The sequence below is a fragment of the Neofelis nebulosa genome, chromosome X, assembly GCF_028018385.1.
Source record: "Neofelis nebulosa isolate mNeoNeb1 chromosome X, mNeoNeb1.pri, whole genome shotgun sequence".
NCBI classification, from domain to species: Eukaryota; Metazoa; Chordata; class Mammalia; order Carnivora; family Felidae; genus Neofelis; species Neofelis nebulosa.
Genome location: NC_080800.1, coordinates 112,268,251 through 112,412,429, shown reverse-complemented (window position 1 = coordinate 112,412,429; position 144,179 = coordinate 112,268,251). Strand labels below are relative to the sequence as shown.

At 43.7% G+C, this 144,179-nt stretch overlaps 2 protein-coding genes and 1 pseudogene across 5 annotated transcripts; 1 reads left to right on the top strand and 2 right to left on the bottom strand.

The window, feature by feature from the left end:
- Positions 1–31,869: 31,869 nt before the first annotated feature.
- On the bottom strand, positions 31,870–95,365 carry SLC9A6 (solute carrier family 9 member A6). Of its 4 annotated transcripts, none has more exons than XM_058714430.1 (18): positions 95,348–95,365; positions 85,898–86,122; positions 76,383–76,582; positions 73,831–73,908; positions 73,482–73,558; positions 72,841–72,953; positions 69,683–69,788; positions 64,915–65,061; positions 62,910–63,010; positions 62,520–62,608; positions 59,564–59,677; positions 54,305–54,416; positions 53,243–53,396; positions 48,027–48,116; positions 46,811–46,841; positions 44,284–44,363; positions 38,551–38,656; positions 31,870–34,599 (listed from the first exon to the last, which is right to left on the bottom strand). In XM_058714430.1, the coding sequence occupies exons 2-18, from the start codon at positions 86,064–86,066 to the stop codon at positions 34,327–34,329; spliced, it is 2,040 nt and encodes a 679-aa protein (XP_058570413.1). In that variant the 5' UTR covers positions 86,067–86,122; positions 95,348–95,365; the 3' UTR covers positions 31,870–34,326. The 4 variants fall into 4 exon arrangements, with proteins under 4 accessions (XP_058570413.1, XP_058570412.1, XP_058570410.1 ...); XM_058714429.1 differs by lacking the exon at positions 95,348–95,365 and adding an exon at positions 86,254–86,317; XM_058714427.1 differs by lacking the exon at positions 95,348–95,365 and having other exon boundaries at positions 85,898–86,247.
- An 862-nt stretch (positions 95,366–96,227) lies between these two features.
- MMGT1 (membrane magnesium transporter 1) lies at positions 96,228–107,353 on the top strand. Its single transcript, XM_058714431.1, has 4 exons — positions 96,228–96,623; positions 100,484–100,536; positions 102,505–102,608; positions 104,258–107,353. The coding sequence occupies exons 1-4, from the start codon at positions 96,545–96,547 to the stop codon at positions 104,415–104,417; spliced, it is 396 nt and encodes a 131-aa protein (XP_058570414.1). The 5' UTR covers positions 96,228–96,544; the 3' UTR covers positions 104,418–107,353.
- A 21,057-nt stretch (positions 107,354–128,410) lies between these two features.
- LOC131502151 (uncharacterized) lies at positions 128,411–130,910 on the bottom strand (annotated as a pseudogene).
- Positions 130,911–144,179: the final 13,269 nt, after the last annotated feature.

The window sequence follows — 144,179 nt, the reverse complement described above, 5'->3', positions numbered from 1 at the left end:
TTGACAGCTGAGATGAAAACTGAGCTCCGCTCACCCCTGCTCATTCCTCTTCCCATGCTTATCCCCAGTCTGCACTTGTCCCTATAGAGCCTACCACCCCCAGGACTGTGGATCATAGTCCGGGCTTTTCCTAGCCCGGTGGCACCAACCTCCCTGGGTCCTCATAATCGATTCCCCAAACCTTCTCCCTGTTCCCTATGGCCCTGCCCCATGTTTGGCCTAACCTGAAAAAAGAATTCTTGCTAGCGTAGCAGTGGGAGGCAATGCCTTAGTATGAATCGGTACAGCCAGTTAGGTCGGTTGGCTATGCCAAGTCAAGGATAAATTCCTTTATAGCAGAGTGGTCAGGGAAGGCAGTATAACATCAGGGCTAACAGTTTGGGATCTCCACTTACAGAGACCTGGGTTCAAATCCTGCCTGTGTTACTTTGGAAAAGTTACTTATCTCCTCTCTGCCTTAGTTTTCTTCTCTGCAAAATTGTTTCAGATTTGGTTTCTGCTTCCCAGCACTACAATGAGGATTAGAGAGAGTACATGCAAAGTTCTTAGCACGGTGTCTGGCATTCGGTAATCCATCACAAGTGACAGCATTTGGGAAAGAAAATCAATTAAAAAAATACATCCCAATGATGAGTATTCTTCGGCACTCTGGGCTGCTTCCGTGCTCCAGGTCTAACCGGACTTCAGAGAAGAAAGGGGTGAGAAGGAAGACAAAAATCTTCTAGGTCAAATGTATTCCCATATGTGAATATATGTAGCCAGATTATGTTCATGTAAAGAAGGGATCTTTCATATACTTTCTCTGTAAATAGGGGTTCTTGGCAGGGATGTTTTTGGTGCACCAGGAATAAATTGACAGAAATGGAATAATCATGGAACAAATTGAGGCCAATATATATAATTGGGGATACCAGCCAGGAAACTGGAAGAGGCCAGAGATGACTGGGAATAAACCACAAGGGAAAGAAAACATGGGGCAGACTCCATATCTTCTTGTCCTGCTCAACATTTCTAATCAGTACCTGGAATTCAGACTAGAGGGAAAATTAATTGTATATGGAGGCAGCATACACCTTGCAAGGGATGGTTAAATACCTTGCATGACAGAATCAGGTTTCAGAAAGACCTGAGGGGCACCAGGCTGGCTCAGTCAGGAGAGCGTGCGACTTTTGATCCCGGGGTTGTGAGTTTGAGCCCCATGTTGGGTTTGGCGATTACTTAAAAATAAAATCTTAGGGGCGCCTGGATGGCTCAGTTAGTTAAGCATCTGACTTCAGCTCAGGTCATGATCTCATGGTTCATGGGTCAAGCCCCGCGTTGGGCTCTGTGTGGACAGCTCAGAGCCTGGAGCCTGCTTCGGATTTTGTGTCTCCCTCTCTCTGTGCCCTCCCGCCCCCTGCTTATGTTATGTATCTTTCTCTTTCTCTTTCTCTCTCAAAAAAAAAAAAAAGAATAAATAAATAAATAAAATCTTAGGGGGGAAAAAAAAAAAACAACCTGAAAAGAAATCTGACTTCCCGGCCCAATAAGATAGCTATTGCAACTAAAAAGCCCAGGACACAACAGAACATACAAACATATGAAGACTCTAAAAGGTGTAGAGAAGAAGGCAGATTTGGCCAGGGACCTCAACACCTCAGGAATGACACGGCAGTGAGTTCTCTGGGTTTCCCTTTGCTGCCCATATATCTGGAATGGGCACTGGAGAAGCCTGCAACCTGGAACAACCAACAGGTATAGATGAAAAACTCTCCAAGAAGGGCCTGCTCTTTCTACCCAAAGGACTAGAAGAAGGGTGGCTCACAAGAACAGAAAACCTTTTTGACAATACCTGCCCCACTCCAGCTAAACACCAGTCTGTGTGTCTATCTCTCCACCAATTACCACGCTGTCTTGATTACGATGGGTATACAGTGCATCTTCCATTGGATGCACATTTCAATTTGAGTGGGCACTTTTATTACCGACTTGGGACATTCCCTCTTTTCTCATGTGTGAACTTAGTGCTGTGAATCGTCCTTCGGCACTGCTGTAGTCGTGTCCCACAAATTTGGATGTGTTGTACTCTCACTGTCATTTCTTGGAATGTATCATTTTGTTTCCTTGAGCCTCTTGGCCCATAGATTAGTTAGAAGTGTGTTACTTAGTTTCCAAGCACTGGGGATTTTCCTTTTATCTTTGTGTTCTTCCTTTCTAGTTGGTTTGTGGTTTGATTCCATTGTGGCTGGAGAACACACACTGTATGATTTGAATTCTCTCAAATTTCTGAATGTTCTTGGTGAATGTTCCATGGGCACTTGAAAATAACATGTATTCTACTTTTATTGGGTGGAGTGTTCTACAGACATTGATTGGATACTGTTGGTTAGAGGTGTAATTGAGTTCTCCAATATCCTTGCTGATTTTCTTTCTAATTGTTCTACCAATTGCTGAGAGTAAGGTGTTGAAGTCTCCAGGTATAACTGTGGATTTTCCATTCCTTTTTTCAGCTTTTTCAGGAAGTTTTTGCTTTATGTATTTTGAAGCTCTGTTGTTTGATGAACATTTAGAATCGCCGTGTCTTAGTGGTAGATTGATCCTTTTATCATTATGTAATTTCCCCCTTTCACCTGGTAGTTTATGGTTTTGGTCTGAAGTCTACTCTATATGATATTAATATAGCCACTATTACTTTTTAAAAATTAATGTTTGTACAATATATCTTTTCCTATATTTTTTCTTTCAATCTCCTTATATTGTTATGTTTGAAGTGGATTTCTTGTAGAGTTGGGTTATGCTTTTTAATTCACTCTGACATTTTCTTCTTTTAATTGATATATTTAAGCCATTTATATTTAATATAGTTACTGATATGTTAGGATTTAAGTTTACCATTTCATTATTTTTTTTCTCTTTGTTCTCTCTGTTTCCTTTTCTTGCCTTCCTGTGGATCACTTAAACATTTTTTAGAATTACATTTTGATTTATGTATATTTGAAAAATGAAGAGTAAAAAAAATCCTACCAAAATTCTTTTTGTGATGACATATGAATTGTCTAAGATGATGTAGGCTTTCTTTACCATGCTCCTGACTTCCCCCTGAGCCCTCCCTGGCAGAATCTTTAACATCTATATTTCTATCAACAGCCTGTCCAAACTAACATAGGATTTTTCTATCATACTTTTCAAAATTCTCCCAGCCTCTACCCATTACCCAATTCCAAAGTCACTTCCACACGTTTAGGAATTTGTTGTAGCAGCACTCTCCTGGTACAAAATCTGCATCAGTCAGGTTTCGACCAGAGAAATAAAACCAGTTTGAAATATATATTGAAATTTATTGGAAGAAATTGGCATATGAAATTGTGGGAGCTAGCTAGGCAAGTTTGAAATCCACAGAATAGACCAACAGGAAGGGCAATCGGGAATTCTTGGTCATGAGCTGAAGATGCTGTCCAAAGGCAGGATTTCTCTGCCAGGGAAACCTCAGCTCTGCTCTTAAGACCTTTTGCCTGATTGAATCAGTCCCACCCAAATTATCTAGGATAATGTCCCTAAAATTCAACTGATTATGGGCTTTCATCACATGTACAAAATACTTTCATAGCAACACATAGATAAATGTTTGGTTGAATAACTGGGGACTGTAGGACACATAAAACTGGCCATGACAGACTGTAAATTACCACAGTCACCTTTTAAAACTGTTCGACAGCATATACTAAAGCTAAGCATACATGTACTCTATGAACCAGCAAGTATCCTTCTAGGTTTATACCTAATATAAATTCACGTATCCACCAAAAGTCATGTATAAGAATGTTGATAACAACATTATTTGTATTAGCCTGAAATTGGAAACAACGCAAATTTCCATCAGCAGAAGAATGGATAAATAAATTGTGATACATCCACATAATGGACTACTACTTAGCAATGGAAAAGAACCATCTACTGCTATATACAAGGGTATAGATGAATCTCACGACAGTAGTAGTTAAGCAAAACAAACCATTCACAAATGAGTACATTTTGTATGATTCCATTCATATGAAGTTCAAAAACATGCAAAACTAATCTACAGTGTTAGAAATCCCACCTTGGGGTGGGAGTTATTTGACCGGAAGCCTTCTGGGTGCTGGTAACGTTCTGTTTCTTGATCTGTGTGATGACTAAAAGTGTGTGTGTGTGTGTGTGTGTGTGTGGGAGAGGGAGAGAGACAGAGAGACAGAGAGATCAGTCAAGCTGTGCACTTAAGATCTATACACTTTACTTAAATTATACCTTAATAAATTTTTTTTAAATAATAAGAAGGTCCAGACAGGCCAGAATAATGAGTATAATGAGTAAAATGTCTAACAATTTTAAAGTAGTGTATGAGGAAGGCCTAACTGGCAGCGTGGAGAAAAACTTGGGGGCTTCAGTTAACCACAAGTTCTGTATGAGTCAGCCACATGACGTGGCAATTTTAAAAGCGCGTGTAATTTAAGCTGCTTTAGCAAATGCAAAAGCTTCTGTTATATTTCATCTTGTTGGTTCTGGCCCATCATTTTCAAATCTCTTTGGATCTTCATTTTGTCATGTAGGACAGAATGGGGTTGTAAAAAGAACTCCTGGCTAGGAAAATAAAGACTTGGAACTCTCATCCTAATTGAGACAACCATTTTTAATGTCGAGCAAGAGTCCAATGAGTTGTTTTCTTTATGCCTGGGCTTAGATTTAGAGACCAAATGCAATGCTGCTGGAAAGTTCTTGACAAATTTAAGAGGGTCCAGAGGCCAATAGGAGGACAATGGGTAGTAACCCTGCCATATACGGAGGAGCTTGGGATAAAAACCTAAGGAGGGATATGGAAGTTTTTTTTTTTTTTTTTCATTTTGAATATTGGAAGGGCTAGTTTATGCAAGAGGGAATAGCTGTTCATTCCCAAGGGCAGAGCTAAACCTGCAGGGAGGTGTGATGGGAAAGCTTGCCTGTGTTCTGTATTAAGCAGGAACTGCCTATGGGCACCTGGGTGGCTCAGCTGGTTAAGTATCCAACTTCGGTTCAGGTCATGATCTCGTGGTTGATGAGTTCAAGCCCCACATTGGGCTCTGTGCTGACAGCTCCGAGCCTCGAGCCTGCTTCAGAGTCTCTGTCGCCCTCTCTCTCTGCCCCTCCCCTGCTCACGCTCTGTCTCTCTCTCTCTCTCAAAAATAAACAAACAATTTCTTTTTTTTTTTTTTAAAGAAGGAACCGCCTAATGTCTGGGGCCCTGAGAAAGGAAGAGGAGGTGGCCATCATGGGTGAGTTTAATCGGTCCCTCAAAGACCACAAGCTGGCTAGTGCTCAGAGGACCCTGCTTCACAGAGCCTCTTTCCAGATGTGAAGAAGCAAACAATGGCACCAAGGGGAAGGAAGGAGCGATCGCAAAGATGATGAGGAAGGACTCATGCTGATACCTGTGCCCCATTACCACTATCCATTTGCAATCTCTTAAAGGTGGTCCGGGGCGGTTGGGGGGGCTCTACAGGTAAAGCACCAAACATTTTAAAACTAGAAATGGACCAGAAATAGAAGGAGAGCTTTGTTGCAGCTTCCTTGACTCACCTCTGCAAAATGGAGCTCGTATCAACCACCAGCATAATGTTTGTAGAACAGAGAGGCCATCCAAGTGTTGTTCAGACTCTCCAGTCCATTTATGGGGCCACCAGTTTCCAAATCTTGCTTCTGTCAAGCGGCATAAAAAAACACCTTAGTATATAACCCTTTCAAAAACATCCTCTCCAGCCACACTCCCACTGCCCCTCCAAGATCTTCATGTTCATAAGAAAGTGATTTTGCTTTAACTGTATTTAATTTAGCCGAGCTGGCATCAAATACAAAGGATTCTGCCAGCAAGGGTTGGGCAATCTGACCCCGTCCAGAATGCGATGCTTGTTTTAATATATGGCTGCAAAAATATTGTCACAAGTATCCCTGACTATCTATAAAGTACATAAAGTTATTAAAATACATTCTCTCACTAAAGCAGTACAAAAAATTGCATAAACAAAGCTAGAAGCAAGCATATTTCATTTGCTTAAATAACACTAAGGAAGCCACTGAAGCAAAGCTTCTGATGGGCTGGCAGGCAGCAGGGAGATAATTTCAGCGATGATATGACATGATAAATTGCCTCTGCTGTCCACAATTTTCACTCAAGAAAATAATTCATTTCTATTCCCATCACATTGTTCTTTCTCACTGATGCGTGTGTCGGTTCCGTCATCTCTGGTGTCTGAGGACCAAGGTTGTCGTTTGTGGCTGTATCTCCAAAGATGCAAAAGCACGAAAGAAAAATAAACCCACAAAGCACAGCCTACTTTTGGACAACTTCTTACATGTAAATGTCACCATTTGGGTCCCACGTACACGTTTGCATTGAGAGTCCAGAGATACACATAGAACGATACCTTTTTGTGACAAGGTACCTTGAGAGGAGGCAAAAGCAGCTACACGGTGACCCTATGGATGCTTGATTTGGAATTCTAGCATTTACCAGATGTGTGGGTTTCAGTAATTCACTTAGCTCTTCAGTTTCCTCAGCTGCAAAATATGGAGGTAATACAACTTCTTAGGGTTGTTATGAAAATTAGGTGATGTCATAAATGTCAGGTGTCTAGTCACACGGTTTGTGTCTGTTAATTGGTATCACCTCGTATAATTATTCAGTCTTTTGAAAAAGTGTATTTATTTATTTTGAGAAAGAGAGAGAGAGACAGAGAGAGCACACAGGGGAAAGGCAGAGAGGGAGAGAGAGCATCCCAAGCAGGCTCCATGCCATCAGTGCAGAGTCTGATGTGGGGCTCGAACTCACGAACCATGAGGTCATGACCTGAGCTGAAATCAAGAGTTGGGGACGCTTAACCAACTGAGCCCCCCAGGCGCCCCAGTTATTCAGTCATTTAATGAATATTTACTGAATACCTATTTTCCAAGCACTGTTCTAGGTGCTGAGAACACAGCATATGAATAAAGAAACCAAAATCCCTTCTCTAAAAGATCTTAAACCTACTGAAGGGAAACAAACAGTAAAAAAAAAAACAAAAACAAAAAACCAAGTAAAACCTGCAGGTTGTGAGAAGGCAATAATTTCCATAGAGTACACCATGGCAGGGGAAGGAGAATGAGGAGTCTGGGGATTGAGTGTGGGGTTGCATGTTTTCATGGTGTGGTTGCCTAAGATGATGGCATGTGAGCAGATGCCTGCAGGAAGTGAATGAAGGAGTCGTGGGCTATGAGCCATACGATGTCCAGGCGGTATGTTGCAGACAGAGGGAACTGCAATGCAACAGCCTTGAAACAGAAGCGGGAAGAGGGTGTTCAGAACAGCAGGGAGGCCATGTGGAGTTGTATGAATGATGGGGGTGGGGAAGTAGTAGAAAATGAAATCAGAGAAGTACGGGGCCAGAGCACAGGAGACCTTGCAGTGCCTGGCATCTAGCAGGTGCTATGTATGTAATAGGTATTATTATGTAATGCCTTCCTTACCATCAAACTTAGATATTTAAGGAATCATCCTTGGGGCGTCTGGGTGGCTCAGTCAGTTGAGCGTCTGACTTTGGCTCAGGTCACGATCTTGCATTTGACGAGTTCGAGCCCCACGTCAGGCTCTGTGCTGAGAGCTCAGAGCCTGGAACCTGCTTCAGATTCTGTGTCTCCCTCTCTCTCTGCCCCTTCCCTGCTCATTCTCTGTCTCTCTCTGTCTCAAAAATAAATAGACGTTAAAAAAAAATTTAAAGAATCATCCTTTTCTGGGGCGCCTGGGTGGCTCAGTTGGTTAAGCGTCTGACTCTCAGTTCAGGTCATGATCTCACAGTTTGTGGGATTGAGCCCTTTGCCAGGCTCTGTGCTGACAGCATGGAACCAGCTTGGGATTCTCTCTCTCCTTCTCTCTCTGCCCTGCTAGGTGTCTCTCTCTCTCTCTCTCTCTCAAAATAAATAAACATTAAAAAAAATAAAATCTTAAAAAAAAGAATCATCCTTTTCTGGGTTGGAAACTATAGAAGGCACAAGGGTGGCAACAGGGAGATTATTGAAATAATCAGGTGAGAAATGATGGGGGCGTGGACAAGAGAAACAGCAGTGGAGATTGTGGGACACGGTTGGATTCTGGATATATTTCGGTGTCAGAGCCAGCAGGATTTCCTGATGTAGTAGATGTCGGGTGTGAGTGGAAGAGACGAGTCAAAGATGACCTCAGGGTTTTGGTGCCAGAGCCACTGGAAAGATGGGATTGTCATAATCTGAGATGAAGACTACAGGTAGAGCAGATTCTAGGTGGTCAGCAACTTGTTTTGGCCACATTATATTTGAGAGGTCTACTAGACATCCACGTGGACAGGTTAAGTAGGGAGGTGGATATCCACATCTAGAATTCAGGGGAGAGGCCCATGACGGTGGTATCAGTATATGGATTGTATTTAAATCCACGGAACTGGATGAGATCACCAAGGAGTAAGGATAGATAACGAGGAGGCTTCTTCTGAGGGCTGGGAGGAAGAGCCTGCTCCAGGCCTCTCCCCAGCTTCTGCTGGTTTGCCGGCAGTCTTTGGTGTTCCTTATTTACAGATGCACCGCATGGATCTCTGTCTTCATCTTTTTTAAAAATATTTTTTACGTCGATTCATTTTTGAGAGAGACAGAGCGTGAGCAGGGGAGGGGCAGAGAGAGAGGGAGACACAGAATCCAAAGCAGGCTCCAGGCTCTGAGCCATCAGCCCAGAGCCCGACGTGGGGCTCGAACCCACGAACTGTGAGATCGTGACCTGAGCTGAAGTCAGATGCTTAACTGACTGAGCCACCCAGGCGCCCCTCTGTCTTCGTCTTCACACGACGTTCTCTGTGTGTGTGTGTGTGTGTGTGGCCAAATTTCCCCATTTTTAAGGACACCCACCAGTCCTATGGGATCAGGGCCCACACTAATGACCTCACCTTAATTTGATTATCTGAAAAGACCCTATTTCCATATAATGTCACATTCACGGGGACTCGGGGTTAGGATTTCAACATCTTTTGCGGGGGGATATAGTGTAACCCATAACAACCATAAAGCTTAACTTTTAATGCTATTTTTCATTGTTCTCAACTACTTTTTTAGTTATAAAAGTTAACATCCTGTGGCCAAGGGGCGCCTGGGTGGCTCAGTCGGTTGAGCTAGGAAGTTAGAAAAAAGAGTAGGTAAATCCAAAGAGATGGAAGTAGATTCATGGTTGGCTGCGGGTGGGGACAGAGAATGACTGTTCATAAATAAGGGTTCTTTTTACAGTGATGCAAATGTTCTGGAATTAGATCATTGTGATGATTACCGATTCTGTGAGTACACTAACACCCACTTAATTGTACATTACAAAAGGGTAAATTTAATGGTACGTGAATTATATATCAATTAAAAAAAAAAAAAGAAGTCAGAGGGGGCTCCTGGCTGGCTCAGTCAGTAGAGCATGGGACTCTGGATCTTGGGGTCATGAGTTCAAGCCCCCCGTTGGGTGTAGAGATTACTTAAAAATTAATAAAAAACAAGGAAGTCAGAGGGAGGAGGAGGAATCAACAAAGGAGCAGTCAGTGAAGTGGGTAGAAAACGAGGAGAGTGGACTGTTCTGGAAGAAAAGAGAAAGAAAGTGTTTCAACAGGAGCGTGTCAGATTCTGTTGAGACTTAACCTAGGTTGAGGTTCTATCATTGGCTTTAGCATCATGAAGATCACTGATGACCTGGAACAGAGCCATTTGGGTGGGATGATGGGGTGAAAGCTTGACTGGCCTGAGATGGAGAGAACATGCACTGGTCACTTTTGGAGGCTGCTAAGAATCCAACTCATAAGAACTGGTAAATAGAGGGAAAGAATCAAGCATCCTTTCTGCCTTTCTATACAAATGGTACCACTATAAAACCATATAGTAGATGAAGGGTCATTTCTTTTTTTTTTTTTTTTTTTTTTTTTTTTTTTTTTTTTTTTTGGGACAGAGAGAGACAGAGCATGAACGGGGGAGGGTCAGAGAGAGAGGGAGACACAGAATCGGAAACAGGCTCCAGGCTCCGAGCCATCAGCCCAGAGCCTGACGCGGGGCTCGAACTCACGGACCGCGAGATCGTGACCTGGCTGAAGTCGGACGCTTAACCGACTGCGCCACCCAGGCGCCCCTGAAGGGTCATTTCTATCTGTAGAAGTATTTCCAGGGGCACGTGGGTGGCCCAGTCGGTTAAGCCTTCGACTTCAGCTCAGGTCATGATCTCGCGGTCCGTGAGTTCGAGCCCCGCGTCGGGCTCTGTGCTGACGGCTCAGCTCAGAGCCTGGAGCCTGCTTCGGATTCTGTGTCTCCCTCTCTCTCTGACCCTCCCCTGCTTGCACTCTGTCTCTCTCTTCTCTCTTAAAAATAAATAAACATTAAAAAAATAAAAGAACAAGTATTTCCAGCTGATAACTGAAGATGGGATGGTAGAATTCTAATATCACCACTTTGCAATCCTCAGTGGAAATCTATGCCTGAGATGAGCCATATTAGCAAGAGCTGCTAACATCGCACAGACATGATCACGTTTTCATACTTCCCGATGGAAGCACACACCATCACCAACGAAGTGGTCTTGCTAAAAGCAAAGACAAAACAAAACAAAAAATCAAATCTGTTTAAGCCTCTAGATTCAATCACCAATATCCAAAAAAAAAAAAAAAATAGAGGAGACACAGGAGCATGTTAAATATCTCGTGAATCTGCTGACTAATCTTCGTCTCCATCCACCGCCCTGATCTAAGCCAACATCCTCTCTCACCTGGATAACGAGAGTCATCTCCCAACTGACTTCCTGCCTCCACTCTCGCTCCCCTACAGCCCAGGTTCCCCATAGAAGCCAGAACAATGGTCTTTACAAAACATAGATTGGGTTATGTCTCTCCCCCACTTAAAACTGTTTGATGGTTTCTCCATTGTCATCAAAATATGAATCCCAAATCCATAACGTGACTGTGTCTACACCTCCCTTCTCCCCTCCCAGGACTCCATCCCCTTCCTCATGCTCTGTGAACTTTTCTTAGTCCCTCAGACATGCCTATGCACTGTGAGCACCGGCCCTTCAAGTTTATTGTCCCTTCACTTCGCCTTCACCCCGTGGACCTGGTTGACTTCTCATCCTTCAAGTCACAGCTTAAATGTCACTTCCTCCAGAAAGCCTACTTTGGCCCTTGCACTCAGGTTTCAGGGCCCTTGCTCTGTGTTTCCAGAGCTCTCCACATATTCTTCCTGTCCTAGCCTTGATTTAACTGAATTGTAGCTGCCTCTTTTCTGTCTCTCCATCTAGATTAGAAGCTCTGGAGGCCAGAGACATCTCCTCATGTGTTCCCTTCTTTATGCCATGTGTCTAGCTCATAGTCAGCTCTTTGCTTCAGCCCAGCCTTATACCCTCATCTTTGAAAGTCTGGCTCGTCCTTTGCATCTCAGGTTCGTGGTCAGGATGCTGTCCCTGCCCACCCAGTCATTCTACTCCATTCCCCCACTTTCTTTTAAAATTTTTTTTTAATGTTTATTTATTTTTGAGAGAGAGAGAGCACGAGCGGGGGAAGGACAGAGAGAGAGAGAGGGAAGACACAGAATCTGAAGCAGGTTCTAGGTTCTGAGCTGTCAGCACAGAGCCAGACGCGGAGCCTGACGTGGGGCTTGAACTCATGGACCGTGAGACCATGACCTGAGCCGAAGTCAGAGGCTTACCCGACTGAGCCACCCAGGTGCCCGCCCTCGCCAATTTCATTCACTGTGTGGCACTTACCACTCTTGGATCTTTTACTTGTCTGTGTTTCTTTTCTTTGTTTATTGTCTACCTTTTCAAGCAGAAATGTACACTCCGTGGGAACAGGGACCTTGTCTGGTTTTGCCCCACGCCGTACCATGGTGCCTGGGTTAAAGCTTGGCACATCGTGGGATGAATGTTGGATGAATACACGATGGATGAATTGAATGAATGAACCAATGTATAAATGAAATGAATCAAATGTAACCCTCAGAGGAGAGCAGCAGTCCTCACGTGGGAGCAGTAAACTAAGTGACGAGCCTGGAAAGTCTTGGCTCGGGCCTAGGATGGGTCACCAGTGGTTCCCTAAGGGCTGTTTTTTCCTGCTTCCTAGGACCATATCCTAAATAAGTTCTCATGTTTTTTTTTTGTTTTGTTTTGTTTTGTTTTGTTTTGTTTTTTTATTGAGAGAGAGAAAGAGAGAGAGAGAGAGAGAGAGAGAGAGAGAGAGGCGCTATCCCAAGCAGACTCTGAGTGGTCAGTACAGAGCCCAATGCGGGGCTCAAGCTCACGAACCATGAGATCATGACCTGAACTGAAGAGTCAGATGCTTAACCGACTGAGACACTCAGATAACCCCCCTTTTTTAAAAAATTTCCAAATGGGACAGACCCTTGATATGGAAAGAAGAAAACATAGCCCTGCCCTGTGGCTGGCTGAAAAAAAGGGGCTGGCAGAGTGGCTTCTCAAAACTTTCATTGGGGTTCTGGAGACCAGTTAATTGGTAATAGGTAAGGCCTGGGGCATAGATGTCCCACGAACACTCATGAGAACCAGCATGCTGCTGGCTAGTGACAAGACCCAGGGCAGGACTTAGTGGCCTTTTAGAACAGTCCCAGCTTTTCTGGAGAGCAGTGGAGAGGAATATTGGCAGACAATGCCCGCATTCCCTCGCTGCCCTGCCTCCGTCTTCAGGGCTCCCACGTTCCCACCCCCACCCCCCCATTCCCCACCCCCACACCACCACCAGCAGGAACAGAAAGTCATTCCATCTCTAGAAGTTCTGCCCACAGGAACATGTCCAACCTACTAAACACGAGTTCTTTGCTCTTGTGAATACTAAGTAGGGAACCCAAACGGAGCCCTTGCCAATATAACTGCTTCCTTGCTCCGCATCAAAATTGAGGTTCTGAGCTTTCCAACAAACATCTCTGAAGCCACCCCCTTTCTTTTGTTGAAACTGCAAAGTAAAGAGCTCTCTTGAAAAAAGCCTCTCCCCTACCTCTCCCTTTGGTGGAGAGCCATGCCCGTTTGGACATCTCCCAAGGACCAGACTTTTTATGCCAGGCTTTTTATGAACAGAGTGCAAATTCCCTCAAATGCTGCCTGATGGATCGAAGTCCTGTGGGATCCGACCCTTGGAAGATTCACACCCAAAGGCCTCTGGATTATTAAGTACTAGCAGAATGGACAGCAAACTCAAAATATAAAACCAAATGCCCCAAATCCCATTTGTCCTCTATTTCACATACCACCATAGACAATTCAGCTCATTTATGTGCCCCTGGTTCAAGAGAGCCTATGTGGTGCTGCCCGAATAATAGAAGACATAATTCCTACCCCTGAAAGAGTCCAGTGGGGCCAGATCGACGAATTCGGGACGGACACACGTGACAATGAAGAATTGTGCAGTACAGATACATACGGGGTGACCAGTATTCTCTGCACCACCTCTGGGGAGTGGTCAGAGGTTCTCCGTGTCCTTGGGGTCCCAGGACATAAAACACCTGGCTCCAGAACTCGAGGACCACCCCTCACCCAGGGCTGTAGATAACAGCTCAAGTTTGAGATCTGGTCCCTGGAACAAGAAAATCTCGGAAGAGCAAAAGAGCTTCCCAACTGAAACCTATCTTTGTTAGACTTCCATTCTTTGTTAACTAAGAGTCACTTGGGAAGCACATTCTCCCGGGCGCCTGGGTGGCTCAGTCCATTAAGCGTCAGAGTCTTGATTTGGGCTCAGGTCATGATCTTGCAGGGTTCCAGCCCCGCATCAGGCTCTGCACTGACAGTGTGGAGCCTGCTTGGGATCCTCTCTCTCTGCCCCTCCCCTGCTCTCTGTCTCTCTGTCTCTCTCTCCAAATAAATAAACTTTAAAAAAAATTTAAAAAAGAAGGCACCAGCCTCCCCCCTCCCCCCCCCCCCACTCCTCAGAGCCAGGGTGGGGTGCGAACCCAGGAGCACTGGGGAGGAACGTACACTCATGCCTCCAGCTCTAGTCTTCCTTGCTTTCTGGTGATCCACTAGATCGGACTTCTTCATGCAAGCACATGGGAAGTATAAGCACAAACTCAGATCTGAGTGACTTCCGCCCCCGCCCCCCCCTCTCCTGGAGGCCCAGAAGAAACCAGTGAGCTCAGGAAATGCAGGCATTTTGTGTGAGAGACAAAAAAAGAAAGAGAGGACACACAAAAAAGCAAGTTGGCGGAACTGGTTATCTCCTCGCTTCAGGGCTGGCCACACAATATCCCCATTGCTGAAGGAGTGGAAGGGAAGTGAGAAAGCGGAGATGTGGGGCAGAGAGTAGGGATCTCGTGTGTGTGTGTGTGTGTGTGTGTGTGTGTGTGTGTGTTTGAGAGACAGCAAGAGAGAGCAAATGAGGGAGGGGCAGAGAGAGAGGGACAGAAAATTCCAAGCAGGCTCCGAACTGACAGGGCAGAGCCTGACTCAGGGCTCGATCCCACGAACTGGGAGGTCACAACCTGAGCTGAAATCAAGAGTCGGTCACTTGACTAACTGACTGAGCCACCCAGGCGCTCCTGCATCTCGTGGTTTCCAGAAACCATCAAACGGCAGACACCCTCTGCCTCAGCAGTCCAGAGCACACAGCGGTCCAGTCCGTGAGACAGGAGGGACCACGAAATGTTGACCTGCCCACTGCCTCCCCTGTCTGCCAGCAAGCCCAGCCCTCCCGCGGCAGTCTCTAAATAGGGAGGGGAAAGCCCCACACTGGGTGTTTCATTTGGTGAGGAATCAAATGACCCAAATGCCGGCAACATACACAGAATCCCTAAAGGTGTTTCTGAAATACAACCCTGGACTCCCAATCCCTGGGGTGTGGCTGACATCCCTTTTTTTTCTGAAAAATCTTCTGGGGAGTGCTTTTTAGGGAACTGCCTTCGGAACCTGCAGCCAATTCCTTGGGATAGCCTCGGTGCTAAATTGATTTTGTTTTTTAATTGGCCAACATCTGATCCAGGGCCGCTGGGCCAATGTGCCAACAAGGCCACGCTACTTTGGGTCCAAAGGGAGGGTGGAGGGGATTATTCTCAGGTGTCACGTAACATGGCTCTGAAGAGCAGCCCCTGAGATGTCCAGCATCCTGGCAGCAGCCCTGGAATAAATGTGCAATCTCCCAAGGGGGCGTCTTGGAAGGACAACGCGCGTTTACTAAATGCAAAAGTTCTGATGTCATTGAACAAATAGGAAAGCTTTGATATGCTTGTTAAAAATCAATCTCTCTCTTTTGTACGCCATGTGTTTGGGGAGGAGGGGAAGGAAACGGGGGCTGCCACTAAATTCACACGCTCTCTTCTGGGGGCTGGGGGGAGAGGGGTGGTGGCTTCAGTGCAGGGCCTGGCAAACGTTTTCTGCAAGGGCCAGATAGCAGATCTTTGCAGCTTCGTGGGCCATGTGGGCTCTGTCGCCTGGGCTGAACTCTGTCTCTGTAGTGCAACAGCAGCTACATACAATGCACCGACCAATGAGCATGGCTGTGTGCCAGTAAAACTTTATTTGCAGAAACAGCCGGCTGGGACTTGCTCTGTGGGCTGAATTTGGTCCGCGGGCTGTGGTGTGCGACCTCTGCTCTCTGCGGAGCGAACACTCACTTGCAGACTTCTTGTTTAACATCTCCAAACAACTTGCTGAAAGGTAAAGGCGCAAGTTTGGTCCCTAGGCTCCCGTGATCACTTGTCTTCAACCCTTCTCCGTTGAATCCCATGATGTCATGCTGTAATGCAGTGGGTCATTGACGGGGTCACATTACTCAGAGAAAAACAGGATGTTTGACACCTAAAATACTCAGAACAAGCCCAGAGCTCATCTCTGCAAAAATGCTCTTATATAATGGGAAGTCAGGACAAAGGGAAGGCCTCAAGGGGTGGCTGCGTGGGGACAGCCACTCCCATGGAGGAGGCGCGCTGGTCCGGGCTCAGATGGCAGTCCTGCTGCCCGGAGAGAGCACATCTCTGCTTGCAGCTGTCACTCTAGTGGGCAGATGACTTCATTTCGACTCCCCCCCCCCCCCCAATAAAGGGGTAATAATCTCCCACTTGGGAGAAATACCATATGGTAGATGCTTTGAAAAGTTGTAAGAAAAGTATAAATTACTTGGGGGGGGGGTGAAGCTATATACAAAAGCATGACATTTGTCTAGAAAAGGATCAGGCAGTTTCTTTGAAATACCATAGCTTCCTAGAAAACCGAGTCTAAACCAGCGGGATTAGGTAACAAGAGGGGTATTATCAAGGCAGATCACCGGGGAGATCTGGCTCTTGTGTTTACATACCTTCAGTGCAGCTCAAATCCAGAACACTTATCCGCACAGCTCTCCCGTGACCTGCCCCTGCCGGAACCTCAGTGCCCACTGCTCTCTGCCCTGTATCCACGCTCAAAAATATATGACATAACGGCTTCTAGTTCCCCAGACGCCCAGAGGTATGTGGCTTCCTGCCTCTGAGCCTCTTTCTCATTGGGGTTCCTTGTCCTGGAAGGCCCTTCTCACCCTTCAAACTTCAGCCCCCTTTGGCTATTCCTTGCCCCCCCAGATGTGTTCTTCTGTGCTACCCTGAGGTCTTACACATATTTCTCCTGTTGCACTTACCACACTGTCTGGTCATTTAATTGAATATACGACTGATTTCTTCCAGTAGAGCGTGAGTTCCTTGCTGTCTGATTTGTCTCTGGATCCCCAGAGCATAGAGGGCATTGGCTCACAGGAAGAATACCATAAACCTTTGTGCCAGTAGATGTCCAATCATGCGGACACCTTATGTGTCCAGCTGTTGTCTTTTGAACAAAAGCTGTATTTGCCAGGGCTAGCCTGAGTTAGGGCTCCAAGTTAAGGTCTCTACAACACAACCACCTTTAGCCTTGGCTTCCTGGGCACGAGGCTCCCGGCAACTGAGTCACTGGCATAGCTCTTCTCTTAACTTTTTTTTTTTTTTTGAGAGAGACATAAAAAGAGAAAGTGTGAGCAAGTGGTGGAGGGGCAGAGGGGGAGAGAGAGAGAGAGAGAGAGAGAGAGAATCTCAAGAAGGCACCGCGCTCAGCTCAGGTCCCACGACCCTGAGATCATGACCTGAGCCGACATCGAGAGTCGGACGCTCACCCGACTGAGCCACCCGGGCGTCCCTCTTCCATTAGCTTTAACTGAACTCATATACACCAAGACTTCCAGTCCTGTTACTGGGAGTCTCCCAGCCAGCTCCTTCTTATCCTCCAGGGGCTCATCTTCAGGGTCTCCTCTTCTGAGAGGCTGTCCCTGACACTCCAGTCATGGGTTGGTCTCTCCATCACTTTGCCATGGCACACGTTCTGTTTGCTTTCTCCCACTCATCACAATCTGTAAGGATTGATAGTATCTCTTTACTGGCTTAAGGTCTGCTTCTCCTACTAGAGGGTTAGCTCCATGAGGAGAGGGCCCACCCATCTCCTTCACTGTTGCAACCTTGGCCTAGCACAGCACTTGGCATTTCGTAGGCATTCGAGAGATATCTGTTGAGTGAACGGTATGAAGTCTGAGCAACACAACACATCCGGAACGCCTCACGCGGTACCCACTGCCTGTAGGCTCACTGTAAATGTTTTCTTTATCAACATCTCTTCCATCACACAAATCCCAGGAAACAACCAGGATAATGAAGCTACATTTCCCCCACGCCAGCACTTACAAAAATGCTTTCCTTCACCTACAGGCAAACATAAAGGGAGATGATAGCCAAAAAAAGAGATCAGTTGTCATCTTTCATGTCCAAATAAGACGCGTGCAGAGTTGATGGCATTCCTATTTCCCTCAAGTGCCGCGGAAGCTAAATCTCTCACAGCTTGAGCAAATGGAAAGACCAGAAACGGGCACACATAACCTTAAAAGTGGATCTGACCATACTGCAGAGCGAGGCGAGCCCGGGTTAGGAGATTATGCCCATATAAGGCCCTGCAGGCAGCTCCCAGTGGAGCCTGAGATAATTTGGCACCTCTCGGCAGAGAACAACAGGATTGCTTTCAGGGCTGTGTTCACAAATGATCCTAGAGCTGCTATCTACATTTTCATCTAAACATTTGAGGGAAAACCTAATACCACCCTAAACATCTCAGGCCTCAAAGACTCTTGACAGAAGTGCTGAAAAGAACTCAGAGGCAGCCATCTTGGACACGCTGAGGAAGAGGGTGGGATAGGAGGACAGGGCTCTGGACGTCACCTGAGTTCAGACACGGGCTGACACCTGCTTTTTTTTTTTCTGCTGGTGACCTGTGAGGTGATGTGGGGGAGGAGTTGGCAAACTCTCCCTGTAATGAGCTAACTTTGTGGGCCATGTGGCTTCAGTCACAATTCCTCAACTCTGCTGTTGCCGTGGAAATGGCTTAGACCGTGTGTAACCGAATAGGTATGGCTGTGCCTCGATAAAACTTTATTGATAGACACTGACCTTTGAGTCTCATGTAATTTTCACTTCAAGAAATATTGTTTTGATTCTTTTTAAGCATTTGGAAACGTAACAGCCATGCTTTGCTCTTGCCAGTATAAAAACAGGCAGTGGGGCACCTGGGAGGCTCAGTCGGTTAAGTGTCCGACGTGATTTCGGCTCAGGTCACGATCTCACGGTTCGTGACTTCGAGCCCCACGTCGGGCTCTGAGCTGACAGCACGGAGCCTGCTTGGGATCCTCTCTCCCTCTCTCTCTGCCTGTCTCCAGCTTGCATGCTGTCTCTCTGTCTCTCTGAAAATAAATTTAAAAAGAACAGGCAGTGGGCCAGCAGCCTTGGGCCTTTGGACTCACTTGGGTTTTCCAAGCTTACTTCTGCCACGTTTTGGTTAGGTGTCCTTGAGCAAGTCCACGGAATCTCTGAGCCTTAGTTTCCCCATCTGTCAGGACCAACCTGCCAGCTGTGGAATGAGGATTCACAAAGATAAGGCATGGACAACGGTGAGTACAGTTTTTGGCACTCAACACCTGTTAGCTGAAATCTGAAATTCCCTTGGATTTGAGCTGGGGCTCTCCCTCCTGATGAGCCAAGTGCCTAGCACATTGCCTGGCACACAGTAGACCCCCACGGATAGTGCGTTGAATGAATGAATGAGTGAATGAACGAACGAACGAACGAACGAGCAGCTATTGCCCAGGCCAAGTCCTCTGGTATTTGAAGTCCAAGAAAAACACCCTTTCTCCCTCATCTCTAGGGCTCAAGACGTTCGTGGTGATCGGGGGGTGGGGGGGGGGCAAGAAGATCACCGTGCGGCACCACCCGCCTTCTGGTCCCACAGGGGCTGCTGGCCTGCCCACCGCCGGCCTCCCTGGAAGACACGGCTCCCACACAAACACACTGGGGCTTTTTCGAGCCAAACTGCTCTCTGCGCCCTCTTCCAGAGGACTGTGTGCTCCAGCTGCTAAGGTAAAAGACGGGTTAGTCAGTGACTCAGGCCCGTGTGCTTCATGGGGGGAAGCCATTTATTTTATATAAACAGCATCTGGTGCTTATCTACCCCTCAGGAGGAGGCTGTGGGGATTCCTGGCACGAGGGTCATTTTAAGTTTCAAAGTTCCTCCCGGGTCCAGGAAAAAAAAAAAAAAACACGGCGGAAAACACGGGAAGGGAGATCATCTTGAGCCGTCTGCAGCCGTCCCTGAGCCACAAAGAGCATCATGAGAGGATCAGAGGCCCCAGCAAAGGGCTTACTGGGGAAAGGCCCCCACAAGGCCAAGGTGGGCCTGATACGGTGCTGGTTTCCCACCCAGAGAGGCAGCGTGGGGGTCACTGGGCGCCCTGTCTCAGCAGCGTCCCGCTTGGATAAGCCTCGGCCTCCGGAGACACCGGCAAGGGGCCCGTGGGCTACGCGAGCACTGACGAGACCCTTAGAGGCTTCCAGCCTTCCCTCCAGAGGAAGGCTTGACTTGGCTCCGACTACAAATACCGTCAACCACATCATAGCCGTTTCACAAAAGTGCTCAGAAAATGGAAAATGTCCAGGGCATTTGTGGGAACCAAGAAGGAGCCAAACACAAGCATGGCATCATTTTTCCCCACCACCCAAGGAGCCACCTTCCCAAGTCCTAAAGAGGCAGAAAGCGGGGGGGAGGGGGGGGTGTCAGGGAGCCTGGGGGCCCACTGAGCCGGCCTCTGTGAGCTCCAGGAAGCCTAAGCGTGTCTGCATCTCAGAGCCTGCTTTGGGCCTTTGAGCCCATAATAGTGATAATATCCGTAACAGCTACCACTGACAGAGTGTTCACGGTAGCCCAGGCACTCTACTAAGTAGCTGTGTGACCTGGGACATTCACCGAACCTCTCTGAGCCTCAATTTGTTGCTTATGTGTAAAGAGGGAGAATGGGAGTGCTTAGCTCAGAGGGCTGTCTTGAGGACTCATCGAGGCGACGTGTGTGAAGGCCTCAACCATGTCCCTAGCCCCTATCAGGCATGCCGTAAGTGGCCACGATCGCTATTATTATTCCACGTGAAAAACCTCAAACGATTAGGGTCAAAGGGGAAAATGAGAACAGCCTTGACTCTGTTTGACTTCTGCCCTCCCTCACCCTCCGTCTTCTCACCTTACCTGAGACACAGACCATTTCAACTCTCTCCCGACCCCCCGGGAGGGCAGACTAATCACTCGTCGGTCTAGGTGCCCATCAATGGCAACTCTGAGCAGACTGTCTCTTCCTTCCTCTGGGCCGGGTCTGTTTTCTGCATTTCACATCCCCTTGACAACGTGACCTTGGCCTCCACAGGGCAACGCGTGAGGCAATGTGTAGCTGTGAATCAGAAATGCCAAGGCCGGGGCGCCTGGGCGGCTCAGTTGGTTAAGCATCCAACTTTAGATCAGGTCATGATTTCACGGTTCTCGAGTTCGAGCCCCACATCGGGCTCTGTGCCTGAGGGGTGCACCGTCTAGTGGGGGAGCCGAGCAAAATAAACGAACACTTCCAATGTGCAGTGAAAAGTTCTCTGCAGCAGAGGAGTTCCGGGCACCGTCGGGCCCCAGAGGAACGGGAGCCGAACTCATCTGGGGGTGTGTTTGTTTTAGTCCCAGAAAAAGCCGGCGGCAATGACAAAACACAGGCTTTGCTGAAAACAAGTGGGATTCAGCAGCCCAGGAAACCAAATGCAGCAGGTGCGCCACCTGCAAAGGCAGCTCTGGAGCTTTCTTCCTCTGGGTCATGGTGGTTCTGGCTTTCTTTCCCGTCCACCCCCGAGGCTGCCAATTAGGCTCCTGCCCCCAACCCACAAGGAAGAGTTAATCCTTAAGAAGATGCCCACACGGGTGCCTGGGTGGCTCAGTCAGTTAAGCACCCGACTCTTAATTTCAGGTCAGGTCATGATCTCAGGGTTGTGAGATTGAGCCCCGCGTTGGGCTCTGTGCTGAGTGCGGAGCCTGCTTGGGATTCTCTCTCTCTCCCTCTCTCTCTCTGTCCCTCCCCTGCTCACGCATGCTGTCTCAAAATAAATAAGTAAACTTAAAAAAAAAAAAAAAAAAGAAAATGCTCACAATTTGAAGTTACAAAATACACAATAAAAATACAAAATCCGGGACACCTGGGTGGCTCAGTCGGTTAAGTGTCTCTTGGTTTGGGCTCAGGTCACGATCCCGCTTTGTTTGTGGGATCGAGCCCCGCATTGGGCTCTGCACTGACAGAGTGGAGCCTACTTGGGATTCTCTCTCTCTCTCTCTCTCTCTCTCTCTCTCTCTCTCCGCCCCCCCTCTGCCCCACCCCTGCTTGCACACTCTCTCTCTCTCAAAATAAATAAATAAGCATTTTTTACAAATGCAAGATCCTGTATACACTGGGATTTCAATTTTAGACACTTTGTTTCTGTATGTGGGAGTACAGAGACATATACAGTAAAAGGACCAGAAGGAAACACATCAAAATGTTAATGACGGTTATCATTGGGAAGCATTTTTGTATCTTCCTGTTTCTTGTTAAACATTTACGTTTTCCCACACTGAACATGTATTAATCTTTATTATCGGGATGCCTGGGGAGCTCAGTTGGTAGAGCATCAGACTTTTATTATTGGAAAAATAATGTTGATTTCATAAGTAAAGAGCCAGCAAAAGGCTACCTGCTGTATGACTCTGTTTATATGATGCTCTGGAAAAGGCAAAACTATAGGGACAGAAAACAGTTCAGTGGTTGCCAGGTGCCTGGGGTGGGGACACAAGGGAATTCTTTGGAGTGATTAAAAATGTTCTGTATCTTTATTGTGCTGATAGTTACATGACTGTGTGTTTTTCAACACTCGCCAAACTGAACACGAAAAAGGATAAATTTTACTGTATACAGATCGTTCCTTAATAAATCAGTTATTTTTTTTAAGTTAGAGTCTAGACCATTTCTCCAGTTCTATTATTCCTGGACAACAGTTCTATTATTCCTCCGACAAACCTAGGAAGATAATGAGAATTTTGGAATACGTGATTTCAAAAGAAGGATTAAAGAAACAAAGAAAATTTTCCTCTGCCTGTCAGTCTCTCCAAGTTTAGCCTTGGATGGCCAGGGCTTGAGTTTTATTTTTTGTTCTTTGCTCCTTTTTTTTTTTTTTTAAAGTCACTTGCAACCAGGATTTATGTGAAAGATATAGTTTTTCTTGGTATTTAATGAGGTGAATTTAGTATGAATTCAAGTATATGATTTACAACTGGAGTGATGTCTTTATGAAACATTTACATCTGTGACAACACCTAATAAAACGTTTTATTGGAAACATGGCTTGTACAGTTGGACCAGATGCATCACAAATTGATCATTTATACTGCTGCTCTTGCCAGCATCGTATCTAAATTCAATCAGATGGAGGAATCGAGAAAAGGGTAAGCCGGTGACATCGTTTATGAAGATTGGAGTTTTCACTTACTGCAAGGGACATGACATAAAGACTATCGTAGAGTAGGAAACTATGTGAGACTGAGGCTTATCTGTGGAAGGAAAGAGGAATATGGACCCTCCCTCACACATAAAGTCTGAGGGACTACTGTCTCTATGGCACAGGGATAGGCGCTACGTTTCATGTTCTGAATGCCCAGGGTAGACGCTGTCGAATTCAGTCATGTGCTTTAAATACTTGTGACTGCTTTGTGCTTTATTTAATATAGAATCAGATCACTGTCCATAATTACTGACACTGGATGCTGTGTACTTGAGACAGAATCCGAAGCTGCCCTTAGGTTCCCAACGAGAAAGTTCTATGATACAGCAATGATACGGAAAGGTGGGTAACTGGCTCAGTACAGAGAAAAGAGCTGTCCCCGCTAGTTTTTAATTCGCCTGTAAATTCTTCTGTTTTTCCTTACAAGTGGCTCCAAATGCATGGTACAGAAACCACACATACGGACGCTTTGGGTTCAAATGAAATCAGTCGAGAAATCACAGAGAGATACCGAGAATTAGGAAGTATCTAAGCAATTGATCCTAGCAAAGGGCATGACGAAAAGGTGGCATGGAGTTTCTGCAGAAGACAACTGGCTGTGTCAGTCTACTTTATTTACAAACTAGGATAGTGGCCATCCTCGCCTGGACACCCACAGGTACCTCATACTCAGTGTGTCCAAACCTGAACCCCTTCCCTCTCCCCCTCCCCCGATCTGCCCTTCCTCAGTTCCACGTCGTAGGGAATGGAAACACCACTCGCCATCGGTCACTTGGGCCGATAACCTGGCAGTTATCCCAGATGTACTTTTCCTCACCTCCCATGTCCAAGCAGTCAGTATGTCTCTCCTAAACCTGCCTTCGCTATTCCCTTACTGTCACCGTTGGTCAGCGATGCCTCCATATTCCTGGACCCAGTGGATGATCCTTTGTCTTTGTATTACTTGATCTCTTTGCTGACTTTGGCATTATTGGCCATCCCCTCCTTATGAAAATTCTTTTTTCTCCCTTGATATCTGTAACCCCACTCTCTTCTTGTTTGCCACCAACTTCTCAAGTTATTCCCTTCCAGTCTTTTATTCTATTTTCCCTTTATTTTTAAAAAGTGTTTATTTCTTTTCACAGAGAGAGAGAGAAAGAGAGAGAGAGCACGCGCACACATGTGTGAGCTGGGGTGGGGCAGAGAGAGGTAGAGAGAAAATCCCAAGCAGGCTCTGTGCTGTCAGCGCTGAGCCCGACACTGGGCTTGAAGTCACGAACTGTGAGATCATGACCTGAGCCAAAAGCAAGAGTTGGACGCTCAATTGACTGAGCCACCCAGGCCCCCCTACTTACCCTTTAAATGTCACTGGTTTCGTTTGTTCTGGTTTCGTTTTGGCTTATTTCATATTTTTTTTTCTAGGACTCCCTCTATCATACACTGTCTTTTGGTGATCCCATCCACATCCAAAGCCTAGATCTCTCTCTCCTGTACCTCGGGCTCATAGATCTAACTTATCCTTTAAGGCTTAATTCAACCCCATCTAAATACAGGTCTGTCTCTACCACTATTCTGTGAGCTCCTTGAGGGCACGACCCTTGCCTCATTCACCTTTCAGTTCCCAGGACATAGCCTAGGCACTCAGGCAATGTTTGCTGAATAAATAAATGAGTGGTTAGTAGAACCAAGTAATCACCTATGAAAGGTAGACGTTTGACTCCCATTACTGGCATCACTACCAATGGGTCAGAAAAAGTAGAGCTCGGCTGGAGAGAGTACGGAGTAACGAGGGCAAAGTTGCAGGCTCCGCCATGACACAGATCAGCTTGTCCTGGACAGTAACCACAGGCCAACTTTGAACTCTGACCGGCCATCTTGAAAATGTAAGGTTGGTCACCAAGAGGAGGGGATGAGAACACAGAGTCACTAGCCCAAAGGGTGGTAGGGTCTAGCCCTAGCAAGTAATCTTCCTCTCTCCTCAGTATCTCTACCTGAGCTCCCTTTGTGGGGTGGGGTTGGTGTGTCGGTTCAAGGAAACCTTGGAGAGACGGAGAGACTTTTCTCCTTTAGTGTCTCTAGGGGCTACACATCTAACCCACTCTCCACTAGGAAAGACTAAGGTGAGCCCATAAAGCTGCCTTTATAGTGTGAAGGGCATACATTGTGAGATTCGGAGTTCAGTGAACACTTTCAGGAAAGCACATTCGAGCTACAATTTCTGGGTGGAGGACTAACATTTTGCTGAGGAAGGACTATAGTCACGAGTTACCATAAACGCAATTTTAGGAAATACTTATCAGGACCCACGTTACATTTTTAAAAAAGGGACACCTCTCCGAGGATCATCTTTCCTTCAAGGTAGTTCTCAAGTGAGTTTTCCCAAGTCTGGAGGCAACGAAGACTCCATTTTGGAAACATTGGCTGGGGGAGCTGGTGACTCACACCTCAGATGAATTAATAAAAGTTAAGAAAACAAAAACCAGATGTTTCCTTCACTTTAATATAGGCCTCTATGCTTTCTTTTGTCCGTTACACTGTCCATTGCTGATTTCCTTCTACTGAGGCAAAAATCAATTTTTACAAAGTTTGAATCCCTCCTGCATATTCGGTGAACTCTGTCCCAATAGTCGCTATTTGGCTCAAACTTCCACAAAGACAAAGTGCTTGAGAACAGCATAGCCGAGAGGTCTGGATTTACTAGAGAATTCTTACAACGGCCTTTGGGGAAAAGCACAAAATGAAGCGGTCTCCTTGTTTGCACGTAAGCCTCCACAGAACCAGAAAGGGTCTGGCCAGCTAGCCGTGGCTTCCTTTCCAGATCCAGTGTTCATTCCTTGGCCCTTGACCCTCCTGGAAAATGCTAAGAACTGCATTTTAGAGAGCCCACAACATATATTTTCATTCTTCTGGCCAGACTGGTGGAGGATACACCGAAATCCAGAGTGACGCACTTTTTAATTCCCTAATAACACCACCCATCATTCCCTGAGAACTTCGGAAGCTTTCCGCTTTTTGTAAGGAGGGAAAATAATTTATTTTTTCCTCCATCTATTGTACTTTGGTTAAAGCAATTATTTTCCCCAGACACCACCCATAGCAGAAAACTCCAGATGTTCCTGGGTTATAATGGGAGAATGGATTACAAGTCCTGGCGCTGTTTTCAAACTTGGCGTCCTCTCCCAACTTTCTCAGTTGGGGCCCTCAGTCCCCGTCTCCCACCCCCTTCCCCATTGGGCTCCATCTTTGCTTAAGTGATCCAGAGGCAAACTTAGATTTGTACCTTGCCGGCTACGTCTCTTCACTTCTTCGTCATGAAAGTATTTTCTAAAATTGCAGTCACTGCCATTCCGCCCACCCATTTGCCCAACCCAGGCTGCTGGGAATCACTGTAACCGCCCCCCTCCCCAGTCATTCGTTACACTTTAGTCTCCAAGTCCTGCTGAGTCTACCGACTAAATGTCTCCTGCATCTGTTCTCTCCTCTCCACCCCACCAATAGTTCTCTAGTCCAGGCCAGCTCTCTCACCTGGCCAAGTGTTCTGACCATTATTCTTTTGGCTGCTTTTGCTCCTGTCTGGATAATCCGTCCTTCCCATTGCAGTTACAAGAGGGACCTTTCTAGAACCCAAATATTTTTTCTATAAATTTTTTTTTAATTAGAGAGAGAGAGAGAGAGGGGGAAAGAGAGAGAGAGAGAGAGGTGGGGAGAGGGGCAGGGGAGAGAGAGAATCTGAAGCAGGCTCCAGGCTCAGCGCAGAACCTGACACAGGGCTCCATCCCCTGACCCCAGGATCATGACTTGAGCCGAAAGCAAGAGTTGGATGCTCTACCGACTGAGCCACCCAGGCGCCCCTTAGAACCCAAATGTGATCGTGCCTCCCCCACACTGCCACTCCCTGGTAATGTAGCAGGCATGGTGGCCTAGCAAAGAGCAGACACGCAAAACTCAATAGTAACAGAGACCACACTCTCTCCCTCGAAGGCAGCGTGTCCGTGACCTATTTATTGCTGCCAGAACAGATTGCCATCGACTTGGTGGCTTAACACAATGCCCACTTGCCATCTTAGGGTTCTGTAGGTCAGGAGTCTGACATGATTTCACTGGGCTAAAATCAAGGTGTCTGCAGGCTGCATTCTTTCCGGAGGCTGTATGGGACAATCCAATTCCTTGCCTTTTCCAGCTTCCAGAGACTTCCTGCCTTTCTTTTCGAAGCCAGGCACGTAGCATCTCTCTGACCCTGCTTCTGTTGTCACATCTCTTTCCCTGAACACAGCCAGGAAAGGTTCTCTAGTTTTGTGAGCCTGTGTGATTAGGTTGGGCCCAGGATAACCTCCCTGTCTCAAGATCAGCTGGTTAGCAACTCGCATTCCACTTACAACCTTGATTCTCTTTGCCATGTAACCTCACATATCCACAGGTTCCCGGATGTCCTGCGGATGTCTTTAGGGACCATTGGTCTGCCCACGTAAGCAGCAATGGGGGAGGGGATGCCATCTGAATTCCCTTGCTACTGCTTTTCACACAACTGCAATGCTTTCACCTAATTGGCCACGGTCGCCTGTAGATCAAAACTGTGACTGAGTCCGCCCTGTGTTGCCAGTGCCTGGCCCAGGGCTCAGCCCATATGCCATGTTCAGTGTTCGCTGACTGGAAGTGAGGAAGTGAATTATCGGTTGGCTGGAATGTTTAAATATCAACCTCTTGGTTCCCCTTAGAAGGCGGGGTTGTGATTGTCAAGGTTTCCAGAAAGTGTTAAAAAAAAACCAATTTTGTAGCACAATCAGGTGTCCAACTGCCATTCTCTTGCTTTCTCACACTAAACCAGCTCTACGGTTAAAAAACATAAACAAAACACAGGCATCTCCCACTATTTGACAGAAGTCTTCCAGATTTTTCAGATGAAAAAAAAACAGCTCACATGCTTTTTGCCTAGTCTACACGGGAACATAGCTGTATAGGAAATTCAAATGAACACACGAAAAAAAAAATCATGCAATAAAGCCTTGTGACTCCCAAAGCAACTGAGAATTGAATACTTCTCAAGCAATTTTTGTAAGATTAGTATTTAAGCACACAGTGAGCCACTTCAGTTCCAACAAATCTGGAGAAATCAAACTTCGTTTCCAAGAAGTGCTCACTGAGCCTTCGGTGCATTCGATTGCATCACTGCAAAAGAAATAACTCGCACAACTAAGCTGTGCCTCTTTGGTGGGACCCAGCGCCCACCAGACAGCATCAAGTGGAAAATGAGTAGACCTGGTGCCCAAGCAGATGCCAAGGGCAGGACTCCCAGGATATAGGTGCAGTATGGTGCAGGGAAAAGGAGAGCAGCTCTTTGACTAGGCAGACAGAATTGTCCAGAAACCGTCAGGTCTCAGGGAGTTCCGGCTCCAGCCACAACAGCCCCAGCCAAGCCGGTTCCCAGAGTTCAGTCTTCACCGTGGCAACCGCTTGGGACACCTCCAACTTGCTGAACTGGAGATTTCAAAGGAAAGGAGCCCGGGGTAGAATCATGGTCTGGAAAGTGTTTTCCGTATTTTACTCATACAGCACCTCATCAGCGAAACCTTACAGACTACTCAACCTGTTTCCAGAGCCTTCTGAATCCTGGTCAAACCGTTACAATGTACCTCACTTCGTCTGATCCTCTCAACAGGGCTGGCAGCTACTTGGGGCTGGAATCGCAATCCAGCACCTACCACGGTGCTGGCACGGGACAGTAGCTAAATAAATGTTTACTGCATCAGTGAACTGTTGTCATTTTGTAAAAGAAGAAACGGGCTCAGAGAGGTTTAAGTGGCTTCCTAAGAGCGCCCAGCGGCTGGTGGGGCTGGGCCTCTGGCCTACCACTTCTATCCCACCACAGAGGCCTTCCAAATCCAACTCAGTAAAGGTCAGGAGGACATTTGGCTCCTTTTCAACACACATTTGTTGAGTGTCCACCCTAAACCAGACCTTTCTACCATTCTTCCCCCGATGTCTGCCTGGCTGGTTCCTTCAAGCCTTGGTTTTCATGTTATCTCTGGAGTCCTCCCACACTCTTCCCCTGCCACCTGCCACATTCCCTCCTTGTCACTTAGCACAATCTCTAACTATTTTATGGATTTGTTTATTTCTGCTTGGTCTTCCCCGACTGGAACATAAGCTCTGTGAGGGCAGGGAGCCGGCTCGACTTTCTCGTAAGATGGGGGGACATGTGGCCACTGAAACAAAAAGCCAGTGTGGTCTCGGGCCCATTCATAAACAAAGTCTAGAACCGTAGACTCCTGGTACATGTCCAGAAGATAGGAAGACAGTGGGGCTGTTAGCCTGGGGGCAAAAAGACCCAGAAGACATACCCGTTCCTCTTTTCAAATGTCTAAAGGCTACAAGTCAACAGAGGCCATGGACCCGCCTTGCAGGTGCAGCAGGGAAGGGCTGAAGGGGAGAAAGTCCCAGGGGCGGGTTTGGCTTCAAGGTGCCCCTCGTGACAATTGTCGGGTACTGTCTTCCCCACTGATAAGGAAGTGCAAGGAGGGTAGCCCGCGTTTACTTCATTCCCCACTATCTGTATGTAGCACAGTACATCGTATGTCTGTCACTCAATAGCTATTTGATTGGATGTATGTTGTGTGGACGATCAAGTATAGCTGGCGAGTTGTCACTGTTCATTCTGCCTGGGATGCTCTGCGTTCTCACCTCCCATCGTCTGGCGGAGCCCTTGTTTACCTTCGAGGTCTTAGCTTAAATTCCACCTCGTCCGTAAAAGCTTCCCTATCCCCCTACCACCAGTCCCCCTCCTGGCCTCCCGCACTCTGCCATCATAGCCTTTATGGCTAGTGTAGCTCATGTGACCTGCTGATTGTTTAAGACAGCTACTCCTCTGCCAGGAGGCAATCAGTCCTTCTTGCATGAATGATTCCTAACAACCCCATGAAACAGCTATTGGCATCTCCTGTAGAACATGCTCTGTGAGAGCAAGGATCGCTGTGGAGTTGTTCCCTAGTGTATCCACACAGTAAGCGGAAGCACTCAAATATTTGTTGAGCGAATTAACTCTACAGCTAAGCAAGTGGAAAGGCCCAGCAAAGTCAAGTAACCAGCCGGCAGGACACAGTGAGCAAAGAGCAGAGACTGGATTTGAAACCAGGTGTGCGTAACTCCGAAGCCTGGGTTTTTTCCTACGACACCGAACTATGTGAGCGCAGAGCCGCTGTTTAGGACCACACACTCCGCCGTAAAAGATGGGCCCCCTTGGTGAAAATGGCGGAAGGCAGAATGGAAAGGCATGATGCTAGGCAGGTTGACTCGGCTGTGGGCTCAAAGAGACCCAGGAGGGCACTTTGCTAAGAATTCGAGAAACTTCCCAACCACGATAACTCATGTCCAGCAGCCAACAGTGCGGCAAATGGAGGGACACAGCTGAGACTTCATGCCCTACCCTGGCCTGATGTCAAGCGAGTGGTGGCCAACAGGACAGAAGTCTGCAATTCCCTGCATCATCCTTCTAGTTCTCGAGATGGATTAGCCCATAGCCCACCACTGGAGCCACCCAGAGCAGCGGTTAACAATCTAGACTTTGGATCCAGACTGGATTTGAGGCCTGCCTGTCACTTACTAGCAGTGCAACAACTTTTCCTGCACCTCAGTTTTCACATCTGTGAAATGAGAATAATAAAACGTACCCTCACAGCATGATTAAGATTAAATTAAAATGAGGGGGCGCTTGGGTGGCTCAGTTAGGCACCCGACCTTTGATTTTGGTTCAGGTCATGATCTCACAGTCGTGGGATAGAGCCCTGTGTTGGGGTCTGCACTGGGAGTGGGGCCTGCTTGGGATTCAATCTCTCCTTCTCCCTTGGTCCCTCCCCCTCTCACGCTTGCTCTCTCTCTCTCTCTCTCTCTCAAAAAAAAAAAAAAAGATTAAATTAAAATGTAAATTTGAAAAAAGACCGTGTATACACACAGCCTGTATCAGAGAGGGGTGCAAAAAAATGGGACCTACTATTATTATGATTTCCAATTTATTCCAAGCCTCATACCTTATACTGCATAATCCATATGGGGGGCTTCCTATCAAGGATGTCCCGATGAAGTTCAAAACATCTATACTTTCATCTCTTTACAATGCTGCATTGGGTCAGGTTAACAAATGTACCTGCTCAAATCAAATGTTGGGTTTCACCTGTGAATTAGAAAACATACGTTTGTGGGGCGCCTGGGGGGCTCAGTCGGTTGGGCGTCTTGACTTCGGCTCAGGTCATGATCCCACGCTTCGTGGGTTCCAGCCTCGCGTCGGGCTCTGTGCTGATGGCTCAGAGCCTGGAGCCTGCTGTGGATTCTGTGTCTCCCTCTCTCTCAGCCTCTCCTCAGCTTGTGCTTGCTCTCTCAGAAATAAATAGGACATTAAAAAAATTTTTTTTTAAAGAAAACATGGGTTTGTTCCAGAAGAGGTGTGGTGTGTAGGCCACCTGTGTCTCTCACTGGATCACGAACAAGAAAGCTGGCAGCAAAACACAGAACCAGTGTGGTTGGTGCCTTTACTAGACAAAGTTGCTGTCAATACAATCTAACCTCTAAAACTGCTCAGGTACAAAAAGAAAGACCTATCTTTAACTTGCAAAAAGGATTATTTGCATGATCATGCTTTCCACCAGACTTGGAACTGCCTTTCTACCTAAGCAGATACAGAATCTACTCTTGCCAAATAATGCAATGAACATTTTCGTGACATCATCCATTACCAAGCTAACAGGCTACAAACCAATGTGACAGAATTCGACTGCCCTGAGTCGAATTGTTAATTTGACTGCCATTTGTTAAATGGTTCAATCGTGACCATAAGCAAATATGTCCAGCCTTACCCATAAGCCTCCCCCCCCCCAATTGGCAACCCCATATGTTACGTTCTGGTAGGTTTCTGTTTGTTCTTTTATTAAACATCAGTCTTTCCTGCTTTCCCAGTAGGTGTATAGGTAGAAAAATAAATGAAGTCAGTACTCTTTACTGCTTTCTCGCTAGAATAAACTGTGACTCAAATACGGTGACTGGTTATTTGCAAGGCTATAATTTTTTTTAATGACAGATTTTCCTAAAAGAAACCACTATAACATCTGTCCAAGTACTGCAAGGGAAAACAAAAAATACATACAGATTAAGTCTATTTCTTTAACAGCACATTGCCAAACACAGACAAGGAGGATAGATGCCAAGGAACCTTACAAAATAACTTTAAAAGATGCAATGTTTGAGTCATTCAAACGTGTAGGGTTCACAAAGAACAGAACAGCAAGTCCGAGAGCAGCTCTACTTGTGCGTGATGGTATCTCAGACTGTCCTTCATTCAAGTTCACTCAGGTGTCTAAAACCAATGGGTATGAGAGCACAGTTTGTGTTTTCTTCTTTGCTTGGAGATGCGCACACAGATCAGAGGAGAGGAGAATCTTCCAGATGCTGACGTAAGCACAGAAGGCTTGGTTCCCCTCTGATACAGCACGAAGGCAGATTCAGTTGACTCAAGCTGTATCGGTTTCCCTAAGAAAAAGTCTTATGCATGCTGAAAGAGACGAGTTACTGAATTTGTCATGCTAAGTATTTACAGCCTTTTTCATGAAGTGAGCTCAGTAACCTGACAGAATATAAAAGGTAGTTGTTCATTTTTTGTATGACCTTTTACAACTTGAATAACTGCGTGGGTAAATGATGCTGAAGTTCAAAGCCCCTCAAACACACATTAGCAAGAATCAGAGACTGCATGAAGAGGCACACATTATATAAAATGCACACTTCGCGGGGTTCCTGCATAGCAGGAAAGTCGGTACCACCACATAACAAATGGCTATCTATGCCAACAGTTAGAGCTGCCACTCAAGGGTACAACGGGGGAATTCCCTTAAAATCTCCAGGAGTGTTTGCAACAGTACAGCTACCTGGGGGAGAATATTTTGCTCGGGAAAGATATTTTTGGCTGGAAAATTTTAGTATCACGTAAACAAATCAATTTTGCGAATTGGGGAAGATTTAAGGCAATGCTACTCAGACCCGAGGGGGGAAAGACCCACAAGAGCTCGTATTTTTCTTCTGAAACCTTAACAGGTCAGGATTGACATCAGAGACTAACCCCCTTCTAAGCGTTCAATGCACCTGCAGGTGTTTTCAGCATTACAAAGTAGAACCTTTCATTGTCTCAGTAGGAAATGGGAAGTTGCTAGGTACTCTTCCTTGAAAACTGTAAAAACAAAAAACAAAAACAAAAACAAAACCCACCACACCCACACACACCCACACACACCCACACATGGCAGCTTGGGCATTTCATATTAAAAAGTCACATGAAAACTAAGACAACTACCACCGGTGCACATAAAGGAGCCACTGCCCTTATGATAAGCTCTCCAGGGCAGCGCGGTTCTTTACGACGGACTTTGATGTAGTGTGGCAACGATCATGGAGTCATAAATTAATTTTTAACATCAACTGCAGACTAACGACTGACAATTAGACACAGTAAGTTCAAAAATTTTACATTTTGCTCCTGTTTGGCTGCTAAAGAGCAGCAATTTAAATTGATATAAAAACATTTGACCACAAAGCTTGCTATACAGATCAAGTTTATAATCAAAAAGTAAGCAGCAACTGAGTTTCTTATTTAAACTTATCTGGTATTGAATATTTACACATTTGGGAAGAGAGATCTCCGAAAGACCACCCCCCCACCCCTTTACTCCCTTCCTGCGCTCTGCCCCTGCCCCTGCCAACGGAAACCACGTGCCCTGAACTATGAACACCCGTACTTTTGGCTAAGCTGGCCGGATAACGCGACGCCTTCCTACGGTCTTGGTCTGGGAGAAGAGTAACGAAGTCTTGGATGTCTTTTCCGAACACCAGTGTCAATGAATCTGTTCTTTCACGGTGAGGGGGGAAAGCGCCCCCCACCTCGCCCATTTCACTCCCAAGCCCAGCGGGGCAAGATCTGAACACCCTCAGCCTCTAATGCCACAACAGGCCACCGGAGAAAAAAGAAAGAAAAAGGTCACATCCAAGGCAGGAGCAATGAACACGTGCTTGTTTCTCTCCTCCCTGGGCTTCCCCAGAAATAACACGCCCTCTTTCCTCTCCCTCCCCTCCCCTCCCACAAAACAAAATTAATTCACGGCACAAGAACTTGGTACTCTGGTTAAGTATCGGGTAAGTGTAAGAAAGAGTACATGTGTCACTTTTTATACTTTAACTGAGACGTAAAGCTAACGGAACACACAACATCACTGTGAAAATAACTTTTTTCTAAAACAGATCCAATCTACATAGTGCAGCCAATGAAACATAAAGGAATAGTTTGTTCACAATCTGCCTTGTACAGGATATTTATATTCTCTCGATGCCATATAAAGAGCATTTATATAGCTTAAACATTCAGAGACATGCACTGGGACTTTTTAGGTAGTACAAATTTCTTCACAATCACATGTGCAAATTTTACAAATCACTAAGTGAGTATTAGTAAGCTTAGGCCGGACTGTGTCTCGTATTATCTAACAAATTTAATGGGGGTTCAGAATCATCCATGGGAAGAACCAAGCGTGTTCCCCGAATGACCAGTTCGTGGTCCCCAAATGAGAGCTCCCGATCCAAGGCATCTTCTGAACTATTTCCCATAAACCTCCTAGGGGCACCGGATGTTCCTGATTCGGTGTTCACAGTAGAATCCCCATACGTCAAACTAATGTCGCCATCATTGAGAATGAGATCGGAGTCATCGTCTTTCAACTGCTCCTGGTTCTAAATGCAAATAAAATAAGTCTTAAGAATTGCTGTGCGACTCAAGAAACATTTCCAATGGAAGACTTTTCAAGGATTCCCTATTTAAAACTCTCCAGCACCAGCCTGCTGCCTTCAGAAGGCCTACAGTCCTTACCTTAATGACTCCTCGTGACCCAGACCCTTCACCTTCTGCTGCAACTGCTTCACCCACTCCAACCACCCCACCGTGTGCCTGCCATCTGAACCGCTGACAGGTGCCCCAATCGCTCACGCTTTCCCTTATCTCCCGTCTCCCCCGCCTTCCTTCCTGTGACTACAGCCTATCACTGAGGTCTCAGCTTAAAATAAAGTCCCTTTCTGCTAGGAGTCTTCCTTGACCTTGCAAAGTGGGCTTAGGTGTGCCTCCTGTGTTCTCTCCTAGCATCCTGTACTTCGCCCTCTCCCTGCAGCGGCCTTTACCCGTGTACCAGAACCGCGTGTGCACTGGTCTGCTCGGCATATCCCACACCAGCCTCTGAGCCCCTTCTCTGCCCTGATCCAGCCACCTGACGGTTCAGGGCACACAGAAAGTATTCTCCAAATGTTAGTTTAATGGATTACTGAATGGGTTTATATAAGTGAAGCTTTTAACTTCTGTATTAACAATGCCTAATAAAAGAATACCCCCAAATATGTTAAACCCTCTCTGCGTATTTGTCCACCAGCTCAATAAGCCTTGGTTGTAACGGAGACTTTGTGGCCACAAAAGTATAATTAAATAACGTTCTACAAAAGGGGGAAAAATCAAGCATACATATAATGCCATTTTGGTCAATGAAAAAAATGTACGTGTGCACAGGCTGATAGAAGCGGCTTACATCCAGCTCTTCTAAGCTGTGTGTTTAAAAATCTTAAAATTTGTCTAACATAGACTGAGGAGGCTGTTAGGCGCAAATTTAAAACATCTTTAATTTTTTTAAAAAATTTTTAACTTTTTTTTAAATTTACAACTTTAATTTTCAAGTGGAAATTTGCCCACTCGAAGATACGTGAATCAAAACCCAAACAAGCCCGCTCCACCAACCGACCATAATCCCCTTCTGCCCGATACAAGTTCAAAGGCTAAGTCTGAGCAGCGTCTACCCCCTCACTGAGCAATACTTCCAACGAAGTTGTGGCGCCTTCACGCGTCAGTGGGGCTCTTAAGCACCTTCTAAGGTCTTCATTAAGGTTGAGGTTTGGGCCAATGTCTACCAAATTTTAAAATGTATATGCTTTTTGCCCCAGCAATTTAACCTTTAAGATCTATTTTATATACCTTTACATGTACTTGGATAAATTCATATGTAACAAGAACGTTTACCATACCAGGAGAGGCAGGAAGGAATAAACGCCCCTGCCTTCTACTATAAACATTATTTGTAATAACAAAGAAAGAAAAGGAAACAACTTAAAGGTCTAGCCAAAGGCGGATGATTAAGTCAATGTTGGTGCAAGCACTATGCAGCCATGAATAAAGAGAAGGCAATGAGTTCTCATGGACTCCTCAAAAGGTGGCCACGATGTATCAGTAAGTGAACAACCCAAGTAGCAGGACGATGCAGTTGTGATCTCATTTGTGTAAGCCAGTAACAAAGCTATACACACATGTATAAGTTTATGCGGATAAAACAGATTAGGAAGTACACACAATAAATCCTTCGTAAAGACTGCCTCTGCGGGGGAGACGTATGTGGGAGGAGGGGACTTCGATATTTTGTATTGTCTATTCCACACTATTTGGCCATAAGTATGTTTTTTTTTTTACGTTTATTTATTTTTGAGAGAGACAGATTACGAGTGGGGCAGGGGCAGAGAGAGAGGGAGGCACAGAACCCAAAGCAGGCTCCAGGCTCTGAGCCGGCAGCACAGAGCCCAATGTGGGGCTCGAACCCATGAACCACACAAGATCATGACCTGAGCCGAAGTCGAATGCTTAACTGACTGAGCCACCCAGGCGCCCCTTGGCCACAGGATGTTAACTTTTATAACTAAAAAAGTAGTTGAGAACAATGAAAAATAACATTAAAAGTTAAGCTTTATGGTTGTTATGGGTTACATTATATCCCCCCGCAAAAGATGTTGAAATCCTAACCCCGAGTCCCTGTGAATGTGACATTATATGGAAATAGGGTCTTTTCAGATAATCAAATTAAGGTGAGGTCATTAGTGTGGGCCCTGATCCCATAGGACTGGTGGGTGTCCTTAAAAATGGGGAAATTTGGCCACACACACACACACACACACACAGAACGTCGTGTGAAGACGAAGACAGAGGGGCGCCTGGGTGGCTCAGTCAGTTAAGCATCTGACTTCAGCTCAGGTCACGATCTCACAGTTCGTGGGTTCGAGCCCCACGTCGGGCTCTGGGCTGATGGCTCAGAGCCTGGAGCCTGCTTTGGATTCTGTGTCTCCCTCTCTCTCTGCCCCTCCCCTGCTCACGCTCTGTCTCTCTCAAAAATGAATCGACTTAAAAAATATTTTTAAAAAAGATGAAGACAGAGATCCATGCGGTGCATCTGTAAATAAGGAACACCAAAGACTGCCGGCAAACCAGCAGAAGCTGGGGAGAGGCCTGGAGCAGGCTCTTCCTCCCAGCCCTCAGAAGAAGCCAACACTGCCCACACTTTGACTTCAGACATCAAGCCTCCAGAACTATGAGACAATACATTTCTGGTGAACCATGCGGTTTGCGGTACTTTGTTATGGCAGCCCCGGGAAACGAACACGATCATGTTGTGTTTAGCTATATTCCACAGGGCATGCAGTTGTTGGGGAACTCGTGGCTTCTGGTGACAGTGAGCAGGTCTCTGGAATCCACGAGCCAATGCTCCCTGACTGGACTGACGAAGCTGGCTGTCCCCTCTGCACAGGGCCTCGTGGACTGACAGGGCACAGAGGGGAAGGAGGCCGCTTGAAAGGCAGCCCGGAAGATGCGGGAGAGAGAGGCGAGACAACACGCGTGTCCCCGCCGCACGAGGCACAGTCTGTCAGAAATGTACACGGACTCAGCGGAACACAAAGCTGTGGGGCGGCCCTCCCTGCTGGTGCCACCCCCCCTCAAGACTCCTCTTCCGGTCCATTCCCTGGGGGGTCTGCTCTCACGTGCCACAGAGGAGGCCGTAGGGAACGGAAGGCTGCGGGTCTACACTGCTTCACCGCTGCCTGGCCTCTCTACTCATGGTGTTGCATCACAGTGGTCAAGTTGGTGGGTTTCGTTAACGTGGGCACTTTATGCGATGCCACAGATTATTTTTGAAGGGTTGGGTTAGAAGCAAATTAAAAAAAAAAAAAGAACTTGAAAAATAAGAGGTTCGTATTTCCAAATAAAGGCTGGTTAGCACTGGCCATTTCTTTCCGTGTTGCAGCACTTGCCGCACCACCAATCATGTGTCGGTAGCTAAGGAAAAAAATCTGGAATCTCGATTATATGTAGATATGCTAGCATATCCTAGCAATGTGGAACACGGGTAGATAAATGCTCGCTGATCCTCAAACGCTGGCAGGTTTCAAGTACGAGACCATCTGGCGCGTTGCAGGGATATCAAAGTTTGCCGCGTCAGTCCTCTCAACATGTCTGCGGCCGCTCTAGTTCATAGGGGAAAACAGGACACCTCTAGCTCAGAGGTGACACCGAGCTCAGGCCACATACCGCGAATACATGAAAACCGGCACGGGACCAGAACCATGTACTAAAATCATGGACAGTAAGGTGAGGGAACGCGCCGTATCTGTTTTCAAATGACGTTTCAAAGACTGTGAATGTTCAAAGATGTTTCAAAGGCTGCGGATTTCAGTGTATTTTCTGGCTGAGCAAACTATACTTCTAGTCCCTCTTGTGGATTCTGTACGTCAGAGGCAAGCAAAGCAAAATCAAACCAGCGACCCGTCCACAGAGCGGAAGAATTTCACTTCATGAAGAACTTCGCTTGTGGATTAAAAACAACTTACCTCATAAGCTTGGGGGCTGGTCAGGCATCTCGCGATGGGCCCGCAGCAGGCGGGGAGTGTGGTGGTGAGGGGAGGCCCACTGTGCGTCAGCAGAGGCTTCAGGTAGCTGTGCTGGTTAAGGAAGAGCCGGGTTCCGTTCTTCACAAATTCAAAAGAGCCACCCCTTTGATCACAACCGCCCTCGCTGCATACCTGCCACTTCGGAGGAGAGCAAAGGGCTTTCATTTATGTCGCTCATTTTGTCACCATGTTATACGCCCGTGAGATAGCCAAGGGAGAGTTTGTGATGACCTCTGTTTCGCAGAAATGGAAAGCGAGGCTCAGAGAAATCAGTGATCTGCCTGAAGTCACACAATGAAGCAAAGGGAAGGACCAATACACAAACCCAGACGGGTTTGATTCCAAGTGCCATTTCCACGGCGTCCTAGTGCCTTTCTGATTTTACTAAAGCCAAACGGAAGACAAAATCACTCTTGATTTAGCACCAAAGGAGATATGGAAGAAAGTAAAGAGTGGTAAGAGGAGAAAAAAGATGAAATATTCGGTTGCAGAATATAGTGACAAAAATGGTTTTAATCATTTACTGTGAGTTCAGCTGGCCTCTCGAATGAGTTGAAACTTAGTATCAAAGGAAATTCAATTCTAAAAACGTTTAAAAAATGATGTATCGTTGAGTTCCTCTATCATAGACCCTCATTTCAGTATTCATTCATCTTCAAAAACTAAAAACAGACATGGTAACATATGTGATACTCAGAAGAAAACAAGAGGGAATCATAAGAAAAAGTAGAGAGAATGGGAGAAAGACACATACACATATACATTAAAAATGAGGAATAGTCTGGGCACCTGGGTAGCTCAGTCAGTTAGGCATCTGACTCTTGACTTCGGCTCAGGTCATGATCTCAGAGTTTGTGAGATCAAGCCCCACATGGGCTCTGCACTGACAGCATAGGGCCTGCCTGGGATTCTTTCTCTCCCTCTCTCTCTCTGCCCCTCCCTTGATCATCCTCTCTCTCAAAATAAAGAAATAAAAAATTTAAACATGAGGAATAGTCCTGTATCTATTAAAGAAATTAATAACCTTCTCAGACAAAACACTCCAGGCCCAGGTGACCTCACCGGTAAAATCTTCCCAGCATTTAAGGGAAAAAAACCCCCACCAATCCTCCAGAAAATAGTAAAAGAGAAAAATTCTACCCCCTTCATTTTGTTAATCCAACATGTTATCTTGTTAACGATACCTGACAGGGGCATTATGACAAACAAACAAACAAACAAACAAACAAAAAAACCCCACAAGCTAGTCAGTATCACTCATGAAAACAGACACAAAAATCAGACACAAAAGATTAGTAAACTAAATCCAATGGTACATACATGGGATAACATATCATGACCAAGTGAGATTTGTTCCAGCAATGCAAGACTGGTTTAATATTCAAACAATCAGTGGGGCACCTGAGTGGCTCAGTCAGTTGGGCATCGACTTTGGCTCAGGTCAGGATCTCACAGTTTGTGGGTTCGAGCCCCACATCAGAATCTGTGCTGACACCTCAGAGCCTGGAGCCTGCTTCTTATTCTGTGTCTCCCTCTCTCTCTGTCCCTCCCTACTAATGCTCTGTCTGCCTGTCTCTCTCAAAAATGAATAAACATAAAAAAACCAAAATCAGTGAAAATCAGCACAAAGACGGATTAAAGGAGAAAAAACAAATACATGATCATCTCATTTGATGCAGAAAACTCATCTGATAATATTCAATACCTGTTCATGATAAAAACTCTTGGCAAACTAGAAATAGAAGGGGATATTCTTAATTTGACAAAGGCTAGCTCAAAAACCTACAGCTAATATCATACTTAATGGTGAAATATTGAAAATTTTCTTCCTGAGGTCAGGAATAAGACAAAATGTCCGCTTATATTCAACCTTGTACTGGAAAGGTCCAGCCAGTGTAGTAAGATGTAAAAAAAGAAAATATAAGGAATTAGAAAAGAAATAAAATAGATAAGACACTATTATTCACTTGATTTTATGAACAGTAAATCAAAAAGAATCTATAAACTCTTCAATAATAAGTGAACTTAACAAGATTGCTGGATACAAAGTCAACATATAAAAATCCCAATTACATATCTACATATTAAGAGTAAATGAGTAGAAAATAAAGTATCATTTGCAATAGCATCAAATACTTAGGGGTAACATAATGAAAGATGTGCAAGACTTGGCACTTAAAACTATAAAACATTAATGAGAGAAATTAAAGATCTAAAGAAATGGAGGGATATACTCTGTTCATGGATTCGAAACTCAATACTGTTAAGATATCAGTTCTCTCCAAATTCATCTACTGATTTAATACAAACCCCAAAGAATTGCCAGCAGGTTTTCTTGGTGTGTGTGTGTGTGTGTGTGTGTGTGTGTGTGTGTGTATGTATGGAAAGTGGCAAGCTGTTTCTAAAATTTAGATGAAACTGCAGTGAGCCTAAAATAGCCAAGGCAATACTAAGGAATAACAAACCTGTAGGCTTTCCCTTATTGGACAGCAAGATTTATTACAAAGTGTAATAACTAATAGAGTGTGGTATTAATGTGAAAAAACGACAAATAGAAAAGAAAGTCCAGAGGCAGACCTCCACTTATATGGCCAAGTGGTTTACAACAAAGGCTCCGGTGCAATTAACAAGGTTAAGGACAGCATTTTCAATAAATGGTGCTGGGTCAACTGAATTCTCATATGGGAGAAAAGTAGGTCTTGACCCATACCTCACACCATACACAAAAATTGACTTGTGGCGGATCGAAGACTTAAATGTGACAGCTAAGATAATCACACTTTTAGAAGAAAACATAGGACCTTGGGATATAAAAGATTTATCAAGACATGAAAGCACTAACCAAAAGAAAAGAGTAATAAAGTAAACCTCATTAAAATGAAGAATTTCTGTCCTTCACAACATAGGATTAAGAAAATGAAAAGGTGAGCTACAGACTGGGAGAAGATAGTCATCGTGTGTATAATCAACACAGGACCCAATTCAGTAACACAGAAAGAACTACAAGTTAATAAGGAAAAGATAAGATGCCTCAAATAATGGGCAAAAGAACTAAACAGACCCTGCTTCATAAAAAAAAAAATGACATTCAAGTAGCCAACAAATATATGAAGGGATGCCTGGCCTCACTGGCCGTCAGAGAACTGCAAATTAAGCCACATATGGTAGCACTACACACCCACTGAAATGGCTCACATTTAAAAGGTGGATTAAAGATCGAGTTTTGGGGGAGGTGTGGGACAACTGGCACTCCCTTAAGTCACTGGTGGGAGCGTCAATCAGTTACAGCCACTCTGGAAAACTGGCTGCCAGGATCGAGTCCAGCTCAACAATACACTTGCCCTAAATTTTTCTCCTGGGTATGTACTCAACAGAAAGGAGTGCTGGTGTTCACCAAAGGATGCATACATAGATGTTTAACTCTGTAATAGCCCAAACTGGGAAATGACTCAAATGTTTATCAACAGTGGAACGGCTGGAGAAAAAACAAAACAAAACAAAACAAAAAACAACCCTGTAGTATATTCACACTGTGGAACACCACATAGCGATGAACAAGAATGAATTACTGACACAGGCAACAATATGGATAAATTACACGTTGTTAAGTGAAAAGAAGCAAGACATAAAATAATATGTAATACAGGATTTCATTTAGTTGAAGATGAAAACCCATGTTGCTAGAAATCAGAAGAGTGGCTGCCCTTTGAGGGGGGCAGGGAAGGCACTACTGACACTAAGGGAACACAGGCCAGCTTCTGGGGTGCTGGAGATCTTCTATATATCTTTAATTTTTTTTAAAGTTTATTTATGTGAGAGAGAGAGACAGCACGTGATCACAAGCAGGAAAGGGGTAGAGAGAGAGGGATAGAGAGAATCTCAAGCAGGCTCTATGCTGTCAGCACGGAAGCCCAATGTGGGGCTCAAACCCATGAGCTGTGAGATCATGACCTGAGCGAAACCAAGAGTTGGGCATTTAGCCAACTGAGGGCCACCCAGGTGCCCCTATATCTTCAGATGGGTAGCAAGCACAGAGGCATATACATAGGTCACAAGCTTAAGATTTGGATATATTATTTAAGGTATATATATCTCCATTACAACAAATAATCTGGCTATACAATGGAACTGAGATCTAGAGTGTGAATGATTAATTTTACTAGGGCACTAGGTATGAAAATTACTGGGTCTTAGTCCAGTAGTGCTTAAAAGGGTAGTACTGAGTCAAATCTTGGTGTTTACTTCTGTAAGAATACACAGAAAAATAAACTATCATTCTACACTTTCTCTACATTAGGATTGTTTTATACGTATATTATGCAGAAAATGTATAAAACATTTTATTCAGGAAATATTAAACAATTTTTGTTAAATTAGAGGGATGAAAAAGCCCCAAGAGATATGGGAGTGGCTTATACCCAAAATGCTGAAAACGGAGCCAAAAGTAGTGACATAATCATTAAACAATTTTAAAGAGCCAGGATCTCCTACTGGGAGTCTTAATACAACAGATATGATTGCATTCTTGTTTCCATATAGCAATTTAATTTTGAGTACTTGCAAAAAGTGATTATAAAAATCTAGCCAACAAGAATATAGTAAGTAGTAGCTTCTAACGAAAAGTGCCAAGTGCATTTTTCTTTAAGTTTATTTATTTATTTTTAAGATGGGGGGCAGAGAGAGAGAGGGGGAGAGAGAATCCCAAGCAGGCTCCACACTGTCAGCACGGAGTCTGACACGGGACTCAAATTCACGAACCATAAGATCATGACCTGATCCGAAATTGAGTCAGACGCTTAACCAACTGAGCCATCCAGGGCCCCCCAACTGCATTTTTCTCAAATATTCAAGGCTTTCATCAGAAAGTCAAAAGCAAGGGAAAAGTTTTTACATGGTTGTCCCAAATTGCCTTCAGTAGAACATGAACCAGGTTTCGATTCATTTACTAATAAGCTTCAGCTTGAAAGAACTCCGTGGTCCCTTTTTCTAGTTCAATTTTCAAGTAAGAAATTAATTTTAATAAATAGTAAGAGATAAAATATTTTTTGAAAGGCATGATTTAAACAGGTCATAGGACGTAACACAATCCAAAGCAGAGGTATGAAGAAGACGACTATGATAGGAGAAGAAAGAGATTTGGAAAACAGGGAAACACTGGCACCCTTAGTGGAGAGGAGAATCTTCCAGTCTTCTGAAAGGTCAGAGAAAACAGGCCTGTCCCTGACTACTGAGGTATCTAGTATTTCCGTGTTTTCCATCTCATCCGTATGCTTTTCCCTAAGGCAGCCTTTCCTCTTTGACCCTAGAGTAAGTGCACTGACAAGGACCAACAAACACCTTTTGCAAGATTCACTAAATTAGGTAAAAGACCACGACTGCTCAATAAGTAAACCAATATATGGGACAGAGTCTATTGTAAGGGCTCCTGAGTCCCCCCTCTCACAGCCAGCCTCTGCACTAACCAGTCCCTACTGGTTTCGTGGGTTTTCAGGGCAATTCATTTGTGTGGGTTTCCTTTAATAGCTTTCTCCATCCGCTCCACTGAAGGGGAAAGGGAAGCCCAAACGTGGGTTTTGTATTCCACTTCCGGAAGGGAAGAGTCACAACAGTTGTTCCATTAAATTGTAACTGGCCACGTTCACATTACCATTTTTCCTCCTCAGTTAAGGATACTTATGATCAAAGTTGTACCATATCCGGAAAAGCCAGGCACTCTCTGCTTTGGTGGTTCTTCTTTCATTTTCCGGAATGCCCTGCAAACAGATAATAAAGAAATCAATCCATACACCAAGATAAAAGACACATTTATTTAGAGTCATTTCTTTGTAGACTTGGAAATATAGCCTACTTCATAGAAGATACTCTCTATCATGGGTAACATCAGAAATTTACTAGCTTGCATATTGCAGCTTTGGAATATGAAATGGAAATTTTTCTCAACACCTCTATTACTCGAGGCTGCCTGCTGATTTAGGAGTCTACTGTCATTTAAAAAAATCAATGTGGAACAATTCATCCCTAAATCTGAAAGACTTACACCCACAATGTGAATTGCATCTTAAGTAGAAAACATCACATCGACATCACTATCTTTGGGAGTTGTTATGGGTCCCAAAAGTAACTGGCATTTTCAAAGGTGCTACTATGTTCCGAGAACACTAGCAAAATAAAGTAGAAAAAACCCACGGTAGGCCTGACTGACTAGAAGAGAAAACACAGCAAGCGGGCCTCTTCTAAAATAGCTTCCAAAAACAAATTGGATAAGGATTCGTAATGTGGTACAGTCAGCAGCGGGGCAGTTAGGTGATCTGGTTCATCTCAGCTCTGACGTGGACTAAGTTGGACAAGTCCCTTCCCCTCTGAGGGCCTGGATTTCTTCACGTACACGGCGTGAGGCTTAGAGAATCTCAAAAGCCCTCTGCAGCATGGATGTTCCATGGTTCCATGATTTGTGAAGAACACAGTTTAGATTCTGGGTTTTGGTCCTTTCCTGTCCTTCCTGGTCTTCAAACTAAATAAATCTTCCTCTCAGCATGTACCAAAACATACACAATGCAAGAATCTTGGAGTACAGGTGTACTTCCTTTCACACCAGTACACAGAGGTTTGTGTGCCTCTGCGTTTCCAAGGGCAGTTAATCTACAAATCTCATGACCCCTTCAGCACAGAAACACCTGGACACCGACCCCCACACACTCCATACTTACTATCATGTTCCTCTCTGCTTCCCAGTGGACACTCGAAACACTGACTAAACCATAGAACCAACCAAGACATCCACAAGGTTTTGAGGGCGAGGGAAAAATGGTATTTTTTCTGTATGTCCCAGCTGGGACTCACCTACCTGGCATTCTCTCTCCATTTCTATTTGTCCTCTGTGGTGACTGAGGTGACACAGCGGGTGAAGACTTATGTGGATCATGACAAAGCATTTGTCTGGTGAGCCGTGTGATATTTTATTCTTGTTTGGACACAGGGGTGGAGGCACTGGGGAGCTACTACCTCTTAGACACCACTCCAAGCAGCGCAGCATCATGGGGATTTATCCAGCCTTGTTTGTGCAAGTATTTCAAGCCCACGAAACTACACTTGTATGGTTCTGACCACAAAAGAGGCGAGTACTTACTGTGTTACATACACACTCATCATTCAACAGCTGACAAAATTAGCATCAAGGAAATGAATCTGAGAAATGTATTTTTGGGGGGAACCGCACCCTGAAGACAAATAGACCACGGCTCGTTTCAGACCAGAAAAAGAATGTATTTTAAAAGAAATGCTTTCCACCTTTAAAAATTTAATTTCTGTGATTTCCATTTTAATGTCTTAAGACAGAGTCATGTATTCAGTGGTGCTCAGAGACCCTTATAAAGCAGACGGGGGGACGCCTGGGTGGCTCAGTCAGTTGAGTGTCCGACTCTTGATTTTGGTTTAGGTCATGATCTCACAGTTTCATGAGGTCAAGCCCCTCGTTGGGCTCTGCACTAACCCTGCAGAGCCTGCTTGGGATTCTCTCTCTCTCTCTCTCTCTCTCTCTCTCTCTCTCTCTTTCTCTCCGCCCCTCCCCTGCTCATGCTCTCTCTCAAAATAAATAAATAAACTTAAAAAAATTATTTTTTAAAAAGCAGATAGAAAAGACCAGAAAAGGATGGTCAGGCTCAGGTTCAGAGGAACAAATGAGAAATGAACACTTAGGATTAAGCAAGGTTCAGGCCCAGGGCAAGGAAGTGCATTCTCCTGAACAGTCAGGGAAGACTGGTTGAAGACTGCAAAGCTTCCAGGCGGTTCTCAAGGGCACCTGCTGGTCATCCAATTGGAAAGTTACACAGGAAGAGCAGCTGGAGTGAGGCTGACATCAGAGACAAGCCTTCATGCTCAAACCAGAGTGGAAAAAGGCTCCCTGTGCCAGAGCAGTCACTTGAAAACCCAGGAGTGCTTAAGGGACTGTTCCCCTTCGTGGCCAAAGCCCAGGCTGGCCCACAGATATGAGAGCTGTCACCCTTGATAACCACATGTTGTCTAGAATTTGGTTTTGTCTCTATCAAGCGGTGAGAAAAGCCAGGAATGATGTCAGTTAAAAGCTGGTACAAACAGGACAGGATCTAAATAATAGTGGCGTGAAGTCTAGAGTAGACCACTGTCTTTCCAAACAGCTGCACATTCGACAAAAATGCTAGAGACAACACAAACGCATATTTACCAAATGTTCTTGGTCGGAATCAACACCAACCCTAAAGGAGAAACACAAAAGGCAAATGAGATCTTGAGGCCAAGTCAAGGTCTATTCACATACGAACAGTGTCAGGCAGCTACTTTTCCTAACATGCGAGCTGCGGAATGGTTAACATTTTCTTGCTTCTCTCTGCTTGTTGATGTCGATTTTTGGCCCCTGCCACTTTTCTTAGCAACAGCTTGGATCCTGAGGCAGGCAGGGTCTACTAATGATTCCCTTCCTGCAATCCCACTGACCAGTTTCAGAAAAATAACATTCTCGGCCCCGAATGGAAGTGCACTAGAAGCAGAGTCGGGGAAAGCAGCGCCGCCCTGATTGCCGAATAGGAACCGCTGGCTAGTTCCAAACATAAGGCGGGCACAATGCAGTTCCAGGAGGGAGCTGCGTGTTTTCGGACCTCTCAGCTCTCATGGCAACATTCTGTTATGATGACTGAAGAGAGGGCCCGGTTACAGTTTTTTTTCATAGGCTAATGGACAGATTATTAGCCTCGGTTCTTCATAATTATCTTTTATGTGCTTAAAATTCCTGCTTTCCGTAACCCAGGGAACAGCTTCATTATGAAGCTCTCTTTGATTCCCCTCTCTCCCCTCACGACCAGCACCCACCAACTTTGTTCATTCTTTCTCTAAACCGTTTCCCAAATCTTCTTTCCTTTCTATCCCAACTGCTCGGGCTCAGGCCTCATTCTGACTCATGAGGTCGGAGGCAGTGGCCGAAAGGTTGTCCAGCTGCCAGGCTGTCCCCTAGAGTCAGGTGTCTAAAGCATGGAACTCACTGGGTCATTCCCTTGGCAAAAGACTGAGAGTGGCTTATAAGCGACAGGGCCAAGTCTAAACCCCCTTGGGCGGCTTTGAAGATGCTACAAACTAGCGACCCCTGCCACTCTGACCTACCTCTCCACTCTCATTTCTCCTCATTCTCCTCTACATATCCTCTATTAGCCATTCCCACCCCCTTCTCTCCCTGGCCCCTGTCCTCTCCCAAGCCTCCATGCCTTTGCTCAGGCCATCCCCTTTAACTGAAACACATGGCCCTTCATGTGTTCCCGACAACTTTTTCTAATTCCGAACGAATCATTCTATAACCCCTGCAGGTGGAATCATTCTTTCCTCCATTCTTCTACAGCACTTTCTAGACTCCTCTATTAGAACACTTAGCAGAGTAGAGTATAATTATTTACCTGTCAGTCTCCCCAAATAGACTGTGAGCTCCTTGAGGGTAAAGGCCATGTCTCAATTCATCTCTGTATCCCCAGAGTCTAGCACAGTACCTGATACACAATAGGTGCTCAAATGTTTATCGATTAAGGTCACTACTACAGACAACACAGAAAAAACAGCAGTGTGAGAAGCTGTAGCAGGAGCATCTCAGAATACAAACACACCGAAGGGAGGAAAATGATGCAAGACCTCATCTGGAAGGCAAGTGAATCATGGTCAAGTACTTGAAAACGGACAGCCATGACTAGATTCATAATTCAAAGAAAGGCTCAGTTCTTCTGTGTTAAATGGCCAGAAGCTGTTTAATACCTTCTTAGCCATATTAAACTCTGGACCCATTTGTGTACATAAAGTGACATCTAGTGGTCTTGGAGATAGCACATTTGTAACACTCAGAATGTTACTAGAAGCCAGGTCAGTGTAATAAACATTTACAGAGCATTTATTATCTGCCAGGCACTGTGCTAGGCACAGGGCATAGACACGAATGAGACACAGCCCCTTCCCTCAAGGAGCTCACAGACTAGTGGGGGCTACAGAAACAACTAGAGCACAATCCCCCAAGGGCTCTGCGATCAAGGAGAGCTGGGCTCCAGTTTGGCCTCGGCCCCTTTCTAGCTGTGTGAACTTGGGTTATGCAGTCCAATGAACTCCAAGTTTATCACCTGGAAAATGGGGATAATATCCACCACTTAGAGTTGATGCAAGGATTAAATGAGAAAATGTATCTAAAGATTTTAAAGGTATCTGATGCATCACTTCATCCTCACTAAACAGCAGCTCGTACAGCACTCCTGTCATCACGAGGCCAACCCAAATAAGCGTTGTCATAGAGATACCCGCGGGAAGCACACGGAAGGAAGAGTGGCTCCGTTGGAAGAGGGCAAAGGGAGGAGGCCTCTGAGCTGTGCTATTTCCTGGGGGTGAAGGAGAATTCCAGGCAGAGGAAACAGTAGGAGCAAAGGCTCGGAGACAGAGGACTGCCAAGTGTGTGCGGGAAATGACAGGAAGCCAAGTGTGACTGTCACAAACTACCTGAAAGGACACAGGGATAAGCTGGCTGGCTGGCTCCAGCTCACTGAGGACCCTTTGTCTGCACAACAGCTGGAGTGATCCTTTCACACCATAAAACAGATCATGTCACTCCCTTGCTTTAAAATCCTACACGATTTCCAACCGGATTTTAAAATCCAAACTCCTCACCATGTCCTACAAGACCAGATAGCAGGGTTTCCCAAACTACGGCCCAGAGGCCACATCTGGTATGCCTCCTGTTTGCTGGGAACTCAGCCATTGCAACTGATTTACATATTATCTATGGCTGCTTTCACGCTAGGGCTGAGTAGTGGAGACAGAGACCATATGGGCTGTAAAGCCTAGAATATTTACTATCTGGCCCTTTACAGGACATGTTTGCCAACTCCTGCCCCTGTAGGGTCTTGCCCACCTCATTTCCTACCTACCCATCAATCACTATTTCCAGCTATGTGGGCTTTTTTCCTGTTCATTATACAGGCAAAGTTTGTCCTGCCTCAGGGCCTTTGCACTTGCTTTCCCCACTGCCTGGACCACTCTTCTTATTGCTCACTGTTTAACTCTCAATGTCCTGTCATTCAGGTAGACTGAGCTCAAATGGAACCTGAGAGACCTTAGCTTACCTCTGGGTATAAAGTTCACTCTATCCCCAGTCACTATCACAGTACTGTGTTTGTCGTCACAGTATTTAATACCATCTAAATTGTTTTCTTCATTTATTCATTTACTAGCTTATTGTCTGTCTTTTCCCGCTGAAGTATAGATTCCATGAGACCAGGGACCTTTTCTATCTTATTGCTACCACTATATCCCTCCCTCCAGAGCAGGGTCTTTTAACCTTTGCATTACTGATATTTCAGCCCAGATGACTGTTTGTTGTGGGGTGCTGCTCTGTGCACTACCAGACATTAAGGGGCATCCTTAGCCTCTGCCGACGAGATGCCAGGAGCAGCCTCCTCTCTTGGGATTGTGACAATCGAAAATGTCTCTAGACGTTGCCAAATGCCTTCCCTCCCCCAACCTGAGAACCAGTAAGAGTCTAAAACAGTGCCTGGCGCATGGTTGGTATCCATTGGTATTAATCAAATGAATGAATAAAAGGTACATTTGAAATGTTGTGCTAGGAGCTTTACAGACATTAGCTTACTGAATCCTTACAACAACCCTGGAGGAGGCAGGTACTATCACACGCACGTTACAAATGAGGAAACAGAGGCTCACAAAGGTTAAAGAACTTGCCCAAGATCATAGAATTGGTGAATGAAGGAGCAAGAACCCAGAGTCAGATCTAAGCCTGCATGAATCTTAAACTTTAAGGACTTATCAGCATCCTCAAAATTGCACTAGAAACATTTCAGGGGAGGAAAGGAAACGTAAAATCCAGCCTCTGCTCACAAAGAGTTCATAAAACCCCAAAACAACAATAAAAAGAACTAATCTAAGACTGTAAGGCAATGCATATAATTAAGTGCCAAACTATGCTACAGGACAGGCAAGATGGGCCAACGCACTTGCAGAGCTGGTGAGACTGATTCAACTCTATGAGAAGGGGTGTTTTTCTTGGAGGGGGGGTAAGCATGGGTAATTTTGTGTGGATGTCAGTCAGGAAAGAGAACGGAGACTCTACTGGACAGCATTATTTCTCATAAATTATCTTATATTTAATTTTGTTCTCAGTAGAATAAGGAAAAATCTTCACCTACAAGCTCTTAAGAAAGGAGTTTAATCCTTCTGAAATTTAACACCCTCATTTCTCAATGCAGCACAGTCCACGAGAAAGGTGAGACTGGAGGCTTCTCTGTCTGCTACTTCATTCTCTGTATGACCTTGAGCAGCTTAGAAACTTCTAAAGCCACTATTTCCTCACTTGCAAAATGGAGGTGTTATAAGATAAATATGTGAAATGCACTTAGCACAATGCCCAGCACATAGCAGGTGCTCAACAAATGCCAGGGCTTCCCTGAAGTCATGATCAGAATTATAAGAACATTATTTTCAATTATATGCCATAATAGCACAGAAATTGGAAGAAAGGAGTTTGAATAGTAAAGAGAAATAAAGACAAAAATAACAACATTCAAAGTGTGATTTAGGGCTGGCTGGTCTTTAGAATGTTTAAGAGAAAGGCATAATAACATGAAAAGATGCTCAACATCACTCCTCATCAGGGAAATACAAATCAAAACCACCCTGAGATATCACCTCACACCAGTCAGAGTGGCCAAAATGAACAAATCAGGAGACTATAGATGCTGGCGAGGATGTGGAGAAACGGGAACCCTCTGGCACTGTTGGTGGGAATGCAAACTGGTGCAGCCGCTCTGGAAAACAGTGTGGAGGTTCCTCAAAAAATTAAAAATCGATCTACCCTATTGACCCAGCAATAGCACTGCTAGGAATTTACCCAAGGGATACAGGAGTGCTGAGGCATAGGGGCACCTGTACCCCAATGTTTAGAACAGCACTTTCAACAATAGCCAAATGATGGAAAGAGCCTAAATGTCCATCAACTGACGAATGGATAAAGAAATTGTGGTTTATATACACAATGCAATACTACGTGGCAATGAGAAAGAATGAAATCTGGCCTTTTGTAGCAACGTGGATGGAACTGGAGAGTGTTATGCTGAGTGAAATAAGTCAGTCAGAGAAAGACAGATACCATATGTTTTCACTCTTATGTGGATCCTGAGAAACTTAACAGAAGATCATGGGGGAGGGGAAGGAAAAAAAAAGTTAGAGAGGGAGGGAGCCAAACCATAAGAGACTCTTAAAAACTGAGAATAGGGGCGCCTGGGTGGCTCAGTCAGTTAAGTGTCCGACTTCGGCTCAGGTCATGATCTCACGGTCTGTGAGTTCGAGCCCTGCGTCAGGCTCTGTGCTGACAGCTCAGAGCCTGGAGCCTGTTTCAGATTCTGTGTCTCCCTCTGTCTCTGACCCTCCCCCGTTCATGCTCTCTATCTGTCTGAAAAATAAATAAATGATAAAAAAAAATGTAAAAAAACCCCTGAGAATAAACAGGGTTGATGGGGGGTGGGAGGGAGGGGAAAGTGGGTGATGGGCATTGAGGAGGGCACCTGTTGGGATGAGCACTGGGTGTTGTATGGAAACCAATTTGACAATAAATTTCATATTAAAAAAATAACATAAAATAAAACAAAAAAGAGAAAGGCATAATAGAATGAAAAACATGGAGAAGAGATTTTATAAAATGTTAAATGCTGTTTTCTCTAATGAACCCTACATGTTCTAGAGGCTCAGTAGAGGGTCTATGAAGTTTCAGCCAAACACAGAACTAAAATCTACAAAAGCTTTAGCAACACAGGCTGCTGTATCCATGGAAACAATGCAGAACTCTTGAGATACAGGGAGCTTTCCAACTGAATACATTAATGAGTATGCATTTAACACTTCACAATCTTGGCCTTGGGTTGTCAGGTTAGCAACAGTGGTGATCATAAAGTTGAGAGAGAAAGATAATGTCTAGGACTGATTAGGGTTGGGACAAACTGGATTGTCTCACAGGCTGCAGATAAGAAGAAACAGTTTTGATTTGATCGGGTGATATGGGTCAAAAGCCTTAAATATATGCATATCCTTTGATTAAGCAACTCCACTCCTAGGAATGGATCCTGAGGAAATGATCAAACAAATGCACATTGGTGTATGCGTTTATGAACATTCACACTGTTAATGGTGATACTAATAGCAAATCCTCAAATGTTAATGCTACTAGAAAAATCCTAGAAACAATGCAAAAGTCCAAAGACAGGGATTTGTTTAAATAACTTATGATGTATGCAGCCACTAAATTATGATGTAAATATATTTACTGACATAAATGTCCATGCTAGATTACATTTAAAAATCACTTAACAAGAATCCCTGTAGCGTTGCCCCTTTTTTGTTAAAAAAATATATATATATAATGCACAGCAAGAGATCTTGGAAGGACATCCCTCGAAGTGTGAACTTTCTTTTGCCCATTTCCCATTTTCTCCGTACTACGTTGTATACTTTTTTAAAGGAAAGAAATAAAACCTCATACATTCGTCAAAGCTTAGAATTTTCTCCTAATTAAAAGAAAAAAACCCCCTGAATGATCATTTAACTGCAAATGAGGTCCCCAGGCGCTACCTACCTTATATGCAAGCATGACAGCATGGCAGTTGTGCCGCCGCCAAATACCCATACAGTAAAAAACACAATCAGAAGCGTGGTGCTGAACATCATCTGCCGTGCGTAAGTTGCAGTATCCCGAATGGCCAAAGCAAATGCCATTGCGCCGCGGAGGCCTAGAAGGGAACGGAAGAGGTCTTTTCCTTCGATAACTCATTACCAACGCGAGCTTCATAAATTCAGAGAAATAAAGCACATTCTGAGAACTCAGAAGCACATGAACAACTACATGAACATACGAAAGCATACACAGATAAAGAGAATTAGCAGATGATACTGACATGCCCTGACCTTTTAATAATAGTTAACATTTTATTTTTAAGTTCACATATACTAAAATCTACTCTTTTCTGGGGTACAGTCCCATGCGCTTTGATGATGCATCAAAGTGTGTGGCCACGACCACGACTAAGACACAGAACAGTGTCGTCGCCCTCACCAACCCCCTCCCCGAATTCCTTGGGGCCACACAGTTTTAGCCCAACCTCTCTGTCACCCTGCCAACCCCCTGCCAACCCCCGAGCTATTTCTCCATCACTACGCTTTTGTCTTTTTTGAGAATGTAACCTTTTGAGACTGGCTTCTTTCACTCTGCACGATGCCCTGAGGGTTCGTCCATGTTGTGCTTATCCACAGTTTGGTGTTTCAGTGCTGAGGAGCACTCCGTGGCCTCATGGACATCCTACGGTTTGCCTATTCATTCACCCACTGGGCTATTTCCAGATTTTGGCAATTGTGAATACAGCTGTCGTAAATACATAACAGGTTTTTGTGTGAAAATACATTAATCTTTATCTTTTCCACTACATGTGCTGTATTTCTAAACCAGGAATTTGAAACCAGAAAAACATTCTCACAGAAGGGAATCGGACACTATAAAAAGAATTTTCTATTGGAGGTTGCGACTTCCACATTTCAGGGAGTCTCATCTTACTAGCACATCATTTCCATTTAAAATCAAGTTGGCATATGTGTGGTGAGTGGCTTCTTGGAGTAGGCTAAGAGAGGGAAAGTTACAACTTACCAGCAAACATCATCATGTGCTGAAAATTTGATCCAATCTTACTTCTTCTACCCAAATTAAGTAAGAGGGACAAGGGGTAAATATTAGCAGCTCTTCCCAAGAAAATAGCAACCTAAAATTAATAGGTTAAGGCAAATTTCTTTTTTACCATTAATGCTATTTAGACTACACATTCAAGATGGTGAAAGACCATCTTCAGAAGTTTGGTCTCCAATGGTGGGAGCCAGGTTTCTCACTATTGGAATCGGAGTTCACAGATCAGTCAAGAGGAGGCGGCCAGGATGATGCACGTGGTAACAGATTAGAGTTGGAGACATCAGTATGAACTTATGTTTAGCTTAACAGACATACGGATGGTTACATATGTATTTATAGATATACACACATATAGCAGCTAGCATATACATACATATTTCCTCCCTGTGTCAGCTGAGAGGGCCTAGAAGCCAGGATACCTCAATGGCACTGAATACACTACAGCCCAGGTCCTGATATCTAATACCATTCCCCAATAAGAGGAACCAGGGATCCTTGGAAAAATGGCTGATTCAAGGCTAGGGCAGAAAATATACAAGAAGAGTGTGAAGCATCTTCCCTAGGAAGTAAGGAAGTGTTCAAGGGGTGCCTGGGTGGCTCAGTCGGTTAAGCATCTGACTCTTGATCTCAGCTCAGGGCTTAATCTCAGGGTTGTGAGTTCAAGCCCTGTGTTGGGCTCCACGCTGAGTGTGAAGCCTACTTAAAACAAAAAACAAAAAACAAAACTTCGGGGCCCCTGGGTGGCTCAGTCGGTTAAGCATCCGACTCTTGGTTTCAGCTCAGGTCAGGATCTCATGGTTTGTGGGTTCGAGCCCTGCACTGTGCTCTATGCTGACAGTTCAGAGCTTGCTTGGGATTCTGTCTCTCTCCCTCTCTCTCTGCCCCTCTGCCGCTCATGCGCTGTCTCTCAAAATAAATAAACTTAAAAAAATTCAAAACACATAACGATGGTGGTAAGGGGACAAAGGGACAAAGTACCCACTGAAAGAGTTCCAAATGGCCAAAGCAGGAACAGTTTGGGCAACAAGATTTTAGAAAGTAGTAATGTATCATGACCCAAAGTATAAAATAAATACCATTGAGTCCATCCTGATATAAATGACAAGAAAACAATAAATGGAGGGGGACAGATAAATACCCCATGGAAAGAACTCATTGAGGAGATGGACTCCATTTAAGCGGTACGATATAGAAAGGGGGAAAATGAGTAACTTTACAGTGGAGTGGCCTGACCAACACTATCTCAATCAAGTGATTAAGGCTGACGCCAACATTATTAGCATGCCTGCAAGTATGTACCTTTGATTCAACGCGAGGAGAATGGCACCTTACCTCTGTGACTTCCTCCCAAAGAATGCACAACCCCAGGCTAATCACAGGGAAGATGTCAGACAAATTCTGGTTGGGACACGCCCTGCAAAACATTTTACCAGTAGCCCCTCAAAACTATCAAGGGTCATCAAAAACAAGTTTGCAAAACTGCCACGGTCGACCAGAACTTAACAAAGCATGACAACTAAATGAAATGTGGCATCGTGGATGGGATTTTGGATGAGGAAAAGGCCATGAGGGAAAAATTCTGAGAGCCTGAATAAAGTATGAGCTTCAGGTGATGATAATGTGCCAATATTGGCTCACGAACTGTGGCAAGTGCACCATGCTAATGTGAGATGTTAATAACAGGGGAACCTGGGCATGGGGTATATGAAAGCTTTCTGTATTATGCTCACAATTTTTCTGTAAACCTAAAACTACTCTAGACTACAAAGACCATTAAAAATAGCGATTCCGTGGGGCGCCTGGGTGGCTCAGTCAGTTAAGCACCTGACTCCTGGTTTTGGCTCAGGTCATGATCTCATGGTTTCATGGGTTTGAGCCTGCTTGGGATTCTCTCTCTCCCTATCTGCCTCTCCCCCACTTGTACAGTGTCTCTCTCTCTCTCTCTCTCTCTCTCAAAAATAAATAAATAAACTTAAGAAATAAAAAATAGTGATTCCTTGAAAAAAGAAAAAACAAAATAACATGTGGGCCAACATGGCAGTGACTGCTAGTTTTATCCCCAATATCTATCTTTCCCTTCCTCTCTAGGAGGACACACTCCTCACTTCCGCCTCCAATTTTCATCTGTGTACATGGGCACCTAGATAGAGAATGTAATTCCCAGCCTCTCTTGTAGGTAAGTGTAACCCAATGGATGTTAAAGTGGAAATGATGTGTACCTATCTTGGGTCACGTCCTTAAAAAGAATCGGTGGACACAGGGCTGAGCCACCTTGGCCCCTAAGAGAAAGGGCAATTCCCCAAGGATGGTTGCAAGGAGGCTGCATGGGTCCCTGATGACTTTGTGAGGTAGAGCTGCCACACCAGTTCAGACTTTTACATGAGAAAGAAAGAAACTTCTACCTTGCTTCAACCTGGGTTAATTTGGGTCACTGTCACATAAAACCAAACCTACATCCGAACTGATAGAGCCAGCAAGAGGACAACTCTCTCCCGGTAAAAGTCAATGTTCATGGTAGGCGTTTGTACCGAGGAACCGGAATTCCTAACAGACTCAGAAACCTATGGAGAATATTTAGCCTCGTTTCTGGAGAAGTATAGTGGATCAAGCCACTTGACTGCTCAAAAAATTTTCAAAGACTGGCAGGACAGGAAGTTATACTGGTCTCATGGGAGTCTTCCAGCTAGGGTTCCTCTCTTATTTATAGGGTTTTCTCTTTTTTGCCTGAAGTTCGTTCCCAGAAAACGAAAACACTCCAGGATGGCATTTCAGTAAGACCTCACTTTCACAGACATGCTGCTTAAAGTCTTAATTTAAAAAATATTTCTGCTAATCTGTTTTTCTTAATTTTTTTTTTAATGTTTATTTATTTTTGAGACAGAGAGAGACAGAGCATGAATGGGGGAAGGGCAGACAGAGAGGAAGACACAGAATCTGAAGCGGGCTCCAGGCTCTGAGCTGTCAGCACAGAGCCCGACGCGGGGCTCGAACTCACGGACCGTGAGATCGTGACCTGAGCGAAGTCGGACGCTCAACCGACTGAGCCACCCAGGCGCCCCTCTGCTAATCTCTTTGGCAGAAACTTCATTCTGAAGCAGTTTTTAAAACTATTTCTTTTGGAAACCACTAATTCAAACATCTCACCCCCAACCACACTCTCTGCTTCCATGTTTGTTTATCTATCCCACTCGGATGGTTCCCCCACCTCCCTGGGACCTCCCACGCAAAGAGTTCTCAACTCTTCCCTCAAACAACCAGTCCAGCCCTCTCTCCTCTTTACTTCCATTCTCAGCCACATCTTATTAACACTCTTCCCGGGGCGCCCGGGTGGCTCAGCTGGTTAAGTGTCTCGACTCTTGATTCCGGCACAGGTCATGATCTCATAGTTTGTGAGATCGAGCCCTGAGTCGGGCTACATGCTGACAGCACGGAGCCTGCTTGGGATTCTCTCTCTCCCTCTCCCCCACTCACGCTCTCTTTCTCTCTCAAAATAAAAAAAAAAATAAGCTTAAGAAAAAGAAATTAAAAAATAACACTCTTCCCTATACCCTGGATTCATCTGCCCCTCTCTGGGATTTCACTGTAGTCACTGGACTAGACCCCAAACCTGCAAGGACCCATCTCAGTCTTCTTCATGCTGCCAGCCAAGTACTCCTGGACACAATAGTACAACAGGGCAGACTGATTCCACTGTCAGTTACCTATTCCTCAAACCCAAATGGGTCCCTAATACCGCTCAGCAATCCCACAGCATTTCTTTGGTCAAGTCACTCGCTCACTCGCTCCCCCACTCTCTACAACTATTTCCAAATCTCCTCCAAACTCCTATTACCTGTGGAAGACAGCCTCCAAGATGGCTCCCAATGATCCCCGCCTCCTAGTACTCGCCCCTCTGTGTAGTCCCTACTCACACTGTATCAGCGTCCATCTGTGTGACCAATAGGATGAGGTGGAAGGGATGATGGTCACTTCCTAGATTAGGTTATAAAAGACACTTTGGCTTCCATCTTGACGCTCTCCCTCTGGGGGAAGCTATGTTGTGAGCTGCCCCATGGAGAAGTCCCTGGAGAAAAACTTAGGCCTCCAGCTAACAGCCATGTGAGTGAGCCTGGGGAGGATCCCCCACCCTCGGTCAAGTCCTGAGAGAGTGCAGTTCCAGCCCAGAGCGAGACAGTAACCTCGCAAGAGATCTTTGTGCCAGAACCCAGCTAGGCTGTTCCCGGATTCCTGACCCTCAGAAATTGTGTGAGGTAATACATATTTGTTGTTTTAAGCTGCTAAATTTTAGGCTAATTTGTTCTACAACAGAAAACTGATAGGCCGCCTGCTCCTACCTCCTTCTCAGCAGGTGCTCCCACCTCCTACTCCACAGATAAAAATAGAAGCCAGCAGACAGGAATGCTATCTTACTCGTGTACGGCAGCCATCTTTACACGCCCTGTCCTCTCCTGGGACAACAGTGGAGCTGTGCCTCCTCCCTCTGGAGGCCAACCCCTCTCCACATGTGTTAGATTCCATTTTCACCTGCTTTCTCCCGAGGCTGGCACTCGCTTTCATGGACTCAGCTTTTCCATTTCGACTGCTTTTTAAATTTTTTTTTTTTTCAACTTTTTTTTTTTATTTATTTTTGGGACAGAGAGAGACAGAGCATGAACGGGGAAGGGGCAGAGAGAGAGGGAGACACAGAATCGGAAACAGGCTCCAGGCTCTGAGCCATCAACCCAGAGCCTGACGCGGGGCTCAAACTCACGGACCGCGAGATCGTGACCTGGCTGAAGTCGGACGCTTAACCGACTGCGCCACCCAGGCGCCCCTCGACTGCTTTTTAAAGACAGAGACAGAGACTAAGACAGAAGAAAGCAGCCTCCGTCGGCCTTTCACCCTCCTGCAACCACTGCCTTAGGGAGCAGAGCGCAAACTCTTCCCCAGGACCCACTCTTTCTCTCTCCCCTTCAATGACAGAGGACAGTTGTATTCTGGGGGACTGGCGGGATGGGTAGGACTTCCTTCTGTCATTTTGACCTGTGTTATCTGTGCACTCAACAACAACGAAGAGAGAATGGAATACAGTAGAATAGGAACAAGAGTTGAAATCCTTATTCGTTTTACTCAGAGGAAAATTTCATATATTTAAATGTATTCTTATCAACCACCCCTCCAGAAAACAAGCGCAAGCCTCAAGTGAAAACAAGTTTTCAAACTAGAACACATAACAAAGGATACAAATGCACCTACTACAAATGTCGGGTTAAAGACATGGTTCTGGAAGGTGAACAGTGTCAGTCCCATGTAGGAGAAGATGAAATTCTCTGCCAAGAAATTGAGAAGCTCAAACAACTGAAACGAAATTTTAAAAGGTTAGTCCAGTAAGTGCATTAAGTTACGTCATTTGAAAACATGACTATCACTAAGATAATGAAGCAGACCCTTCCCCTAGGTAAAGCCCACGTACATCCCCAAAATATGTGCTTCAGAGGGGAGCAAACGTAGACATGACGCTTCTGGTCCCACGGAGAAAGCCAGAAATGTCGCCTCCGCATGTCCCTCCATTGGCTTCCTTTGCCCAATCCCCATGTTCAGTCATTCTCCTCTTCCTTCTCCAAACCTTGTGAAGTGTTCTCTGGGGATGTTCCTTGCCATCCCTGCCACTGCCTTAGTCTGTCTTTCTGGCTTTCATCACCACCTGCCCCTACTGCCGCAAAGGGCCCCTGACTGTGTCCCTGACACCCCCATCCTGCACCCTCACCCAGGGGGTCTCTCTCAGCATGGCAGTTTGAAGACCCTTCCCTCTTTTAGGCTGGAATATCTAGTTCAAATTCTCTTCTCTTGGCATTGCTTCATGACAAGTCTTGTATCACCTCCTTGTGTGATTTCACTTTTGACTCGGGTCTTAGCCCTCATTTAGGGAGCAGGGGCTTACGCGTTATAGCCACATGCTCTGTCTCCTCCCCTGCTGCCTGCCCACCCCCACCACTTCACACCACTGCCTGTCAAGTGTTACTGACACGATAGGGATTCAAGATTTGCCGACTGAATGAATTCCAGGCCCTCTGTAATCCACATCCCTCGGTCCATCAGAGTTATCTACCACTGCTCTTGAACGTGAGCCCTCTGGCCCACTAAACAGGGTAGTGGTTAAGTAACAACATGGGCCCGGGGGTCAAAATGCCTTGGCTTGAATCCTGCTTTTCCCACTAGCTGGCTGTGTAGCTCCGGGCAAGTTAACCTTTCTAAACCGGAGTTGCCTCATTCTTGAAAAATAGGAATTAAAAATGGAAATAAGTAAGTATATATTTAATTTACTTTAAATGACTTAATATACTATTATTATTAGTTACTCATTTGCTTAATTATCAAGCTAAACTTTTTTAGTTTAATAGCTAAGACAGTTTTTATCATGCGCCTGGTACTATGCTTGCAACTTTTACAAGCATTATCTTGTTTTAATCTCACAACTCCGTGAGCTAGGTATTATGATTATCCTCATTTTAAAGATAATAAAACTGAAGCACAGAGAAGTTATGTAACTTGCCCCTGTCACACAGCCAGCAAGTACTGGAACCAGGATTTGGAACAACACAGAATCTCTGTTTTAATCCATAACACCAAGGGTTGGCAAACTTTTCCTGGGAAGGACCAAAGGGAAAGTAAATATTTGAGGCTTTGCAGGCCACACGGTCCCTGTCACAGTCACTCAATTCTGCCAATGAAGCACAAAAGCAGCCACGGACTACACGCTAAAAAAAAAAAAAAAAAAAAACAAGGGTGTGGCAGTGTGCCAAGAAAACTACTAGCGGACACCGAAATCTGGATTTCATATAATTTTCATGTGTCACAAAATATTCTTCTTCTTTCGATCTGTTTCCAACCACTGGAGAAATGTAAACATCATCCTCAGCTCACAGACCTTACAGGCAGGTCTGGTCATTGACTGCCAACCCCCGGGGCCACACTTCGCTGCTTCTATTCGCTAAGGTTACCTACTTTCTGTTTCCACCTTTGCTGGTATTATTTCCCTGTGGGTTTTTTTTCTTATGCTTATGCTTTTTCTAGGCTTTTCTGAATCCTTCCTATCTTTCTAGGTGTACCATTTCTTCTCTGATAGTTTTCCCGCCTCTTCAGGCCTCAAACCCTCTCTCCACTTCTCTGACCTCTTGTAGGACATATCATCTGAAACACAGAATCTAGAAGTTCTATTAATCTGGGATTTTTTTTTTACTGCTATACAAGCTTCATATCACCAATAAGACTGGAAACTCCTGCCTTGTTGTTTCTGAATTCCCCACCTCATTGCCTAGAAAAAATGCCAAATACCCCAGCTGATTTTCTTCTCTACACTTAATGAAGTGAATGAATTTGTAAAAGGGATTTGTAGCCCCAGTGCATATGCTTGGGGAAGAAAAGTCTAATCTCTTGAGGAGTTAGAAAAAAGCACAGGTTCATATGCTACATTTCTGGCTCCAGAAGAAAGAAAAAAAGAATTAGGACATTTGCTCCTGCTTTATCAGAGGAGTCCTTTCCCGGGTAATCTCACTGTGTTCTAATCATTTGGGAAAACGGAAAGCTTCGATTTCTCGATATAACCATAATCGGGCATGCATTGGTTTCTATTCCAGACATTACATATTGTTCATCCACTCGTTCCATACACTTTGTAAGACTAGAAAACCCTACGTCTATTTCCTTTAGAACTCCCTTCAGGTACCCTGCACAACTGATTATTCAATACCATGGGAAACCCAAGCACTGGTGTAGCTGACGTTCCTGGAAACACAGCGGCTGTGAAGTGCCTGAAAGGAAGTCGATCTTCTCTTCTCTGGGTCACTCGGCAGCAGACCCAGTCGGGTCAGAAATGGACCTTATTTCTATCACCCGGAGGTACTTCTAGTCAGACCTGAACGAACTTCCAAAACGTTCCTCTTAGGAAAACAAGGAAAGGAAGCTAACTGATCGCTGGAGCCACGATACTAATGACCCCTCGCTTTTCTGCTGAACTATCTCTACCCTAAGAGCTGCCACCCTTCAACCCCCATCGATTTCCAGAGTCGAAGTGAGAGAAGCTGAAATGAATAGGCATTGTTTGGAACCAACTAAAGATGATTTTTCAGTAACAAAAAAAAAAGACTTCTGTTTTGCTGCAAGGAGGAAAAGTTTATTCACAAACTAAAGTTTGTCTTACCTGTTTAGTTCTATGCTGAGACTCTGTGGACAGATTATTGTACGTGTAATGAGCCTGTGTGATGCCGCAGAACAACACTGCAACCACACCTATAAAGACAACAAGTTCCAAGTTCACATCAAAGGAGAATTCCCGACTTTCAGAGTGAGGCTTTTACTTCACAGAAGATCATATGCTCAGTGTTGGAATTTCCAGTTGTCACTTACTTTGTTAAGAGGAACCACTTCTGTTAAAAATCTTTTCTTTTTATACCATGAAGTAACTGCGTAAATCCCAACCCTAACGAGTTTGTTCAAATATTAGAAGCTCTGCCCACAGGTAGAAAAAAAAAAATGACTGCTAAAGTCACTCCCTGTGAACGTTTACAATGAAAAGGGGCAAGGACCCTACCTGTGAAACCCCACGCTTCAGCCAAGAGGAAAGTACTCCAGGACATCAAGAAGAACAAGCCTGTCTCCAACAAATGGAACTCCCGTAATTTGGTGAACTTTGTCACGTAAGACCGTCAAGGTTGATAACAAGATCTCGTGATACAGAAGTGCGACTAGAAAAAAAAAATAAAAGTCGAAGCAAGGCAACCACGCAAGAAGGGTTCTCCAGTCTAACACAAAAGTCACAGAATAAGGAGGCACCAAAGCGAAGGAACTCTTAAAGTGAGCGTCATACTGAGGAGTCAGCAGTCTTTGCTTCCATGAGGAAGCCGCAGTTTTGTCAATCCAATCGTTTTATGGGTATCGCATGCCTTGCCGGAAACCACATCATAAAGGACAGGCAGAGACGGGAGTGACAGAGCAGACACACAACATGCCAGCTCTGATTATAAATCTGCAACCCGAAGCAAGACAGCTTCCGTAATTATAGCGATTTACATTCACTCAGAACATGGCATTTCCATGAGATTTCATGTTCATTTGATCCCCTAGCACCTCTGTGATGCAGAGTAGTCCATGATGAAGCAACTGAGGCACGTCACCCACGTATACTAATCTCAAAAGTATTTTGTTAGTCAAGGGGAGAAGGGCCTGTGTAGACCTGTGACAAATCTCAGACTGGAGTCTACATTCGCTTCAACAACTGTGCACCACAACAAAAAGATTCCTAACAAGATATACTCCCTACCCTCAAGGAGATTATTAACGGGCAGTGATACTGGTTCCTCCTTCAGAACATCTTACTGTCTCTTTGTGCCTCAGTTCACCTGTAAAAAGCCATAAGACGAGTCCCTTCCAGCGCAAAGCTGAAGTAGAGCAAACTTACAGATCCTTGAAAAAAGTTTCTTTTTTTTTTTTTTTTTTTTTTTTTTTTTTTAAGATTTTGCTTTTGGGGTGCCTGGGCGGCTCAGTTGATTGAGCGTCCGACTGCGGCTCAGGTCACGATCTCACGGTTCGTGAGTTTGAGCCCCGCATCGGGCTCTGTGCTGACAGCTCGGGACCTGGAGCCCACTTCGGATTCTGTGTCTCCCTCTCTCTCTGCTTCTCCCCTGCTCACACTCTGTCTCTCTCTCAAAAATAAAGATAGATTTAAAAATTTTTTTTTAAAGATTTTACTTTTAAGTAGCCTCTACACCCAATGTGGGGCTTGAACTCACAACCCTGAGATCAAGAGTCACACGCTCTACTGACTGAGTCAGCCAGGTGCCCCAAAGAGTATTTGTTTTATATAAAAATATCTTACAGTTCTCGAACTGGAAGCTCTTTAGAGGTCATCTAGTCCCACTCATCTTCCCTGCTGTCCCCACCTGCCACCTTCCTACACTAAAGGTCCACAGGCGAAATGTCGGTGCTCCTATACAGGCAGCACCAGGAAGGCAGAGGCCACATTTGTCTTGTCCATCTTTGATGCCCAGAGCGTAGCATCTGGCATGCAGGAGGCAATCAGGAAGTGTTTTTTGAACGAACATAAGAATGGCTTGCCCAACATTTCCAGTGGCAGACTGGTGGCAATGCCAAAGACTCTGGAACAGAAGGTTAAAATCGGTTAAGAGCTGAGATGAACTCCCATCTGTCTAAACCCAGGAAGCCTCTTTTGTTCAATAGGCATCGTGGTCGCACATTTCTATTCGTCCTATTCTACAAAGAGCAAACGAAGAGTAGTGCAGAATACTCCGAGGCTCTGTGAAATATATTTACCTTATATCAATTTAGTCTACAATCTTGGAGGGGTCACTGTCTCTAATTAGACTCTTTTAGTGAAAGTTTGAGGGCATGGAGCTGAATGCAAAACGATGAAATTCCTTTATTTATCTATCGGAAAAGATGACTGCCTAACGTTTTCAAGCCAAGTACTTGGTTATAAGGTTAATAATTATAACACAGTGACAATTATGGAATTAGGAGAGACCATGGAATACAGTATTCAACCACTTTGTTAGGTTAACAAGGAAAATTAAAAAAAGGATATTAAAGCTGTCACCACGCCAGTAGCGGCACCCATTGCGAAAGATCCACTGAAGATCCCAAGGAAAATCCCAATGGACTTGAACATGGCTGTGACATCAAAGGTGTGGCTGTTGTCTCCGGCTGGCTGGTATGCCACTATTGAGCTACAAAAGAGTGATTGTTTTTACTTCCAGAAGCAGGTTTTACTTTCAAAACAATGTAAAAAATAAATAAATAAATAAATACATCATCTGGTGTAGTAGAGCTTGAAAGATGAAATTGGGGTCAGGGTGGGGGTTGTGGGGGAGAGGACAAAAACTTTCTATTCGAATTGCCAAAACAAGGACAAAAGGTTACCAAAATGCCCTGTGGTGGATGCAACTAGCAAGAAAACTCCGCTTTTATGTAAATGACAATTTCAGGAGACAGAATGTTTTACGGTCCTCTATATGAAGTTGCACCAAGGCTTTTCCTCCAGCGACAACATCCTGTGCAGCACTATTCTTTCAGGACTCTGTTTAAGACTTACTAGCACTCAGTGCCTACAAGCCCTGACACACTAATGTGAAGAAACTAATGAAAAATTCCACTTATTTCCAGCAGAGGGATAAGAATATAAAGAATACTGCTCAATACTGTTCAGTACTCAACCAGGTCACATTTTGTTTTCCTTGTCGACTTTTAGAATACCAGAATGGGCCCTATGCCTAACATCCATTCACTCACTGAAATGGACTTTTACAGGCAAATGGGCCTGAAAGTCCATCCAAGGAATTTGAATCCACTTGACCGTACTTTTAGCTTGCCCAGCTGGATCTCCACCTCAAACTTCTGAAAGAAAAGTCATTCTGCAACAAGCTAAGACAGACAATTACAGGAGACGCCCTCCATCTTGAACTTACAGTCCAAACCTGGTCTAAAAATGCTTCTTTTTAGAACAGTCGCCCAACAGAAATGGCGGAGAAAATCACTGTTGCCAGCAGGTGTCTGGCGAAGAGTACCTACCATTACTAAATCAGTTCTCATCTCAGTTAATTGAAGTCCGAGGGTTTTCATAAAAAGTCTAGACTCAAAGATATCATATAAGTCATGTCAAAGAGACGAAGGAGAAAAAACACATTCCTAGGAATATATAATGAATTCTCCCTGTGGTTACTGCAGTGTGTGTGTGTGTGTGTGTGTTTTTAAGGTTCAAGGCTGAAAAATGGGCTTGCTACACCATGTATACCAAGTTCTTCTCATGCCTCCCCAGTTAGGTTAAAAAATTATTATTTTAATAAATAAGAAATGGCCTCTAATGTCATGCTATCTTGCCCATACATAAAGGGCCTCACCACCAGAAATGAGATTTGACCACACAGGAACAGGAAAATGTAGCAGCTGGCTGGAGAAAAGAATCTTGCTGCTACAATCTTCTTTCTCCCTGGTGACAGCTTTCAAAATGCTGGCTGGGACAAAAAAAAATATCTACGCCATGCCTCCTAAAACTGCTTTCCCTGGATTCGTTCATGTAAACTCAAGACTCACACTAATCATGATTTTGTTCTTTAATCACTAAAATATACAGGAACACATGAAAGCATGGTGGGCTGAGAACACACGAGAGGCTTATTTTTTCTTGTCAAACACTGGCCTCTGGATTGATATCCTAGCTCATCTCTTCCACAAATATTACTTTATCTTGAGGCAGCCATATTTTTATCCTTTAAAATGTTTTAAAATGTTTATTCATTTTTGAGAGAGACACACAGAGAGAGACAGAGTGTGAGCAGGGGAGGGGCAGAGAGAGAGGGAGACACAGAATCCGAAGCAGGCTCCGGGCTCTGAGCTGTCAGCATGGAGCCCGATGCGGGGCTCGAACCCATGAACCGTGAGATCAGGACCTGAGCCCAAGTGGGATGCTCAACCGACTGAACCACCCAGGCGCCCCTATAAATACTTTTGTTAATCCTAAAAGTAATACAATGTACAATTTAGGGGGAAAAAATCATTCCTTCGTTCTACTGCCCTGACAGAGCTGTCTTACTTGCCTTCTCTATTTCTTTCCCCTCTACATGTGTGCTATTTCATGTTTAGTTGTAATTATATAGAGAATATATGGTTTTTAATTCTGCTTCTTCATCCGACAATGACATAAACTATTAGTCTCTCTAACCATGGTTTTTAAGACTTCAAAAACGGTCCAGATGGATGTAATGATTTGTTTAACCATTTCCCCACTGTTAGATATTTAAAAGTTGCTTCTAATATTTTTGCTACTCTGAACAAAAATGTGAAAGAGCATATTTACACTTTTTACAAATTTTGGACTATTTTCTTGTGCTACATTCCTGGAAACTACATTACTATACCTGTGGCTCCTTTTACATGTTGTGCAACTTTCAAAGTAGATCTGTTTTTAGAGGGAAATAGGACCACCTCTCTCAATGTTTTACTGGTCACACCCATTGGCCTAGAAATTCTACTTCTTTTTAAAAAAAATTTTTAAAGTTTATTTATCCTTAGTGGGGGAGGGGCAGATAGAATCCCAAGCAGGCTCCACACCATCAGCACAGAGCCTGATGAGGGGCTTGAACTCACAAACTGCAAGATCACGACCCGAGCCAAAACCAAGAGTCAGATACTTAAACGACTGAGCCACTCAGGCGCCCCTAGAAATTCTACTTCTAAAAAATATCCTACAGAAATATCCATAATGATTCATAGAAATTTACACATAAATATGTTCACTGCAGTGTCATTCACAATAATGTATTAGAAAACACCACACATTAATAGGGGATAGGAGAGGTAAATTTGTGGTGTATCCATACAATAGGATAATAGAAGTTATTAATGTAGTAAAATGTCCAAATGAGAAAAGCAAGTTATAGAAGAATATGTTTAGTGCTATGCCTTTTTTTGTTTAAAAATTATTAACATATTTATATGCATTTTATTATCCTAAAGGAAAAGTCTGGATGAAAACTTTAACAGTGGTTATTTCTGAGAGCTGAAATTTCAGGAATTTTCTCCATTCTAAGTCAAATACTTTGAAATTTTTGTTACAAACGTATTAATTTTATTATCATAAATAATGACAAAAGATAGAATACAAAAGAGTAGGTGATACTAATTTCAATGTTAACAATGTAAAAGTGATCTTGGTTAGAACACCAGGGTTTCTTAGTCCCGGCACTATTGATATTTGGGGCCAGAGAATTATCTGTTAGGTGGTGAATGCTGTCCCGTGTATTGAAGGATACTGAGCAGCATCCCTGGCCTCCACCCACTAGATGGTTTGGAGTAAAGGCAACTGTTTACAGGGCTAGGTATTTGCTTAGTAGGAGTGGGTTGGCAGGATTGAATTCCTCAGAGGTTTAGACTCATTCACCTGCAAACACTTCTAATAACATGCATAGTAATTTCTATAAGTAGATTAAAATATTGCTCATTTCAATAACTGTCCTTAAAAAGTGTATTATTTGGCACTTCTGAAAATTAACAAATGTTTCTGCAATGCTTATGTTAAAGAAGAGAAATACAACTTGAACTACAACAAGAGATTGCTCAATCATCAAATTGGCAAAAATACAAAAGTTTGACAAATATTCTGTTGGTGAAGCTATGAGGAAACAGGCATTCCCATAATTCAATGGTTAAAGTACAAAATGGCATAATCTCTTTGACGGGCGATTTAGCAATGTCTAACAAAAATACAAATGTATTGGGGCGCCTGGGTGGCTCAGTCGGTTGAGCGTCTGACTTTGGCTCAGGTCATAATCTCGCACTTCATGAGTTCAAGCCCCGTGTCGAGCTCTGTGCTGACAGCTCAGAGCCTGGAGCCTGCTTCGGATTCTGTGTCTCCTCCTCTCTCTGCCCCTTCCCCACTCATGCTCTGTCTCTCAAAAATAAATAACGTTAAAAAAAATTACAAATGTATTTACCGTTTAACATGCTAATCTCACTTCTGGAAAATTATCCCACTAATATACCTCTGTCCGTATAAAACAGGTGAGTTCAAGGTTAGTCACTGCAGCATTGCTTGGGATAGCAAAGGACTGAAAACTCTTAAGTTTCCAGCAATAGGAGACTGATTAAATAAACTATAATACAGTTCATAGTATAGTACATAGAATGAGTAAACCCTCTGTATTGATATGGAAAGATCTCCAGGATATAGTTGCATGAGAGATAGCTAGGTATAGAACATATTTATCATGCTTTTAAAATAAGAACTAAGAGGCAAATAAAAATATTTATTCATATGTGTATTTGCATTTGTATAAGACATAGGAAGACACACAAGAAATTAATAAAAAAGGTTACATAGCAGGGGCTGGGGGGAGAGGTGGATGAGAACAGGAGTAAGAATGTGACTTTTCTACGTCACCTCTCTATATGGTTTTGATTTTTGAACCATGTAAATATATTATCTGTTCCAAAATTTAATTTAAAGAGAAACATTCATATTATAATGTTAAAAAAAAGAATAAAAAATTATATACACGCCATAATCACAACTGTGTAAAAATAGCATGGATACAAAACAAAAATAAAAGGCAATGTACCCTGAATCTTTATAGTAACTGTCTTTAGGTGTGAGGAGGACATATCATTTTTTCTTCCTTTTTCTTCCTGGAATTTTCCATGTTGTCTGTAAGTATGTATTTCTTTAAGAGGAAACAAAAGCCTCATTCTTTCAAATGTCTGCATTCATAATGCACTTTATTCAATAAGTAACTTGTGGTTCCTAGTACCCTGACATTGAATATACAGAATATAGTAAGAAAAAAGAACACTTACGAAGACAGCACTATGGCAACGGCGTCATTGAGGACACTCTCCCCAAAAAGAAGTGCGTAGAGTTCAACATCCACTTGAAGCTCGTGGAATATGGCAAGGACAGTCACTAGCAAGTAGAAAGGGTCAGAGGAATATTCAGATATTACAAATATAACATAGTCGTCTCCACACGTGATTATATAATGGTTACTTAGAAATTCATCTCTACCTCTTAGGATCCAATCCCAATAAACATTCTCTTACCATATTAAAGATCAGGTAAGTTCATGTCGATACTTCTCTCTTCCCTAATTGTGTACCTGCAACATCTCCTTTATCTTACAAAGAGCTGAAATTAGCTTGGAGGACTGAGTTGACCTACATGTGTCATGCAAATGCTAATATTCTTGTCTTGTATATTTCTTTTCCATAAAGAATATATACAAAATTTCTTACAGACCAGGCAATCATTAATCTTTGATGAAGAAGGGTATTATGAAAAGCATCTCTTCCTGCAAATTTCTTTTTTTTCTTTGGAGACTTACAACTCATTTCTATTTGACTTGCAGATTTCAAGCACACTGGGTTAGCCAAGACAGTAGGAAGTGAAAGGCACAAGTTTGGTATTGGTTGAGATAAAATTTATGACCAGAGTTATAGCTTCTATATTTAATTTAATAAGAAGCCAATGATCAGACGATTACAGCTTGAGAAGATAAAAAAAAAATCTTTCTTCTAGGCAACAATTCTATGAGAATTCTTAGAAAATCAGAGGAGACTGAAGTTGCATTATAACTTTGATTGCTGAGTCACATACAGCTCACTCCCTAGACAAACCTGAGCACACATGAAAGAATATTATAACCAGAGATGGGATAGCTCTTTCAAATGCCAACCAACAAAACAGGAAACTTCCATTTTAAAAGATGTAGTTTCTACTGCAAAGCATTTCATCTGGAATATATGGAGATAAAAGCTTACCAAGAGGAGGAGAAAAGGAGGGCAAAAGCAGTGCTGAAGAATTTTGCAAAGAGGATTTACAGCTCACCCTTCTAACAAGTATACAATTATAACAGAATTATTATAGGGGCAAATGCCTATATAACTCAGAAGAGATGTAACTGTCCAACTTAATATAAGCAAAACAGTTTCGCTAGAGCCATTCTGGCAATATTTTGTAACCAAAACAAAACCGGAAGACTGAAGTAACGTAGCTAGTCCAATTGACTCAGATTTCTCATAGACATCGCAGTCGAGGACCTTGCTTCCAAGCAAAAGGACCCAGAAAAGAGAGACCACTGGCTCCTTGCAAAAACCATCCTATTTTCATACTGATAATGCGTGCAGCTCTAAACAGTAAGGTGGCAGCCTTTATTGTCTTTAAGGGAGCAATTTGATTTTCAGTTTTAAAAATGTTAAACTACACAAACGCCTCTCTAAAATGCCCTCTGAGCTTTATAAAATCATCTCATATAGAGAACATATTTCCCTACTTCCTGTAATATAATTCCCTGTGTTATCAGTTAACACAGGAATTCAGAGTTAACCTTAAGATCATACCTTGAATTGTACCGGATGACAATTAAAGTAGATGAGTAAATGAACAAGGGCAAAAAGTAAAACAGAACAAACCTCTGCCAAGGTTCTAAAGCCTAGTAAAAGAAACCCTGCATCCTGAGTTCAAAAACTGCAGTCTACGTTCCCATTGCTACGTCTTCAGCCTGCATATTCTCTAAATTTTTAATATTTATTTTTGAGAGACAGAGTGTGAGTGGGGGATGGGGGGAGAGGGAAACACAGAATCCGTTGCAGGCTCCAGGCTCTGAACCGTCAGCACAGAGCCCGACGCCAAGCTCGAACTCACAAACCGTAAGATCATGACCTGAGCCAAAGTCGGACGCTTAACCGACTGAGACACCCAGGTGCCCCCAGTGTGCATATTCTCTAGATTCCTAATGTGAATGTAGCTGTGAGGCTCACCAGTACTGTATCACAAAAGCTACAAACTAACTCTATAGAATTACATTCATTCTCCAGCTGTGCTCATATCAAAACTATTTCATAGCTGTAAAACCAACCCTTTAATGTACAGTAAGGCCCACCAATGATGCCAAATCACGCTTATAGAGGCACAACTGCCTTCTTTTTTAATACATATTTATAGGTATTTTTATTTTTTTATTTTAGAGAGATAGAGCAAGTGTGCACGTGGGAGAGAGGGGCAGAGGGAGAGAGGGAGAGAGAGAGAGGGAGGGAGGGAGGGAGAGAGAGAGAGAGGGAGGGAGGGGGAGAGAGAGGGAGGGAGGGGGAGAGAGAGAGAGGGAGGGAGAGAGAGAGAGGGAGGGAGAGAGAGAGAGGGAGGGAGAGAGAGAGAGGGAGGGAGAGAGAGAGAGAGAGAGAGGGAGGGAGAGAGAGAGAGAGGGAGGGAGAGAGAGAGGGAGGGAGGGAGGGAGGGAGAGAGAGAGGGAGGGAGAGAGAGAGAGGGAGGGAGAGAGAGAGAGGGAGGGAGAGAGAGAGGGAGGGAGGGAGGGAGGGAGGGAGGGAGAGGGAGGGAGGGAGGGAGAGAGAGAGAGAGAGAGAGAGAGAGAATCTCGAGCTGGCTCCATGGTCAGCATGGAGCCCAATGTAGGGCTCAATCCCATGACTCTAGGATCATGAGCTGAGCTGAAATCAAGAGTAGGGCCTTCAACCGACTGAACTACCCAGGTACCCCACACAACTGCCTTCTAACAATCATTTAAAAACTGTTTTTCTTACTCTTAAATGCAGATAGTTGAATATAAACATTAGATTTTTAAGGAAATGGTTTCCAGAAGCTTGAAAGAATATACTATTATTACCCATTTTAACTAATCTAGTTCATAGTCACCAAATACCCAGTTACTAAAGATAGAACCAACCTGAATTTCTGAAGCAAAGGCCTTAGAGCCCTCATCTAAATAGCATCAAACTGTGGGCCACTAATGAGCAAAAGTCATAAAATAAAATAAAAACAAAATGTATGTTTAAGCCAAAAGGGCCCATACATTTTGTTTTTTCCTCCACAGTTGGAAAGTATAATACTACAGGAATTTATGAATTCTACACCTAAAGGAAGGATCACACACACACCGTTTTGCTGGCAAAACATGGTACCGTAAGTACTTAAAAACTTAAGCTCCCCTCTCGTGGACACATACCTGGGTCAGTTGCTGATACAATGGCACCAAAGAGCAGACAGTCTGTAAAGTAAAAATCTCCCGCAAGCTGTCCGGTCACTTTCATCAGTGTGACACAGCCATACATTATTGACCTGGTCAATAAACACATTTCTACTTTAGAGAAAACAGTAACTGTTACAGAAGTTAGAATATCCTAAGAAGATGGGTCTACTGTAGTACTTGGTGACTAATCGCAAATTTAACTCATGCCATTTATTTTTTTATTTTTTTATTTTATTTTTGGGACAGAGAGAGACAGAGCATGAACGGGGGAGGGTCAGAGAGAGAGGGAGACACAGAATCGGAAACAGGCTCCAGGCTCCAAGCCATCAGCCCAGAGCCTGACGCGGGGCTCGAACTCACGGACTGCGAGATCGTGACCTGGCTGAAGTCGGATGCTTAACCGACTATGCCACCCAGGCGCCCCAACTCATGACATTTAAATATGGTAATACCTTGGCCTTAAGGAAAATTCAAACAACTTGATATCTATGTGAATACATTTTACTGAAAAAGGTCCTTAGACACACTCAGGAACACAATACCGCAAAAATTGAATATGCATTATTTAAAAAGTATAATTTGAAGGATAAAAAATGTTTTAACCTTCAAGTACTTACCCAATTACAAAACAAGAAATTGCTGTTCCAAGAAAAGCATATGCTAGGATAGACCCAAGGTTTCGAAAGAAATGTCTCTGACAAAAAAAAAAAAGTTATAGTGTGTTAGAATACTTACCAATTATTTGAAAAAGAAAAGGCTTTCTATTCTAGTCTGCTTTGCTAATATTAAATGCATTATTCATTAAAGGAAATAAGTAAGAGAAAGAATTTTTGTGCAGGCATAAATTTCAGCAGGGAGAGAAGGGAGGGAAACCTGGAAAGAACTGCCTATTTCTGAAGTGACAAAGATGAAAAAGCCCATGGAGGTTAAGGTCGTTCAAAGTATATGAAATACAAAAGCACTTACTCTTTTCAGACTATATCCTGCATAAAATATGATAGGAGGAAGCAATATGTTGAAAAATACTTCTGGATCAAAGGTAACCTGTTAAAATAAAGAGTTCTTTTAGATGAATTCCCTTAGGAGACCTCGTATTACATTATCAAATTATCAAAAAGAAAAAAGATTTAATTTTAAACTGGTGAAAGGCAAGAATATTACTGTGGTAACTGCAAAATATTTCATATAGGATAGCTGTTGTTCTAGTTCTCAACCAAACGAAAAGGAGACAGTGTCGGAGCAATCTGTTAAGTCCTATCTGTGGAAAGCGTGTTACAATACACGCATTAGGGGCACCTGGGTGGCTCAGTAGGTTAAACTTCCGACTTCAGCTCACATCAGGATCTCACAGTTCGTGGGTTTGAGTCCCATGTCGGGCTCTGTGCCTGGAGAGCCTGGAGCCTGCTTCGGATTCTGTGTCTTCCTCTCTCTCTCTGCCCCTCCTCCACTCATTCTCTGTTGCTCTCTCGCTCAAGAATAAATAAACATTAAAAAATACTATGACATGGGAATGCAAGCTGGTGCAGCCACTCTGGAAAACAGGATGGAGGTTCCTCAAAAAACTAAAAATAGAACTACCCTACGACCCAGCAATTGCACGACTAGGCATTCATCCACGGGATACAGGTGTGCTGTTTCGAAGGGACACATGCACCCCATTGTTTATGGCAGCACGATCAACAGTAGCCAAAGTATGGAAAGAACCCAAATGTCCATTAATGGATGAATGGATACAGAAGATGTGGTATATATATTTATACAATGGAGTATTACTCGGCAATCAAAAATAAGGAAATCTTGCCCTTTGCAACTACGTGGATGGAACTGGAGGGTATTATGCTAAGTGAAATTAGTCAGAGAAAGACAAAAATCACATGACTTCACTCCTATGAGGACTTTAAGAGACAAAACAGATGAACAGAAGGGAAGGGAAACAAAAATAATATAAAAACAGGGAGGGGGACACAACAGAAGAGACTCATAAATATGGAGAACAAACAGGGTCGCTGGAGGGGTTGTGGGAGGGGGGATGGGGTAAATGGGTAAGGGGCACTAAGGAATCTACTTCTGAAATCATTGTTGTACTATATGCTAATTTGGATGTAAATTTTAAAAAATAAAAAAATGTTAAAAAAATACTATGACATTAAAAATCTTAAAAATGGTGGTGGGGGGGCGCCTGGGTAGCTCAGTGTGTTGTGTCCAACTTCGGCTCAGGTCATGGTCTCACGGCTGGTGAGTTCAAGCCCCGCGTCAGGCTCTGTGCTGACAGCTCGGAGCCTGGAGCCTGCTTCGGATTCTGTGTGTGTGTCTCTCTCTGCCCCTCCCCTGCTCACATTCTGTCTGTCTCTGTCTCAAGAATAAACATTTAAAAAATCTTTAAAATGGGAAAAAAAACCATGAACATATCTTTGCTTTAAATAAAAGAGACCTCAAACTGGTAACAAAATTTGGGGGTATGGCATTATTGCTGGCAAGAAGAAACAGACTTCTTACATAGGGAACATCCCTAAAAATATATAGCATAATATTACAGTTAAAATACTTCTGTGAGACTAAGATTTCTAGTTCTGACAGCCTATTTCTTTTAATATCTATTCCCTATAATAATACAGGCACCCCTTTCTGTTCATGAGGCTACGGTAGGATCTGACATGAACAGAAAGCAGCTACACACATAGCCCATGCTAAAATTTTATTTACTAGAACTTTTAAGGAACTGAAATTTTCCGCAGGTGGAAAGAACTCTTGCTGCAAAGTAAATGAAGTTCGTATGAAATTTTAAAAAGCATTAAAGATGGTCAGGACCACAACCAAGTAGCTATGAGAGCCAAATCCTGCCCATGCAGAAGACAGAAATGGAGGCAAATGGCCAAGGGTGGGCGGAAAAAAAGAGACATGCGCGATGAAGCCCTTAGAAGCTTCATGGGAGGGGGGACTATGATGGGGACAGGAGAAAGCAGCTCCAGGAATGTCTGGGAGCAAGACTGCAACACAGCCTCCTACATAAAGCTTTATGCACAGCATGGTACAATAACTGATACTCAGAATGGGGACCCTGAAGTTGTGCCAGATTATGAATCAAAGAAAGATTAAATTGTCCTCAGTATAGAATACAATCAAAGCAAGAAAGAATTCAGAGAAATATTAATGGAATATTTTAGGTATTACTCAATGTGCTGATGTACGATAAAACTCTAAAGACCATCTGCAAATTGAAAGAAATGCTTATGAATTCTGCTCAAGTCAATACTGGTAACCATTTATTACAATTGTAAACATCATGCAGTGAAACAAAAAGGATTATAGTACTTAGCCTCAATCAGAAAATGAAATGTACAGATGTCCATTTCCTTAGCATTACGTTTGTTAATTGAGATCTTTCTCCATTTTAAAAGACAGATGATTTTAAACATCATTAAAAATTCGTTATAAATTTTTCTCCTGAATCATTTTGCTGCTAGTTACATATACACTTTTTAAAAAAATCCCAATAGTCCCTTTAACTAAGAACTTACCTTTCTAAGCATTTCATTATCTTGCACGTTATTGAGTTCATGTGAACTGATCTCTCCTTTAAGTGTATATTCATAAAATTTCCCACTAACATTTACCAATAAGGTAGTTGGGCTTGACTGCACTTCACAGCTCAGGGTCACATTATTTACATCGCTTGGGACATGAATGCCATATCGAAGCACAAGGCCCACCAAAAGACCTGGAAATAATAAAAGAACCATATAAGCTCTTCTCTAGGACAAAGACTACTTCTTTTATACCCCATACATACCTTTGGGTTGAGAGCAAAAGAACTCTTATGATAGTCCCCTGTGCTTCAGAACCAATTTTTAGGCTGAACGCAGTTATATTTTAAAGTATTACTCAATTCACAAATCTGAGTCCAATATTCATATACTCCAGTGGGACAAGAGGGAAAAACATTCCCTAGGGTACAGCATATATCACTGCCTTTCTAAGTCAACAAGAAGTAAGTGATGACGAATGTAACAAAATGAAAAAACACCTTCAAATTACCTGCACACAGAATATGCTCTAAGGTGTCCCAAATGGACAGTGTGATCATGTTAGAAATATGTTTACCACCTCCCCCTCCATCTGCCTATTCACAAGACTGTTAAACAAAACACAACATTTTTCAAGTTATTGAGAAATAACTCAACCCTACAGTACCGGGTTGGCCAAACCATACACACTTAACAATTTGGAACGTCAATAATATTTGTGGATCGATCCAGTTCTTCTACCACTAAAAGGTCAGATTGTAATTTTAAAACATGTGCTTTAAAATCAAAACACGGAATAGAAGTTCTCAGCCTGGCACTAAGACATCAACATATTGCTAGAATTGTTCTTGGATCATCATATTGGTATTCAAGTGTGCACAAATAAAATCTACGTTGATCAAACGATTTAATAATGGCTTTACTGAGATGTAATCCACATACCATAAAGTTTACCCTTTTAAACCACACAATTCAGTGGCTTTTAGTATATTCACAAAGTTGTATACTGATCACCACCATCCAATTCCAAAACGTTTTCACTGCTCCAAAAAGAAACCCCATACCTATTAGCAGTCATTTCCACTCCCCTCAACTCCTAGGCCCCGGCAATCACTGATCTGTTTTCCCTATATATAGATTTGCCTATCCTGGACATTTCATACAAATAGAGTCCTATAATATGCGACTTTGTAGGTCTGCCTTCTTTACTTAGCATCATGTTTTTAAGGTTTATCCATGTTGTAGCATGTATCAGAACTTCATTCCTTTTTATGGTCAAATAATACTTTATTGTATAGATATACTTCAACTGCAAACTGAACTCAAACTTCTGGATCTTTGCTTAACTCCAAGATGTACAGCACACCACTATCACATTTTACCTCCCTGTTGCCTTTCACACTAACTTGCCAACCATCCTTTTAATATATATAAACAGAGTATTGTGCTGAGAAGGTCCCCAGGGTTCAGAGATGAAAACAAGGTCCCTCCTCCAAGTAGCCCTCAGTCCAGTTAGCAAAACAGACAAAATAAACAATTACAGCACAAGGTGTTATACAAGGTGTCATAAAAACAGAAAAGAAGTACCTAACCAAGCCTGAGGAAGTGGGACAATAGGGAAGCCTTTCCAAAGATGTCACCTAAGCAAGGAAACAAGTAAAAGAGGTTTTCCAGGTAGGAGGCACAGTAGTACACATCCAGTCACAGAAGAGCGAGAGAACACAGCCCATTCAGGGAATCACACGTAGCTCAGTATGGCTGGGTTATAAAGTGGCAGAGCTAAGGTGTAAAAGATCGGCAAGAGCTGAGTCATAAAAGACCTTGCAAGTTGGAGAAGAGAGTTTAGACTATATCTCGAAAACGAAAGGAAGTCATAGAAGGGTTATAAATAAACAGGGGCTTGACATCAGATTTCTATTTTAGAAAGAGATGGTTGGTCTAGACTACGGAGGTTCAAAGAGGCCAGAGAGAAGGCCACTGCAGTCATTCAGGCACTAAGAGCTTAGGGCTTAATCTAAGAGAGCAGAAAAAGGGACAGAGAAAGATTTTTAGAAGGTATTATCCTTCAGAAGGATTCAGTGACTGAGTAGACCAGGAGGAAGGGAGACTGGGAGAAAGACTGGGAGCCAAACTGACTTGGCAACTAGGTGGGTAAGCTGGCCTGAGCGACCAGACAGGTAGCAACAGGGCCATTCTGTGAGAAAGGGAAAAGAATCACAGGGGAAAACGTACAGTTCTGTTTTGGACATGCTGGGTTTGATGTACCTGTGACACATGCACAGTGGAGTATGTGGGATCTGAAGCTCAAGGAAGTACGGGGTCTCAAGTGGAGACTGCTGAAGTCAGGTGCCTTTGAGATTACCTGGGGAGCAAATAAAATGGGAAGAGGACAATGGATATACGCCCAGAGCTTTATCCCAACATTTAATAGCCAACATGAAGAAGCTGGTAGAGGAGGGGCAACTGATGGAGGCGTCTAAAAAGGAAAAGCAACAGGAGTAGGAAGAAGAGAGGAGGGAGTGATGCAGTCAATGCTGCAGCAAAGTCAAGGAAGACAGGTGTTAGAAAGTGTCCATTGGGTTTGGTAACAAGGAGCTCCCAGGTGACCTTGGTAAGGGCAGTTTCAGCGGAGTGGTAGGGGCAAAAGTCAGACCAGAGTGGGAAGTGATGAAATGGGGACAGAGGAGAAGAGCTAAGAAGTGGGGAGGGAGCAGAGATGAGGGATTCTCCGAGGCAAATTACAGTCACACGTTTTTTAAAGTGAGCAGCAATGAATAACTACTACACATTACGATGATCTCGACCTTTTAAAAAGTTTTAACAAAGTTTCAGATTGAAAATAAACGAAAGAGAAAATATTTTCAGGCCATATATCTGATAAGGGACTAATATCCAAAATACATAAAGAACTCATATAGCTCAATAAAAAAAAAAAAATCTGATTAAAAAGTGGCCAGAAGATCTGAACATTTTTCCAAAGAAGACATAGAGATGGCCAACAGGTACGCGAAAGCATGCTCAACATCATTAAGCATAAGGGAAATGGGGAAATGCAGATTAAAGCCATGACGAGATCACCTCATACCTGTTAGAATGGCTAAGATCAAAAAGACGATAAATAATAAAAAGTGTTGGCAAGGATGCGAAGAAAAGGGAGCCCTTGTGCACTGCTGGTGGGATTGTAAATTGGTGCGGCCACTATGAAAACTAGTATGGAGATTCCTCAAAAAATTAAAAATAAAACTCCCATATGATCTAGTAATTCTACTTTGGGGTATTTATCAGAGGTAAACAAAAGCACTACTCAAAAAGATAATATGCACCCCCATGTTCACTGCAGCATCATCTACAATAGGCAAGATATGGAAATAACCTAAATGGCCATCGATGGATGAATGGAGAAAGAAAATGTGGTATGTACACACACACACACACACACACACACAGGAATATTATTCAGCCATAAAAAAGAATGAAATCTTGCCATTTACAACAATATGGATGGACCCTGAAGAGGTTCACTTATGCTAAGTGAAATAAATCATACAGAGAAAGACAAATACCATTATGATACCTCTTATATGTGGAATCAAAAAACAAAACAAAACAAAACAAAACAAAACCAAGCTCATGGATACAGAGAACAGACTGGTGGTTGCCAGAGACAGGAGGTGGGGTGGGAGGTGCAAGAAATGAGTGAAGTATACTCTTATTTAAAAATTTAAAAAATGAGCCTGAGTGGCTCAGTCAGTTAAGCATCCAACTGGATTTTGGCTCAGGTCATGATCTCATGGCTTGGGAGTTCAAGCCTCATATCTGGCTCTGTGCTGACAGCACGGAGCCTGCTTGGGATTCTCTCTTTCTCCCCCTCCCTCTGCCCCTCCCCTGCTCATGCTCACTCTCTCTGTCGTTCAAAATAAATAAATAAACTTTTAAAAAAATTAAAAATTAAGATTAAAACAATGAAAGATACACTGTGAAAATAGCCCACCTCTAAAAACCAAAAAGTGATGGCTGGGTATCAACTGGGTTTGATAAACACAGCCTGGGTGAGAAAAGGCTATACATCCATAGTCATCCTGCCTACATGATACGGTAAGAGCTCTTTTGTCTACTATCCCATAAGACCTAATTAAGAGGTGCAGAAAAAGTTACCCCCTTATGTGTATGTGCAAAAATGAAAGCTAAGCTACTACAAATAATAACAGCAGTACAAATTCTTTCCAAGTCCTTAAGCCTGACTGTGTAAGGAATGGTATCTACCCATTCTATTGCACTCTGACTCAAAGCTGAAATGTCGGTGGGTGCCCTGAGGAGGGCTCAGCACTTGGACAAATTTGGAACACACACTTTGGCAGTTAAAACTTCAGTGAGGAGAACAATTACTTAGGTTGGAAAAAATCAAGATCCTTTTATTACAGCATCAGACATCTGAAAAACTGGAATTTCTCTGAATAAAGTTGACAGTTCAAGTTAATTGGGGTTCTGTGAAAGGTCAAATCATCATCACGGAGTTAAAGCAATTCTCAGTCAAGAGAAAGTGCACAAAAAGAGGGCTTTGTTAAAGGGATAAGGCGGAAACTTCTAGCCTCCCACAGAGGCACAAAAAAATATTGATATCACGAAATTTAAAATCACCACTAACAGGCAACAAAGAATACAACCACAAAGCGCTATCTTTCACAAAACAGAGAGGCCCCACCCCTCCTATACATTCTTGACCCTCTTGTGTTGGAACCCCTCCCAGGGATAAAGAACTCAGTATCACCCAAAGCCACAACACCGTATAGGTCTCACCATCAATGGAAATTGATTTTCTAATAGATTTCAGCCCATTTTCCCAAGCTATCACACTAGAAGCCTCTGATAGTCAAAAATACGGAAGGAACATCACTGGGATATTAAGTGTGGCCAAAATTGATAAAATTTCTACAGATTAACAAGTGTACGTATGTACATATATATTTATATACACATAGTATATGTAGGTACATATATATTTATATACACATATCTGTGTATGTGTATATATAACATTTATCTACTTCTTGAAGAATGCTGTTAGACTTTGTTTTAAAAGTCAACTCGACTTCAAGACAGCCAAAAAAAAGGGCAAGGCCTTTGCCAGCCTCTGGTTAGTTTTACACGTGTTTGTGTATTTTTTTTGTCTTCTAGCACATTCCCTGTAGTAGCTCTTCCAATCTTGACCCTCCTTCTCAGATCCTCAATCTCACTGCCTACTTTTCAGAGAAGCTATAGGCCATCTGATGTACACTGCCTCAATTCCATTTCTCCATGTCAACATTAGCTCATTTCCCCTAACCACCCCCCCCCCCCCCGCCTTCTCGGGGAAAGATCAACCTCTTTTCCAAGGGAATCCTTTCGCCTAGCACCCTGAGTCAATCAATCTCCATCCTAATTCTTTCTGCATATATTATCTGATCCTCATAACCTTATGCAGTCCACACTATTATAAATCTCTCAGTCACTGTTTCCTCATCACTAAAATGGGGATAAATGATTTGCCCAACAGTATTTGGCATTAAGTGATAAAAACCAGCATGGAAATCTGGTTTTTCTATTTCCAAAGCCTCTCTAATTTTCTAATCATCTCCTGGCTCTCACCACTAACTGCTTCAGTGGTTAAGGTCTCCGTTCTCTCACAATCCACCTCCAAAACCCTTACAACTGTAAGTATTATCTTTCTACGTATCCGATCTCATGAAATTTAGTACAGCATAGTGTACGATGTAGGAGAAAAAGCACAAGTTTGAAAGTCAGATAGATGTATTAATTCTGGCTCTATCAAGTTCTAGTCTGTGACCTTAGGGTAGATAACCTCTCACTGGACCTCAGTTTTCTCAAATGTAGTAATGAGAATACTAACCAGTTTATCGTTACAGTTAAGCTTTATCTCTTCAATATAAGGCAATATGGTTCCAGGCTAAGAGAATGGGGCTTCTGAGCCAGGCTGACTGGGTTTGAATCCTGGCTCAATACTTACAAATTATGTGACTTCAGGCAGGTCATTTAACCTCTCTGTGCCCCAATTTCTTTACCTGTAAATGGGAAAGGTAACAGTACCCATCTCACAGGGTTGTTAGGAGCTTTAAATGAAATGATACTTGTAGAGTGTGTTATAATGCTCAACAAACATTACCTATTAAGGCACTAGATCGTAAGTGCTTTGTGGGCAGGGATGATGACTCATATCTGTATTTCCCATCACATCTCATACGTCAAAGACACTTAATATTTACTGATGAATCACATCAGTTAAGTGTAGGATCCCAGATACTATAAGTTTCAGGCAAAACATTTCTTCCCTGTCCCTTGCTTTTTATACAATCTGTAAGCACACTACAGTGGGTGATCACTTTTCAGACTTAATTAACTACCCTGACAATTTTTACTAAAGGTGACTCACTTTTAAGCTTCTTAAGCAAGCGAGCCCAATGAATAGAACACTTGGGTGCTTTCACACTGTCTGTAGCTGTAGCAACTAGGCTATATTACAATCTAGAAACTGACCATATTGGCTTTTTTTTTCTTTTTTTATTCTTGACTCTCAAAAATATAAAGGAGAGGCTTATTTTAAATAGCATTTTTCCAGGATTTAGGTAGCTAAACGGACATCACAGAAATAAAACTATCAGCGGGCTGAATCTTGGAAGGCTGGATATTCCCAGAGTAAGGAGCCTATTCATCTGGAAGTCAAGCTGAAAAATAAAGGTCTTAAAATAATATATTAACATAACAGCTCTGATGGTATAAGAGTCATAAGAAAAAGTAAATGGCAGACAGTAATTAGGATTTAAAAACATCAATTTCCATGGCACTGAAAATACTCCGACCCAATCCCATCTATTCTCAAGTTAGACTTGGGAATTAGTCAGGAGGCTGTTCATCCATAGCCTCCATTGCCACAGTGAGAACATGGAACTGGCTACAGAATGCCAAGCCGTGGCAAACCAAGCCCAACATGCTTCTACTTTATATTCTGCAAGGGATACCTTTGTTTTTCCTTCACAAAATACTAATGCTAAGGTATTCCATCACCTTTCACTAACTCAGACACACCAGGAAATGCAGTCAGTAATCCCACTTTCAATTTAGCTCAAGAGTTAGAGGAGGTTAAAGATATCAACTACCAAGGAGCAAATGTTTCCAGGGCAATTCTAAGTCCTTATTGGATAGGAAGGAAGGAAGGAAGGAAGGAAGGAAGGAAGGAAGGAAGGAACAAACAAACCACTACGTTTGCCTCTTATAAGAGAAATTAAAAGAACTGTTCTGAGCCTAACCTGAGAAAATGCAGTTATAAGAGCAGTAACAATAGTATCACAGTTATCATTTATTGAACATTTACTTAGGGGTCAGGTACTAAGCTAAAAACAATTCTTCCTCGCAATAATCCAACTATCATTTTTCCCGATTTATAGATGACAGTGTAAGAGGGTAGGTGACTCTGTCTAAGATCACGCAGAACAGATGGCACAGTGGTACAGGAACCCAGGTCTGGCTCTAAAGCAGGGGTTGGTGACTTACAGTGATGGTTTGTTTTTGCATGGCCTGAGAGCTAAAAACTGTTTTTACATTTTGTAAGTTTATAAAAGGTTTCTAAAAAGAAAAAAACAAAAAGAAGAAAACGCAACAGAGACACAGAGACATATGTGACCCACCAAATCAACACGAATTATTATCTGACTCTTTATAGAAAAAATTAGCAGACCTCTGGTCTTAAAGCCTTGCACCTTTAACCACTACACTGTACTCTCTCTCCATATGGAGGGAAGAGGGTTCTGTGATCGGTTCCTTATTTTAATACCATAATACTCATTTGGCATTTAACTAAATTTAAGATGCCATTATTTTGTTTATATGGCCTGTCTGCCCAAGAAAGCAAAGTTTTTTGAAGGTGGGGATCTATTTCTTTGTATTTTCTGTGCCTAATACATAGTTGGCTGCCTAGCAAATGTTTGTTGAGGGCAGTAAATATAAATAAATCATGTATACCTTTGATTTTACATCGTTATACAAGAAATTATACAGAGATGTGTAGCTTATCTGGCCAATTTAGCTTAAGGGGTGCTGTAAATAAAATGCAAAAAAATACGAAATATGAAAACCAGCTAATATGTCTAAAACCCAAGAATCCTAGGGAGCAGAGATACTTGCACATAGGCTTAGCATTTTATTACCTTACAAATGAAAAAGAAGCCTGAGTTCATGCATTTTCCTGATGCACACAACTACCTTGTTGGGCCACCCTTGAGATGCACATTCCAGAAGTCTGTATGGACTGGAAACGGCTGGTGGGGGGGTGGGGAGGCTCGTGGAGAAATGTCTTTTTGTGCCAAGGCTGCTTCTACCGATTTGCGAGTCCGGAAACAAAGCTCAACAAGCTCATCAGTGTAAGCTTGTTCCATGTGAAGATAATCTTCACTCACAGACTGCACTCATCTTTTCAGCCGTCTATATACCCTCACGACCACATTAAGACAGTCGGCAATATGTATCTTTTCCTCTCATGAGGCCTCTGCACAGGCCAAAACGCCTGTGAGCCCATGGTTTGCTTTGCCCTACTCTCAAGACCAAAATATAAAAATACGTAAATAAATCTCAGAAAGAAAGCACACGAAGACACAAGGACTGAAGCCATTTACTCAACGATCGGTCAATAACCTCATGCCACCAGCGTCACCCATACTGCCTATGTGTGGTGTTCCTAATTACTGTTGGGCTGAACTGTCCTGATCATCCTATAGTACAACACAGCGCTGGGAGATCTTTAACTCTTCCTTGTCCTCACCTCGGTACGCCTAGATGAGGAGGGTCGACCGCACGTATACTATTCAGATGTTACAAGCATAGTACAATAAACCAGGACATCATTAAAAATACCCTAAGCCTTCCTTATAGCTTCTTTCGCGTTCAGGGCTACACGGGAGTAAGGTTTTCATTCTCAACCTCGAAAGGACAGGGCGTAGCAAGAGCGGGGGTGATGGGTAAAGGTGGACTCTTGGCTCCAAAAGGACGCCAGATTCTGAGCAGCAGAGGCACTACTGCAGCTTCAATGGACCTTAAACAAACTGACACCCCAGAGAAATGGATTGCTAGGCTGTCTTCCCCTCCCCCAGTCCCCAGCCCAATCCCAGACACCGCACCCACTCCCTTCCCATCCTCAGTCCCGGGTCCCGGTCCCGAGCTCGGTAGGCAGAGGCGGGGGGGGGGGGGGGGAATTCGTGGAAAAAAAGGGGGTGGGGTCGAAGAAAAAAAGGTGTGGACACGCAAAGGAAAGGGGGTGCGAGGCAGAGAAAACGGGGGACGAGGCCGAGGAGGAAATGAGGTGAGGCAGAGAAACGGGGGTGAGGGGGCAGGCGAGGCAGAAAATACAAGGCATCAGAAGGGGAGCCGAACACAGGCCGAGCAGGGCCAGGAGAGGAGGCGAAGCAGCCGGCGTTCAGAGAAAGGGGGAGCGCCAGGGGGCGGACATGGGTTGAGGCACTTGCCATAAATCATAGCCAGGCCGGTTTCGTGCAGGAAGCGGGCCCGGCGGTGCTTGAAGAGCCAGATCGTGAGAATGGTGAGGGTGAGCAGCAGGATGAAGATGAGCAGGTTGGCGCTGTCCTGCCGGTGGCTCTCCTCGGCTTGCTTCTCGGACACGATCTCCTCGTCCATGGCTCTCGCCGCTCCGCCGGCGCCGTCCGAAGCCCCGGCCCAGCTAAAGACGCCCACTGCGAGGAGCAACCAGAGCGGCCGCATGAGCCTGCGGGCCCCGGGGCCGCCGCCGCCGCCGCGGCTGAGGGGCGCCCGCAGCCAGCCGCGTCGAGCCATGACTCCCCCCGCCCCCCGCCCCGCTCCTCACCCGCAGCCGCCCGCGGTCGGACCACTCCCCGAGGGCTCACGGGAAAGGGGCGGGGCCCCAGGGAAGCCGTCGGAGCGCGCGCCGGCGCCGCCGCCGCCGCCGCCGCCGCCCTTAAAGGGGACGCGACACTCCCGGCTGGTTCGGCCCCATCCCTTCGTCTTTCGGGTCTCCACCGCACGGGTTCCCCCCAGCCCCGGACGCGCACCCTCAGGTGCTGCCACGGAACGAAAGGCTGTCGAATCTAGCCCACGGCCTTCTGGAAAAGAACCCTCAGCTGGGCGTAATCAAGCCGAGGCAGATCGCGCTAGGTCTACTTTGGTCCTATCCTTATAGCTCTCAGGGGACTCGAGCTTTCATGAGCCATCTCAATATTGTCCCCCGATGTCTCTTAACTGGATAAAAAGTTGTCCCCTTGGGAGATGCCTGAAACTCCATCTCATTTAAATCGGGTTCTCCTTGTTCAGCCCTCACTGGGAAAAACAACAACACTGTAGTAGCTCATAAAAGAATCGACTCAAAGGCAAGGAATATGCGTGTGCCGGTACGTTCTGTTTTCCTTACACGTAAACCACCCGAGATACGAGTTATCGTTCACGTCAGGAACCTGTGCAGAGACACTCATCAGTCTCGCAAAGAAGATCCAATCGGTGTGTGCTCAAATCTACCTGAGCTCCAAGCACTCCTCTCCCCTCCCAAAGAAGAAATCTTTTGAGGTGTGGCGCGTTTCTCCCTATCCTCTTGCACCTTTTGCACGCTGTCTTAACGCACATTTCACCCAACTGGTGTCACCTTTGACACCATCTCTCGTCTCTTCCTCAAAGAGCATTTACTCTCAGCCTCTCGACCTGGCACACCAGAAAATCCACAGTTCTTCCTATTTTCCCCCATACGTATCAGATCACACCTTAGTCTGTATGGGCTTCTCTGTTAGTCTGGACTTTCATCTCTACCTCTACGTGAATGAACTACAAATCCCAAACTCTGATCTGCCACCCTCCCTTCACCCCTCTACGGGTTGGACACTGAGCACACATCCTTTTGAGGGACCTAGCAAACTCAAAAACTAAAACTGCTTAAAAAAAAAAAAGTTAATGTTTATTTATTTTTGAGAGACAGAGCACAAGCGGGGAAGGGGCAGAGAGGAAGGGAGGCACAGAATCCAAAGCAGGCTCCAGGCTCGGAGCTGTCAACACAGAGCTCGAGCCCACAAACCGTGAGATCAGCGGTGAGCTGAAGTCTGACGTCGAACCTAAGACTGAGCCACCCAGGTGCCCCTCAAAAACTAGAACTGCTTTGAAATGAGCTCATTCCCCCCACTACAGACCTGAATGCTTTCTGAAAATGTTCATACCATTTCATACCATTAATGGTATCCAATTCCTATTATTCTGCTTAGTAGAGGTCCTGATTCTCAAACTCCTTTTTTTTTTTTTTTTTTTTTTTTTTTTTTTTTTAAATCTCATGGCCATATAACCTCCTTGCTAAGGCAAATAACATCCAGGCAACTCCAAGATACCCCATTTTGGACTCACTTCCACTAACCAGCTCTTTAAGTTCTGTGAGGATAGTGAGCTGGAAAAAAAAAAAAAAGACCTAGAACAGGTGTTCAACTCCAAATTCTGGCTCTGTCGCATCAGGAACTATCCTAGGGACTCTGAGCCCATTTTCTCCTCCTAGTACCTGTGTCTGTCAGCATTCCCAAGAAACCTCGTGGCTGCCTGTCCGCTATACCCTGGCTCCAGCCTAACCACACTGCCCTGTGCACGCAGGGCTAGACTTTAGAGAAGCTAGAAGCCCAGGTGAGGATCCTTCCCGGTCTCCCCACTGCCCCATCCCCAGACCTGTCTTGGTCACTCCAGAAGACCAAGAAAATTAGTTTACCTGTTTCTTCAGGCCTAACCACCTAATCCCAGGCTGTTTTGCCTCGGCACAAATCATTCTTTTAGTGTCGGGAACTTGAAAAACACCAAAGTCACAGACTGCTTCCCTGACCACACAAAGCAAATGTCTTCAAGCCCCAGACTCTGCCTCTGTTTACAGGCCCCAGAAACTTAGTAGCCCCTTTGAGCCTTCCCTCCTTTTTCACTGTGAAAATCAAGACCCTCAAGAAGACTCCTCACCGTCTTTACCCCGCAACCTACTTAAGTATCTGGTTAGGGCCCCTCCTTTCTTCTCTCCTCCAGCCTCAGGTGAAAGAGGTGCTTCCTCCTCCCTGATGAAACCACCTACACTGCAGTCTGTACTCCGCATTCCGTGACCTCCTTCCTGCCTCTTCCAGGATCTAGTCCGATAATCATCTCTCTCCACTGTTTGCAGTGGCTCCTTGTCCACTCTCTTTCTTTTTATTGAAGTATAGGTGACGTACGCCACAGGTTACATTGTTAGTTTCAGGTGCCCAACACAGTGATTCCACAAGGCTATGCGTTATGCTGTGCTCACAAGTGTAGCTCCCATCTGTCCCCATGGAGCGCTATTATAATACCACTGACTACATTCCCTATGCTGTACCTTTCATCCCTGTGACTGATTTATTCAAAAACTGGTCTTCCTGTTCTCCCAAACCGCTTCCAGATCTCTTCTGAGAAACAGGCCTTTGTCTACACCTGCCTTCACTATCGCACTAGTTCTTTCTCCCCCTCGGCGATGAGCTTCTCAAAAGAGTTGGCTACGTTCTCTACACTCTGATCCCTTAGTTCAGAGATTAGCAATGTACAGCCAGCTGAATCCAGCCTGCCACCTGTTTTGGTATGACCTGAAACTAGGAATGCTTTATACAGTTTTTTTAATAGCTGAAAAAAAAATCAAAAGAAGAATATTCTGTGGGAATGCAAGCTGGTGCAGCCGCTCTGGAAAACAGGATGGAGATTCCTCAAAAAACTAAAAATAGAACTACCCTACGACCCAGCCATTGCACTACTAGGTATTTATCCAGGGGATACAGGGGTGCTGTTTCGAAGGGGCACATGCACCTCAATGTTTACAGTAGTTCTATCAGCAATAGCCAAAGTATGGAAAGAGCCCAAATGTCCATCAACGCATGAATGGATAAAGAAGATGTGGTATACACACACACACACACACACACACACACACACACACACACAATGGAGTATTACTTGGCAATCAAAAAGAATTAAGTCTTGCCATTTGCAACTACGTGGATGGAACTGGAAGGTATTATGCTAAGTGAAATTAGTCAGAGAAAGACACAAATCATATGACTTCACTCCTATGAGGACTTTAAGAGACAAAACAGATGAACAGAAGGGAAGGGAAACAAAAATAATATAAAAACAGGGAGGGGGACACAACAGAAGAGACTCATAAATATGGAGAACAAACAGAGGGTTGCTGGAGGGATTGTGGGAGGGGGGATGGGCTAACTGGGTAAGGGGCATTAAGGAATCTACTACTGAAATCATTGCTTCACTATATGCTCACTAATTTGGATGTAAATTTTAAAAAATAAAAAAATAAAGTTAAAAAAAAGGATAAAAAAAGAATATTCTGTGACACGTGAAAATGATGTGAAATTCACATTTCAGTGTCTATCAGTAAAGGTTTATTGGCCACGACCATGCCCATTTGTCTGCTTATGGTCTGTGGCGGCTTTTGCACTATAAGGCAGAGTTGAGTCGTTGCCAAAGAGACTGTGGAGCCTGCAAACAGCCTAAGCTATTTGCTGCCTGGTCCTTTATGGGAAAGGTTTGCTGACCTCTGCCATGGTCTCCACCAGTTATCCTTCCATACTTCTACTAGAGGGATCTTTCTGAAGCACAAATCTGATTATATATAGCACAGCCCAGCTCCAGCCTCCGCCCCCCCCCCCCCGCCCCCACCATTGTCTTCGGTTCTGGCTCCTTAGCGTGGCACACAACACTCCTGAAGTCCTGACTTCCGACCACTTCTTTACCTCCTAGCCCATCCTTCTCCCCAAAATATATGTTGCTTCAGCCATTCTGAAGTCCTTGTAGTTTCCCAAATGCTTCACGTGGGTTCCTACATCTATGTGCATTTCCATGCACTCCCTCTGCCTGAATGTTCTTCAACCCTTTCCTCACCTAACTTCTGCTCACCTGACAAAACTCAGTTTAAAGCTTTCCAGGATGCCCTCAGGCTGAGTGTGGCGCCCCTTGTATGAGCCCCCACAGCCCCTTGCGCAACTCTCTCTTAAGCCTTCCTGAAGTATTATCATGCTTGATTTACAGATCTGTTACTCTACAGGTCACGGGAACCTTGAGGGCAGTAACCAGGTGTTACTTATTTCTTTACCGACAGCACCTAGCATAAAGTCTAACCAAAACAGGTATTCAATAAAACACATCTGGGCATCCATGACTGTCTCTCAAATTTAACTGAGTACCGGGGCGCCTGGGTGGCGCAGTCGGTTAAGCGTCCGACTTCAGCCAGGTCACGATCTCGCGCTCCGTGAGTTCGAGCCCCGCGTCAGGCTCTGGGCTGATGGCTCGGAGCCTGGAGCCTGTTTCCGATTCTGTGTCTCCCTCTCTCTGCCCCTCCCCCGTTCATGCTCTGTCTCTCTCTGTCCCAAAAATAAAAAATGTTGAAAAAAAAAAATTTAAAAATTTAACTGAGTACCAAGGAAATCACCATGTTTGCAGAGGACATTAAATTCTCTTAGCAACATAGACTCGGTTCAAGGACTAAACTGAAAGAGGACTTTACAGTACTGGGTACAAGGTAAGTGTTCAGGAAATACTTGGTCACTGAAAAGTGTAGATAAGTTTAGCCTCGCGGTTAGCACAGTCCTCGGCTTACTGGATGTGCTTGATAAACGTTGAGTTGATTAATTCCTGTGTTGGGGGAAATGCCAGAAACTAAGCTGAGGCCATACCTGGAAGGTCTTTATGCTGCAGACATTTTTAACTCATTCATCTCCCTGGTCAACACTTCCCCAGTGATGGGGCGCCTGGGTGGCTCAGTTGGTTGAACATGTCTTTTTCTCAGCCCAGGTCATGATCTCCTGGTTCGTGGTATCCAGCCCTGCGTCAGGCTCTGCGCTGTCATTGTGGAGCCTGCTTGGGATTCTCTCTCTCCCTCTCTCTCTGCCCTTCCCCCACGCTCCCTCTCTCTCAAAAGAAACTTTAAAAAAAATCTTAAAAAAAAAGATTCTCTCTCTCTCTCTCCCTCTGCTCCTCTCCCCTGCTCGTGCATTCTCTAAAATAAAAAATAAAAAATAATAAACCCCAAACTTCCCCAATGTTAATTTGACAGCAGAAGGGGGCAGGAGGTGAGGCCAGTTGAGAAGTTAGAAAGGTGAGAAAAAAGTGGTTAGAACAGTAGTCTTGCTGAAAAGTCAGGGGGCCTTAACTTATCAGTTGCAGTAGGAATGGAAAAGGGAGAAGGGAGGCTGGATGCAAGAGCCAATGCAGATGTAGGATTAACCCGTCTTTGCAACTGATTGGCTGGGTAGACTGGGAATGCTTGAGGGAGAACGACTGGAAGATGACTGGAGGGTTTTGGACCTGCATAACTAGAAAACACAGGACTGCTGATAGCGTTAAGATGGGAGGCAGGAGGTACAGGTTGGCTCTGGACAGGTCGGTTTTAAGGGACCAGCGGGATGGCCGAGTAGAGGGTCTGCAGTTCACGAGTGAAGTCAGGACCGGTTAAAGATTTGGGAGCTATATGCACAATATTGAAGTTATGGGAGTTCATGTGTTCTCCAAAGAAGGGAAGGTAGAAAGAGACCCGGTTTTGGGGCAGTGCTATAGGGAATGCCTATATTCAAGAAGTCAGAGACTGGGGCGCCTGGGTGGCTCAATCGTTTAAGCGGCTGACTTGGGCTCAAGTCACGATCTCACGGTTCACGAGTTAGAGCCCCACGTTGGGCTCTGTGTTGACAGCTCGGAGCCTGGAGCCTGCTTCAGATTCTGTGTTTCCGTCTGTCTCTGCCCCTCCCCTGCTGATGCTCTGTCTCTCTCTCAAAAATAAATTAAAAGAAAAAACTATAAAAATTTTTTTAAAAAAGCGAGAGAAAGAACAGGTCACAAATATCAGTTAGGACCTGGTATAATGCTGGAGTTTTCCATTTATTTTCTAAATGCACCAGCTCAATGTGCTAAAAAAAAAAAAAAAAAGCATATAAGACCTCTGGTGCCATTTTCAGTGCCAAGGCTACTTGAAATGAATAATCATATTAACCTCAGACAAGTAACCTAGGATACTTCGTGCAGATGTGGTAATGAAACCCCAGGAGAGTTATTAGTAGCTCTAGAAATGGTCCAGAGAAGAGCAATTAAAATCACCAAAGGTGAGAAGCAACTGATGTTTCAGGAAAAACTAAAGGGATAAGGAACCCTTTTAGTCTGGAAAAATATCTAGGAGAGTCAACAGTAGCACAGCAGCAATAATGGCTAGCATTTATTTAGTACTCACCATGTGATATTATTCCAAACGACTTACATGGATGGTCTCACTCCGTACAAACAACAATCTTTCAAGGTAAGTACTATTATTATCCCCACTTTACAGATGAGGAAATTGAGGCATAGTTAAGTAACTTGCCCAATCTCCTAGATAGTAAAGGAGAAGCCAGGATTCAAATCCAACCTGATTCTAGAGCATATGCTTTTAACCCCAGTGGTATAAACCTTTCAGTGAACAAATCTTAAAGATATGAATCAAGTAATCACAGTCTTGCTTACTAAGATTCAAAACTCTAGATACCAAAGCACCACTCAACACGTTAAGAGGGATACAGCGTTTTGTTTGAATTTCTTACACTGAACATACACTATTTTTGTGAAGAAAAAAGAGATTATGCAATTATCAAGACAAATATTGAAAATAGTAGTTTAGGGGCACCTGGGTGGCTCAGTCAGCTGAGCGTCCAACTTCAGCTCAGGTCATGATCTCACGGTTCGTGGGTTTGAGCCCCACATCGGGCTCTGTGCTGACAGCTCAGAGCCTGGAGCCTGCTTCGGATTCTGTGTCTCTCTCTCTCTCTCTCTCTCTCTCTCTCTCTGCCCCTCTGCCGTTAGCGCTCTGTATCTCTCTGTCTTTCAAAAATGAATAAAACCATTAAAAAATTAAAAAAAAATAGTTTACCCAGCAGGTGGTAAAATTCTAGAATTTGTTACCCAGTGAGGTTGGAAGAAGTATAGTTTGAAGAAAGGTTTAGTACCTGCAATAGATATATTCCTCTTCTAGATAACCTGTACAGTCAAAGGGAAAGTGGGTTTTTGAACTAGGTAGGAAAGGACAGAGCATGCTGGATAGAAAGAGAATCTGCATGGGAAATGGCACGTATGAATGGTGTATGAAGTTACTCGCCTCGCTGGGTGGCACATAACAAAATGAATTAACTTGAAGACAATTTTGGATTGTGGTGCCTTCACTATACAACGAACGATCCTGGGAAGACTTGATGAGTCTTCATAAATAACATCTGGGTAGGAAACACTTCAGAGGTCTTTGTCCCCACCTTTAACAAATCCCCATCATGTACCCACTGTGAATATGGAAAATGGCTGTTTCTGTAGGCAAACTAAAGGCACTTCTGGGTTCACCTAGGGACTTAAATGCTCTTTCACATGAAGTTTCTCTTTTGCTATAAGAGTTCATGAACACAGCGCTGCCCCTTGCTGTACCTTGCACCTTTGGGATTAACTCCAACCTGGAATGCAATGGATGAATGGACCCAAGGTACTTATTTGAATGATACAGAACTTGGTAACCATGACTATGAATACTTAGGCTTCCCTTCATGTTAAAATCTACAGATAAGACCATTAAAATCCCACTCCATGAATAGGAGTTGACCATTTACTTCTAGAAAATGTGAAACTAGCCTCGTTTCTTTTGCATTCTTTACACGGGTAAGATATTTAAAAGAAGAGAATGGGGCATTCATATTAAGAATGTAATGGAGAAAATCAGGGGCACCTGGGTGGCTCAGTTGGTTAAGCATCTGGCTTCAGCTCAGGTCGTGATATCAAAGTTCATGGGTTTGAGCTCCACATCGGGCTCTGTGCTGACAGCTCGGAGCCTGGGGCCTGCTTCAGATTCTGTGTCTCTCTCTCTCTCTCTCTCTCTCTCTCAATGCCCCTCCTCCACTCACGCTTTGTCTCCCTCTCTCTAAAAAATAAATAAACATTAAGAAAAGAAAGGAACCAGATCTAAGCTCTCTTCAGAAACCTCCTAATAATTTTTCTACTTCAGATAAATTAATATTAGCAGAGACAATTTAGTAAGGTGCCTGAAAACGCTAATTTCAATTTGACCATTGTCAAAGCTAAAACCAAGTTCTTTTTTTTTTTTTTTTTTTTGGTCTTTACCTTTTCTATCTTGCTACCTCCCGGGGCGGAAGGAAGCACTTTCAAATCAGTACAGAAAGATTATTTCCTTGTTCTTCCTGATTGTGAGGTTTATAAATACACCTACATTTGTAAGGAATACGTTATACTGTACTTGATATTGATCGAGTACTGTGTCAAATCTTGGCTTAGAGGTGAAAAAATTGGAGGAGGCCCAGAGAAAAATAATGACCATAATTAAGGGTTTGGAAAATGGGATCGAGGACAAAACACATAAAGTTTAGGAAATCTGAAGGCTCTGGGATGCCTTCTTTATTTTCTAATTTTTTTTTCAGCTTTGGGGAAGCTCAAGTATATAAGAAAATGTTCATCATCAATCAAAGAGTTATCAAAATTTAAGAGGGCATACAAGTCCACAGGGATTTTTGAACCCAATCCAAAATAATGGAAAGACTCTTTATAGAGATCCTTTCAAACAAGGATACGTCACTCCCCACTTCTTTCCCATAATTCACTCAGCAAACATTGGTTGAATGCCTACTGCATGTGACAGGCAATGTTTCAGGCATGGACAGAAATCTCTGTTCTCTCCAAACTTACGTTCCAGTGTGGGAAGAGAGACAATGAACAAAAACAACACAACAAACATCATAAACAGGTAAATTATAGAATATTTCAAAAGGTGATATAGAAATAGAGTAGGCTACGGGGAACAGGAATGGGAGATTGCAAATTTAAAGGGGGTGGCCAGGATAGGGATCTTCGAGCACACGACAGTTAGCAAAACGTGGAATCCTGACAGGGCAGAGGGCATTTACCTCCTGATGTGCAGCTTACAACGCTGTGCCAATCAGTTATGGGGTACTGGAGAAGCTGAGAATGAATTCCATTTCGGCCACATTATGTTTGAAGTGTCACGGGACAGAAATAAGTGATTAGCGGGTCTGGAAATGCAGATCTGGAGCGAAGGAGAGACGTTTGAGATCGAGACGTCGCTTTGGAATCCCTGTGGTCGAAGCGGTGGGAATGAATAGGTGAGCTCGCCAAAGGAGAGCAGGGTGGAAAGAATTCCAGGGAAGAACCTCACTAATGAATGTCTACATTTTAGGGGATGGACACAAAGACAAATCAAGAAAGGAGAGTACACTTTTTTTTTTTTTTCTGATCAGAGAGAGAGAGAGAGAGAGAGAGAGAGAGAGAGAGAGAGAAAATGGGCCGGCGTCGTTCGCGCCCTTTCATTGCAACCTAACGTAAACTGGCTCCCTCCAGAACAAAATTCTCCCATGGCACCATACCCCCGGGGCGTGAACCTTCAAGCCCTTCTGAAGGTAAGGGGAAAGGAACTAACTTTTACCGAGCATCCCACGCATGCCACGTGTTTGGGGCTCCAAATCCCGGGATTTTCCTCCTCTATACCCCCCCCCACCACCCCGCCGCCGCTTCCCTTTCTGCCTCCTTCAGCAGTGTCGGCTCCCAGAAGGCTGAAGCACTGGACCGGCCGTCAGAAAACACATGAGACTTCTGGAGCGAAAAGGCAAAGCAAACAAACAAACCCCCCTGCCAGGAGTAGAGACCCGGGGCCGCCTTGAACCTCCCCCTCCCGCCCTCTCGCCGCCCCGCCCCTCAAGCCCCACCCCGGCCTCTCCGCAGGCCCCGCCCCTTGCCCCGCGGCCCACGCTCATTTGCTGGCGCCCTTCCGTTCCGCTTCTCCATTGATCCGCTTTCGCTTCTTTCTGCAAGGCTCTCAGCTCAGCGCTGCCCCTCGCGGAGAGGCCGCGCGGCGCAGGCTCGGCTCGTGGTCACTCGCGGACCTTATTCCGTGTCGCTTTCCCCTCCTTCCCGGCATTCCTGCTTCCGCTTTCTCACGGCTCTTTGGTTTTTCCACCTCTAAGGCATTTCGCGCCCAGGGGTTCGGTGACGTCATCTGTCTGCGCTGCGCGGACAGCCGCCCGTGGAAGAAGGAACGGCTTCGCCGCCCTTCGCCTCTTTTGTTGGGCTGCCGCTCCTCCGGAATCATGGCGCCGTCGCTATGGAAGGGGCTGGTGGGCGTCGGCCTCTTTGCCCTAGCCCACGCGGCCTTTTCCGCTGCTCAGCGTAAGTGCCGGGGTGGGGTGGGGGCGAGACCGCGGCCGCTCCTGTGCGGGACTCCGGGGGCGGTGTGTGGGCGCACGCTGAGGGAGTGTCGGACCGAGTTTCCCGGGGATGGTCATTTGAGCCCTTAGAGTTGGGGGTGACTCCGAGAAGCGGCGCGGGGCTTGAGTTTGAGGAGACGGGCACCTGAAATTGCAGCAGGGATGGAAGGGGAAGGGGGTGCCTGGGAGAGGGCTCTGAGCTGGCTGCAGGGTGGGCAAAGAGGGAGGCCGTGGGGCTGCAGGGTGGCCAGAGAGGGAGTTGGCCCGGAATCCGTGACGAGTGATGTCAGATCCAGCGTGGGGCTGAGCAGGCTATAAGTGTCGGCTTGAGGACCTCTGGTGCTCATGGTCCCATGACAGCTAGGCGGACAGCATCTTGGGCGCTCCTGGGCTGTCCAGGCGGAGACTGAGAAGTTAAATGACCGTTTGCCTTGTGGGGGCACTGTGTTGCAGGAGAAAGGGCACTGGACCGGGAGTCTGGAGGGCTGGTTCCGAAAAACTTGCTTTACCACTAAATCTGTATGACCTTGGGCAAGTCATGTCCCTTCTGTGAGCTTTCACTGAGGTGGATTTTAATTCTTGCCTTTCCTGTGTCACAGAGTGGTTGGGAAATTTAAAAGCAAACAAGTAAAAGTACTTTAACATACCAATACGGTTGTATCGTGGAGAAGAAACTTGGAAGGCCAACAGACGAGGTAGTGCAGTCTTTAGACAGCGGATCCGTTTTTAGGTCTTTCTTTTCTAGACCAGGGGTCAGCAAACTCTGGCAGGTGGGCCAAATGCAGCCTCTCTCCTGTTTTTGTAGTCAGCTACACATAGTTTCACATTTTTTAATTTGTTGGGGGAAAAAGCAAAAGAATATCATTTTATGATCCGTGGCAGTTATAAAAAATAAAAAAAAATCTAAGTTTCAGTCTCCATCGATAAAGTTTTACTGGCAGACAGCCACACCCATTCATTTAGGTGTTGCCTGGCTGCTTTCTAAGTGGGGAGTTGAGATGTTGACACAGACAGTGTGGCCTGCAAAGCCTAAAATATTTATTATTTGACTCTTCACGGGAAAAGTTTGCTAACCTCTGTCCTAGCGCACGTGGGCAGCTCATTTAATCCATTGCTATGATCTGTCTGCCTAGCATAATCCTCCCCACAGTAGGTACTCAATAAATTTGTTAAATGAAGGAAGTGAATTTAAAGTTGAACTTTATTCGTTTGCTAGATTACTTCCCATCTTCAGGAGTAAAGTAGAAAATGAAATGTGAATTCCTTCAAAGCTTTAATTTTTTTTCAAGATAAAATCTTTTGTTCTATTTATTATACACAGTTAAAATGACCCAGCTATTTTCACTACTTTTTTCATGCATGTATTATGACATGACATTTGTCTGACAGAAATTCAGTTTTATTTTTTACGTACATTTTTATTTTGAAATTTTAGATTTGCAGAAAAGTTTCAAAGGTAGTACAGAGATACCGTATACCCCTCGCCCAGTTTCCCACATTGGGAACATCTTCTGTTACCGTGGCATATTGTCACAACTGAGAGACTGACGCTGGCATATTACTGTTAACTAAAGTCTAGCTTTTATTTGGATTTTACAAGTTTTTCCAATAAGGTCTTCTATTCCGGGAATCAATCCAGGGTATCACGTTACATTTGGTTGTCTTGTTTCCCCAGTCTTCTCTATTCTGTGACAGCTTCTCCAAAGCTCCAATCTTTAATGATAACAATAACAGCTAACATTCATTACGTGCTTACCATGTGCCAGGCGCTGAACTAAGCACTTTATGTGTATTATATAATTCAGTCCTACCAAAAGCGCTGTGAGGGAGGTAGCTGTTGTTATTATTTCTTTTGAAAGATGAAGAAGTTGAGACGAACATAGCTAGGAAACTTGCACAAACTGACAGAGATGATACATGGCGGGGTCAGGATTCAAAGACAAGCAGTTTGGCTCTAGAGCCTATGTGCTGCACCACTTTATGAAATTCAGTTTCATGTAATTGGTTGAAATTGCTCTGTGCTTAGGTGCTAGAGGTACAGTGATGCCCTGGGGAAGTTCAAAGTCAAGTGCGGAAACAAATGGATCAATAAATAATCACAATAAAGTAATATAGATGCTATGCTGAAAGTACATAAGGATGCTTGGAGATGGGCCGGGGGTGGGAGGTGAGAGACAAGGAGGTTAAGGAACATATCTCAGAGCCTTGCTGCCCAAGTGTGTTTAACAGACCAGCCTCGAGGGAATCACTTGGGAGCTTACTAGAAAGGCAGAAACTCAGGCCCTGCCCCAGAGTTTATTGAATACTAATCTGCATTTTAATAAGATCCTCAGATGATTTGGTTGTGCAGTCCCTTGAGAAGCACTACTGTAGACGAGATTAGGGTACTGTTGAGTTCTGCGTCATTCTGTACAGTTGGCTTCGGCGTTGGAATTTTCAGAGTTCTAGAGCGAGGAGATCATGGAAGTAAGTCCGACTCCTTCGTTTTACAAATGAGGAAATGCCTGGTTAGAGGTAGTGTTAGAGTCAGATTAGCCTTCATGCAAAGAAGAAGGCTGGCTGGGAATCGAACTGACAGTAGGAAGCTAGCCAAACCTATTTTTGGTACTGGCTGGATGTTTCTTTTACACCGGTCCTTATGTTAAACCCATAAGATAAAACTTGAGAAATGTCTGTAAGTGCACTCTTTTAAGGGTCACTACATGTTCCCTGACAGCAGTTTGGGTTTTTTAGTCCACAGCACATTATTAAATAGGGCTTGTGCAAGATTCTTCTAGAGTTAGAGACTCGTGTTTCCGGTGAGATGAGAATGCCTTGTGGCATTTGTCACTGCAGTGGGGCCTCTTTATAATGCTTATGTTGCAAAAAGACTAATATTTACCTTGGAAGCTAATTGTGTCCTGTCAGACCGTAGCAGCGGATAGCAAACTATTGTACTGTAGCAATGCCCATCTTTGCTGCAATGAGCTTTGTTACGGCAGAATGGCTATCATGTATCTTACTTAATCTTCACATTATCCCCATTTTACTGTTGCAGAAACATGGGCAGTTGAAAAATAGATACTGTATTTCTTTGACACTCAGACACACGTCCCCTTCCAAGTCCTTCATTCTAACATTCTGAAATTGAGGTACATGTTACAACTCATGGTGATGGATGTCTTCGGGTTGAATGAGATAAACTCAATGACAGTAAGTTGAGGAGCTGGTTTTATGATCCAGGCTTATCAGCTTCCAAATCCTGATGCTTTTCTTTCCTACCTTGCTGCTTCCTGAGGCTAAGGCAGCAGTGGAATTGTAATTTAATCGGAGAGGCAGAAATTGACATCCTGGAATTTCACCTGTTCTCCCACTGCTCCAACATATTCTGGCAGGAGAAAAACATATCCATACCGGTATTACTTGGTCCATACTATGTGATGGTGGTGCTACTTCAGAGTTGAGATTTTCTGTAGGCTTATTCGTTTTTAAATAATTGTGATTTCTTTGACCCGTTAGCGAAAGAAACAGTTTCAGAGGATTCTAGTTTTCCTATAGTACTGAAAGAAAGAAAAATATATGGTTTTAGGTATTTCTTCCTTGTACTTGCTCACCTTTCACTCTTTCTGTGTTTTATAAGGTGACAAAGCAGGTCGTGATGAAAATAAAATAGTTCAAGATCAGGCTGACTGCCTTAGAAGATAGAGGTTTTTGAGGAATCCGGGATTAGCGTTGCTTTATGTAGCATATAAGTCGGCCGCTTCTTTGGTGTATTGATTTGCTTGCATTTTAAGAAAGAAAAATGGGCTACAATTTCCTTAATGGTATGCTTCTGGTTTATAGATCGTTCTTATATGCGATTAACAGAAAAGGAAGATGAATCACTGCCAATAGATGTAAGTTGGTCATTTATATTCCGTTAAAATATATTTTAAAAATTAGCCACATAGCTTATCATAATTTTTTACTGGTTTTTATTCTCATAAAATTTTGCAGACATGAAATAACATCTGTTCTCTACTTTTTGTCACTCATTGTAAAACCCGAAGATTTGGAAACAAAAGATTTCTGTGTTTGGTTTCTAGAACTGTAGTTTAAATAGTCATTCTTGAAGTTTCTCCGTTCATAGTCTGAGACGAACTTAAAAAGTTGATTATTTGGCTTCATTTTTTAGCAAAGTTCCTTTTTATGTAAAGTTTAAGAACAAGAAAAAGTAACAACATTGTTTAGGGACATATATGTAGGGGGTAAAAGTAAATTAAAAAAAACACACGTGTTGTTGGTTTTTTTTAAGCTAAAATGTTACATTAGTTTCACTCACCCTTTTTATCTTTAAAGGATTGTAAATGACACACTAGTAACTTCTTTGTAACAGAATCAAACAGTATGTGTAAAAAGTAAAACCGACCCTGTACAATAAAAGAGAAGTGACCCCACTGGTCAGCAATTCTGCTTCTACTCCCAACAGTTTGGAGTATGTCAGTGGTTCAGCCCTCTTCCTGTGCACAAACAGTATTATCTTTATTTACATATATACGGTTTTACCTAATCAAAACAGTTTTTCTTTTAAAAAGTTATTATCTCTGTGTGTATATGTATGGTTTTATAATTAGCTCTTTATTACCTAACAGTTTATTGTGACATAATTTCATGATAAGTCATTGATTTACCACATTCTTGTTAATGGTGCCTGTGATTACATTGTATGAAATAGGTCTTGGTACACTGGTGGGGGAATGTAAATTGGTATAACATGTGATATGAGTTTTAATTTAGAAAGTTAAGAGTAATAGCTTGTGGCTAATTTTGACTTTAGTTGTCTGTAATGAAAGTTTTGATAGATGAGACTATTAACTCACTCTCCTATCACCTTTGCTTTGTGGTGGATTAACCCCCCCCCCACCACACATGTATTCATTTATATCTATTTAAAATACCTTGCTGCTGTTTACAAATTGGGAAATTTGGAAAATACAGAAAAATCACAATCAAGAAAATCAAATGTGCCTGTAATCCCATGTTGGTTAATATCAAACATTGCAAGTTTCTGCTTGCACAACCACTTTGGAAAACATTTTGGTATTACCTAATAAAGTTGAACGTGTGTATACTCTCCCCCAGTGGTTCTACTCCCATGTACCAGGAGACATACACCAGGATATCCATACTGACATTTTAAAAGTAACACACAGGAAACAGCCCCCGTAGCCATCAGCAGTGGAATGAATAACTTTTGGAATATTCATAGAATATAAAACATGATGATAATGAATGGACTACAAGGATACATATACTACAATAGGGGTGAATCTCACAAGAAAGTCCAAAAATGGGAAAAAGGAAGCAATATACATTTTAGAGGTACATACATAGCTGGTAAAATTATAAAGAAAAGCCTCAAAAACTGGTTAATCTACAGTTCAGTACAATAGTTCACCTTGAGGGAAGGGTGAAGGATATAACTGGAGAGGGACATGTGGGACTTGAAAGGTACTGGTAGGTTTATTTCTTAAGCTGGGTGGTGGGTCAGGGGTGTTCTTTTTATACTCAATGATATTTAACAATAATACATTTAAAAATTCTTAGTTGCTCTTGGAAGCAGGTAACCGTTGATAACTGAGTTCTGAATGGCTCAGTACCTGTTTGCTATTTGAGAAGACCCAGAAGTATCTTTGCAGCCGATCCACAGAATGTATAGAAGATTTTGGTGTGTCTGAGTTCAAATTATTTAAAGGGAGAATTGACTCCTTGGTAGGACCTGGGAGAAATACTTGTCAGAGGCTAAAAAGAGATGGAGAGAAAATGGCAAAGTTTTATGATAATATTTGTATGTTATTTTATAATCTCAATCTTTATACTCACAGATAGTTCTTCAGACACTTCTGGCCTTTGCAGTTACCTGTTATGGTATAGTTCATATTGCAGGGGAGTTTAAAGACATGGATGCCACTTCAGAACTAAAAAATAAGTAAGTCCTTCCCTTTTCATAGGCATTTAGTTTCATAGGAGTTTTGCTTCATTTACATAATTTAAAATGTATGTTTTCTGGTACATAAAAGTTGGTTTTGTTTTTACATTTTGATTATGCAGCTCGTTTGAGTAGTGAGGTGAAAATACCGAGGCAGTGTTTGATGAGATGGAAAAATGAAAGTCGTATGACAGATTATTGACAGTAGACTAAGATGTGTTATATTTGCTTAAAATTATTTATTGGTTTGACGGATGGAAAGAAATAGATGTATAGGAAGATATCCCCTCAGAAATTGTTTCCTTTCATCCTTCCTCTTTTTCCTTTCCTTTCCTTTCCTTTCCTTCCTTCCTTCCTTCCTCCCCCCCCCCCCCCCCACTCTCTTTATCCACTTGTTCCAGCTCAGTGTTTGGAAGAATAGGGGTTTTCTGTTTCCTCTACCACTTGAACCTGGTCTGTGACATAGACTCTGCTCTCTCGCCCTTTCCTCTTCCTGGACTACAGTATATTTGTTATTTTGCTTTCTTTTTTCTCCTGTACTTCTAAGCTATTTCCTTGAGCTTTGCTTGCTTTTTCTTTTCCATATTTCTTACTGTCATGAAATTATCCTTGTACCTTTGTTCAGTTCCATCTCTGGACTTCACCCACCTTCTTGAACCTGGAAATTTTAACCCTTTACAATGTGTCCTCAGAAGGATTCACAGTGAGCATTTATTTGTTAGAGGAAACCCACCCCCTTGTTACTTTTACTTTTCAATTTACATTTTAAATAGTCACATCTCAGGCTTCCTGTTTTACGTGGGAGTATGCTTGGATTTTTAGGTGGGCTGACTTTGAGATGTGAATTTTTATCGAGGCAGAGTCCTTCTTTCTCCAGGAAAATAATGTTTAAACAAACCAATACTAAAAGCCATACACTTAGGTGTTTGTGAACTTTTTTAGACCATATATATATCTATATATCTATATATCTATATCTATCTATCTATATATATATATATATATATATATCTTGCTGAGAAAATAGAAAGGATACTCTACTATCACCACCCACTGTAGTTCTTACAAAGAGTCTACCAAGAATTGCAGGCAGAGGGCCAGGAAAGAAGTAAAACAGAATGGCATTAAGTAGGTGGTAGCAAAATATATAAATTTAGTAGGTGGTAGCAAAATGTATGAGTTTGGACAACAGAAGGTACAGAAGGGCCAAAAGGAGCTTTTTGTTGTACTTGAAAGATTCTTGGAAACAGATCTGTGAAACGATCGTATTGCTTGAGTAGTGAGGGCCAAATGAAAATAATCAAAGGTAAAATCTGTGTACTGGTTTTTAAAAAAATTTTTGGCATGGCTAGCTAGTGTAAGATTTATAGATGTGATTACAGTTGAGCGATGATTCGTGCTATTATTCATAGAAAGGAATGGCTGAAAGACAAATTTGAGGGCTTTATGTTTCTTTCCCAGGCTTCTTATTTTCCTTGCGCAGGAAAAAGAAATGAAACACAGTATGATTATAGCCTGTTTATAGCCTGATTTCACGGATTTAAACTTAGTTAAGAGCAAATTCATAATTCATTAGAAGCCTGCTTGTTTTCAGATAGGCTTTTTGACAGGTTTATCTAAAGTGGATGCTCTTTGTTTTTTCTTTTAAGGACATTTGACACATTAAGGAATCACCCATCATTTTATGTATTTAATCATCGTGGTCGAGTGCTGTTCCGGCCTTCGGATACAACAAACTCTTCAAATCAAGATGCATTGTCCTCTAATACATCATTGAAGTTACGAAAACTTGAATCACTGCGTCGTTAAGATTTTTACAGATTATAATAACAGGACAGGACACAGAGCTGGAATATTGGAGTTTGGGGTATAAAACACTCCCCCCCCCCATCATCAGTATTTATATTATATTGATTTTTCAGACCTAATTAAAAAGAGTCTATGGCCCTTGTTTGTACACTGTTAATCAAATCATTAATGGAGTATAAGTTATCTGTGAAATGAGTCTTTGAGCTTTCATAGAGAGAATTCTTTTTTCCACTTAAAAGAAATTCCTATCTTGTAAAAGTCACTGTTTTGAACACATTTCTTTGAAAAATGTTGATGATTTTGTAACTATTTATTTTCTTAGATTTCTCTTCTTTTGCACTTGAGTTTTTGGGATCCTTTTGGCAATAATGTGACTACTGCATTTTGCAGCACGAATGATAGTAATGATAGAAAGGTCTTTGGTTCTTAACAACAAATGGACTTCTCTCAAGAGACCAAAATGGTGACTTAGCAGTTTTTCTGACGCCCCCTAAACAGTGGCTCTGCTCCAGCAGATACATGCCAGTTTTTAATTTCTCACGACCTCTCACCCCGCCCCACTCCCGTATACCTTCCCACGTCAGCTGTCTTGTGCCATCACTTCTCTGGGGTTCTGTGTGCAGTGAGCGATTCTTGTGTCCGAAATTCTTTGTCATAAGTAGGTTTAACAAATTCAACTTGCCGTAAAGCTACTTGTGTTCTCTTCATTTATCTGTCAGAAATTTCCCTAACCGATTATGTAGTTTAAGGATAGCTGCAGATAGACCAAAAAGACCAATCATGGTTTCATTAATTATCCTGTCTGCAGAAGAATAGTAATCACAGAAGAAAGCCCATGACTGGTCATTAGCCTGTTTAACTTCTTCGAAGACTCTGTTATTTTACTGCATACTAAACTAGTGGATTAGTAAAACTAAAGGAAAGTTCTCATCGGAGGTCAACTTCCAAGGCCTCGGGACAAATGTGTTTTAAATATTTGGAACTAATACCTTTAATTAAAAACAAGGTCATTTAAGAAATTGTTTTATGGCTTCGGATTTATAGCAGGCTTAGAGTTTTCCATCTTCATTGTGTGCTGCTGAAGGTAAGGATGAGGGTACAGAGGAGACTTTGTTTTTTTTTGTTTAGAAACAGTAATTTTAGGTTCAGGGCAATTTGGCTAGCTCTTTGATCTGCAGGGAGCGTCACATTGTTTTGTAGAGAAGGTTGCTTTTGTTGAACTGTGCAGGTATGAAAACATTGCTTTTGTTGAATTGTATAGGTGCAAAGGGAATAACTGTGCAGATTTGAAAAGGAAATATGCTTTAGGCAAGAGTCGTAAGGTGCCCTTATGCCTGGTGGCATTTTTCCCATTAGAAATGAACCTCAGCTCTTCTATTCTGCCTGGTAACACACAGCCCCAAAGCACGAGATTATTTCGTCATTGAGTTTTTATTGTCGTTTAGTTTTGTTTTGCCAAGCCAGTCTGTCTGTGGAACACTGACTCTGCTCTCTAAGGAGAACAAAGTTAGAAATCTGCTGATAGCCTAGAATAATTTAGAAATGAATGAACAGTGGAATTCAGGGGTTAATGTGGTTATAATGTAAATCAAAATAGTGTGTGAGAAGGCAGCTCCTTATATCAGGCTTGTCTACCATTTCCTCAGGTATGACTTGACTTGCAAGAGCCTCTTTTCTGCTCTGTGGGGGCTGTCTTCCTTTTTTAATATTCACATACCTTCGATGCTGCCATTTAAAGGGTATAGTTCAGTGGTTCTGTAATATATTCACAAAGTTGTATGACCACCACCACCACAGTGAGTTTTAGAACATTTCTGTCACCCCCAAAAGAAACCCTGTACCCTTTGGCAGGCACCTCTGATACCCCACCCCACCTCCCAGTGCCTCCCAGCCCCGGGCAACCACTAATCTGCTTTCTGCCTCTATAGATTTGCCTATTCTGGTCATTTAATACGAGTGGATTCGTACAGTGTCTGGTCTTTTAGTGACTGGCTTCTCGAGTGTAGTTTTGTTGCACGTGGAGTGAGCGCGTCTCCTCCCGAGAACTGTGATTTCTGTGGAAGGAAGTGGTTGGTAAAATCAGTGGATGTGAGTAGGGAGGGCCAGACACTTGCTTGTTTTTTAGTCAGTTTTAGGCTGAATAGTTTTTCCTCGTAATCAGTCACTCATGATCTACTACTATTTACAAGATTTTGGCCAGGCTCTAGAATGGATATTGAAATCTTTGCCTGCCCAGTCAGGAAAGTCCAAGTAAAAATCATGCCAAATATTTTGACAGATAATTGACATAGTTTTCAGGTGCGTCTAACTTTGTTAGCAGGTGTGTATACCTCAAGCCAGATGAGCTTCCCAAATTTCTTCTTTACTTTCCTCCCGTGAATTTCTGTTCCCGTTTTCAAGTATGTACCATAGGACTAAAGCTGATTTGGATGCACCGTAACTGTGCTAAATGAATTAAATTCAGAATTTTATTTATAATACTTTGAGACCGTCCATGACTACCTAGGGTAGTCCAAAAATGTAGTGATGTGAGCTAGTTAAGCCTGCAGGTGACTGCCAGTTTTAGAGACGTTCAGAAGCGTGTACTCAATATTGAAGGCTCGCTAGAATATAGCAAGACACTTCTTAATAACCAGGGAACCAGCCAAATGCTATCGGCTAATGTCCCAGCCACAGACAATGCAGATCGGCGGATTAGAGACCATGATGCTCTGCTAACTCCCTAATGATTGTTTCCTAAGCAGTGTGGCTTATTTTTGAGTGACATGACAGCATCTTCCTGGTTGTATGTGGCCTGTTTCCATGATGTATTGAGTAGTGTTGTTTGTTGTGAACATCAATGCCTGTAACACCAAGCTAAACACCTTCTTTTGGATATGTTTCCTCTCTTTAAATGACCTTGCCCTGCCCAATAAATAAATGATTGTCTCACCCTGTTTTTGGTAGTGGTTTTTGTTTTTGTTTTGTTTTTTAAATATCATTCTCTTCTGCTTCTCTGTCCCCAGAAAAATGTAAGAGCTAATTTTATGACTGTATTTTTTTTTCCAGTGTGATGCTGTTTTACTAAATTCAATGGATACTTCACTTTTTCTTGTACATGTAAAGTCTAATGGCTATTTTGTGTTTTTTTTTTAGAGTCAAAACAGAATGTGTAATCTCACTTATATTTATAAATTATCACGTGCCCTTTGGAGTATAAGAATTTCAGTCCGTGAGTAGCAGTGTCCAATCACCCCATTGCAAATTTGTTATAACTTTATACTTGACATCATTATGATTAAAGCGTCAGGTGGCCAATCGGGAGTCTGATGAAAATCCAGGGGCAAGTTCTGGTTTGTAAAACTTGGCACCTCTCTGGAGTATTTTGAAAACTAACACCACCAGCATTCAATTCTACCTAGGGATATGTCAAAATAACCTACAAATCAAGTACGAAGTTAATATGCACGTGGCAAAAACAACAAATCAGATTGTACAGAAAGGCATGACATTAAAACCTGCCCCCTTCCCTCCCGTGCCTAATGCCCCTCTCCAAAGGTAACCAGCTTAAAGTGTCATGTGTATTTGTTCGGGGATGTCATTATTTGCCAGCAAATGTATATTAAAAAAAATTTTACACTAATGGAGTCAGAATGTATACACTCTTCTGTATCTTGCTATTTTTGCCACCTGTGTCTTGCAAGATCTTTCTGTATCAGGCTATACAGAAATACCTCATTCTGTTTAATGACTGTGTGGCGTTCCAGTGTATGAATGTGTTACGAATGTCGAAACACTCATGGGATCTCAGGTTTTCAGTATTTTTCTATGGTTAAACCATACTCCAGTGAACACTTGTACATATAATGAGATTACACCCACAGGGTTACTTCCTAGCAGTAGGATTGCTGGGTCAAAGGCTATTTTTCACTTTCAGTTAAGTAGTTATTGCCAAATGGTTCTCCAGAAGTCTTTGCCTAGTTATTCTCCCACATATAATGTATAAGAACAATTATTCCCGAGGCCTATGCCGTTGCTGGGTACTAAACTTAAACATCTGATCATCTGAAACTGAATAAGTGATACCTTGCACCTTACTTCAGCTATATTGCATTTTAATAAAGGATATGGGACACATTTTCATGTTTATTGGTTACTTATATTTCATTTTCTGTGAACTGTGTGGTCATGTTCTGCTTTCTACTAGATGCTTTGTTTTTTATTGATTTGTATGAACTCTTTGTAAGCTAAGAAAATTGGTCCATTGTCATATGTTTAGCAATATTTTCCTGAGATTTATTTATTTACTTATTTATGTAGTTAAACTTCTCAGTCTTTAGGGCTTTTGGGATTCATGCCTTGCTTAGAAAGGCCTTCTTTACATTTAAGAATAAATTTAATGTATTTTTCCAGTACTTTTAAGGTTTTTTTTTTAATCTTTAAATCTTTGATTCATTTGGACTTTATTTAGGTAGAAGGAGTGAGGTAAGGGTTCAACATTTTTCTCCCCAAATAGCTGTGTGGTTATCCCAACTCCATTTTTTGACTTTTTTCCCCCATGCTGATTTGAAAAGCCATCCTCATTCATACATTGAATTCATGTATATACTTAGACCTGTTTCTGAGTTCTGAAGTCTGTTGCAAAAATGACCGGGATTTTTCCTACTCATTCATGCATGTTTATATTTCCAGATGGACGTTAGTATCGTTTGGTCCATTTCTAGAATCCTGTTGATTATTTTTCTAAAATTGTATTTTGAAAAATTTCAAACTTACGGGAAATGTGAAAGAGTGATAATAAGAATGCCAACATATGTTTCATTTAGAGTCACCATTCCTAATATTTTGCCACTTTTGTTTTTCTCTCCTGAATAGTTTATGGTAAATTGGGGACTTCATAATCACACTTCACGACATCACGACATCCTTAAATATGTCAGTGTGCCATTTCTGTAAGAATGAGTACATTTCCCATTTAACCACAATACAACCCTCACACTGAAGAAAATGGTGAGCCATCCAATATATTCAAATTTCCCCATGTGTCCCCAGAATGACTTTCATAGCTGCGCCCACCAAGGTTCACACATTATAGCGTGTCTCTCTAGTCTCCTATTTTATTTTATTTTATTTTATTTTATTTTATTTTATTTTATTTTATTTTATTTTACATTTATTTATTTTGAGAGAGAGTGAGCAAGTGAGCACGAGTGGGAGAGAGGCAGAGGGAAGGAGGGAGGGAGGGAGAGAGGGAGAGAGAGAATATCCCAAGCAGGCTCCACACTGCCAGTGCAGAGCCCAATACGGGGCTCAAACTCACGAACTGTGAGATCATGACCTGAGCCGAAATTGAGAGTCGGATGCTTAACCAACTGAGCCACCCAGACGCCCCTCTCGTCCCTTTTAAACAGTTCCTCTACCTCTTTTTAAAAAATGATATTTTCCAAATAAACTTTATTTCTCAGAACTGTAAATGTACACAGAAACTGGGAAGATAGCACAGAGTTCCCACATACCCCATGCTCAGTTTCCCCTATTGCTAACATGTTACATTACCATGAGACATTTGATACAATCAAGGAACCAATATTGATACATTGTTATAAACTACAGTTACTATTCAAGTTTCTCCAGATTTTACTTAACGTCCTTTGTGTGTCCCAGGATTCCAGCCAGGATACCGCATTGCATTTAACTGTGATGTTTTCTTAGGTTTTCCTTGGCTGTGGCAGTTTTTTATACCGTCCTTGTTTCTGATGACCTTGACAGCTTTGAGGGATACTGGCCAGGTATTTGGTAAAATATCCCTCTATTGCGATTTGTCTGATGTTTTTACCATTACACTGGGATTACGCGTGCTATTGTTCTATCAAGGGTACATATTTATGAACATGACTTACCACTGTTGATGTAATTCCTGATCACCTAAGTTAGCGTTTGTCAGGTTTGTCCACTGCAAAGTCCCTCTTTTTTCCCCCCATTTCCATACTGTCCTCTTTGGGAGGAAGTCACTATGCATAGCCCACACAGGGAACAGGGACTTCTGCTCTACTTCCTTGAGGATGGAGTATCTACATAAGTTATTTTTGGCATTCTTCCTTTTTTTAAATTTATTTTTATTTTTTTTATTTTTACATTTATTTATTTTTGAGAGACAGAGAGAGACAGAGCACAAGTGGGGGTGGGGCACAGAGAGAATGAGACACAGAATCCGAAGCAGGCTCCAGGCTCTGAGCTGTCAGCACAGAGCCCAACGCGGGGCTCGAACTCACAAACCTTGAGATCATGACCTGAGCTGAAGTTGGATGCCCAACCGACTGAGCCACCCAGGAGCCCCATTTGGCATTCTTCTGCACCGGAGGTATGTTTCTTCTTTCTCCCTTATTAACTTATTTGGTCATTTATATGAGTTTCGACTCTTGGGTATGTTTTTTTATACTTTGGATTATCATGCAACACTATTTTGAGGTGGAAATTGTCCCAGTGTTGGACATTGGTAGCTGTTTCACTGGGCTCCTGTGTGTCTCTTTGACATACTCCCATTGTTGCCGATTTTTTCGTTTTGTTTTAAGCACTTCCTTACCTTCTGCCACTACAAGATGTTCCAGGCTCATCGTGTATATTTCCTTCCCCAGTCCTAGAATCGGGCTTTTCTCCAGGGAACCTGAGTCCTTTTCTTGAAGAATGGTATTAGAAACCAGGATCTGGGCCCCAGTGCTGCTGGGGTTTTGTTGCTTCAAGGCCCTTTCAACTGATGGGGCAAGAAAATATATGTGCATACACTAACCTGTGCATATACACACACATATAAATATTTCCATACATAACTGCTGTATCTATTATGTGAAACACGAGTTCATACCGACATTCCATCCATCATCACATAAATCATTCTAACCACCTCCCCTTGCTGATCTGCAAACCGCTACTCCCATGCTAAGAAACCTGGCTCCCACGGTCTGCTACCTGTTTACTTGAATTGTTTAAACCCATTATACATGGTTTCAGAATCGTTACCCTGTACTCTCATGGAAAACAACATTCCCAACTACAGCAGTGATTATACATGTTTGTTTGCCATTGGTTTTATAGACCCCACTCATTTCCAAAGTTACCTAGGTCTACACCCCTCCCCTTCAGTATGTTTGCTTCACAAATTTGTAACACAGTTCGATTGCTTTGTCACATTCTGCATTCTATCTTGGGATTCCCCTGACCTAAATGATTTTTAAAAATTTGTATACATCAGTGGCACAAAAACAGACACTCAGCTCAATGAAACAGAATAGAGAATCCAGAAATGGACCCACACACGTATGGCCAACTCATCTTTGACAAAGCAGGAAAGAATATCCAATGGAATAAAGACAGTCTCTTCAGCAAGTGGTGCTGGGAAAACTGGACAGCGACACGCAGAAGAATGAACCTGGACCACTTTCTTACACCATACCCAAGAATAAACTCAAAATGGATAAAAGACCTAAATGTAAGACAGGAAGCCATCAAAATCCTCGAGGAGAAAGCAGGAAAAAACCTCTTTGATCTTGGCCGCAGAAACTTCTTACCCAATACGTCTCCAGAGGTGACGGAAACAAAAGCAAAAATGAACTATTGGGACCTCATCAAAACAAAAAGCTTCTGCAGAGCGAAGGAAACAATCAGCAAAACTAAAAGGCAACCGACAGAATGGGAGAAGATATTTGCAAATGACATATCAGATAAAGGGTTAGTATCCAAAATCTCTAAAGAACTTACCAAACTCAACACCCAAACAACAAATAATCCAGTGAAGAAAGGGGCAAAAGACATGAATAGATACCTCTCCAAGGAAGACATCCAGATGGCCAACCGACACATGAAAAAATACTCAACATCACTCATCATCAGGGAAATGCAAATCAAAACCACAATGAGATACCACCTCACACCTGTCAGAATGGCTAACGTTAACAACTCAGGCAACAACAGATGTTGATGAGGATGCAGGAAAGAGGACCTCTTTTGCATTATTGGTGGGAATTCAAGCTGGTGCAGTCACTCTGGAAAACAGGATGGAGGTTCCTCAAAAAACTAAAAATAGAACTACCCTATGACCCAGCAATTGCACTACTAGGTATTTATCCAAGGGATACAGGTGTGCTGTTTCAAAGGGGCACATGCACCCCCATGTTTATAGCAGCACTATCCACAATAGCCAAAGTATGGAAAGAGCCCAAATGTTCATCCATGGATAAATGGATAAAGAAGATGTGTATATATACAATGGAGTATTACTCGGCAATCAAAAAGAAGGAAATCTTGCCATTTGCAAATACGTGGATGGAACTAGAGGGTATTATGCTAAGCAAAATTAGAGAAAGACAAAAATCATATGACTTCACTCAGATGAGGACTTTAAGGGACAAAACAGATAAACAGAGGGGAAGGGAAGTAAAAGTAATATACAAACAGGGAGGGGGACAAAACATAAGAGACTCTTAAATATGGAGAACAAACAGAGGGTTACTGGAGGGGGTGTGGGACGCGGATGGGCTAAATGGGTAAGGGGCATTAAAGAATCTACTGAAATCATTGTTGCACTATATGCTAACTAACTTGGATGTAAATTAAAAAAAATAAATTGTATACATCAGGGTTCAGTTTTTGTGCTTTGAACTTCAATGGATTTTGAGAAATTGATAATGTTATGTATCCACAACTGCACTCTCATATAGAATAATTTCATAGCTCTAAAAATCCCTGTGCTTAATCTACTCAACCCTCTCCCTTTCCCTTGAGCCCCAGTTTACCACTCATCTTTTTGCCGTCTCTATGGTGTTGCCTCTTCCAGAATGTCATATAGTCAGAATCCTGCATTATGTAGCCTTTTTAGACTGGCTTCTTTCCCTTGACAATATGCATTCAAGGTTCCTCTATGTCTGTCTACTGTTTAATTCATTTTTTTAAATCTCTGAATAACAGTCCGTTGGATCGATGTTCCACTGTTTATTTGCACATCACCTTTTGAAGGACATCTCCAGTTTTTGACAATTGTGCATAATGCTGCTTAAACGCATGCACATTTTTGTATGGGCATAATTATTCATATTAGTTGGATAAATACCAAGGTGCATGCTTAGCTGGACCATATGGTGAGATAATGCTCTGCATCCTCGTCAGCAACTGGTATTGCCAGGTTTTAAGTTTTAGCTATTTTAATAAGTATGCAGTGATATCTCATTTTAATTTGCCGTTCCCTCATGACAAATGATGTTGAGCACCTTTTCACATACTTCTTTGCCAGCTGTATTTGTCTTCGGTGAAGTATCTAATTTGGATCTTTTCCCCAACTTCAAATTGTGCTGTTTCTTTTCTTACTGTTGAGGTTTAAGAGATTGTGGTATATTTCAAATACAAGTCTTTTACAGATATGTGTTTTTCAAAGATTTTCTCCCATTCTGTGGTTTGTCGTTTTTTTTTTTTTTTAATGTTTATTTTTGAGAGAGAGAGAGAGAGAGTGCAAGCGGGAAAGGGGCAGAGAGAGAGGGAGACAGAGGATGCAAAGCAGGTCCTGCGCTGAGAGCAGCAAGCCCAAGCTCGATGCGGGGCTCAAAGTCACCAGCCGTGAGATCATGACCTGAGCTGAAGTCGACGCTCAACCGACTGAGCCACCCAGGCTCCCCTGTGGTTTGTCTTTTCATTCTTGTAAAAGCATGTATCACAATGAAGTTTTTAATTTTAGTAAAGTCCAACTTATCAGATTTCTTTTGTGAATTTTCCTTTTGGTTTTGAACTTAGAAACTCATTTCCAAACCCAAGGTCGTCTAGATTTTCTCCTATGTTTTCTTACAGAAATATTATTGTTTTTCATTTTATATTTAGGCCCATTATACATTTTGAGTTAATTGTTGTGAAAGACAGAAGATCTGTGTCTAGGTTCATTTTTTTCCCCACATGGATGGATAGCTGATTGTTCCAATCCCATTTGTTGAGAAAACTATGCTTTCTCCCTTGAATCACCTTTGCTCCTTTGTCAAAAGTCAGTTAACTATATGTGCTGGTCTCTTTCTGGCTTGTCTACTCTGTTTCATTGATCCACGTGTCTACTCTTTTGTCAGTACCATACTGTCTTTATGACTATAGCTTTATTTTTTTTAAATTTTTTTAACTGTTTATTCATTTTTTTTTTGATAGAGACAGAGTGTGAGCAGGGGAGGGGCAGAGAGCAAGGGAGACACAGAATCTGAAGGAGGCTCCAGGCTCCGAGCCATCAGCACAGAGCCCGATGCGGGTCTCGAACTCACAGACTGTGAGGTCATGACCTGAGCCAAAGTCGGATGCTTAACCGACTGAACCACCCAGGAGCCCCAACGACTATGGCTTTATATTAAGTCTTGGAATTGGGTAGTGTGGGTCCTCCATGTTTGTTCTTATTTTCCAGTATTGTGTTGGCTGTTCAGGGTCTTCCATCTTTCCCTATAGTCTTTGTGGCCAGTTGGTCAATAAAATAACTTGCTGAGATTTTGATTTGGGATTGCTTTGAACAGATCAGGCTGGACAGAACTGATATTTTAATAATATTGAATCTTCCAATTTGTGAACATGGAATATCTCTTTATTTATATAGCTCTTGTGGTTTTCCATACAGAGATCCTGTGCATATTTCATTTGATGTGTATGTGTTTCATTATTTTGGTGCTGTTGCAAATGGCATTTTTTTTTTAATTTCATATTCCAATATTAATCACTGGTATTTAGGAAAGCAATTGACTTTTATATATTAACCTTATATCTTACTCCTTGTTATTGTTATGTTTAAAATTGGGAATGGATCTTGAATTTTGTCATATGCATTTTTTTTTTTAATTTTTTTTTTTTTTTTTTTTTTTGGGACAGAGAGAGACAGAGCATGAACGGGGGAGGGGCAGAGAGAGAGGGAGACACAGAATCGGAAACAGGCTCCAGGCCCCGAGCCATCAGCCCAGAGCCCGACGCGGGGCTCGAACTCACGGACCGCGAGATCGTGACCTGGCTGAAGTCGGACGCTTAACCGACTGCGCCACCCAGGCGCCCCTGTCATATGCATTTTTGGTATATATTGAGAGAATCGTAATTTTTTCTTTGTTTACCTATTGAAGTGGTAAATTATAAGAATAGATTTTTATTTTTTTATTTAAAAATTTTCTTTTAACATTTATTTATTTTTGACACAGAGAGAGAGAGAGAGCGAGAGACAGAGCATGAACAGGGAAGGAGCAGAGAGAGAGGGAGACACAGAATCCAAAGCAGGCTCCAGGCTCCGAACTGTCAGCACAGAGCCGGATGCGGGGCTCGAACTCACAGACCGCGAGATCATGACCTGTGCTGAAGTCGGACGCTCAACCGACTGAGCCACGCAGGTGCCCCAAGAATAGATTTTTAAATGTTGACTCATCTTTGCATTCAAGGGATGTAGCAAATATCCATTAAAAATAACAGCCTGCTAGGATTTTTGTTTTTTCAATTTTCTTTAATGGGAACCCTGCTTCTATAATAATTTCTTCAAACCACAGGTTCACTAGTAAGACTAAACTTCTGCTAAAAGTTGGATTTATTTCTTCCGTGGTTATTAAGGGCACTGTCCTCCTTCTCTGCCATAACTTATAAGCCTTTCTTTTCCCAGGCAAACGTTTTATAATGTAACTTCATTCATACAAAAATATATGGGACATTTTACGTACGATGAAACTTAATAAAATGGATGTTTGTAAATTTATCATCAAACTTAAAAATGAGAGTATTGCCAATGCAATTGTATCCACCTTTTCTGTTATGCTTAGCAATTTTTTTTTCCTTCTTTTCCTATTTTGGAGGCGCCTGGGTGGCTCCATTGGTTAGGAGGCTCACACTTGATATTGGCTCAGGTTGTGATCGCCAGGTCTTGAGATCAAGCCCCATGTGCTCTGTGCTTAGCATGGAGCCTTCTTGGGATTCTCTCTCTCTCTCTCTCTCTCTCTCTCTCTCTCTCTCTCTCTCTTCCCCCCCCCCGCTCATGCTTCCTCTTTCTCTCTCTCAAAATAAATTTAAGAAATAAACATGAATAAATAAACATTAAAAAAAGAAATAAACATGAAAAAAGACGTATTTTCCTAGTTTGAAGTCTTTTTTCTTTTTTTTATTGAAGTATAGTTGACATCCTATTCTGAAGTCTTCCAAATTTCTTCTACAGTCTTTTTTATATATTTAAGTACTTAATCATCTAAATTGTTTCTTTTTTTGTATATGGTATAAAGAAGAAACCCAATCTATTTTTCACATAGATTGCCAATTGTCCCAGTGCCATATACTGCAAAAAGAAGAAAAGTCTGTTCTTACCCCAGTGATCTGAAATGGCATCTCTGAAATGCATGAAATGTCCATCTATGCATGATGTGGGCTCTGCTTTGTTCGATGTATGTATCTCTGTATCCCTGGCACATTGTCTTTATTACTAAAGGTTAGTAAGTCTTGAGACAGCAAGTCAGATTCTCCTACTTTGTTCTTCTTTATGTTTGTCTGGGCTATTTGGGGGCATCTACTTTTCCATGTAAATTTCAGAATCAGCTTGTCAGGTTTCATGAACAACTCTATTGGGATTTAGATTGTAATTGTGCTAGATTTATACACTAAATGAGTGGTTAAGGAAATGGACACCACGTCTTCCTATCTATGGTGTTTATGGCATAGCCATCTCTTTAAATATTCTCTGGTGTCTTTCAATAAAATTTTATAATTATCTGCATACTGGTTTTCCACACATTTGGTTATATTCATTCCATTCTCTCCCTCTCTCTCTCTCTCTCTCTCTCTCTCTCTCTCTCTCTCTCGCATACACACACACTCTCTCATATACATATATATTCCATATATATACTATGTATTTCTATCTTTATATATTTATTCCTTATATAGTTTAGCTAACTTTAGCAATAGCTTAAAAACTTACATTCCCAAAATTTCTTGTGGCTGTTATATAGAAATACAGTTAATTTTCATGTGTTGATTTTACATCTAGCCTCATTGTTCAATTCTTAGTCTATAGACTACTTTGAGTTTTCAGGTTAGCTAAACAACTTATTTATCTTTTATTGTCTCGTGGTGCAAGCTAGGGATTCTTGTAGTGCAGTGTTGAATAGACATGGTGATAGTGGACATTCTTGTCCTGGCAAAGAATATTTCTCATTTTCATCACAAGGAATGATGTGCATTGCAGATTTCTGGCAGATTCACTCTTCAACCAATGCTTTTGATTTTGTCCTCATGGATAGTTATTACGTCTTATCATTTGTGCTTTCTACATTGATTAGGATCATTGTATGACTTTGCTCCTTTGTGAATACAGCGTACTGGTTATGGATTTCTTGCCTCTCAGCTCCCAATTCAGGCCCACCAGATTTGGCCTGATCTGGTTCCTTTTTCTTGCGGCAGTCGTCACTGAAGTTTGTCTGTAGGGGGCGCCAGAGACATTGCAGGGGGAAAGTTTTGCTTCCTGATCGGGCGGCGCTGGCACCTGCTGGGCACCAGGCTTCTCCAGCACCAGACCCTGCACGCAGCTTCTCCTGTACCCAGCTGCTACAGGGCGGTGTGGCCGGCAGCACGCCAACAGCTTCCCTTTAAACCCTCCCAAGCACTAATACATCCGAGCGCTTCCGGTGAGACATCTCTGCGTACAACATCCTCAGCGACCCCTGAGGCAGATTTCAGGCAACTGTCAGAAGGCTGATTTCTAGAAAGTTCCAACGGTGTGACACCACAACTTGACTGCCATTGTCTGAGTTACTTCTAGTCTCCTTCAGTAAGGTAAGGATTTCAACTCCTGGGGTGGGAATACTTTTCCTTGGGCACTTTATCTCTGCCCTGGAAGGGGGACTCTTCCTTGGGTGTTCTCAGGCCAGGGCGTGGTACTATTCCTTGGTTGACCTATCTCAACCTTGGGAGGGATTGAGGTGCTTCCTTGGGTGCTATAGATCAGCCATGGGGTGGGGAGACTATTTTGTAGGGGTTCTGCCTTCAGCTATATGGGGGACTCTTTCTTGGGTGATTGTTTCAGCCCCAGGGGAGAGCTTTCCCTTGGGCACTCTCTCTCTCAGCTGTGTTGATGAGGGGGCTTTCTTTGGGTGTTATTTCAGTCCAGCGAGGAGGATCTCTTCTTTGGATGGTTAGCTCAGTACTGGGGGAAGACTTTCCCATGCGTGCTCCTTATCTCAGCTATGTTGGGGGAAGGGACCTGCCTTTCTTGCTTATCAGCCATGCAGTGGGGAGTTACTTTCTTGATTGCTTCATTTCAGCCCTGGGTTGGGGGCTGTTTCTTAGATTCCGTATCTAAACCCTGTGAAAGTGCGCTCCTCTATGGGTGCTTTATATTGCCCTGGGGTGAGGGTTCTTCCTTGGATGCTCTGTCTTAGACACGGAGAGGGGGCTTTTACTTAGGTGCCCTGTCTGAGTGGAGGCAGGGTGGAGATCTTCCCAAGGCCCTCCATCTCAACCATGTTAAAAGGGGGGCTTTTTCCTGGAGTGTTTGCTCTCAGCCCTGGACAAAGGGATTCTCCCTTTGGTGCTACAGCTCTCATTCCAGAGGCTGGGTTTCCAGCACCACAAAAATCCTCTGCCATACATTGAGTCATAGCTCGGCATCTCCAAGACCCGGACTTCAACCCTTTGGAGGTGGGGATTTTCCTCTTAAGTTCTTGCTAAGTCCTGGAGAGGACTTTTCACTGGTTGTTCTATTTCAGCCCAAGTGTGACACTCTTTCTGGGGTGTTTATGTCAACACTGGAGGAGGGGCTTTCCCTTCGGCACCATATCTCAGCTAAGCATTTGGGGGACTTTCCTTGGGTGCTATATTTCAGCCCTGGCGAGGATGCTTCCTTTGGTGCTGTATCTCAGTGCTGGGAGTTGTGCTTTTCCTTGGGTGCTCTTTCTAAGCCTTGAAGGCTGGCTCTTCTCTGGGGCTCTATCGCAGCCCTAGTGGGGATGGGAGGGACATGTTATATCTGCACTTGTGGAAGAGGCCATCGGTATTGAGGCACAGGACAGGTAATAATCCTTGCCTCACAAAAACTAGACTTGATGGTATTCCGTTTTACCCCAATCTTCAATTAATTAGAGTTTCCCTTAATCTTCCTGTGCTTTGGTTTCCTTATTTATAACAATGAGAATGATAGTCATACCTAGTTCACAGGGCTCTGCAGGGGATTAAGTGAGTGAGTCAATACATGTAAAGCATTTAGAACAGTGCCTGGCAGGTCCTCAATGAAATGTTTTCACCCTCTTTGTACTCTCCTGGTGTGGAAGATGCAAATGGTGTGGAAAATTGTTTCTTGTGATTTTATTCAAACAACACGGGGCATAGTTTTGGTTACCTTTGGATGTTGACAGCTTAAAGATAACTTAGGGGTGCCTGGGTGGCTCAGTTGGTTAAGCGTCCGACTTTGGCTCAGGTCATGATCTCCTGGTTCGTGAGTTCAAGCCCCGCGTCGGGCTCTGTGCTGACAGCTCAGAGCCTGGAGGCCGCTTCAGATTCTGTGTCTCCCTCTCTCTCTCTGCCCCTCCTCTGCGCTCTCTCTCTCTCTCTCTCAAAAATAAATGAACATTAAAAAAATAAAAAAAGATAACCTTCTATACTTCTGGTCCTTATTCCCCAACATCGAAAAGCACCCCTCTCTACCTGGCACCTTGATGGACATATTTGAATTTCCCTGTGTTTGGGGACTTAACATTTTCAAGCTACCTAACCCTTCACCATCTATGTGTAGCATTAGGTAGGTAATTAATAGTTGTCAATGATGAGTTTAAAGCATAACACACACACACACACACACACACACACACACACACACACGAATGATTTCCCCTAAAGAGGGTTGACACAGAATGGGTTATACCTCGTCCATGGGTAACCACGTGTTTGGCTCCTTTTGGTTGATGAGAGCCACTCATTCCCCAAACGTTTTGATTAATCATGGTTGTATCATGTTTGACTTTGGACAATCCCTTGTATTTTACTTCCTCCTCATTTCACTTAGACTGCATTAAAATTAAGTTGCATTTCTGAGAATAGAGCATTTATTTTTTTTAGGTTCATTTATCTATTTTGAAGAGGGAGAGCATGAGTGGGAGAGGGGCAGAAAGAGAGGGAGAGAGAGAATCCCAAGCAGGCTCCATGCTGGCAGCACAGAGCCCAACACAGGACTTGAACCCATGAACCGTGAGATCGTGACCTGAGCCTGAATCAAGTCAGATGCTTAACTGACTAAACCACCCAGGCGCCCTGAGAACAGAGCGTTTCTTGGTGGATGGTAAATTCTTGTTGCACGATTAACACTTATATTAATGATGCAAATGCATGATTTTAGACATATATGCAGACTTTCCGATTTTGCAGCGGTTACATTTTTTGTCATTAATGGACATGTTGGTTGATTCTTTTCAGTGAATGGTGACTGATGAGGCAGATGAGTTTGCTGCGGGGCTTGAAAACACAATGAAAAGTCCTGGAGAACGCGACGGTCCTTCGTCATCTAAGAGAAGGTAGGGTATGGCCTTGCTGTTAATGAAATAGGAAGGAAGATGGTAATTATGTCTTTGAGAAACAGATATGAGCATGCTTGCAAATGAACGAGAAAGAATCTAATAATGTGCAACCGGTTGGAGCTGCTGCAAGAGTCAGTAGGATGAAGCGGGTCTCTGGGGGCAGTAGAAGATGACGGCTCAACTGGAAGATGGGCCTGTGTTCACTCTCTGCAGTCCTCACCTCCTGTTCACACTCTAACCCAGTGCAGCCTGGCTCCTGCCTCCTCCGCTCTACCTGAAACCGTGTTGCCTTTAACTTCTCAGCAGCATTTGACACAGTCATTTGCTCAGTCCCCCACGAAAAACTTCTCGGGTTTCCAGAAAGCCCGTTTTCCCGATTTCTGCCCTCTTTTTCATTCTCTTTCTCTGGTTGTTGTTTTTCATTCCCGACACTATATTGTAGGGGCACTAATTCGAATCCTGGGCCTTCTTCCCCGTGAATGTACCCTCTCCCTAGATGGTCCCACCATAGTCTTGGAACTTTAAATACGATGTGTATTTCAGCAACTCCCAAGTTTATACCTCTAGATTACAACTTGCTCCTGAACTCCAGACTCAAATTCAAATGCATACATGGTACCTCCACTTGCATGGCTAAGAGACATTTAAAACTCAACCCGTTCCACACATTTAAACTGAACTCCTTGGGACACCTGGGTGGCTCAGTCGGTTGAGCGTCCGACTTCGGCTCAGATCATGATCTCACGGTTCGTGGGTTCGAGCCCCGCGTCGGGCTCCGTGCTGACAGCTCAGACCCTGGAGCCTGTTTCGGATTCTCTGTCTCCCTCTCTCTCTGCCCATCCCCCACTCTCGCTCTGTCTCCCTCTGTCTCTAAAATAAACAAACATTAAAATAAATAAATAAATAAATAAATAAATAAACGGAACTCCTGAACTCCCTCACTTGCAAAAGCCTTCTCTATGTACAGCACCATTTTGCCTTTTGGTGTTATATCTAAGAAATTATTGCCAAATCCAATGTCAAGGAGCTTCCCCTCTATGTTTTCTTTCAGGAGTTTTATTATTGTAGGTGTTACATTGAAGTCTTTAATCCATTTTGAGTTTTTTTGTTTATGGTGTGAGATAAGGGCCCCACTTTATTCTTTTTTATGTGGCTATCCAGTTTTCCCAGTACCATTAAAAAAAATTTTTTAAAGCAGGTTCCACGCCAAATGTGGAGCTTGAACTCATGACTGATATCAAGAATCACATGCTCTACTGATTGAACCAGCCAAGCACCCCCGTCCCACCCCCCAGTACCATTTTTTGAAGAGACTCCTTTCCCCATTGAGTGGTCTTGGCGCTCTTGTAGAAGAGAGTTTGACCATATATGCAAGGATTTATTTCGAGGATCTCTATTCTGTTATTGGTCTCTTTGTGGATCTTCCCACCAGTACCACACTGTTGTTTTTTTTTTAATTTTTTTTTTAACGTTTATTTATTTTTGAGACAGAGAGAGACAGAGCATGAACGGGGGAGGGTCAGAGAGAGGGAGACACAGAATCTGAAACAGGCTCCAGGCTCTGAGCTGTCAGCACAGAGCCCGACGCGAGGCTCGAACTCACAGACCGTGAGATCATGACCTGAGCCGAAGTCGGCCGCTTAACCGACTGAGCCACCCAGGCACCCTGAGTACCACACTGTTTTAATTACTGAAGCTTTGTAATACATTTTGGAATTAGGAATGTGAGTCTTCCCATTTTTTAAGTTTATTTATTTATTTTGAGAGAGACGGAGAGAGCGAGAGCAGGAGAGGGGCAGAGAGAGAGAATCCCAAGCAGGCTCTATGCTGTCAGCCCAGAGCCCAATGTGGGGCTTGTGAGATCACGATCTGAGTGGAAATCAAGAGTCAGTCACTTACCTGACTGAGACACCCAGGTGCCTGAGTCCTCCGGTGTTTTCCTCCTTTTCAAAATAGTTTTGGCTATTCAGTGTCTCTTGAGATTCCATATGAATTTTAGGATGAATTTTTCTATTTTTGCACAAAATGCCATTGTGATTTTGGTAGGGGCTGCACTGTAGATTGCTTTGGGTAGTATAAGCATCTTAACAATATTAAACCTTCCAATCTATGGACATGGGATGTCTTTCCATTTATTTGTATCATCTTAATTTCTGTCTGCAATTTAATTTTTTTTTTTTTTTTTACTTTTAGAGAGAGAGAGAGAGCATGAGCGGGGGAGAGGGACACAGGGAGAGAGAGAATCTTAAGCAGGCTCCATGTTCAGCATGGAGCCCAACACAGGGCTCCATCCCATGAACCCTGAGCTGAAATCAAGAGTTGGACGCTCAACTGAATGAGCCACCCTGGTGCCCCTTAAGTTTATTTATTTTGAGAGAGAGAGAGAGAGAGAGAGAGAGAATCCCAAGCAAGCTCTATGTTGTCAGTGTCGAGCCTGACTCGGGGACTGATCTCACAAATCTTGAGATCACGACCTGAGCTGAAATCAAGAGCCGGACGCTCAACCAACTGAACCACCCAGGTGCCTGTTTCAGTGAGTTTTTAAAGTAAACTCTACACCCAATGTGGGGCTCACACTCATGACCCCAAGATCAAAAGTCACATGTTCTACCAACCGAGCTAGCCAGGCACCCCATTTCGGCAATGTCTTGTAGTTTTCAATGTACAAACGTGTCACTTTCTTTGTTGGGTTTATTGCTAAGTATTTTATTCCTTTTGATGGTATTATAGATGGAATTGTTTTCTTCATTTTCATTTCAGGTATTTCATTGTTAGTGTACAGAAACGCAGCTGATTTTTGCGTGTTGATTTTGTATCCTGCAACCTTTCATGTAGATTCATTTTATAGTCCCATGTTTTGTATCCCCCACAATGTCTTGCATAGCATAGATGTCTTAGGCATCTTTTGGTTAATGGCATTTCTGTTTATTTTCAGGTTTAAAAAAAGATTCAGGACCTTGAGAAGGTACTAGAAAAAGTTAATTTTCATTCACCATCTTCATAACAGAGCTAATTACATCAAAAACATAACCTGTTATCGCAACTCTCTGGGAAAAACAAGGATAGGTTTGCTGTGCTGTAGAATGATGCTGGATTTTTCTGGTTTCCTAGAATGTGACACTCAAGGGAATTGCCTTCCAGAGGTTAAGAAAAAGCAACGGAGCTTTTTAATGTTATGATTCTCCATCTGTAAAGTTTGGCTTTAGCCCTAAGGATATCCTTTGAAAATACAGTTGGCTTTCTTACTTGTTTGTTTTCCCACTTGAGGAGATGTGTGTTAGTAACTCTTCAGGCAGAAGCTATTATATTCCTGGTTTCTGCAGCAGATCACATTGCTGGCACTTATAACTACCTTCTTCTTTTAAGTTTATTTATTTTTTAAAAATGTTTATTTATTTATTTTGAGAGAGAGAGAGAGAGAGAGAGAGAGAGAGCATGGGGGAGGAACAGAACGAGAGGGAGAAAGAGAATCCCAGGCAGGCTCCATGTTGTCAGCATGGAGCCCCCAACTCGGGGCTCAATCTCACACACCGTGAGATCATGACCTGAGCTGAAATCAAGAGGCAGATGCTTAAGTGACTGAGCCACCCAGGTGCCCCTATAACTGCCTTCTTTCACAACCCTTGTCCTCTGCCAGCCCCTCAGCTCCTCTTGAGTCCTTGCCTGGGGAGATGACTCAAACCTTCATTCCTGAATGGTTTGGGCGTTAGATGTTCTCTCTCAGTTAGGTTACTATTATTATCTATTGACCTTTTTCCAGCTTCATTGACAAATAAAAGTGTAAGATATTTAAAATGCATACCGTGATGATGTGATATACATACGTCATCCATTGACTAATCGCGGAACACGGGTGTATCAGGAAGCTCTCTAGATATGTCAGACATACTCCTCCGTAGCACTTTTGTAGTAAGAACTCAATTTGCCTTTGATAGTCAGGTTCAGTCACCACAGCCAATACAGTACAGCCCTTCTTTTCCTGTCGATCGAGAGGTCTGGGGAGTCCAAAGTGGCCAGCTGGAAGTCTCAACTTCCCATTCAATGGAGTCATTGTTTTATCCCCTGGTGAAAGCATTTCTTTCTTTGGAACTAAGACCTCTGGTCCAGAAGAGCTAGATCTATTATCACGGGGACAGGAAGCAAAAATTTTCTATTGTATTGCTAGGGGTAAAAGTGAGGAGAGGCATACCCATTTCCATACCTTCATTGCAGGATCCGTAAAGCCATGTGACAAGAGGAACGGCACCATATATCTATGCATGTATGTGCTTAGATAAATGGTGATCATCTCCTAGAGGCTGTTGCCCCAGACCCTCAAATTATTGCCACTAAGCTAGAAACAATGGAGGTCTTCCAAAAGTCATTCCACTTCAGGATGAGGAGAAACTGAAGACCAGTGAATTCCACGAATATTGCTCAATTGCTGCACTCATTTCCTATGAAATGGATTTCTTGTTTAGAAGTGATGCTGTTTGAAATGCCATGATATGGTGAATAAGGCAGTTTTCTTTTCTTTAAAATTTTTTTTAACGTTTATTTATTATTGAGAGAGAGAGAGAGCGAGAGAGCATGAACATGGGAGGGACAGACAGAGGGGGAGACACAGAATCCGAAGCAGGCTCCAGGCTCTGAGCTGTCACCACAGAGCCAGACACAGGGCTCGAACTCACAAACCATGAGATCATGACCTGAGCTGAAGTCGGACGCTTGACCAACTGAGCCACCTAGGCGCCCCTCCTTTTCTTTTCTTTCCTTTTCCTTTTCCTTTTCCTTTTCCTTTTCCTTTTCTTTTCCTTTCCTTTCCTTTCCTTTCTTTCCTTTCCTTTCCTTTCCTCTTTTCTTTTCTCTTTTCTTTTTTTTTTATTCTCAAGTTAGTTAACATACAGTGTATGTCTTGACTTCAGGAGTAGAACACAGTGATTCATCACTTACATATGACACCCAGTGCTCATCCCGAAAAGTGCCCTCCTTAATGCCCATCACCCGTTTAACCCACCCCCCACCCCCCACTCCCATCAACCCTCAGTTTATTCTCTATATTTAAGTGTATCTTATGGTTTGCCTCCCTTTCTGTTTTTATCTTATTTTTCCTTCCCTTCCCCTATGGGCATCTGTTAAGTTTCTCAAATTCCATTTATGAGTGAAATCAAATGATATCTGTCTGTCTCTGACTGACTTATTTTGCTTAGCATAATACCTTCTAGTTCCAACCTCTAGTTGTTGCAAATGGCAAGACTTCATTCTTTTTCATCGCCAAGTAGTAGCCCATCGTATATATGTTCACCACATCTTCTTAATCCATTCATCAGTTGATGGACGTTTGGGCTCTTTCCATACTTTCGCTACTGTTGATAGTACTGCTATAAACAGTGGGGTACATGTGCCCCTTCGAATCTGCATTTCTGTATCCTTTGGATAAATTCCCAGTAATGCAATTGGTGGGTCATAGGGTGTGAATAAGGCATTTTCAAATCAACAATATTGGTTTCTCCAAAGCACTACAGGTGGGAAGGAAAATCCATATCCAGAGTAAGTATCTGTTTGGGGAAGCACAAAGCATTGCCCCTTCCTTAATAGAAGTGTTCTAGAGTGAACTCCCTGCCACCTGGTAGCTGGCTGATCACTCTGGAGACTGGTGCCATATCAGGGGCTCCATGTTGGCCCTGCGTCTGGCCCTCAGAAGATGGGGCACTCAGCAGTGGCTGTGGTGAGGTCAGCCTTGGTGAGTGGAGGCCCATGGTGCTGAGCACAACCTCCATCCCTGCCACTTGGCCACTTAGTTCTTGACCCCCCTGGGTTCTGACATGGCTGCTGGGGAAGAGCCTGATGGATATTTACCAAATGGGTGTGCTAGCCATCAGAATATTGAATGTTTGTGCCGGTAAGGTTAGTTGCCAAGTTAGATTGACAGATCACCCATGACACACACTTCCCTTCATATGTCTCTTCAGATAAGTGTATCCACATACGTCTTCCCTAGACCTCCTTGCCACCAATTTTCAGTCATGTGTTTTCAAAGTCCCTGACCATTCAGCTAACGACTCGGATGTGGCATATGCATGGCCATACACTCATACCGCTGGCCATCTCTCATCTCCTCCAGGCAGCATGGCCAAGCAAGTGCACTGCTCAAAATCTTCCCTCTGGGAGGCTTCCTCTTCACCACTGTCCTTCAGGGCTGTTGCAGGTGGGGCTGTAGCACAGCAGTTGTCCACTTTTGGCCTGCGTAGGAGGCAGGGTTCTAATTATGCCCCCACCATAGTCCAGTCGTCTGGTTATTCAGACACTAATATGCGTACTGCTGAGGTCGGAGTTTTTAATGCCAAAATGCGTATTTTATTGTGGTAGCATTAAACGAAAACCCCAAACAACGGTGTTTCTACCGGTGAGGTGAAAACACTGTTTAAACTTTGTTATCAATCAAATAGAACCCAGATGAGAGTATGTTTTATGAAGGTCCCAAAGCCCAGGCACATCTTAACACAGTGGTGCAGGAGTCTGTAATCCTGAAAATCACTCTCTTCTCACAGGGGGCTTAAAAACCTATTTTTTAAATTATAAAGCCGGTGAAGCAACCCCTTCCAAACAAATGTGTCAAGAGTGAACTAGCATGTTCCATTCAACACTAACGATTTCGTTGTAATGCTTTGTACTGCAGTGGCAATTTTATATAAATTTTGCTGTATTTAAACTAAGCTTTGAAAGTGGGAAAGTATATAAAGTTCCAGATAAAATGATTACGAGATGCAGTTTACTAAGGTTTCTCCTCCCCTCCCCTCCCCTCCCCTCCCCTCCCCTCCTTTATCTTTGATTGATGACCTTTAGCAGCTATGATTTGAACTTTAAAATACCACCCCTGGAGCACCTGGGTGGCCATGATCTCGGGGTTCTTGAGTTCGGGCCCTGTGTCCGGCTCTGCACAGAGAATGTGGGGCCTGCTTGGGATTCTCTCCCTGTCTCCCTCTCTCTCTCTGCCTCTCCCCTTGTGTTTTCTCTCTCTCTCTCTCTCTCTCTCTCTCTCTCAAAATAAATAAATAAACTTTAAAAAGAAAATAAAAAATAAAATGCCACTCCCAAAATGAAAACCCAAGTTTTAAATCTTTTTTTTTTTAAAGTTTACTTATTTATTTTTGAGAGAGAGAGAGAGAGAGGGAGAGAGAGAGAACGAACATGGGCAGGGAAGGAGCAAAGAGAGAGGGAGAGAATCCCAAGCGGGCTCCACGCTGTCAGCGCACAGCAGCCTCAGGCGGGGGCTCAATCTCAGGAACCGTGAGATCATGACCTGAGCTGAAACCAAGAGTCAGATGCTTAACCAACTGAGCCACCCAGGCGCCCCCTAAGTTTTAAATCTTAATCAGCTATAACTGGAAACGTTTACTATATTTGGACACCTTTTATAAGATTTCTTCCTTTTTGTATTAAAGCAGAATCTGGTTCCCAGGCCCTCTCATTCGATGATGTATCCTGATTGGGCCAATATCTGAACTAGAAGACTGTCACTTTTGCTTCGGTAATTGTGACTTTTCTCTGGGGTCTTCTATAGCTTTCACAGAGTTCATAGTCCCTAATACCCCCCCACCCCTGTTTCCCGGGTGGGGAAATGGCAGCCATAATAAACTTCTCACTGATAGAGTTTCTGGAAACATGTACTGTTTGTTATTATTTAAGAGGGGCTCGATGCGGGAATTCTGGGTGGATGGACTACAGGTTTTCTTGTGGTGTGTACCAGTTTCCAGCGCGAAAAATGCTGGGCACTTGAGGAACCGCACTTTCCAGAATGCTGGAAGCCAGGGTACTGTCACATATGGAAGAATCCAGTCCCCACGACAACCATCATCAGAACAGAAAGTGTCTGCATTCTCGCCGCTTCTGATACGCATCCCCGGCAAGGCCCGCCCGCGGTGTAGTCTGCGGGGTGCCAAGTTTTCGTCACCACATTGTGGGCAGTGCCACAGAAACTGCGCCCCGCAGTCTATCTAGGTCCCCTCTAACTTCCCCATCTTTTCGAAGACACGGTAAAAGCCTGGGGGCTAGGCAGTGATCCCCATCCAGCAGAAATGTGAAGTCGGGCAGCGTCCTGACGGTTTTTTTGACCTTTTCCCTTACAAAACGCAGCCCCTCCCCCCACCGATGTTTGGGCTGGGAGAACTTGGCTTCTCCCCAGTGGCCGAAGGAGTCGGGGTACTCGGCGTTAACGCACCCCATCCTCAAAGCTGCATTCTTCTCTTGGTCCCTGGGGCAGTCCCTGGGGTCACTGTCAACACTGCCAACGGCTGGATGCCGCAAGGACGGACACCTGCGGAAACGGACGGAAATGCACACGCCCAGCCATCGCCAGAACCCCGCGGCTGCCCTCGCTGACTCATCCCGGCCCCGGGGGGGGCGGGGTACCGCTCCGAAGGCCTTCCGCTCGCCGGCGACCCTGGGGCTCCGCGCGTCCCCGCCCCCGCGCCACCGTCCCCGCGGCTGCAGGCGACCCCGCCCCCACGGCTGCACGGCTGCAGGCGCCCCCGCCACTAGGAGGCGCGCTCGGAGTCCCCGGGTCCTCTGCAGGGAGCCGCACGCGACCGGGAAGCCGCCCCGCCCGCCGCCGCCCTACCGCACCCCAGGTCCGCGACCGGGGCCTCCAGCGTCCCCGCGTCCTGGTCCTCGCTGCTCCCAACAGCCCCGCAGCCTCCTCCCACCCCGGCGGTGACCTTCTGTGATGGGCTTTTGCAGCTGGCCTAACCTCCCTGTTTCCGCTGTCCGGCAGTTGTCGCGTCCCGTGGATGGGCCTGACGCACGCAGGTGGGTCCATTGAAGGCAGGCCGATTTCTTGATTGGGGAGCAGAAGATGAAGCCAGGAAGGATTGGCCACCCTTTGCCGCTTGGAAGATGTTGGGGTCCACGTGAGAAGAGGTGCGGAGGAAAGCAGGAGCTGACAGCGGCTCCTGGATGACACTCAGCAAGGCAATGGGGACCTCATCTTTACAGTCTTACACACGCCAATAGATCCCCAAACCTTCTCCGTCACCAGGGAGCTGGACATCAAAACCACAATGAGATACCACTTGACACCCACGGGGATAGCTGCTAACAGGTGTTTAACAAGGGTGAAGACATTGGGACCTTCCCACGTTGCCGGTGGGAATGCAAAATGATGCGCATCTGCCCAGAACAGCCTGGCAACTCATCACAACACTAAACATAAAGGTATCAAGTGACCCAGCAATTTCACTGCTGGCATGCAAGAGAAATAGAAGCTCGTGTCCACGCAAAAACTTGTACACGAGCGAGATCCAAGCATATACTGCTTCTGCCTCCTTACCCCTCCCTCTAGAACCATTCTCCTACATTTACCCCAGGCTACCCTATACCTATTGGAAAAATCACGCTGTTCTTTTTGGTGAATGTCACATCTCCCCGTGGGTCTCATTGTGTAACCCGCTCTTCTGGCCGGCGGGCACTCGTGTCTAGTCATAGGTTAAGAAGCAGTGAGAGGTGGTGGTAGGAGGGGAATCAGCAGGGCCCTGCCAGAGGACCATCTCAGGTGAAATCCTTACAGGTTCTTCAGGAAAAGGGGAAATAGCCCTTCTCAGGCAGGAGTGGAAGGCCTGATTTTTCCTGGCAGAGATACTTCCGGAAATTCAGAGGCTCAGGGACCCGCACTCATTGGCATGCACCCGTATATCCCTATTCCAATTTCCGATATCCCATTTTCCCCTAACATTAGCAGAAGAGACCCCGTGAAGTTGTAAATTCAGTTTGTGTTGTAATTCAGCCCCTCAAAGATTAAGCTTTGGATCTGGATTCCCCAAATCTTGCGCCTGTGGCTATACCAGGTACTGATTTCTTTCAGGCCTGTCACAGGACTTTTCAGGTCCTTCATTTGGACGTTGGTCTGACACTGTAAGGTTCTGAGCTCAGCATTTTCTTTCCTCGAGTTCTGAGGCTCCTTTAGAAATGACAAATCTACTCCATAATACTCTTTATCTTTTGTCTTCATAATACTCCTTATTTTGATGAAAATATTCTAACATATCATACACTTAGTCACCCGGAGACTCGTCTTTTATAGGCACTTGATTATAGGTATGAAAAGTTGAAAATTTGTGTAATGCTTTTGCCACTTCCTGCTGTGGACTAACAGTGCCCACTTTACCACTGGAAACAGGGTCATTAAAGCCTTCCAATCTAATTAAAGACGTATTCCAGAAAACACAGTACAAATTCAGAGAACACACTGTCAAGATTCGGTTCCTTTGGAACCACTCTCGGGACCACAACCTGTATCAGTCAACCTTCGACCCGAAAAGCAGAACTAATGGGAGCTTTTAAAGGGTGTATGTATATTACATAGAAAAGTATATATACAATGAATGTAGTTGTTATGTGGAGTTGGTTCCAGCAGTCCCTTAAGGCTACTGTCTCCAGTAGGCTGATCTTGGAGCAAGTCAGGCAGGCAGGAAGGGAAGACCGCGTGCAGGTTGACTGGCACCTTCTACGCTTTTAAAGCACCAAAAGAGGGAGATGTTGGTCGAAGGGTACGGTTGTGGTTGTGTAGGATGAAGAAGCCTAGAGATCTAATGTGCAGCATGGTGACTCTAGTTAATTCTGTATTGAATCCTGGAAATTTGCTGAGAGAGTAGATTTCTGGTGCTCTCACCACATGCGCGCGCGCGCACACACACACACACACACACACACGGTAACTGTGTGAGGAGATGTTAATTAGCTTGACTGTAATAATCATTTCACCGTGTATATATGTATCACACACTGTGTTGTAAAACGTAAACATGTACAATTTTTTATTTAAAAAATCAGAATAAAACATAATTTTAAGATACACTAAAAGACAAGCAAAATATGAATTTTTCTTTTCATGTTTATACCAAAGGTTATATTTAGCAGTGTTACGCTCTTATTGATTTGCAGATATTTTGTGTAGCAAAAGACTGACTTTGCATATATAAAAAGAATACATTTTATTGATTTTTCGCAAGTTCATTGATGCTGGAGAGATTTCTAGTTATGTCTCTCTCAGGATTTGTCATTCCTTCATAGAAAAATAAATTCTATTTTGTTTTAAAAATTTAAGATGAGCTCATAAGAATTTGGACTTCAAAACATCCCTCATTGTCATCAATGGTATTTGTTCATGTTTGGTTCCAAAATGGCGAACTCAGGGGCGCCTGGGTGGCTCAGTCGGTTAAGTGTCTGACTCTTGATATTGGCTCAGGTCAGGATCTCACAGTCGTGAGACTGAGCCCCGCGTCTGGCTCTGCACTGACAGTGCGGACCCTGCTTTGGATTCTGTCTCTCCCTCTCTCTGCCCCTCCCCTGCTCACCCGTATGTGCTCTCTCTCTCTCTCTCTCTCTCTCTCTCAATAAATAAATAACCTTTAAAAAATGTTGAACTTAACAGCTGGGTAATTTTAAAAGGTGGATTTCAAAATAGGCCAATGTTGAAGATATCAGCACAGAGACTGCAGTCTTCACGAGTCTAGAAGATGGTAGTATAATGGGATTAGTAAGGGTTTGGACATCTCCCTCGCTTAGCATTCAGCCAGCTGCAGAAGAAGTCAGGGGGATAGATGAATGGATAGATGGATAGATGGATGGATGGAGAGATAGATGATAGATAGATAGATTTGTTAAAGAAAATGGCCTTACACAACTGTGGAAGGCAGTTAAGCAGGCTCTATAAGGTTGTTGTCATCTCGACTAAGGGTAAGGAGGTAGCAGACAGGCTGGAACTCACGAACGTGATCTGGGGCGCTATGAGGACAGACTGAAGTGCATACTCATCCTTGTTGCCTCTGATCTTGGTGATGATGGTGACCCATAGAAGCCAAGAGGGCCCTTTGCATGCAGCTAAACACACACACCTGGCCCAGAAGATAGAGCCGCCGAAGGAGGATCCAGGGGAAAAGAAATTGCAGGGCCAGCTGCTACTTCGCCCCAGTGAAGTGAATCAGCCAATCAGCAACAATGTGTGTGAGCTACAAAATGGCTGCTGCTGCCGCTCACACACCACCCCCTATCTTCACAGAAGCCGCCCGTGGCACGTGCTGACCAGATGCATACCGGAAAGGGTATTGTGGGGGACGTGATTTGGCCTGGCCAAGTTGACACATTACAAGTGACACAAGTTGACACATTACCAGTGGCTTTCTCCATGACACTGAGAAAATCCCAAGCCTTCTCTAAAAGAGGGCACTAAGTCTTATATTTTCTCGCCTTGCTTATTCTTCTGCTACCTGATTCACATCCCAACTTAACATCCTGTACCTTAAATGCTGAAAAAAATTAATAACACACCTTGTGTTGCAAGACAAAGGGAAGGGAGGGTGTCAAAACCAAAATTATTTGGTAAATATATATGTGGATAAATTCATATGAAAAGAAAGAAGTAAATACTCATTATTAAAGTCCTTTTTTCTGCATTTGATTACATCATTACTTCTTCCACTCTCCATTCCACATCCTCTTACCTGGTGACTGGTGATACTCCTTTCCCTGATGGGGGGTCGACCCTAACTTTGTCTCCTGAGGTTCATGGTCCTTAGTCCTGAATAAATGAGCTTAGTGTAGTTTGCATTGACCATAGTAAAGGGACACGGGAGTATGGAGAGGTGACCCCCACACGATCACCTGCACTGCAGACCATACTTCTTACTCTACTAATGACTAAGGGTCCCTGAGTCAACCAAAGCCCAGACTTCACTAAAGGTCCAAAGACTCATGTATGAAGGGGAAGCTTCTTAGGGAAGGACCCTTCTACAGAAATTTCTATTGTCGGAAGGACCCTTGTAAAAAAAAGTTTCTATTGTTATCTTTCTCCCATTCATACCCAAAGGGGCCTGCAACCCTTTACCAGTGTGACTGTGCACTGGGGACAAGAAATTATCAGATTTATCCAAGATCACAGGACTCCAGCTCCGAAGTGGCACTAATATCCTTGACATATTAAATGTCATCCTGGTCCTTTTGAACAACATTTGGCTTACCGCTGGGACTTAGCAGGAACGAATGCTTGACCAGGGGACACCGAGTTCCCAGGTCACCTGAGCTGCCCATCCTAACCTGGGTGACCCACCAGTCACAGCAGTGGGTGTGCAGAGAAGCACCCCTTTTCCAATGCAAGTGGCTGTACAAGATCAACTCAAGCAGGTCCTGAAGCCACAAGGGCTTTGCACGAGGAAGTGGGCCCAAAACCCATGGCTCTGACTCCTGCTACCTTAACTTCTTTCTCTTGGAAAGAAGAGAAGAATTTGAAGATGTTCCCCGTGACCTTTGCCCTCTGGTGTTCTCCCATCGTCATATTGGTGTCCTCCCATCTGACCTTTAGAGTGGGATTCATGGGAGTGCCAGAGCTCCCCTCCTGAGCCTTTTCTGCAGTTTCCTCCAGCTGGTAGCATTGCAGGCATTCCAGGTAGTTAGCAAGCTCGAGAAGAATCTGATGTGTCATTGCTCACTTGGAGATGGACAGAGCCCCTGAAAAGGGCCTGACAGTGGCCTCTAGAGGTGACACTGAGCCCTAGCTAACAGCCTGTGAGAAATGCAGGACCGGTCTCACAGGACAAAGGACTTGACTTCGGCCAACAATCCCAGTGAATTTGGAAGCTCATTCCATCCCGGATCTTCCAGATGAGAACCCAGCGCGGCTGAAATATTGACTTCGGCCTTTCAAGCCCCAAAGGAGAGAACCAAGTCAAAACTATCCAGACTTCAAGCTACAGAACTGTGGGAGAAGAAATAACAAACACTGTTTCAATCCACCAAGTTTGGTATACCTTTTGAAGTCACTAAACTGGGGGCAAATTGTGACACAAACTAAAAAAACTAATACCCTCTCCGAATGGGGATTCACATATGCCCATGTGGATTTCACGAAAACCAGTTGGCTAGAGAAGCAATGCATGAGGCCTGGATTGGGGAGTTCTTCCTAACAGGCAGGCACTGCCGGTTCTAGTTTCTTCCAAAACAAGAAGAGAAACAGTGTAAGTAATTTACAACCGGATACACTGGATTTAGACTTTGTTCAAAATGTAACATACACGAAGAGGTGCGGGGGTTAGTGGAATGAGATCCTGTGAAAATCCACTCCAGCATAAAGGCAATACGAACACAGGCATCGTATCTAAATGAACTGGCTCACAACTGTGCAAAGTAACCCAAGGCTTGCCAGGCCAGAAGAGCGTTTACTCCCGAAACCTGGCTACATCCCAGTAGGGACAGCGAGCCTTGGGCTGTGGTAACAGCACTATTCCCACCGCCCCCTCCCCAGCTCCACTGTGGCCTTGAAACCCATGACCTCACATCCAGGGTAGCTCTGAACGCCAGCAAGCTGTCCGCCACTGGAGGGGACAGAAGTGATTGCAGCTCCCCAGCAATCTCTATTCCTAGACAATTGTCACTGTTTGACATGCCTGGTAGTCACCCTGAAAAGCATCACTTCTGGGGCTTATCCGTAATTGAACAGTCGGAGACCCCCTGTGTGCACAGCGTATTTACTACCTGAAGGTGCAAGGTAGGAATTCCTGTAGGGAGTGTTGAGTAGAAGGGATGATGGTGGGCAGTCTCATCTTGCTTTGATTTTACTTGGAACACTTGTAATGTTTTTCCCCCCAGGGAGAAAGTGCAATGTCAATTTCTGCCAGACACCTGTCTTAACAAATGCTTTTAATTTTTCCTCATGAATATGTGTTCATTTTTATCATAAGCATTCCTCCTTTCCTGTGAATATAGTATGCTGGATTTTTATTTTTTCCGTCTCAGCTTCCTACTCACCCTTTTTTCCTGAAATGTGAAAAATATTCTGGTTCCTTTAAAAGTTTTCCTGTGGCGTCAGTGACCGAGGTCTGTCTGTAGGGGGCGCCTGACACATGCTGGCGGGGGCGTGGGGGGTGGAAAGACGTGCTTCGTGGCACTGGGGGGCTGGCACAGCAGGCTCCTGGGGGCCCGAGGCTTCTCCAGCACCTGGCTCTGCGCCGAGGAGTTGCAGGCCCGCTGCCCTGCAGCGCGCCTGCAGCATCTGGGGTCTGCAGCTTGGCTTACACCCCCTGGGAAAGTAATAATGTATCAGTCCTCTGGCCACACACGTGCCTGTGCACACCACTCCCAGAATCCTTTAGAGGGCGCATTTCCAGCAACTCCCAGAGGGCCCATTTCTAGAAAGTTCCACGTGAGAGGCACCACAGCCTCACTGCCATCGTGCGGGTTACTGCCAGGCTCCGGGAACAAGGTCAGGATTTTCACACTCGGAGCGCGGATTCTTTTCCCTGGGAGCTCTCCCTGAACTCGGGAGGCGTGTCTCCCTTAGGTGCGGTATCTTGCTGGGTGATCTACCCCAGCTCCGTGGAAACAGTTCCTTGGCTTCTGGTCTCAGCCCGGGGGTGGGCGGCGTCTCCCTGGGCAGCGGGTGTCGGCCAGTTTGGTGGTCAGAGAGACAGAGTTCCGCGACGGGCGTTCCTCGTGGAACCGTCTCAGTGCTGGGGAGGGGACTCTCGTCCGGGGGCTTATCTCAGTCGTGAGCGGGGCTGGGGGTGTTTCCTGGCAGTCCACCCGAGCCGTGCGAGGGCAGCGTTTCCTCGGCGCGTTGCCTCAGCCCCTAGATTCCTGCCCACGAGGGCCACTGCCTCAGCCTGTGGGAGCCTCTCCTCGGGGCTTGGCTCAGCCTGAGGGGGCACTTTTCCCTGGGTGCTCTGTCGCAGCCACGATGGCGGTGGGCTTTGCTCGGGTCGGGCGGGTCCCCGGGCGGGGGGGGGGGGACGCTTAGTCCTGGGGAGGCTTTCATGGGTGCTGTGTCACAGCCAGTGGGGGTGCTGTCCCTCGGGTGTTTAAGACTGGAGTGAAAGTCGCCCTCGGGGGCTCTGTGTGAGCCGTCGGGGAGACAACTTGACGTTGGGTCTTTTCTCAGCGCTGGCGGCTTGGGCTCTTTCTTGGTGCTCCCTCTGCTGCCATCGGGGGAGCTGAGACTGTTGTTGGAAAGGTCCATCTGTGCACGGAAGGGGGACTCCGCCTTGAGTGCTCCGCCTCAGCCCTGGCCGAGGAGGTGTCCCTTCTGCAGTGGGGGGACTAGGCCCCGGCTGCCGTCTCAGCCGTGGCTGCGGAGCAGTGTGGGGCTCTGTCTCAGCCTTTGGGGGGAGGTCTTCGTTGGGTGCGGGAAGGCACTTTGGGGGGGTGCTGTTCCTTGGATGCTGTGTCTCAGTTGTGGGGTGAGGTACTTTTCTTTGATTATTTATCTTTTTTCTTTTAGCTATGACATTTTATTCTGATTTTAAAAATAAAACTTGTTCCTATTGGGGAAAAGATGAAATGTTATAAATACAAAGAGAAAACAGTAAAGCATGAACATATTTTTTATCTTCCCTTTCAGCAGTTTTTTCTTATGTGCAGATACGTTTTAACCCAAATCGAGATCATGCTGCATATCTCAGAACCTGTTGTGTCCTATAAGTTTATATCATCAGCAGTTTCTCTAGTTGGTCAATGTTAGTGTCAAACCTGTGCTTTAATGGTTGCAAAGTACTTGTAGCAATATAAAGATATTTCACCGCTTTTGTAGTGTTAACCTTTCAATATATGTGTAATTTTCCACTTTTTAAATTTCATTTATAATATAATACTTATAGACAATATTTTATAAAATTCACATCTATAAATTAGCAGAAACAGTAATGCAGGCGACGAAGTCATGAAACATTAACCTTCAAAAAAATGACAGCAGTTAGGAAACTTTACAAGAAGGCACATTTTCTTGTCACTTTGGCCATAATTACTCCTGTTAGTACTTAATTTTAACATTTATATGGAATGTAGTGTTTTCTTGACTTACTTTTAACTTTTTTCCTTATTTTTTTGTATTTTTATTTCATTTCAAACATTTTGAACAGGCACTGGTTCATTCTAGAAAAAAAAGAATTATTTTTTTATTTTTATTTAAAAAATGTTTATTTTTGAGAGAGAGAGATGGAGAGCGAGTGGGGAGGGGCAGAGAGAGAGGGAGATAGAAAATCTCAAGCAGGCTCTGCACTGTCAGCACAGAACCCGACGTGGGGCTCGAACTCACAAACTGTGACATCATGACCTGAGCCGAAATCAAGAGTGGGACACTTAACCAACTGAGCCACGCAGGTGCCCCGAAAACAAAAATTTTTTATTTTATTTATTTATTATTATTTTTTATTTTTTTTTAATTTATTTATTTAAAAAAAAATTTTTTTTCAACGTTTTTTATTTACTTTGGGACAGAGAGAGACAGCGCATGAATGGGGGAGGGGCAGAGAGAGAGGGAGACACAGAATCTGAAAACAAAAATTTTTTATTTTATTTATTATTATTTTTAATTTTTATTTATTTATTTAAAAAAATTTTTTTTTCAACGTTTTTTATTTATTTTGGGACAGAGAGAGACAGAGCATGAATGGGGGAGGGGCAGAGAGAGAGGGAGACCCAGAATCGGAAACAGGCTCCAGGCTCCGAGCCATCAGCCCAGAGCCTGATGCGGGGCTCGAACTCACGGACCGCGAGATCATGACCTGGCTGAAGTCGGACGCTTAACCGACTGCGCCACCCAGGCGCCCCTATTATTATTTTTTAAACAAACACTTTTTAAAAAGAATACTGAGAGGGGGAGCCTGGATGGCTCGGTTGTTTAAGCATCTGACTCTTGGTTTCAGCTCAGGTCACAATCTCACAGTTCATCAGTTCTAGCCCCACATCAGTCTCCACACTGATTGGGATTCTCTCTGTCTCTGTCTCCCTCTGACTCTCCTGTGTCTCTCTCTGACTCTCTTGTGCACTCTCTCTCATAATAAATAAATAAACTTCAAAAAAATAATTAAAAAAAAAGAATACAGGGTAGCTTTCAACAAACTAGGGGGAAAGTATGTACAATGAATATGAAAGATATGGGGCATATGGTCTTAATATATAAAAACCTAACAGAGAAGAACAAATGTAATAGTTGGGGAAGTTAAGGGCATTTCAAGAAAAAGCAATTCACTAAAGAAGAAGCAACAATCACCAACGGGTGTATGGGGACATGTTTTTCTTCACTAGCAAAGCTGATGTCCGTTGTTTTTGTCTATTGTGTCCTTTTGGGGAACCACACGTCCTCTCCCTCACAGGGTCGTACCAGAACTGTGCCCCTCCTAACACAAACTAGGGCAGCCCACACTCTTTGCAGACAAAAGTCAAGGCTGAGTTGTTCAAACAGCAACATTTTAAAAAAACTCTTCATCAGTTCATGCTTCCTGTATCTCCAGAATTACCCTGTTTCAACTGACACCAGGTTGCTCAGTTGTATTTTCCTTGATTTATCTCAGCCTTGAAAGTTCTATCTAACCTTTCAGCTATGGCCTTGGGAATCTGGGTGGGAGTCTGAGTCCAGCAATGGATGAGAGTTCTAGATGCACCGCGTTATAAACACTCTACAGACATTTGGGAATCTAGGCCACTCTGGGGGCTATACAGGGACCTCTCATGATGTTTAAACTGCATTTCTCTGCTGATTAATGAAGTTGAGCACCTTTTAGATATGGATTGACCATTTGGGTATGTCTCTATTAAGTGCCTCTTTGGGTCATTTGCTTATATTTTACTGGGATGTTTGTAAACTTTTTAAGTTTATTTATTTATTTTGAGAGAGAGGGAGAGACAGAATCCCAAGCAGGCTCCACGCTATCAGTGAGGATCCCAATGTGGGGCTTGAACTCACAAACCATGATATCATGACCTGAGCTGAGATCAAGAGAACGCTTAACTGACTGAGCCACCAGGGGCACCTGGAATGTTTGTAAGTTTTAAACTGATATAGTTCTATGTAGATACATTCTGGATTCCAGCAATTTTTGGAGAGAGAAGTGTATATATATATCTCCAGTTATACATACATGTTTATATATTTAAATACATAAAATTTACATATTATTTATATTTATTATATATTTATACATTATAAATATATATGAATATATGAATATTTTATATATAAATGTTTGTCCAACTATGCATATATACAATTTTGAGTCTCTCCTACCAATCTGTTTTGCTTTTACTCTCTCTTAAAAGCATCTTTTTGATGAACAGAAGTTTTAAATTTAATTCTATCCAATTAAACAATCTATTACTTTTAGTCAGTGCTTCTTTTCTCTGTTAAAAAAATCTCTGCTTACCCTAAAGCCATGAAGATAATATCCTAAGTTTTCTACTAGATCTCCTATTCATCTCTAATAAAGTTTTATGGAATGAAATGGGGTAAGAATAAAGGTTCATTTTCTCCCCCTGTACCTATCATGTGGATTTATCAAAGACAGTATCCTTTCCACAATGATTTGAAGGGACTTTTGTGTGATGAATCTAGCTGTTTTGTATTTCCAGGTTTGTTTCTAGGTCATCTGCCCTTCCACTGGTGTGTTTTCCCAGACTTACTTCATGACCACACTGTTTTTTTTTTTTTTAATATTTATCTTTGAGAGAGAGAGAAAAAGAACGAGCAGGGGAGGGGCAGAGAGAGGGGGACAGAGGATCCAAAACAGGCTCCCTGCTGACAGCAGAGAGCCCGACGCAGGGCTCAAACCCATGAACTGGGAGATCATGACCTGAGCCGAAGTTGGATGCTTAACCGACTGAGCCTTCCAGGCACCCTGACCACACTGTTTTAATGACAGTATTTTTATGGTGAATCTTCATATCTGGTAGGGTGTGTCTTCCAACTTTGTTCTTTTTCCTCAAGACTGTCTTGTGTATTCTGAGCCCTTAGGTATCCATAGACTTTTTACTATCTGCTTGTTAATTTTCAAAAAAGAAAAAAACCCACTAACATGGTGGGATTTTAAGCAGGATTGGTAGAGATCACCTGGGGGAGATTTGATCATAATGAGTCTTACCAACAAGAATTTCAATCTATGCAAAAAGTATTTCTCCTCATTTCCTGGAGTCTTTAATTTCTCAGTGATGTTTTGTTCTTTTCATGTCATGCTTTAGCACATCTCTCATTAGGTTCAGATATTTGATGTATTTGATACTATTTTCAATGGCATTTAAAATTTTCTTTTCTGATTATTTGTTGCAGAAATAGAAAAAGTGGTTTTTATTATATCTTATAACGACTAAATTCACTTATTAACTCTAATGATTTGTATTCTTTTGCATATTCTATATAGAGAACAATTTCATCTGTGAATAATGACAGTTTTACTTCTTCCTTTCCAAACTTTATAACTATTATATTTTCCGGGTGCTACTGCACTTTTTAGGACCTTCCGGAAATTATTGAGTGGACAGTGGACATCCTTGCCTTTCTTCCAAACTCAGGGAAAAACTGTTTTGATATTTCACTATTAAGTATGACATTTATTATAGTTTTCTCTTGTACATGTGCTTTATGAGATTAAGGAAGTCACCCTGTATTCTAAGTTGCTAATTGTTTTTGTCATGAATAGGTGTTGAAATTTAATCCATTTATATAACTTATATGGTTTTTCCTTTTTTTGTTTGCTTGTTAATGCGACACATCACATTGATTTTCAAATTTCAAAACAATATTGCCTTTCTGCAATAACCCCCCCTCCTAAGACAAGACATGCATCCTTCAGGATACTATTATATTTTATTTGCTAAACTTTTGTTTAGGATTTTTGTGTCTAAGTTCAGGAGAGATCTTGGCCTGTAGGTTTTCCTTTCCTTCCATTGTCTTGTCAGCTGTTGTGAACAGGTTTGTAGTGGCCTCCTAAAAAGAGAACAGAAAAGAGGAACTATTTCCCCTAACAGGTTGACACAGATTGGTTTGTGCTTCTTCAAAGAGGTAATCATGTTTTTATCCACGTTTGGCTGATGACAGTTGTTCATTCCTTAAGCACTGTGATTATGATTATAACATGTTTGACTTTGTATAGTCTTCTATGTTAGCTTCCTCCGTTTGCCCCCTAGACTGGATGGAAGTGAGGCTGGGTTTCTTGAGAACAGGGTGTTTGTGAGGGCCTGGTAAACCTTGGCCTCCGAGAAAACTCACAATGATGCAGATGCATGTTGTATACACGTATGTACAAGGCGGTTTTACAATGGTTGCATTTTTGTCGTTGATGGACTGTGTTTCTTGATATTTCTCAGGAAATGATGACAGATAAAGCAGAGGAGTCTACTGTTGGGCCCGAGAAGCAAATGAAATGTCATGGAGAACCCATGACTTCTCCTCTGTGTAAGAGTAGGCTGACCAGGGGGCTGCTGTCAGTGATGCCGGAAGGAGAGGGAGCATTCCAGGCCAGGGGCTCAGCCGTGTCTTCGGAAGATGGTGAGGATGCCTGTGCCCCCCTCCCCTTCCTGACCTGCCCCAGTGCAGCCTGGCCTCTGGCTCCTCCCTGCCAGGGAGCAGTTCACTCAAGGTCACTGGCTTTGGGTGACGCTGCCCTTAATTTCTCGGCCACACTGGGCACAGGTGTTCCCACTCTCCTACTTGGAAACCTTCCCGGATTCCCAAGCTCCCCACTCTACTGGTTTCCTTCTCTTTTTTGGTGACCGCTTTCCTTCTTTTTCTTAAAAATTGTTAATGTTTATTTTTCAGAGAGAGAGACAGATTGTGAGCAGGGGAGGGCAGAGAGAGAGAGGGACACACAGAATCCAAACTAGGTTCCAGACTCTGACCTGTCTGCACAGACCCCAATGGGGGGCTTGAACCCACAAACCATGAGATCATGACCTGAGCCAAAGTCGGACGCTTAACCGACTGAGCCACGCAGGTGCCCTGGTAACCCCTTTTCATTCTTGTCTTCTGCTTTTCCTTTATTTTTCTCCCTATAAATATTGTAAAAATTCCTGAATCCAACAATTTCTGTCTGTGCTCCTAATTCTCTCTGACATGATCTTTCACCAAGATATTACAGTAGCTTCTTATATGATCTATCATTCTTTTTAAAAAGTTTATGTATTTATTTTTAGGAGAGAGAGAGAGAAGGGAAGAGGCAGAGAGAGAGGGAGAGAAAGAATCCCAAGCAGGCTCCATGCTGTCAGCACAGAGCCCTACGCAGGGCTTGATCCCATGAACCGTGAGACCATGACCTGAGCCGAAACCAAGAGTTGGACACTTAAACCAGCTGAACCACCCAGGCGCCCCTGATCTATCATTGTAGCTCTGATCTGACTCATACTGTCTACCTCTGCAGCCCGACTGACCCTGTGCGCACGGAAATCCGATCCTGCCACATCCATCCCGAAACCCGCCACCAACTCCCCCGAGCACTCAGAACACAATCGGAGCTCCCGACGCTGGTCTACACGCTCTGCAGGACCCGGGCCTGCCCTCCTCTCCTGCACGTGTCCTCTGGGTGTCCTCCTTGCTCTCTCTGCCTCTGTCCTTTGCTCCACGGCCCCGGCTCGTCCCCTCCTAGGGGCCCTGCACTGGCCCTCACGGCAGCCAGAAGTCCTCCTCATGTGCACAGGCCGCCCTGTCTCCTGTTCCAGACTCTGCCCAGGGGTCACCTCCTCAGAGGACCCTGCCCGACCCTGGGGTCACAGAGACTCCCCTTCCTGCTCTCTGTCACATCCCTGATGTCTTCCTTCCCAACGCACATTCACACTGTGTTGTTTCCTTTGTCCATTTTACGTGTATTACCTGACTTCCCCATGAGAATATGTCAGGTCTGAGATTTTTCTCTGGCCTATATTTCTGCTATGAAATACAAAATTTAAGAAACCGTGGAGTACACGAATGTCTCTGTGGGGTTGTTCAAACACCCCTGTACCTAACTGCAGCTCAATCTCTAAATTTAGCTTCTACACGCTCCTGTCAGTCACAATATCCACGGGGAGGTGAGGGAAAGTGGTCGATCCACCCTGATGGCTTCTTGTCCAACTCCGTTCCCCCAGAGCCTATGAATGTGGCAGGAGATGGTATTCCATGCCAACCAGTTGGATTCTCTGTCTCATGACTTAACCCGTCTCAGCAAAGGTGGGCTGAGTCACAAACCTGGTAGCAATTCACTGGCGGGACGAATCATTCCCAGCTGTCTCTCTACAGATGACTCCAAGGTCACCAGGAAGTCTGTGCTGTTCGGAATGATGCCGGATAAGTTGTCATTCAATCCAGAGGCGATGAATAGTGATGTAAAACATCAAATCATGAAAGAAATTAGACAGTTTGGACGAAGTAAGTAGTGTCAGAACTTGTATCCAGACAAACAAACAAAAACCCATGGGAAGCCCCTCTCATTTCACGACTTGGAATAAATCCGGCTTGCCTCTTGAGGTTGATTTGTTTCCAGAATGGGGT

What these genes read in the sequence shown, in the direction of transcription:
- SLC9A6 (XM_058714427.1), bottom strand. Translation starts at nt 86,222, where the DNA reads ATGGCTCGACGCGGCTGGCTGCGGGCGCCCCTCAGCCGCGGCGGCGGC. An exon ending in ATTTCTTGTTTTGTAATTGG is followed by an intron (nt 72,954 to 73,481) that starts GTAAGTACTTGA and finishes TTTATTGACCAG; the next exon opens with GTCAATAATGTATGGCTGTG. An exon ending in TGTATCAGCAACTGACCCAG is followed by an intron (nt 69,789 to 72,840) that starts GTATGTGTCCAC and finishes TCTACTTGCTAG; the next exon opens with TGACTGTCCTTGCCATATTC.
- MMGT1 (XM_058714431.1), top strand. Translation starts at nt 96,545, where the DNA reads ATGGCGCCGTCGCTATGGAAGGGGCTGGTGGGCGTCGGCCTCTTTGCC. An exon ending in ATGAATCACTGCCAATAGAT is followed by an intron (nt 100,537 to 102,504) that starts GTAAGTTGGTCA and finishes TTATACTCACAG; the next exon opens with ATAGTTCTTCAGACACTTCT. An exon ending in ACTTCAGAACTAAAAAATAA is followed by an intron (nt 102,609 to 104,257) that starts GTAAGTCCTTCC and finishes TTTTCTTTTAAG; the next exon opens with GACATTTGACACATTAAGGA.